The sequence below is a fragment of the Cyclopterus lumpus genome, chromosome 8 (assembly GCF_009769545.1).
Source record: "Cyclopterus lumpus isolate fCycLum1 chromosome 8, fCycLum1.pri, whole genome shotgun sequence".
In the NCBI taxonomy this organism is placed as follows: Eukaryota; Metazoa; Chordata; class Actinopteri; order Perciformes; family Cyclopteridae; genus Cyclopterus; species Cyclopterus lumpus.
This window is the reverse complement of record NC_046973.1, coordinates 1-127691: the sequence shown is the minus strand read 5'-3', so window position 1 is coordinate 127691 and position 127691 is coordinate 1. Positions and strand designations below refer to the sequence as shown.

Here is a 127691-nt window from a genome sequence, read left to right as displayed (position 1 = left end):
TGTGTGTAGTTGTACATGTGGATATGGATGGTTGTGTGTGTGTGTGTAGTTGTATATGTGGATATGGATGGTTGTGTGTGTGTGTAGTTGTATATGTGGATATGGATGGTTGTGTGTGTGTAGATTATATGTGGATATGGATGGTTGTGTGTGTGTAGTTGTACATGTGGATATGGATGGTTGTGTGTGTGTGTAGTTGTATATGTGGATATGGATGGTTGTGTGTGTGTAGTTGTATATGTGGATATGGATGGTTGTGTGTGTGTAGTTGTACATGTGGATATGGATGGTTGTGTGTGTGTGTGTAGTTGTATATGTGGATATGGATGGTTGTGTGTGTGTGTGTAGTTGTATATGTGGATATGGATGGTTGTGTGTGTGTAGTTGTATATGTGGATATGGATGGTTGTGTGTGTGTAGATTATATGTGGATATGGATGGTTGTGTGTGTGTAGATTATATGTGGATATGGATGGTTGTGTGTGTGTGTGTAGTTGTATATGTGGATATGGATGGTTGTGTGTGTGTAGTTGTATATGTGGATATGGATGGTTGTGTGTGTGTAGTTGTATATGTGGATATGGATGGTTGTGTGTGTGTAGTTGTATATGTGGATATGGATGGTTGTGTGTGTGTAGATTATATGTGGATATGGATGGTTGTGTGTGTGTAGTTGTATATGTGGATATGGATGGTTGTGTGTGTGTAGTTGTATATGTGGATATGGATGGTTGTGTGTGTGTAGTTGTATATGTGGATATGGATGGTTGTGTGTGTGTGTGTGTAGTTGTATATGTGGATATGGATGGTTGTGTGTGTGTAGTTGTATATGTGGATATGGATGGTTGTGTGTGTGTAGTTGTATATGTGGATATGGATGGTTGTGTGTGTGTGTAGTTGTACATGTGGATATGGATGGTTGTGTGTGTGTGTAGTTGTACATGTGGATATGGATGGTTGTGTGTGTGTGTGTAGTTGTATATGTGGATATGGATGGTTGTGTGTGTGTAGTTGTATATGTGGATATGGATGGTTGTGTGTGTAGTTGTATATGTGGATATGGATGGTTGTGTGTGTGTAGTTGTACATGTGGATATGGATGGGTGTGTGTGTGTAGATTATATGTGGATATGGATGGTTGTGTGTGTGTGTAGTTGTATATGTGGATATAAATGGTTGTGTGTGTGTAGTTGTATATGTGGATATGGATGGTTGTGTGTGTGTAGATTATATGTGGATATGGATGGTTGTGTGTGTGTAGTTGTATATGTGGATATGGATGGTTGTGTGTGTGTAGTTGTATATGTGGATATGGATGGTTGTGTGCGTGTAGTTGTATATGTGGATATGGATGGTTGTGTGTGTGTGTGTAGTTGTATATGTGGATATGGATGGTTGTGTGTGTGTGTAGTTGTATATGTGGATATGGATGGTTGTGTGTGTGTGTGTAGTTGTATATGTGGATATGGATGGTTGTGTGTGTGTAGTTGTATATGTGGATATGGATGGTTGTGTGTGTAGTTGTATATGTGGATATGGATGGTTGTGTGTGTGTAGTTGTATATGTGGATATGGATGGTTGTGTGTGTGTCGTTGTATATGTGGATATGGATGGTTGTGTGTGTGTGTGTGTGTAGTTGTATATGTGGATATGGATGGTTGTGTGTGTGTAGTTGTATATGTGGATATGGATGGTTGTGTGTGTGTCGTTGTATATGTGGATATGGATGGTTGTGTGTGTGTGTGTGTGTAGTTGTATATGTGGATATGGATGGTTGTGTGTGTGTGTGTAGTTGTATATGTGGATATGGATGGTTGTGTGTGTGTAGATTATATGTGGATATGGATGGTTGTGTGTGTGTAGATTATATGTGGATATGGATGGTTGTGTGTGTGTAGATTATATGTGGATATGGATGGTTGTGTGTTTGTAGTTGTATATGTGGATATGGATGGTTGTGTGTGTGTAGATTATATGTGGATATGGATGGTTGTGTGCGTGTAGTTGTATATGTGGATATGGATGGTTGTGTGTGTGTAGTTGTATATGTGGATATGGATGGTTGTGTGTGTGTAGATTATATGTGGATATGGATGGTTGTGTGTGTGTAGTTGTATATGTGGATATGGATGGTTGAGTGTGTGTAGTTGTGTATGTGGATATGGATGGTTGTGTGTGTGTGTAGTTGTATATGTGGATATGGATGGTTGTGTGTGTGTGTAGTTGTATATGTGGATATGGATGGTTGTGTGTGTAGTTGTATATGTGGATATGGATGGTTGTGTGTGTGTAGTTGTACATGTGGATATGGATGGTTGTGTGTGTGTAGTTGTACATGTGGATATGGATGGTTGTGTGTGTGTAGTTGTACATGTGGATATGGATGGTTGTGTGTGTAGTTGTATATGTGGATATGGATGGTTGTGTGTATGTGTGTAGTTGTATATGTGGATATGGATGGTTGTGTGTGTGTGTAGTTGTATATGTGGATATGGATGGTTGTGTGTGTGTGTGTGTAGTTGTATATGTGGATATGGATGGTTGTGTGTGTGTAGTTGTATATGTGGATATGGATGGTTGTGTGTGTGTAGTTGTATATGTGGATATGGATGGTTGTGTGTGTGTCGTTGTATATGTGGATATGGATGGTTGTGTGTGTGTGTGTGTGTGTGTGTGTAGTTGTATATGTGGATATGGATGGTTGTGTGTGTGTAGATTATATGTGGATATGGATGGTTGTGTGTGTGTAGATTATATGTGGATATGGATGGTTGTGTGTGTGTAGTTGTATATGTGGATATGGATGGTTGTGTGTGTGTGTAGATTATATGTGGATATGGATGGTTGTGTGTGTGTAGTTGTATATGTGGATATGGATGGTTGTGTGTGTGTAGTTGTATATGTGGATATGGATGGTTGTGTGTGTGTAGTTGTATATGTGGATATGGATGGTTGTGTGTGTGTAGTTGTATATGTGGATATGGATGGTTGTGTGTGTGTGTAGTTGTATATGTGGATATGGATGGTTGTGTGTGTGTGTAGTTGTATATGTGGATATGGATGGTTGTGTGTGTGTAGTTGTATATGTGGATATGGATGGTTGTGTGTGTGTGTGTAGTTGTATATGTGGATATGGATGGTTGTGTGTGTAGTTGTACATGTGGATATGGATGGTTGTGTGTGTGTAGTTGTACATGTGGATATGGATGGTTGTGTGTGTGTAGTTGTATATGTGGATATGGATGGTTGTGTGTGTAGTTGTATATGTGGATATGGATGGTTGTGTGTGTAGTTGTATATGTGGATATGGATGGTTGTGTGTGTAGTTGTATATGTGGATATGGATGGTTGTGTGTGTAGTTGTATATGTGGATATGGATGGTTGTGTGTGTAGTTGTATATGTGGATATGGATGGTTGTGTGTGTAGTTGTATATGTGGATATGGATGGTTGTGTGTATGTGTGTAGTTGTATATGTGGATATGGATGGTTGTGTGTGTGTGTGTGTAGTTGTATATGTGGATATGGATGGTTGTGTGTGTGTGTAGTTGTATATGTGGATATGGATGGTTGTGTGTGTGTAGTTGTATATGTGGATATGGATGGTTGTGTGTGTAGTTGTATATGTGGATATGGATGGTTGTGTGTGTGTCGTTGTATATGTGGATATGGATGGTTGTGTGTGTGTGTGTGTGTAGTTGTATATGTGGATATGGATGGTTGTGTGTGTGTGTGTAGTTGTATATGTGGATATGGATGGTTGTGTGTGTAGATTATATGTGGATATGGATGGTTGTGTGTGTGTAGATTATATGTGGATATGGATGGTTGTGTGTGTGTAGTTGTATATGTGGATATGGATGGTTGTGTGTGTGTAGATTATATGTGGATATGGATGGTTGTGTGTGTGTAGTTGTATATGTGGATATGGATGGTTGTGTGTGTGTAGTTGTATATGTGGATATGGATGGTTGTGTGTGTGTGTAGTTGTATATGTGGATATGGATGGTTGTGTGTGTGTAGTTGTATATGTGGATATGGATGGTTGTGTGTGTGTAGTTGTACATGTGGATATGGATGGTTGTGTGTGTGTGTGTAGTTGTATATGTGGATATGGATGGTTGTGTGTGTGTGTGTGTAGTTGTATATGTGGATATGGATGGTTGTGTGTGTGTAGTTGTATATGTGGATATGGATGGTTGTGTGTGTGTAGATTATATGTGGATATGGATGGTTGTGTGTGTGTAGATTATATGTGGATATGGATGGTTGTGTGTGTGTGTGTAGTTGTATATGTGGATATGGATGGTTGTGTGTGTGTAGTTGTATATGTGGATATGGATGGTTGTGTGTGTGTAGATTATATGTGGATATGGATGGTTGTGTGTGTGTAGTTGTATATGTGGATATGGATGGTTGTGTGTGTGTAGTTGTATATGTGGATATGGATGGTTGTGTGTGTGTAGTTGTATATGTGGATATGGATGGTTGTGTGTGTGTGTGTAGTTGTATATGTGGATATGGATGGTTGTGTGTGTGTAGTTGTACATGTGGATATGGATGGTTGTGTGTGTGTAGTTGTACATGTGGATATGGATGGTTGTGTGTGTGTGTGTAGTTGTATATGTGGATATGGATGGTTGTGTGTGTGTAGTTGTATATGTGGATATGGATGGTTGTGTGTGTAGTTGTATATGTGGATATGGATGGTTGTGTGTGTAGTTGTATATGTGGATATGGATGGTTGTGTGTGTGTGTGTAGTTGTATATGTGGATATGGATGGTTGTGTGTGTGTGTAGTTGTATATGTGGATATGGATGGTTGTGTGTGTGTGTGTAGTTGTATATGTGGATATGGATGGTTGTGTGTGTGTAGTTGTACATGTGGATATGGATGGTTGTGTGTGTGTAGTTGTATATGTGGATATGGATGGTTGTGTGTGTGTGTGTAGTTGTATATGTGGATATGGATGGTTGTGTGTGTGTAGTTGTATATGTGGATATGGATGGTTGTGTGTGTAGTTGTATATGTGGATATGGATGGTTGTGTGTGTGTAGTTGTATATGTGGATATGGATGGTTGTGTGTATGTGTGTAGTTGTATATGTGGATATGGATGGTTGTGTGTGTGTGTAGTTGTATATGTGGATATGGATGGTTGTGTGTGTATGTGTGTGTAGTTGTATATGTGGATATGGATGGTTGTGTGTGTGTGTAGTTGTATATGTGGATATGGATGGTTGTGTGTGTAGTTGTATATGTGGATATGGATGGTTGTGTGTGTGTAGTTGTATATGTGGATATGGATGGTTGTGTGTGTGTAGTTGTATATGTGGATATGGATGGTTGTGTGTGTGTGTAGTTGTATATGTGGATATGGATGGTTGTGTGTGTGTAGTTGTATATGTGGATATGGATGGTTGTGTGTATGTGTGTAGTTGTATATGTGGATATGGATGGTTGTGTGTGTAGTTGTATATGTGGATATGGATGGTTGTGTGTGTGTAGTTGTATATGTGGATATGGATGGTTGTGTGTGTGTGTGTAGTTGTATATGTGGATATGGATGGTTGTGTGTGTGTGTGTAGTTGTATATGTGGATATGGATGGTTGTGTGTGTGTAGTTGTATATGTGGATATGGATGGTTGTGTGTGTGTAGTTGTACATGTGGATATGGATGGTTGTGTGTGTGTAGTTGTATATGTGGATATGGATGGTTGTGTGTGTGTAGTTGTATATGTGGATATGGATGGTTGTGTGTGTAGTTGTATATGTGGATATGGATGGTTGTGTGTGTAGTTGTATATGTGGATATGGATGGTTGTGTGTGTAGTTGTATATGTGGATATGGATGGTTGTGTGTGTGTGTAGTTGTATATGTGGATATGGATGGTTGTGTGTGTGTAGTTGTATATGTGGATATGGATGGTTGTGTGTGTGTGTAGTTGTATATGTGGATATGGATGGTTGTGTGTGTAGTTGTATATGTGGATATGGATGGTTGTGTGTATGTGTGTAGTTGTATATGTGGATATGGATGGTTGTGTGTGTAGTTGTATATGTGGATATGGATGGTTGTGTGTATGTGTGTAGTTGTATATGTGGATATGGATGGTTGTGTGTGTAGTTGTATATGTGGATATGGATGGTTGTGTGTGTGTGTAGTTGTATATGTGGATATGGATGGTTGTGTGTGTGTGTGTGTAGTTGTATATGTGGATATGGATGGTTGTGTGTGTGTAGTTGTATATGTGGATATGGATGGTTGTGTGTGTGTAGTTGTATATGTGGATATGGATGGTTGTGTGTGTGTGTAGTTGTACATGTGGATATGGATGGTTGTGTGTGTGTGTAGTTGTACATGTGGATATGGATGGTTGTGTGTGTGTGTGTAGTTGTATATGTGGATATGGATGGTTGTGTGTGTGTAGTTGTATATGTGGATATGGATGGTTGTGTGTGTAGTTGTATATGTGGATATGGATGGTTGTGTGTGTGTAGTTGTACATGTGGATATGGATGGTTGTGTGTGTGTAGATTATATGTGGATATGGATGGTTGTGTGTGTGTGTAGTTGTATATGTGGATATAAATGGTTGTGTGTGTGTAGTTGTATATGTGGATATGGATGGTTGTGTGTGTGTAGATTATATGTGGATATGGATGGTTGTGTGTGTGTAGTTGTATATGTGGATATGGATGGTTGTGTGTGTGTAGTTGTATATGTGGATATGGATGGTTGTGTGCGTGTAGTTGTATATGTGGATATGGATGGTTGTGTGTGTGTGTGTAGTTGTATATGTGGATATGGATGGTTGTGTGTGTGTGTAGTTGTATATGTGGATATGGATGGTTGTGTGTGTGTGTGTAGTTGTATATGTGGATATGGATGGTTGTGTGTGTGTAGTTGTATATGTGGATATGGATGGTTGTGTGTGTAGTTGTATATGTGGATATGGATGGTTGTGTGTGTGTAGTTGTATATGTGGATATGGATGGTTGTGTGTGTGTCGTTGTATATGTGGATATGGATGGTTGTGTGTGTGTGTGTGTGTAGTTGTATATGTGGATATGGATGGTTGTGTGTGTGTAGTTGTATATGTGGATATGGATGGTTGTGTGTGTGTCGTTGTATATGTGGATATGGATGGTTGTGTGTGTGTGTGTGTGTAGTTGTATATGTGGATATGGATGGTTGTGTGTGTGTGTGTAGTTGTATATGTGGATATGGATGGTTGTGTGTGTGTAGATTATATGTGGATATGGATGGTTGTGTGTGTGTAGATTATATGTGGATATGGATGGTTGTGTGTGTGTAGATTATATGTGGATATGGATGGTTGTGTGTTTGTAGTTGTATATGTGGATATGGATGGTTGTGTGTGTGTAGATTATATGTGGATATGGATGGTTGTGTGCGTGTAGTTGTATATGTGGATATGGATGGTTGTGTGTGTGTAGTTGTATATGTGGATATGGATGGTTGTGTGTGTGTAGATTATATGTGGATATGGATGGTTGTGTGTGTGTAGTTGTATATGTGGATATGGATGGTTGAGTGTGTGTAGTTGTGTATGTGGATATGGATGGTTGTGTGTGTGTGTAGTTGTATATGTGGATATGGATGGTTGTGTGTGTGTGTAGTTGTATATGTGGATATGGATGGTTGTGTGTGTAGTTGTATATGTGGATATGGATGGTTGTGTGTGTGTAGTTGTACATGTGGATATGGATGGTTGTGTGTGTGTAGTTGTACATGTGGATATGGATGGTTGTGTGTGTGTAGTTGTACATGTGGATATGGATGGTTGTGTGTGTAGTTGTATATGTGGATATGGATGGTTGTGTGTATGTGTGTAGTTGTATATGTGGATATGGATGGTTGTGTGTGTGTGTAGTTGTATATGTGGATATGGATGGTTGTGTGTGTGTGTGTGTAGTTGTATATGTGGATATGGATGGTTGTGTGTGTGTAGTTGTATATGTGGATATGGATGGTTGTGTGTGTGTAGTTGTATATGTGGATATGGATGGTTGTGTGTGTGTCGTTGTATATGTGGATATGGATGGTTGTGTGTGTGTGTGTGTGTGTGTGTGTAGTTGTATATGTGGATATGGATGGTTGTGTGTGTGTAGATTATATGTGGATATGGATGGTTGTGTGTGTGTAGATTATATGTGGATATGGATGGTTGTGTGTTTGTAGTTGTATATGTGGATATGGATGGTTGTGTGTGTGTGTAGATTATATGTGGATATGGATGGTTGTGTGTGTGTAGTTGTATATGTGGATATGGATGGTTGTGTGTGTGTAGTTGTATATGTGGATATGGATGGTTGTGTGTGTGTAGTTGTATATGTGGATATGGATGGTTGTGTGTGTGTAGTTGTATATGTGGATATGGATGGTTGTGTGTGTGTGTAGTTGTATATGTGGATATGGATGGTTGTGTGTGTGTGTAGTTGTATATGTGGATATGGATGGTTGTGTGTGTGTAGTTGTATATGTGGATATGGATGGTTGTGTGTGTGTAGTTGTACATGTGGATATGGATGGTTGTGTGTGTGTAGTTGTACATGTGGATATGGATGGTTGTGTGTGTGTAGTTGTATATGTGGATATGGATGGTTGTGTGTGTAGTTGTATATGTGGATATGGATGGTTGTGTGTGTAGTTGTATATGTGGATATGGATGGTTGTGTGTGTAGTTGTATATGTGGATATGGATGGTTGTGTGTGTAGTTGTATATGTGGATATGGATGGTTGTGTGTGTAGTTGTATATGTGGATATGGATGGTTGTGTGTGTAGTTGTATATGTGGATATGGATGGTTGTGTGTATGTGTGTAGTTGTATATGTGGATATGGATGGTTGTGTGTGTGTGTGTGTAGTTGTATATGTGGATATGGATGGTTGTGTGTGTGTGTAGTTGTATATGTGGATATGGATGGTTGTGTGTGTGTAGTTGTATATGTGGATATGGATGGTTGTGTGTGTAGTTGTATATGTGGATATGGATGGTTGTGTGTGTGTCGTTGTATATGTGGATATGGATGGTTGTGTGTGTGTGTGTGTGTAGTTGTATATGTGGATATGGATGGTTGTGTGTGTGTGTGTAGTTGTATATGTGGATATGGATGGTTGTGTGTGTAGATTATATGTGGATATGGATGGTTGTGTGTGTGTAGATTATATGTGGATATGGATGGTTGTGTGTGTGTAGTTGTATATGTGGATATGGATGGTTGTGTGTGTGTAGATTATATGTGGATATGGATGGTTGTGTGTGTGTAGTTGTATATGTGGATATGGATGGTTGTGTGTGTGTAGTTGTATATGTGGATATGGATGGTTGTGTGTGTGTGTAGTTGTATATGTGGATATGGATGGTTGTGTGTGTGTAGTTGTATATGTGGATATGGATGGTTGTGTGTGTGTAGTTGTACATGTGGATATGGATGGTTGTGTGTGTGTGTGTAGTTGTATATGTGGATATGGATGGTTGTGTGTGTGTGTGTAGTTGTATATGTGGATATGGATGGTTGTGTGTGTGTAGTTGTATATGTGGATATGGATGGTTGTGTGTGTGTAGATTATATGTGGATATGGATGGTTGTGTGTGTGTAGATTATATGTGGATATGGATGGTTGTGTGTGTGTGTAGTTGTATATGTGGATATGGATGGTTGTGTGTGTGTAGTTGTATATGTGGATATGGATGGTTGTGTGTGTGTAGATTATATGTGGATATGGATGGTTGTGTGTGTGTAGTTGTATATGTGGATATGGATGGTTGTGTGTGTGTAGTTGTATATGTGGATATGGATGGTTGTGTGTGTGTAGTTGTATATGTGGATATGGATGGTTGTGTGTGTGTGTGTAGTTGTATATGTGGATATGGATGGTTGTGTGTGTGTAGTTGTACATGTGGATATGGATGGTTGTGTGTGTGTAGTTGTACATGTGGATATGGATGGTTGTGTGTGTGTGTGTAGTTGTATATGTGGATATGGATGGTTGTGTGTGTGTAGTTGTATATGTGGATATGGATGGTTGTGTGTGTAGTTGTATATGTGGATATGGATGGTTGTGTGTGTAGTTGTATATGTGGATATGGATGGTTGTGTGTGTGTGTGTAGTTGTATATGTGGATATGGATGGTTGTGTGTGTGTGTAGTTGTATATGTGGATATGGATGGTTGTGTGTGTGTGTGTAGTTGTATATGTGGATATGGATGGTTGTGTGTGTGTAGTTGTACATGTGGATATGGATGGTTGTGTGTGTGTAGTTGTACATGTGGATATGGATGGTTGTGTGTGTGTGTGTAGTTGTATATGTGGATATGGATGGTTGTGTGTGTGTAGTTGTATATGTGGATATGGATGGTTGTGTGTGTAGTTGTATATGTGGATATGGATGGTTGTGTGTGTGTAGTTGTATATGTGGATATGGATGGTTGTGTGTATGTGTGTAGTTGTATATGTGGATATGGATGGTTGTGTGTGTGTGTAGTTGTATATGTGGATATGGATGGTTGTGTGTGTATGTGTGTAGTTGTATATGTGGATATGGATGGTTGTGTGTGTGTGTAGTTGTATATGTGGATATGGATGGTTGTGTGTGTAGTTGTATATGTGGATATGGATGGTTGTGTGTGTGTAGTTGTATATGTGGATATGGATGGTTGTGTGTGTGTAGTTGTATATGTGGATATGGATGGTTGTGTGTGTGTGTAGTTGTATATGTGGATATGGATGGTTGTGTGTGTGTAGTTGTATATGTGGATATGGATGGTTGTGTGTATGTGTGTAGTTGTATATGTGGATATGGATGGTTGTGTGTGTAGTTGTATATGTGGATATGGATGGTTGTGTGTGTGTAGTTGTATATGTGGATATGGATGGTTGTGTGTGTGTGTGTGTAGTTGTATATGTGGATATGGATGGTTGTGTGTGTGTGTGTAGTTGTATATGTGGATATGGATGGTTGTGTGTGTGTAGTTGTATATGTGGATATGGATGGTTGTGTGTGTGTAGTTGTACATGTGGATATGGATGGTTGTGTGTGTGTAGTTGTATATGTGGATATGGATGGTTGTGTGTGTGTAGTTGTATATGTGGATATGGATGGTTGTGTGTGTAGTTGTATATGTGGATATGGATGGTTGTGTGTGTGTAGTTGTATATGTGGATATGGATGGTTGTGTGTGTAGTTGTATATGTGGATATGGATGGTTGTGTGTGTGTGTAGTTGTATATGTGGATATGGATGGTTGTGTGTGTGTAGTTGTATATGTGGATATGGATGGTTGTGTGTGTGTGTAGTTGTATATGTGGATATGGATGGTTGTGTGTGTAGTTGTATATGTGGATATGGATGGTTGTGTGTATGTGTGTAGTTGTATATGTGGATATGGATGGTTGTGTGTGTAGTTGTATATGTGGATATGGATGGTTGTGTGTATGTGTGTAGTTGTATATGTGGATATGGATGGTTGTGTGTGTAGTTGTATATGTGGATATGGATGGTTGTGTGTGTGTGTAGTTGTATATGTGGATATGGATGGTTGTGTGTGTGTAGTTGTATATGTGGATATGGATGGTTGTGTGTGTGTGTGTGTAGTTGTATATGTGGATATGGATGGTTGTGTGTGTGTGTGTAGTTGAATATGTGGATATGGATGGTTGTGTGTGTAGTTGTATATGTGGATATGGATGGTTGTGTGTGCGTGTAGTTGTATATGTGGATATGGATGGTTGTGTGTGTGTAGTTGTATATGTGGATATGGATGGTTGTGTGTGTGTAGTTGTATATGTGGATATGGATGGTTGTGTGTGTGTGTGTGTAGTTGTATATGTGGATATGGATGGTTGTGTGTGTGTGTGTGTAGTTGTATATGTTGATATGGATGGTTGTGTGTGTAGTTGTATATGTGGATATGGATGGTTGTGTGTGTGTGTAGTTGTATATGTGGATATGGATGGTTGTGTGTGTGTGTAGTTGTATATGTGGATATGGATGGTTGTGTGTGTGTGTGTGTAGTTGTATATGTGGATATGGATGGTTGTGTGTGTATGTGTGTAGTTGTATATGTGGATATGGATGGTTGTGTGTGTGTGTAGTTGTATATGTGGATATGGATGGTTGTGTGTGTAGTTGTATATGTGGATATGGATGGTTGTGTGTGTGTAGTTGTATATGTGGATATGGATGGTTGTGTGTGTGTAGTTGTATATGTGGATATGGATGGTTGTGTGTGTGTGTAGTTGTATATGTGGATATGGATGGTTGTGTGTGTGTAGTTGTATATGTGGATATGGATGGTTGTGTGTATGTGTGTAGTTGTATATGTGGATATGGATGGTTGTGTGTGTAGTTGTATATGTGGATATGGATGGTTGTGTGTGTGTAGTTGTATATGTGGATATGGATGGTTGTGTGTGTGTGTGTGTAGTTGTATATGTGGATATGGATGGTTGTGTGTGTGTGTGTAGTTGTATATGTGGATATGGATGGTTGTGTGTGTGTAGTTGTATATGTGGATATGGATGGTTGTGTGTGTGTAGTTGTACATGTGGATATGGATGGTTGTGTGTGTGTAGTTGTATATGTGGATATGGATGGTTGTGTGTGTGTAGTTGTATATGTGGATATGGATGGTTGTGTGTGTGTAGTTGTATATGTGGATATGGATGGTTGTGTGTGTGTAGTTGTATATGTGGATATGGATGGTTGTGTGTGTGTAGTTGTATATGTGGATATGGATGGTTGTGTGTGTGTGTAGTTGTATATGTGGATATGGATGGTTGTGTGTGTGTAGTTGTATATGTGGATATGGATGGTTGTGTGTGTGTGTAGTTGTATATGTGGATATGGATGGTTGTGTGTGTAGTTGTATATGTGGATATGGATGGTTGTGTGTATGTGTGTAGTTGTATATGTGGATATGGATGGTTGTGTGTGTAGTTGTATATGTGGATATGGATGGTTGTGTGTATGTGTGTAGTTGTATATGTGGATATGGATGGTTGTGTGTGTAGTTGTATATGTGGATATGGATGGTTGTGTGTGTGTGTAGTTGTATATGTGGATATGGATGGTTGTGTGTGTGTAGTTGTATATGTGGATATGGATGGTTGTGTGTGTGTGTGTGTAGTTGTATATGTGGATATGGATGGTTGTGTGTGTGTGTGTGTAGTTGAATATGTGGATATGGATGGTTGTGTGTGTAGTTGTATATGTGGATATGGATGGTTGTGTGTGCGTGTAGTTGTATATGTGGATATGGATGGTTGTGTGTGTGTAGTTGTATATGTGGATATGGATGGTTGTGTGTGTGTAGTTGTATATGTGGATATGGATGGTTGTGTGTGTGTGTGTGTAGTTGTATATGTGGATATGGATGGTTGTGTGTGTGTGTGTGTAGTTGTATATGTTGATATGGATGGTTGTGTGTGTAGTTGTATATGTGGATATGGATGGTTGTGTGTGTGTGTAGTTGTATATGTGGATATGGATGGTTGTGTGTGTGTGTAGTTGTATATGTGGATATGGATGGTTGTGTGTGTGTGTGTGTAGTTGTATATGTGGATATGGATGGTTGTGTGTGTAGTTATATATGTGGATATCGATGGTTGTGTGTGTAGTTGTATATGTGGATATGGATGGTTGTGTGCGGGTGTAGTTGTATATGTGGATATGGATGGTTGTGTGTGTGTAGTTGTATATGTGGATATGGATGGTTGTGTGTGTGTAGTTGTATATGTGGATATGGATGGTTGTGTGTGTGTAGTTGTATATGTGGATATGGATGGTTGTGTGTGTGTAGTTGTATATGTGGATATGGATGGTTGTGTGTGTGTGTAGTTGTATATGTGGATATGGATGGTTGTGTGTGTGTGTAGTTATATATGTGGATATGGATGGTTGTGTGTGTGTGTAGTTATATATGTGGATATGGATGGTTGTGTGTGTAGTTGTATATGTGGATATGGATGGTTGTGTGTGTAGTTGTATATGTGGATATGGATGGTTGTGTGTGTAGTTGTATATATGGATATGGTTGTTTGTGTGTGTAGTTGTATATGTGGATATGGATGGTTGTGTGTGTGTAGTTGTATATGTGGATATGGATGGTTTTGTGTGTGTAGTTGTATATGTGGATATGGATGGTTGTGTGTGTGTGTAGTTGTATATGTGGATATGGATGGTTGTGTGTGCGTGTAGTTGTATATGTGGATATGGATGGTTGTGTGTGTGTAGTTGTATATGTGGATATGGATGGTTGTGTGTGTAGTTGTATATGTGGATATGGATGGTTGTGTGTGTGTAGTTGTATATGTGGATATGGATGGTTGTGTGTGTGTAGTTGTATATGTGGATATGGATGGTTTTGTGTGTGTGTAGTTGTATATGTGGATATGGATGGTTGTGTGTGTGTAGATTATATGTGGATATGGATGGTTGTGTGTGTGTAGTTGTACATGTGGATATGGATGGTTGTGTGTGTGTAGATTATATGTGGATATGGATGGTTGTGTGTGTGTGTAGTTGTATATGTGGATATAAATGGTTGTGTGTGTGTAGTTGTATATGTGGATATGGATGGTTGTGTGTGTGTAGATTATATGTGGATATGGATGGTTGTGTGTGTGTAGTTGTATATGTGGATATGGATGGTTGTGTGTGTGTAGTTGTATATGTGGATATGGATGGTTGTGTGCGTGTAGTTGTATATGTGGATATGGATGGTTGTGTGCGTGTGTGTAGTTGTATATGTGGATATGGATGGTTGTGTGTGTGTAGTTGTACATGTGGATATGGATGGTTGTGTGTGTGTGTGTAGTTGTATATGTGGATATGGATGGTTGTGTGTGTGTGTAGTTGTATATGTGGATATGGATGGTTGTGTGTGTGTGTGTAGTTGTATATGTGGATATGGATGGTTGTGTGTGTGTAGTTGTATATGTGGATATGGATGGTTGTGTGTGTAGTTGTATATGTGGATATGGATGGTTGTGTGTGTGTGTAGTTGTATATGTGGATATGGATGGTTGTGTGTGTGTAGTTGTATATGTGGATATGGATGGTTGTGTGTGTGTCGTTGTATATGTGGATATGGATGGTTGTGTGTGTGTGTGTGTGTAGTTGTATATGTGGATATGGATGGTTGTGTGTGTGTGTGTAGTTGTATATGTGGATATGGATGGTTGTGTGTGTGTAGATTATATGTGGATATGGATGGTTGTGTGTGTGTAGATTATATGTGGATATGGATGGTTGTGTGTGTGTAGATTATATGTGGATATGGATGGTTGTGTGTTTGTAGTTGTATATGTGGATATGGATGGTTGTGTGTGTGTAGTTGTACATGTGGATATGGATGGTTGTGTGTGTGTAGTTGTACATGTGGATATGGATGGTTGTGTGTGTAGTTGTATATGTGGATATGGATGGTTGTGTGTATGTGTGTAGTTGTATATGTGGATATGGATGGTTGTGTGTGTGTGTAGTTGTATATGTGGATATGGATGGTTGTGTGTGTGTGTGTGTAGTTGTATATGTGGATATGGATGGTTGTGTGTGTGTGTAGTTGTATATGTGGATATGGATGGTTGTGTGTGTGTAGTTGTATATGTGGATATGGATGGTTGTGTGTGTAGTTGTATATGTGGATATGGATGGTTGTGTGTGTGTAGTTGTATATGTGGATATGGATGGTTGTGTGTGTGTCGTTGTATATGTGGATATGGATGGTTGTGTGTGTGTGTGTAGTTGTATATGTGGATATGGATGGTTGTGTGTGTGTAGTTGTATATGTGGATATGGATGGTTGTGTGTGTGTCGTTGTATATGTGGATATGGATGGTTGTGTGTGTGTGTGTGTGTAGTTGTATATGTGGATATGGATGGTTGTGTGTGTGTGTGTAGTTGTATATGTGGATATGGATGGTTGTGTGTGTGTAGATTATATGTGGATATGGATGGTTGTGTGTGTGTAGATTATATGTGGATATGGATGGTTGTGTGTGTGTAAATTATATGTGGATATGGATGGTTGTGTGTGTGTAGTTGTATATGTGGATATGGATGGTTGTGTGTGTGTAGATTATATGTGGATATGGATGGTTGTGTGTGTGTAGTTGTATATGTGGATATGGATGGTTGTGTGTGTGTGTAGTTGTATATGTGGATATGGATGGTTGTGTGTGTGTGTAGTTGTATATGTGGATATGGATGGTTGTGTGTGTGTAGTTGTACATGTGGATATGGATGGTTGTGTGTGTGTAGTTGTACATGTGGATATGGATGGTTGTGTGTGTGTGTGTAGTTGTATATGTGGATATGGATGGTTGTGTGTGTGTGTAGTTGTATATGTGGATATGGATGGTTGTGTATGTAGTTGTATATGTGGATATGGATGGTTGTGTGTTTAGTTGTATATGTGGATATGGATGGTTGTGTGTGTAGTTGTATATGTGGATATGGATGGTTGTGTGTATGTGTGTAGTTGTATATGTGGATATGGATGGTTGTGTGTGTGTGTAGTTGTATATGTGGATATGGATGGTTGTGTGTGTATGTGTGTGTAGTTGTATATGTGGATATGGATGGTTGTGTGTGTGTGTAGTTGTATATGTGGATATGGATGGTTGTGTGTGTGTAGTTGTATATGTGGATATGGATGGTTGTGTGTGTAGTTGTATATATGTGGATATGGATGGTTGTGTGTGTGTGTAGTTGTATATGTGGATATGGATGGTTGTGTGTGTGTAGTTGTATATGTGGATATGGATGGTTGTGTGTGTGTGTAGTTGTATATGTGGATATGGATGGTTGTGTGTGTGTAGTTGTATATGTGGATATGGATGGTTGTGTGTGTGTGTAGTTGTATATGTGGATATGGATGGTTGTGTGTGTAGTTGTATATGTGGATATGGATGGTTGTGTGTGTGTAGTTGTATATGTGGATATGGATGGTTGTGTGTGTGTAGTTGTATATGTGGATATGAATGGTTGTGTGTGTGTGTAGTTGTATATGTGGATATGGATGGTTGTGTGTGTGTAGTTGTATATGTGGATATGGATGGTTGTGTGTGTGTGTGTAGTTGTATATGTGGATATGGATGGTTGTGTGTGTGTGTAGTTGTATATGTGGATATGGATGGTTGTGTGTGTGTAGTTGTATATGTGGATATGGATGGTTGTGTGTGTGTGTGTAGTTGTATATGTGGATATGGATGGTTTTGTGTGTGTGTAGTTGTATATGTGGATATGGATGGTTGTGTGTGTGTAGTTGTATACGTGTATATGGATGGTTGTGTGTGTGTAGTTGTATATGTGGATATGGATGGTTGTGTGTGTGTGTAGTTGTATATGTGGATATGGATGGTTGTGTGTGTGTGTAGTTGTATATGTGGATATGGATGGTTGTGTGTGTGTAGTTGTATATGTGGATATGGATGGTTGTGTGTGTGTAGTTGTATATGTGGATATGGATGGTTGTGTGTGTGTAGTTGTATATGTGGATATGGATGGTTGTGTGTGTGTAGTTGTATATGTGGATATGGATGGTTGTGTGTGTAGTTGTATATGTGGATATGGATGGTTGTGTGTGTGTAGTTGTATATGTGGATATGGATGGTTGTGTGTGTGTAGTTGTATATGTGGATATGGATGGTTGTGTGTGTGTGTAGTTGTATATGTGGATATGGATGGTTGTGTGTGTGTAGTTGTATATGTTGATATGGATGGTTGTGTGTGTAGTTGTATATGTGGATATGGATGGTTGTGTGTGTGTGTAGTTGTATATGTGGATATGGATGGTTGTGTGTGTGTAGTTGTATATGTGGATATGGATGGTTGTGTGTGTGTGTGTGTAGTTGTATATGTGGATATGGATGGTTGTGTGTGTAGTTGTATATGTGGATATCGATGGTTGTGTGTGTAGTTGTATATGTGGATATGGATGGTTGTGTGTGTGTGTAGTTGTATATGTGGATATGGATGGTTGTGTGTGTGTAGTTATATATGTGGATATCGATGGTTGTGTGTGTAGTTGTATATGTGGATATGGATGGTTGTGTGTGTGTAGTTGTATATGTGGATATGGATGGTTGTGTGTGTGTGTAGTTGTATATGTGGATATGGATGGTTGTGTGTGTATGTGTGTGTAGTTGTATATGTGGATATGGATGGTTGTGTGTGTGTGTAGTTGTATATGTGGATATGGATGGTTGTGTGTGTGTAGTTGTATATGTGGATATGGATGGTTGTGTGTGTAGTTGTATATATGTGGATATGGATGGTTGTGTGTGTGTGTAGTTGTATATGTGGATATGGATGGTTGTGTGTGTGTAGTTGTATATGTGGATATGGATGGTTGTGTGTGTGTGTAGTTGTATATGTGGATATGGATGGTTGTGTGTGTGTAGTTGTATATGTGGATATGGATGGTTGTGTGTGTGTGTAGTTGTATATGTGGATATGGATGGTTGTGTGTGTAGTTGTATATGTGGATATGGATGGTTGTGTGTGTGTAGTTGTATATGTGGATATGGATGGTTGTGTGTGTGTAGTTGTATATGTGGATATGAATGGTTGTGTGTGTGTGTAGTTGTATATGTGGATATGGATGGTTGTGTGTGTGTAGTTGTATATGTGGATATGGATGGTTGTGTGTGTGTGTGTAGTTGTATATGTGGATATGGATGGTTGTGTGTGTGTGTAGTTGTATATGTGGATATGGATGGTTGTGTGTGTGTAGTTGTATATGTGGATATGGATGGTTGTGTGTGTGTGTGTAGTTGTATATGTGGATATGGATGGTTTTGTGTGTGTGTAGTTGTATATGTGGATATGGATGGTTGTGTGTGTGTAGTTGTATACGTGTATATGGATGGTTGTGTGTGTGTAGTTGTATATGTGGATATGGATGGTTGTGTGTGTGTGTAGTTGTATATGTGGATATGGATGGTTGTGTGTGTGTGTAGTTGTATATGTGGATATGGATGGTTGTGTGTGTGTAGTTGTATATGTGGATATGGATGGTTGTGTGTGTGTAGTTGTATATGTGGATATGGATGGTTGTGTGTGTGTAGTTGTATATGTGGATATGGATGGTTGTGTGTGTGTAGTTGTATATGTGGATATGGATGGTTGTGTGTGTGTGTAGTTGTATATGTGGATATGGATGGTTGTGTGTGTGTAGTTGTATATGTTGATATGGATGGTTGTGTGTGTAGTTGTATATGTGGATATGGATGGTTGTGTGTGTGTGTAGTTGTATATGTGGATATGGATGGTTGTGTGTGTGTAGTTGTATATGTGGATATGGATGGTTGTGTGTGTGTGTGTGTGTAGTTGTATATGTGGATATGGATGGTTGTGTGTGTAGTTGTATATGTGGATATCGATGGTTGTGTGTGTAGTTGTATATGTGGATATGGATGGTTGTGTGTGTGTGTAGTTGTATATGTGGATATGGATGGTTGTGTGTGTGTAGTTATATATGTGGATATCGATGGTTGTGTGTGTAGTTGTATATGTGGATATGGATGGTTGTGTGCGGGTGTAGTTGTATATGTGGATATGGATGGTTGTGTGTGTGTAGTTGTATATGTGGATATGGATGGTTGTGTGTGTGTAGTTGTATATGTGGATATGGATGGTTGTGTGTGTGTAGATTATATGTGGATATGGATGGTTGTGTGTGTGTGTAGTTGTATATGTGGATATGGATGGTTGTGTGTGTGTGTAGTTATATATGTGGATATGGATGGTTGTGTGTGTGTGTAGTTATATATGTGGATATGGATGGTTGTGTGTGTAGTTGTATATGTGGATATGGATGGTTGTGTGTGTAGTTGTATATGTGGATATGGATGGTTGTGTGTGTGTGTAGTTGTATATGTGGATATGGATGGTTGTGTGTGTAGTTGTATATATGGATATGGTTGTTTGTGTGTGTAGTTGTATATGTGGATATGGATGGTTGTGTGTGTGTAGTTGTATATGTGGATATGGATGGTTTTGTGTGTGTAGTTGTATATGTGGATATGGATGGTTGTGTGTGTGTGTAGTTGTATATGTGGATATGGATGGTTGTGTGTGTGTAGTTGTATATGTGGATATGGATGGTTTTGTGTGTGTGTAGTTGTATATGTGGATATGGATGGTTGTGTGTGCGTGTAGTTGTATATGTGGATATGGATGGTTGTGTGTGTGTAGTTGTATATGTGGATATGGATGGTTGTGTGTGTAGTTGTATATGTGGATATGGATGGTTGTGTGTGTGTGTAGTTGTATATGTGGATATGGATGGTTGTGTGTGTGTAGTTGTATATGTGGATATGGATGGTTTTGTGTGTGTGTAGTTGTATATGTGGATATGGATGGTTGTGTGTGTGTAGATTATATGTGGATATGGATGGTTGTGTGTGTGTAGTTGTACATGTGGATATGGATGGTTGTGTGTGTGTAGATTATATGTGGATATGGATGGTTGTGTGTGTGTGTAGTTGTATATGTGGATATAAATGGTTGTGTGTGTGTAGTTGTATATGTGGATATGGATGGTTGTGTGTGTGTAGATTATATGTGGATATGGATGGTTGTGTGTGTGTAGTTGTATATGTGGATATGGATGGTTGTGTGTGTGTAGTTGTATATGTGGATATGGATGGTTGTGTGCGTGTAGTTGTATATGTGGATATGGATGGTTGTGTGTGTGTGTGTAGTTGTATATGTGGATATGGATGGTTGTGTGTGTGTAGTTGTACATGTGGATATGGATGGTTGTGTGTGTGTGTGTAGTTGTATATGTGGATATGGATGGTTGTGTGTGTGTGTAGTTGTATATGTGGATATGGATGGTTGTGTGTGTGTGTGTAGTTGTATATGTGGATATGGATGGTTGTGTGTGTGTAGTTGTATATGTGGATATGGATGGTTGTGTGTGTAGTTGTATATGTGGATATGGATGGTTGTGTGTGTGTGTAGTTGTATATGTGGATATGGATGGTTGTGTGTGTGTAGTTGTACATGTGGATATGGATGGTTGTGTGTGTGTAGTTGTACATGTGGATATGGATGGTTGTGTGTGTAGTTGTATATGTGGATATGGATGGTTGTGTGTATGTGTGTAGTTGTATATGTGGATATGGATGGTTGTGTGTGTGTGTAGTTGTATATGTGGATATGGATGGTTGTGTGTGTGTGTGTGTGTGTAGTTGTATATGTGGATATGGATGGTTGTGTGTGTGTGTAGTTGTATATGTGGATATGGATGGTTGTGTGTGTGTAGTTGTATATGTGGATATGGATGGTTGTGTGTGTAGTTGTATATGTGGATATGGATGGTTGTGTGTGTGTAGTTGTATATGTGGATATGGATGGTTGTGTGTGTGTAGTTGTATATGTGGATATGGATGGTTGTGTGTGTGTCGTTGTATATGTGGATATGGATGGTTGTGTGTGTGTGTGTGTGTAGTTGTATATGTGGATATGGATGGTTGTGTGTGTGTGTGTAGTTGTATATGTGGATATGGATGGTTGTGTGTGTGTAGATTATATGTGGATATGGATGGTTGTGTGTGTGTAGATTATATGTGGATATGGATGGTTGTGTGTGTGTAAATTATATGTGGATATGGATGGTTGTGTGTGTGTAGTTGTATATGTGGATATGGATGGTTGTGTGTGTGTAGATTATATGTGGATATGGATGGTTGTGTGTGTGTAGTTGTATATGTGGATATGGATGGTTGTGTGTGTGTAGTTGTATATGTGGATATGGATGGTTGTGTGTGTGTGTAGTTGTATATGTGGATATGGATGGTTGTGTGTGTGTGTAGTTGTATATGTGGATATGGATGGTTGTGTGTGTGTAGTTGTACATGTGGATATGGATGGTTGTGTGTGTGTAGTTGTACATGTGGATATGGATGGTTGTGTGTGTGTGTAGTTGTATATGTGGATATGGATGGTTGTGTGTGTGTGTAGTTGTATATGTGGATATGGATGGTTGTGTGTGTAGTTGTATATGTGGATATGGATGGTTGTGTGTGTAGTTGTATATGTGGATATGGATGGTTGTGTGTGTAGTTGTATATGTGGATATGGATGGTTGTGTGTATGTGTGTAGTTGTATATGTGGATATGGATGGTTGTGTGTGTGTGTAGTTGTATATGTGGATATGGATGGTTGTGTGTGTATGTGTGTGTAGTTGTATATGTGGATATGGATGGTTGTGTGTGTGTGTGTGTGTAGTTGTATATGTGGATATGGATGGTTGTGTGTGTGTGTGTAGTTGTATATGTGGATATGGATGGTTGTGTGTGTGTAGATTATATGTGGATATGGATGGTTGTGTGTGTGTAGATTATATGTGGATATGGATGGTTGTGTGTGTGTAAATTATATGTGGATATGGATGGTTGTGTGTGTGTAGTTGTATATGTGGATATGGATGGTTGTGTGTGTGTAGATTATATGTGGATATGGATGGTTGTGTGTGTGTAGTTGTATATGTGGATATGGATGGTTGTGTGTGTGTAGTTGTATATGTGGATATGGATGGTTGTGTGTGTGTGTAGTTGTATATGTGGATATGGATGGTTGTGTGTGTGTGTAGTTGTATATGTGGATATGGATGGTTGTGTGTGTGTAGTTGTACATGTGGATATGGATGGTTGTGTGTGTGTAGTTGTACATGTGGATATGGATGGTTGTGTGTGTGTGTAGTTGTATATGTGGATATGGATGGTTGTGTGTGTGTGTAGTTGTATATGTGGATATGGATGGTTGTGTGTGTGTGTAGTTGTATATGTGGATATGGATGGTTGTGTGTGTAGTTGTATATGTGGATATGGATGGTTGTGTGTGTGTAGTTGTATATGTGGATATGGATGGTTGTGTGTGTGTAGTTGTATATGTGGATATGAATGGTTGTGTGTGTGTGTAGTTGTATATGTGGATATGAATGGTTGTGTGTGTGTAGTTGTATATGTGGATATGGATGGTTGTGTGTGTGTAGTTGTATATGTGGATATGGATGGTTGTGTGTGTGTGTGTAGTTGTATATGTGGATATGGATGGTTGTGTGTGTGTAGTTGTATATGTGGATATGAATGGTTGTGTGTGTGTAGTTGTATATGTGGATATGGATGGTTGTGTGTGTGTAGTTGTATATGTGGATATGGATGGTTGTGTGTGTGTGTGTAGTTGTATATGTGGATATGGATGGTTGTGTGTGTGTGTAGTTGTATATGTGGATATGGATGGTTGTGTGCGTGTAGTTGTATATGTGGATATGGATGGTTGTGTGTGTGTGTAGTTGTATATGTGGATATGGATGGTTGTGTGTGTGTAGTTGTATATGTGGATATGGATGGTTGTGTGTGTGTAGTTGTATATGTGGATATGGATGGTTGTGTGTGTGTAGTTGTATATGTGGATATGGATGGTTGTGTGTGTGTAGTTGTATATGTGGATATGGATGGTTGTGTGTGTAGTTGTATATGTGGATATGGATGGTTGTGTGTGTGTAGTTGTATATGTGGATATGGATGGTTGTGTGTGTGTAGTTGTATATGTGGATATGGATGGTTGTGTGTGTGTGTAGTTGTATATGTGGATATGGATGGTTGTGTGTGTAGTTGTATATGTGGATATGGATGGTTGTGTGTGTGTGTAGTTGTATATGTGGATATGGATGGTTGTGTGTGTAGTTGTATATGTGGATATGGATGGTTGTGTGTGTGTAGTTATATATGTGGATATGGATGGTTGTGTGTGTGTGTAGTTGTATATGTGGATATGGATGGTTGTGTGTGTGTAGTTATATATGTGGATATGGATGGTTGTGTGTGTGTGTAGTTGTATATGTGGATATGGATGGTTGTGTGTGTGTAGTTGTATATGTGGATATGGATGGTTGTGTGTGTGTGTAGTTGTATATGTGGATATGGATGGTTGTGTGCGGGTGTGGGTGTTTGTTGAGGTGGAGATTGACATCTGTACTCGCTGTGGGCTGGACTATGGCTACTGATACTACCTACTTTTGTTTGTTTTGTTGTGTTAATTTATTTGGATGTCAAGGATTGCTCTGTATTGTGGAAAATGCAAAATAATAATAATAATACGAAAAAAATAAAAACTTATTTACGGTAGCACTTTCTAATAAGTACACACTATTTAATGATGAATTCAGTTTTTATTCATCATTTACCAATGCTAAATAGTGTGTACTTATTATAAAGAGCTACCTTACAATAACAATTTAAAACACTAAATTATATTTATTGTTTTACACTGCCTACATAAATGGCAGCTGCATTAATTTTGCAATAACAACCACAAGCAGTATATCGGCAAAACTTGGTAGGGAACAAACAGGCTACCAAGTGCCAAACATCAACACTCGGTTAGTAACATTTGAACTCAAAAGCACATTTTTAAGGGTCTGCAGCTTTGGTGGGAGTTTGTCGTTGCCCAAGCCAAGCATCACTCTTTGAGTGAAGTTGAATGTGTTCTTCGTGGCTTTAGGATAGTTCAAGTGCAAGGCATACGATAGCCCAAACAAGAGGCCAGGTGTGTGAGGTAGGTTCTGGAGATCAGCCATCACAATCCCTCCCTCAACAGTAATGGCAGTGGACACTGGGTCCAGGTGGAGTTGATTTGGAGACAGAGGCACATCTTCACCGATGACAGTCAGAACCCCAACAGGTACTTGTGAAAATACACTGCATCTGCAAGAAATAATTTTAAGTGGGGAGAATCTATTAATTATCATATAATTGTACCATTGTAAACATGTTGTCAAATTCTCTATTGCTGATTATAACTCCTAAAGCAGAAATATCCTCCAAATTATAGGGTACTGGCTGGCATCTTACCTTTCGTGAACGGGCCCCTCCGGCAGTTGACCGCAGCACTTTCTCTGAAAAGGACAAAGAAATTTAAAAGGAACTTGTACTTATAGTATATACATATACACTGTTGGTATAGATGTAAATGCATTTACATACATATATTTGAGGCCACGTTCATAAAAACTATTCTAAAACAGCATTCCCTCTTTAGTAAAAAACAACAATAAATTGAAATAAACATAAGTAAACGTAGCTGTTTTTTGTTTACACAGGTCCCAATATCACTTGTCTAACGTTAACATAAAATGCAGATTGAGATTATGGCTGCTCGTATGTGACATTAACTATGGCAGTTCAGATTACTGTATGCAATCATTTCGGTGATGATAATGTTCATAAAAATGAAGCTATTGAATAGTTTTGTAGTATTGCACTTGGCAGACGCACTAGTCTCACAGCTGGCCGCACATTGAGACCAACGTTATTCTCCAGCACTGAGAACGACCCGTGTTGGTCAAGTGAAGGTTGTAGCTTGTTGTAGCTTGTTGTCTGGTGTTACTTATGGTATTACTCATGGTATTACCTATGGTATTACTTATGGTATTACTCATGGTATTACCTATGGTATTACTTATGGTATTACTCATGGTATTACCTATGGTATTACTTATGGTATTACTTATGGTATTACCTATGGTATTACTTATGGTATTACTCATGGTATTACCTATGGTATTACTTATGGTATTACTCATGGTATTACTCATGGTATTACTCATGGTATTACCTATGGTATTACTTATGGTATTACTCATGGTATTACTCATGGTATTACTCATGGTATTACTTATGGTATTACTCATGGTATTACCTATGGTATTACTTATGGTATTACTTATGGTATTACTCATGGTATTACTCATGGTATTACCTATGGTATTACTTATGGTATTACTCATGGTATTACTCATGGTATTACCTATGGTATTACTTATGGTATTACTCATGGTATTACCTATGGTATTACTTATGGTATTACTCATGGTATTACCTATGGTATTACTTATGGTATTACTTATGGTATTACCTATGGTATTACTTATGGTATTACCTATGGTATTACTTATGGTATTACCTATGGTATTACTTATGGTATTACCTATGGTATTACTTATGGTATTACTCATGGTATTACCTATGGTATTACTTATGGTATTACTCATGGTATTACCTATGGTATTACTTATGGTATTACCTATGGTATTACTTATGGTATTACTCATGGTATTACTCATGGTATTACCTATGGTATTACTTATGGTATTACCTATGGTATTACTCATGGTATTACCTATGGTATTACTTATGGTATTACTTATGGTATTACCTATGGTATTACTTATGGTATTACCTATGGTATTACTTATGGTATTACTCATGGTATTACCTATGGTATTACTTGTGGTATTACCTATGGTATTACTTATGGTATTACCTATGGTATTACTTATGGTATTACTCATGGTATTACCTATGGTATTACTCATGGTATTACTCATGGTATTACCTATGGTATTACTTATGGTATTACCTATGGTATTACTTATGGTATTACTCATGGTATTACTCATGGTATTACCTATGGTATTACTTATGGTATTACCTATGGTATTACTTATGGTATTACTTATGGTATTACTCATGGTATTACCTATGGTATTACTTATGGTATTACCTATGGTATTACTCATGGTATTACCTATGGTATTACTTAGGGTATTACTTATGGTATTACCTATGGTATTACTTATGGTATTACCTATGGTATTACTTATGGTATTACTCATGGTATTACCTATGGTATTACTTATGGTATTACCTATGGTAATACTTATGGTATTACCTATGGTATTACTTATGGTATTACCTATGGTATTACTTATGGTATTACTCATGGTATTACTTATGGTATTACTCATGGTATTACTCATGGTATTACCTATGGTATTACTTATGGTATTACCTATGGTATTACTTATGGTATTACTCATGGTATTACTCATGGTATTACCTATGGTATTACTTATGGTATTACCTATGGTATTACTCATGGTATTACTCATGGTATTACCTATGGTACTACTTATGGTATTACTTATGGTATTACTCATGGTATTACTCATGGTATTACCTATGGTATTACTTATGGTATTACCTATGGTATTACTTATGGTATTACTCATGGTATTACTCATGGTATTACCTATGGTATTACTTATGGTATTACTTATGGTATTACTTATGGTATTACTCATGGTATTACTTATGGTATTACGTATGGTATTACTCATGGTATTACTCATGGTATTACATATGGTATTACTTATGGTATTACTCATGGTATTACCTATGGTATTACTTATGGTATTACTCATGGTATTACCTATGGTATTACTTATGGTATTACCTATGGTATTACTTATGGTATTACTCATGGTATTACTCATGGTATTAACTATGGTATTACCTATGGTATTACTTATGGTATTACTCATGGTATTTCTCATGGTATTACTTATGGTATTACGTATGGTATTACTCATGGTATTACTCATGGTATTACTTATGGTATTACTTATGGTATTACTCATGGTATTACTTATGGTATTACTCATGGTATTACTTATGGTATTACCTTTGGTATTACTTATGGTATTACTCATGGTATTACTTATGGTATTAATTATGGTATTACTTATGGTATTACCTATGGTATTACTTATGGTATTACTTATGGTATTACTTATGGTATTACTCATGGTATTACTTATGGTATTACTCATGGTATTATTTATGGTATTAATTATGGTATTACTTATGGTATTACCTATGGTATTACTTATGGTATTACTCATGGTATTACATATGGTATTACTCATGGTATTACTCATGGTATTACTCATGGTATTACTTATGGTATTACTTATGGTATTACTTATGGTATTACTCATGGTATTACTTATGGTATTACTCATGGTATTACTTATGGTATTACTCATGGTATTACTTATGGTATTACGTATGGCATTACTCATGGTATTACGTATGGTATTACTCATGGTATTACTTATGGTATTACTCATGGTATTACTTATGGTATTACGTATGGCATTACTCATGGTATTACGTATGGTATTACTCATGGTATTACCTATGGTATTACTTATGGTATTACTTGTGGTATTACTTATAGTATTACTTATGGTATTACTTATGGTATTGTTGTAGTTTGGCTTTCTTGAAGAAACATTACTTTCTTGATTCTTGTTGTTCTGAGTTTGGACTCATGGTTTAATGCACTTATTGTAAGTCACTTTGGATAAAAGTGTCAGCTAAATGACATGAAATGTAAAGTAAAGAAATGTAATGTATATGTAATGTAATGTATATGTAATGTAATATAATGTAATGTAATGTATATGTAATGTATATGTAAAATCCCCCCAAAAGAAGGTATTACCTACCGAGCTTGGTGCAGACTGCTGGGAGATAAACGTTATACAGTAGTTAAGTCATGTGTATGCCAGCGGAGCCCTGCTTATGATAAAAGATGTAGCCATCCATGCTAATGGCCACGGTGACTTGCATTAGCAATGGAACTGATACTACTTCAATATATTTGACATTTATTAGAATATCATACTGTGGCAATTACTGCAGCGATGAATATAGTGGATTCATTGTAGCCAACATTTATTCTATTTCACTGTAAACAACTTATATTCTGTTTTACTGTCAACAATATTCATTCTGTTTCACTGTAAACAAGGACCATAAAGAAAAGAACAAAGAAAAAAGAGAACAAAGATGTTTTTTTCAATATTTTTGTCCAGGTACCCAGTATCTGATAATTTGGCCCAGGCAACAGCCATTTATTGATATGTTCATGTTTGGATGGTTTGATTTAATCTAACCTCATTTAACCTCATTTAATACTTTATTCAACTGAATCAGCAATGGGACTAATAAACTAAGAAGGAAGCAGGACCAAGTATTAAATGAGGTGACTATGTTCTTTGGAAACTGTGCTGAAGCAGAGGATGAAGCCCTGAAACGGAGAGAAGGTTCTGCAGGTTTCATTCTTCCCTTCAAGCTGAAGTGGAAACTGAGTGAAGGAGGAGGACTTTCCTTCTGCGGCTCTGCATCATCACATTTCTGAACAAACTGCAGCTGAAAGTCATTCAGAAAAGGAGTTACTGGTTTCCTTCCGGTTTTCTGAGATCCTCGATGGTTTTTTGTCTTCGTTATTTCTTTTCTGTCCAAACGTCAACTGAAGCTGCACTTCCTGCCTCGCGTCCTCGTCTCTTCTCTGTAAATGTAAACTGAACATTTGGGGGTTAAACCGCTTCCTGAGCGAGTCGACGTGTGACGCGTCGACTCTGATTCATACAGAAAGGAACCGAAGGAACTCCGTGGTGTGAAACCGCGGGAACAAAGTCACGAAGCAGCAAACTGCGCTTTTACTTTCCAACTTTTATATAAGCCTTAAAGGATAAGGGAAAACGTCCAGAACAAATTAATGTTCTCCATTTGAATCTAAGGGAACGCTATTGTTGATATATACATATAATATATATATATATGTATATATATATATATATATATATATATATATATATATATATATATATATATATATATATATATATATATATATACATATATATAATCCCATTCATTTACGCATTAATATTGATTTAGTTCAGATATTTGAACTACAGAATTAATGAATTGACAATAATACACGTTGGTTTTCATATTAAAGAAGTACAAAAAGACTTTTAACGGTTCCTACCTGTCTGTCTACCTGTCTATCTACCTGTCTATCTACCTGTCTGTCTACCTGTCTATCTACCTGTCTATCTACCTGTCTGTCTACCTGTCTATCTACCTGTCTATCTACCTGTCTATCGACCTGTCTGTCGACCTGTCTATCTACCTGTCTATCGACCTGTCTATCTACCTGTCTGTCTACCTGTCTATCTACCTGTCTGTCTACCTGTCTATCGACCTGTCTATCGACCTGTCTGTCTACCTGTCTATCGACATGTCTGTCTAACTGTGCATCTACCTGTCTATCTACCTGTCTGTCTACCTGTCTATTGACATGTCTGTCTAACTGTGCATCTACCTGTCTATCTACCTGTCTATCGACCTGTCTATCTACCTGTCTATCGACCTGTCTGTCTACCTGTCTATTGACATGTCTGTCTAACTGTGCATCTACCTGTCTATCTACCTGTCTATCGACCTGTCTATCGACATGTCTATCGACCTGTCTGTCTACCTGTCTATCGACATGTCTGTCTACCTGTCTATCTACCTGTCTGTCTACCTGTCTATCGACCTGTCTATCTACCTGTCTGTCTACCTGTCTATCTACCTGTCTATCTACCTGTCTATCGACCTGTCTGTCTACCTGTCTATCGACATGTCTGTCTACCTGTCTATCTACCTGTCTGTCTACCTGTCTATCAACCTGTCTATCGACCTGTCTGTCTACCCGTCTATCGACATGTCTGTCTAACTGTGCATCTACCTGTCTATCTACCTGTCTGTCTACCCGTCTATCGACATGTCTGTCTAACTGTGCATCTACCTGTCTATCTACCTGTCTGTCTACCTGTCTATTGACATGTCTGTCTAACTGTGCATCTACCTGTCTATCTACCTGTCTATCGACCTGTCTATCTACCTGTCTATCTACCTGTCTATCGACATGTCTGTCTAACTGTGCATCTACCTGTCTGTCTACCTGTCTATCGACCTGTCTATCTACCTGTCTATCGACCTGTCTATCTACCTGTCTATCTACCTGTCTATCTACCTGTCTATCGACATGTCTGTCTAACTGTGCATCTACCTGTCTGTCTACCTGTCTATCGACCTGTCTATCTACCTGTCTATCTACCTGTCTATCGACCTGTCTATCTACCTGTCTATCGACCTGTCTATCTACCTGTCTGTCTACCTGTCTATCTACCTGTCTATCTACCCTGTCTATCGACCTGTCTATCGACCTGTCTGTCTACCTGTCTATCGACATGTCTGTCTAACTGTGCATCTACCTGTCTGTCTACCTGTCTATCTACCTGTCTATCTACCTGTCTATCGACATGTCTGTCTAACTGTGCATCTACCTGTCTGTCTACCTGTCTATCGACATGTCTGTCTAACTGTGCATCTACCTGTCTGTCTACCTATCTATCTACCTGTCTATCTACCTGTCTATCCCCCTCACTGTCTACCTGTGTACCTCCCTTTCTATCTACCTGTCTGTCTACCTGTCTATCTACCTGTCTATCTACCTGTCTATCGACATGTCTGTCTAACTGTGCATCTACCTGTCTGTCTACCTATCTATCTACCTGTCTATCTACCTGTCTATCCCCCTCACTGTCTACCTGTGTATCTCCCTTTCTATCTACCTGTCTGTCTACCTGTCGATCTACCTGTCTATCTACCTGTCTATCCCCCTCACTGTCTACCTGTGTATCTCCCTTTCTATCTACCTGTCTGTCTACCTGTCTATCTACCTGTCTATCTACCTGTCTATCCCCCTCACTGTCTACCTGTGTATCTCCCTTTCTATCTACCTGTCTGTCTACCTGTCTGTCTACATGTCTGTCTACCTGTCTATCCCCCTCACTGTCTACCTGTGTATCTCCCTTTCTATCTACCTGTCTGTCTACCTGTCTATCTACCTGTCTATCGACATGTCTATCGACATGTCTGTCTAACTGTGCATCTACCTGTCTGTCTACCTGTCTATCGACATGTCTGTCTAACTGTGCATCTACCTGTCTGTCTACCTATCTATCTACCTGTCTATCTACCTGTCTATCCCCCTCACTGTCTACCTGTGTACCTCCCTTTCTATCTACCTGTCTGTCTACCTGTCTATCTACCTGTCTATCTACCTGTCTATCGACATGTCTGTCTAACTGTGCATCTACCTGTCTGTCTACCTATCTATCTACCTGTCTATCTACCTGTCTATCCCCCTCACTGTCTACCTGTGTATCTCCCTTTCTATCTACCTGTCTGTCTACCTGTCGATCTACCTGTCTATCTACCTGTCTATCCCCCTCACTGTCTACCTGTGTATCTCCCTTTCTATCTACTTGTCTGTCTACCTGTCTATCTACCTGTCTATCTACCTGTCTATCCCCCTCACTGTCTACCTGTGTATCTCCCTTTCTATCTACCTGTCTGTCTACCTGTCTGTCTACATGTCTGTCTACCTGTCTATCCCCCTCACTGTCTACCTGTGTATCTCCCTTTCTATCTACCTGTCTGTCTACCTGTCTATCTACCTGTCTATCCCCCTCACTGTCTACCTGTGTATCTCCCTTTCTATCTACCTGTCGGTCTACCTGTCTATCTACCTGTCTATCCCCCTCACTGTCTACCTGTGTATCTCCCTTTCCATCTACCTGTCTGTCTACCTGTCTGTCTACATGTCTGTCTACCTGTCTATCTACCTGTCTATCACCCTCACTGTCTACCTGTGTATCTCCCTTTCTATCTACCTGTCTGTCTACCTGTCTGTCTACATGTCTGTCTACCTGTCTATCCCCCTCACTGTCTACCTGTGTATCTCCCTTTCTATCTACCTGTCTGTCTACCTGTCTGTCTACCTGTCTATCTACCTGTCTATCTACCTGTCTATCCCCCTCACTGTCTACCTGTGTATCTCCCTTTCTATCTACCTGTCTGTCTACCTGTCTGTCTACATGTCTGTCTACCTGTCTATCTACCTGTCTATCCCCCTCACTGTCTACCTGTGTATCTCCCTTTCTATCTACCTGTCTGTCTACCTGTCTATCTACCTGTCTATCCCCCTCACTGTCTACCTGTGTATCTCCCTTTCTATCTACCTGTCTGTCTACCTGTCTGTCTACATGTCTGTCTACCTGTCTATCCCCCTCACTGTCTACCTGTGTATCTCCCTTTCTATCTACCTGTCTGTCTGCCTGTCTGTCTACATGTCTATCTACCTGTCTATCCCCCTCACTGTCTACCTGTGTATCTCCCTTTCTATCTACCTGTCGGTCTACCTGTACATGTTCATGAATATGTGCGTATTAATGCGTATTAATGCATCTAGCTGCAATAGTCACAAAGTAATCCAGCAAATGTATTGTATCTGTTTATTCTGATTTTACGTACTCTACTAGTAGTTAGATGCCCCACATGAAGCCTGACACCCTGAGGTGTGTGTGTGTGGGGGGGGGGGGGGGGGGGGGGGGATTTCCACATTTTGCAGAATTCTTTGCTTTGATTTGCTTTGATACATCAGAGTTTCAGTTTCTGTCCGTCCAGGATGAAGCTTTATTTAAACCACAAGACGACAGAGACGTTCATCAGAACCACAACAACCTCAGCCGGAGGACCAGCAGACCAGCAGACCAGCAGACCAGTAGACCAGTAGACCAGAACCACTGGTGAGTTCATGATTCATTATTATTAATAATTATTTATTCATTCACAGTTATGATGCAATTAGATTTAATTTACAGGAATGAATATGTATATATATATATATATATATATATATATATATATATATATATATATATATATATATATATATATATATATATATATATACATACAACTTAAATTGAATTGATAATTAAATGATTTAAACAACAATCATCTTATTGGTTTGACAATTTTATTTCAAGATTATTTAATTCATTTCATTATACAACTTCCTTTTTTCATATTCATTTGATCCATCTGTTATCGTCTGAATTAATAATTAATCAAATCATTATTTATCAGAGAACTTTAGTTACTTTACAAATTAAAATGTCTACACAGAAAACTATATAAAGAGTTAACTGTGGGTCCATCTGTCAATCAAAGGACCCCATGTATCCTCCACTTAACCCTGAATTGCTCCCCGTAGCTGTTCTACGGTTTATGAATGTAATGTGTTGTAATCTAAGAGTTTGATTATCAATTAAACTCCCCAAAAGATTACGCAAGGACCATTAGTCAATTACACAATTATTATATTAGTGCATTTATCAATTAGTGGATTGACAGAAAGATTATGTCAAACTATTTGATGTAATAATGTTAATGTTTTTATTGTATTTATAGTAATGTTATGGGTTAGGGTAATAATACTAATGTTATTGTGTCGTAATAATGTTAATGTAGTAGTAATAATGTTAGTGAAGTAGTAATAACTTTATTTTAGAAGTTATAATGTTAATGAAGTGGTAATAATGTTAGTGAAGTAGTAATAACTTTATTATAGAAGTTATAATGTTAATGAAGTAGTAATAATGTTAGTGAAGTAGTAATACATTTATTGTAGTAGTAGTAATGTTAATGAAGTAGTAATAACTTTATTTTAGAAGTTATGTTAATGAAGTAGTAATAATGTTATTGAAGTAGTAATAACTTTATTTTAGAAGTTATAATGTTAATGAAGTAGTAATAATTTTATTGTAGTAGTATTGATGTTATTGTAGTAGTAATAATTTGAATGTAGTAATAATGTTAATGAAGTAGTAATAACGTTATTGTATTAATAATAATGGTAATGTAGTAGTAATAATGTCTATGAAGTATCAATAACTTTATTCATTAATAGTTATAATATTAATGAAGTAGTAACATTTTGAATCAAGTAGTAACATTGTTATTGTAGTAGTAATATTGTTAATGTAGTAGTTAGATTAGATTAGATTTTACCTCATTCATACCCAGGGGGAAATTTCTTAGTAATAACTGTATTGAAGTAGTAATACTGTTAATAAGTAGTAATGAAATACTAATAACTTTATTGTAGTAGTAGTAATAATGTTAATGTAGTAATAACTTTAATGTAGTAGAAATAATGTTAATGAAGTTAATATTACATATATATATATATATATATATATACACATATGTATTATTAAGTTTGATGCCGCTGGCTCAGTTATCGTAATGATGCAAACGGATTTCCACGTTAATCGAGTTTCCTCATCCAACGCGATCAGAAACTTTCATTGCGCAGCAGATATGGAAACATTAGTTAGCCGATAGAAAGTCTTTCAGCGGGTTCAGGGTCCTGGTCTGAGATCAGTTTGACTCACATCCCGAAGCAGCACGTTTGTATTTGTGTTGAAACTCTATATTATCATTTCATGTTATTATAAACGTGGGACTCTTCGTATTAATATTCATGTTTGAGTTTATTTCCTCTGAAATTAAACTTTGTCTCTGATCTGACGCTCGACGAGTCGATCTGGAAATTCGTTATTGTGACAAACAGTTTATCTGTGAGCCGTCCTCTTCGACATGGTCTGTATATCCAACATTATTATTATTATTGTCATTATTATTATCATTATTATTATGAATAATAATCATCATTATCTTTATTAGATTAAACGGTCTTCATAACAGACAATTACTCATATATAAAAGTTTGTGTTGATCTCAGACTCAATAAATCTATTATTTCCACATGGAAAGAGACTACTTGTATGAACCTGCAGGGACTTACATGGCAGAGAAGACCTCTCTTGGTCCTTGTGGTTTGGATCAACTCTCTAGGATTTGATGACTCAGGTAGACGGCTGCTGATTGGTCCTGATTGGCCAATCTGCTGCTCTGTGTTCCAGTTTGACTGAACTCACCTAAAGCTGCCGGCTCCCACAGCACACCTGAGGCATCCCAGCCCAGCTCAGACCAGACCAGCCTAGCACCAAAGCCCGGACCAGGATCAACACCAGCACCAGGACTCGCTTCAGGTGAAGGTTTTTAAAACTCAGAACGTCAGTTCGTCTTTTTGTAGAACTTCAACTAAACTGAGATCTATTTCAGAACCTCAGGACCTAAAGAACCATAACCATCAGAACCACCTGAAGGACAAAAAACAACTGAAGGACCAGAACCATCAGAAATACCTAAAGAACAACCTGAGGGACCAGAAAACATCAGAACCGGGACGTGCTGAAGACCAGCTGAGGATCGGGACCAGAACCACGTGGACCATGACGCTGTCTTCAGTCGTCCTCGTGCTCCTGCAGGTCTACAGCCTTCACCGGATGGCGGTGGCCAAGCCGACCTGTTTGCTGGAAGGAAACATGGTCCAGTCGGCCCACCACCTTCTCAGAGACCTGGTACGACCTTTGATCTCCGAAAAGAAAACTGCACTCGTGTTAACGAACATTGAACTGTAACACGATTATACCAGTATATTTCTATGTGTAGCTTAGCATTAGCTGACATTAGCTGGGTCAGTATATTTATATGTGTAGCTTAGCATTGAGCTAAGATTAACTATGTCAGTTTATTTCAATGTGTAGTTTAGCATTAGCAGACAAACGCTAGGTCAGCTTATTTGTATGTGTACCTTAGCATTAGCTGACATTAGCTACATCAGTACATTTCTAAGAGTAGCTTAATATTAGCTGATAGTAGCAGGGTCAGTATATTTCTTTGTGTAGCTTAGCATTAGTTGATATTAGCTGGGTCAGTACATTTATATGTGTAGCTTAGCATTGAGCTAACATTAGCTATATCAGTTTATTTCAATGTGTAGTTTAGCATTAGCAGACAAAAGCTAGGTCAGCTTATTTATATGTGTACCTTAGCATTAGCTGACATTAGCTACATCAGTATATTTCTATGAGTAGCTTAATATTAGCTGATTGTAGCAGGGTCAGTATATTTCTTGGTGTAGCTTAGCATTAGCTGATATCAGCAGGTTGATAAAGGTGAGTCTTTTTCCTTTCTGTCCTGTAGGGTGGTCCGTTTCCAATCCTCTGCCTGCCATACCGTGCCAACATCTCCTTTCCAGACTCCGCCTTCCCTACTGCAAAAGCCAATCACATTCAGGTAATCCTCTGACCTGTCAGACAATCACAGAGCTGATTTATGTCGAAAAGGTTTGTTTAAAAATTGTAACTGACCTCTAATTGGTTGCCTGCAGTGCCGCCGAGCATTAAGGGTAGTGTATGAGTCACTGCAAGGAGCGGAACAGGTGTTTGAGGACCATGGGTTACCTGTCGGAGGGGGCGGAGTCACCTGGGACCGCGAGAAGCTCAACCGATTCCGACACCTGCAGCACCGACTGCTGGAGAAGGGAAGCTGTGTGAGTACCCGTCTGTCTGAACACCTGTCTATCTGAATCTGTCTGTTTGTCTGTATGAACACCTGTCTGTCTGAACACCTGTCTATCTGAATCTGTCTGTTTGTCTGTATGAACACCCGTCTGTCTGAACACCTGTCTATCTGAATCTGTCTGTTTGTCTGTCTGAACACCTGTCTGTCTGAACACCTGTCTATCTGAACACCTGTCTATCTGAATCTGTCTGTTTGTCTGTATGAACACCTGTCTGTCTGAACACCTGTCTATCTGAATACCTGCCTGTTTGTCTGTCTGAACACCTGTCTATCTGAACACCTGTCTATCTGAATACCTGTCTGTTTGTCTGTCTGGACACCTGTCTATCTGAATACCTGTCTGTCTGTCTGATTGAGTGTCTCTCTAACCTGTCTCTCACTTTCTCCAGTTGTCCAGTGTTGATTCAGGTGTTTTACCTTCTTACTTCAGTAATGTGACAGCAGTTCTGCAGCAGCAGGTAAACTCACAAACACTTTGATTTAATAAATGATACTTACATTATATATATATATATATATATATATATATATATATACATATTTAAGTTTCAAGTTTTTATCTTTATGAGAGGGACAATGTACATTGATGAACACTTTAAATTAAAATGTAAATGCACCCAATTACAGCCGCAAGGCTGATTTCCATTGTCTGTCCCCCTGCCAGAATGTACAGGCTGAGTGTCCTAGAGGAAAAGGTCAATATATATATATATATATATATATATATATATATATATATATATATATATATATATATATATATATATATATATATATATATATATATATAAGATAAGATAAGATAAGATAAGATAAGATACTCCTTTATTAGTCCCTCAGTGTGGAAATTACAGGATTACAGCAGCATTGCTCACAGTAATAAGTATATATATATATATATATATATATATATATATATATATGTGTGTATATATATACATATATATATGTATATATACACATATATATGTGTATATATACATATGTATATATATATATATATATACATATACATATATACATATATATACACATATATATATGTGTGTATATATGTGTATACATATACATATATATATGTGTGTATATATATACATATATATATGTATATATATACACATATATATGTGTATATATACATATATATATATGTATATATATATACATATACATATATATACACATATATATATGTGTGTATATATGTGTATACATATACATATATATATGTATACAAATATATACATATACATATGTATATGTAAATATATGTATGTATGTATATATATATATATATATGTATATATACACATTTACCCACACATATATATATATACAGTTTAGTCTTGAGTGACAGGTCTGTCGGGCTTGCACCAATGGCAGCTGAGGGGGCGGATCTCTCTGTGTCTCACTCAGGACAGCGCATCCTGTGGTTGGATGTCTCTGAAGAGAGATCTGCTCCGGGTCCTAGAGTCCACCCTTCACCATCAGCCCTCTTGTTTCACCTGGAGACATGCCCACTGATGACAGGGACCACGCCCACTGAGGACAGGGACCACGCCCACTGATGACAGGGACCACGCCCATTGATGACACTGACAATATTTATTCATCTAACTAGTTCTATCTATTTATTTTTATATTTATTAAGACGTGTTTTATATTTTTATACCTATAATTTATATTTTATAATTTATTTTTTACTTTTAAATTATGTTGTTCTGGTTGTGTCAATGATCAATGTCACCTTATTAAAGTATCATGAAAACAAAAAAATGGAAAGTTGGACCTTTTACTCACGCACGCACCCTTTACTCAGGGAGGGGGCCTCATACAGACAGTAAACATGCTGACTCCGCTCCGAAGTGACTCATGGGGATCTACTTTAGTTTAATTGTCTGCAGAAACAAACTTGATTACCCTGGAGAGGAATCATTGAAATTAAACTTTGAACTTGAGTTATGAAAAGCTATGTACATTCTGTATTAATATAGCATTTATTTAGTATTTACAGTGTATTTATAGAGTATATATTTAGCATTTAAATAGTATTTAACATCTGTATTCAATAATACATGCACATCTCTTGGTTTTTGGTCGAGATTTTCAGGAACGTTCACTCTTTTCATTATTTATAGATTTTAAAAAGAAACTGGTCTCCAGGGTAGCAGATCATACTAGTTGATGCTAAGCTACGTTGGTATCAATAGGGAAGATATTACCAGTTTTTTTAATTCAATTCAGTTCATTTTGTATATCCCAAAATCACAAATTTGCCTCAGAGGGCTTTACAATCTGTACACATACGACATCCCTGACCTTTGACCTCACATCGGATCAGAAAAAACTCTCTAATAGAAAAAACGGTAAGAAACCTTCAGGAGAGCAACAGAGGAGGATCCCTCTCCCCGGATGGACAGAAGCAATATATGTCATGTGACCAGATGAACAGAGTTACAGATAAACATTCAATGAATATGACAGAAATGATGAATAACGAGTAGGCATGGACCACGATCCAGACCTCCACAATCCATGAAACAGAAGGAGGAAGAGAGGAGGGGGCGCATCAGCAGGGCCACGGAGGCAGGAGGTCGACCCACCAGGTAGGAGGCATCGCGAAAGAGGCCAGACCAATGAGGTCGGCCTTTGAGGCAGGAGGCACAGAGAAGGAGGCAGGGCCATTGGGAAGGATACCAGGTCCAGAGGCTGGATGCAGGAAGCAGGGGCAAGGACCCAGGACCAGCTTCAGAAACAGCCAGGTCCAAAGGACCCTATGAGATGTGAAGTCACAACGACTCCGGGGAGGAAGCAGAGTTAATAAGGTGCAATGGAGAGATGTAAATTCATCCATAAGGAGAGAGAGAAGAGGAGATAGGTGCTCAGTGTATCCTAAAACATCCCCCAGCCGCCTATAAGCCTATAGCAACATATCAAGGGGCTGGACCAGGGCAAACCTGATTCAGCCCTAACTATAAGCACTATTAAAAAGGAAAGTCTTAAGTCTATTCTTGAATGAGGTGACTGTGTCTGCCTCCTGGACTGAAAGTGGAAGCTGGTTCCATAAAAGAGGAGCTTGATAACTGAAGGCTCTGGCTCCCATCCTACTTTTTAGGACTCTAGGAACCACAAGTAGCCCCGCATTTAGTGAGCAGCTCTCTAGTGGGGCAATATGGTACTACAAGCTCCTTAAGATATGATGGTGCATCACCAATCAAGGCTTTGTAGGTGAGGAGAAGAATTTTAAATGTGATTCTTGATTTTACAGGGAGGCAAGAGATCATCAATCTTGCCTCTAATAGTTCAAATCTTTTCATTGAAGAAGTTCATGAAGTCATTACTACTGAGGTCTATAGGAATACACGGCTCCACAGAGCTGTGACTCTCTGTCAGCCTGGCTACAGTGCTAAAGAGAACCCTGGGGTTGTTCTTATTTTTCTCTATTACTGATGAGTAATAGGCTGCTCTGGCATTACGGAGAGCCTTTTTATATGTTTTAAGACTATCTCTCCAAACTAAGCGTGATTCTTCCAGATTGGTGGAACGCCATATACTTTAAAGCTTTGGTGAAGTTTGCTTTAGTTTGTGGGTCTGAGGGTTCTACCAGGGAGCAAACCTCCTTTGTCTCACTGTCTTTTTCTTCAGTGGGGCTATCAAGTCTAGTGTCATTCTCAGTGAGCCTGTAGCACTATCGACAATATGATCAATCTGGGACGGACTAAAGTTAGCACAGGAGTCCTCCGTCACATTGAGACGTGGTATTGAATCAAATGCAGAAGGAATCTCTTCTTTAAATGTAGCTACAGCACTGTCAGTTAGACATCTGGTGTAGAAACTTTTGACTAACTCTAGACAAATGCCTGATGAGAACGCAGTTTTTGGGCCAGATGACTTTGGCCCAAAGCTGAATCTATTTTAGGATGCTGATTGGCTATATTGTGTATCACTCATTTATATCTTTAATCAGTAATTGGCTAAACTGCTTCTTAGACCCGCCTCTTCTGGGCCAAAACGATTCGGCCTCAGCGAAAATGAGACATGCAGACAGGTGGAGAGGATGTGCAGGAAAACCATATATTTTGCACAGATATCCTATTTTACAAATATTACTGGGTATATTCCATATTTCCAAAACACAAATAGACAATTTTGAGAGAGGCCATGTATAATTGAATTCTTTGATACTTTTTTTTGTGGCTCAAGGTGGGTGGGGCCAGGCCCCGTGGCTCTCTATTGGTCAGCCGCCACTGGTTTGGAAGCTTCTGTAGAGACCGGTACACCAGGAAGGTTTAGAAGCTTATATTATATTTATATTGTATGGTATTTATACATCATACTGAACTGTATTAATAAGCTGTCCTTATGTCAGTGTTGGAATACATTTTAAATATTATAAATGCGTGTTTGATACTTTTGCATTGAATCATTCTGGGATGTTTGCTGAAATTGATTGGATGGCTCTACCAGAAAAAACTTCCACCAGCCGCCGCTGGTCCAAACCTTCTCAAACACGGTTTGCACCGCCGAAGGTTCCTCAGCTCCTTGTTTCAGACACACACACACACACACACACACACACACACACACACACACACACACACACACACACACACACACACACACACACACACACACACACACACACACACACACACACACACACACACACACAAAGACTGTGTGTGTCCATGTGTGTAACTAACCATTGGTTAAATGTACGTGTGGACTGAACCAGTTTCTCACCTGGAGGAAGAGTTAGAGTGGTATTTTTTTATTCTTCTGCTGTTTCCTTAGGAATAGTTTCTTCTTTGTGGGATCACACTGCCACCTGCTGGAGTTATCCACTCACCTGGTATAATCAGTGCAGAGAGCTCTGATTGGCTGTTGGTAGGAGGAAGTAGATGGACAGCAGGGGCGGGGTTTACACGTTTTTATTGATTTATTTCCATAACGATGATAAAAAGAACATAAAAAACAGCTGTGATGTCAGAGGATGAGCTTGATGATGTATGAGGAAGGGCGGGGCTTCAGGGCAGCAGCAGTCTGTTTCAGCCAATCAGAAGACAGGGCGGAGGGCCGGGGCGGAGCATGACTGAAGATCCACCTGTCAGAATGTTGTCTAGCAACTACTCCAGCCAATCGGGGCAAGGATTGGCTCGAGAAGGGTGCTGGGTTAATAGGAGATTAAAGGACGTCATCACTCTCAGCCGTGTGGAGCTGCGTGTCGTCAGCGTCTGTCATTATACTGCTGTCCTGACTGTCCACTTCAGCAGCTAGACAGGTGGAGGGGGAGAGGAAGGGGGGGGTGGAGAGGTGGGGGGGGGGTGGAGAGGTGGAGAGGTGGAGAGGTGGAGGGAGGGAGGTAGGGAGGGAGGGAGGGAGGTGGAGAGGTGGAGAGGTGGAGGGAGGGGGAGAGGTGGAGGGGGGTGGAGAGGTGGAGGGAGGTGGAGAGGTGGAGGGAGGGGGAGAGGTGGAGAGGTGGAGGGAGGTAGGGAGGTGGGGAGGGAGGGAGGGAGGTGGAGAGGTGGAGGGAGGGGGAGAGGTGGAGGGAGGTGGAGAGGGAGGGAGGTGGGGAGGGAGGGAGAGAGGTGGAGGGAGGGAGAGAGGTGGAGGGAGGTAGGGAGGTGGGGAGGGAGGGAGGGAGGGAGGTGGAGAGGTGGAGGGAGGGGGAGAGGTGGAGGGAGGTGGAGAGGTGGAGGGAGGTGGAGAGGTGGAGGGAGGTGGGGAGGGAGGGAGGTGGGGAGGGAGGGAGAGAGGTGGAGGGAGGGAGAGAGGTGGAGGGAGGGAGAGAGAGAGGCGATGGTTAAGAACCGCTGGAATACAGGAGTAGAGTCAGAGTATTTCTAAGGAGACAGGACAAAAACTGAATGCGTCTTAAAGCTAACAGGTTAAACAACAGCTTGGCTGCTATGAACTTCGTGGTTCAAGATCCTGAGCAACTTCCAGGAGGATTCCACCAGCATGAAAAAGCTCCACCTCTTTCTGTCCCTACAGCTGTTAAAGCAGACTGACCAGCTGAGATCAGAAATGGGCATTGCTTCATGCGAGGCATCAGAGTAAAAGGACCCCTCATGTGTCTAAAACATGTTACCGCGTTTCCTCTCTCCTGACATAGTTTCCTTGCGTCTCTCCTTGCGTCCCTGATTCAAGACAGACCACTCAACAGAGACTGCCCTCCTTGCTGTCTCTGAGCAGCTTCACACTGCTAGAGCAGCCTCTCTCTCCTCTGTCCTCATCCTTCTAGACCTTTCCGCTGCCTTTGACACAGTGAACCACCAGATCCTCATGTCCTCCCTCCAGGACCTGGTATCTCAGGCTCTGCTCTCACTCTTCTCATCCTACCTCACCGACCGCACTTACGGGGTAACCTGGAGAGGATCTGTGTCTGAGCCTTGTCCTCTGACTACTGGGGTCCCTCAGGGCTCAGTCCTTGGTCCTCTTCTCTTCTCTCTGTACACCAACTCTCTTGGCTCTGTCATTCGCTCGCATGGCTTCACCTACCACAGCTATGCTGACGACACCCAACTGATCCTCTCGTTTCCCCAATCTGAAACACAGGTAGCAGCACGAATCTCTGCCTGTCTGACCGACATCTCTCAGTGGATGTCTGATTGACATCTCTCAGTGGATGTCTGACCGACATCTCTCAGTGGATGTCTGATTGACATCTCTCAGTGGATGTCCGCACACCAACTGAAAATTAACCCGGACAAGACTGAACTTCTCCTTCCAGGAAAAGGCTCTCCTACCCACGACCTGACTATCACCTTCAACAACATGGTCTAACCTCACACCCCAGCACGTTCACTTCTCTCGGCTTCTGCCAATCAGCTTGTAGCTCCTTCACTTCGAGCTAAACACTCAAAGTCACGACTGTTTGCTGTGCTGGCTCCTCATTGGTGGAACGAGCTCCCCATTGACATCAGGACAGGAAGTCTCTACAGACTAAAAACACATCTTAGTGACTACACCTTGAATAGGGAAGGTAGCGCCGTAGTAGCACTTTAGTAGCACTTAAATGTCTCTTACCGATAGCACTTTGTAGTTTAACTTTATTGAAGAAATTGTACTTTCTTGATTCTTGTTGTTCTGAGTTTGGACTCATGGTTTAATGCACTTATTGTAAGTCGCTTTGGATAAAAGCGTCAGCTAAATGACATGTAATGTAATGTAATGAGGGACCAAGACTGAGGGAAACCAGGATGTAACTGAGACCTGATGCCTCCAGTGTCTTTATGGACCAAAGTGGACCAACACAGACTCCCTGAGCTGCCATTTTCCCACCCAGAGTTATGCAAGAACATCCTCCATGTCCAGCAAAAGAAACCAAAGAATATCTGTAGAATGCAATCTGACCACCTGACCGGCCAAGAGCTAAAGCCAGAGAAGAGTCCACTCGCACATCATGAATCGCTCTGATCAGATCGTTTGATCCCAGGTTGTACCCATCTCACCTTCGTCCTCTGGCAGGTATCTCTTGTCGATGGCTTCTTTGATCTGGTTGTTTGCTCCTTTAGGATCCAGGTCCATTGCCCAGCTGAAGTTCATCAGAGCCAGGTGAGTTTGACCCAGCTTCTTATACACCTGATGAGGCGGGGCCAGGTGGAGAGACAGGCACACAGATGAAATGGTATACTCGTTAATTAATGACACCGTGACACATTCCCCTGAAGGACAACTGAGACCAGGGTTGCGATGGAATATTCCAAGCGTTACCTCCTAACGTCCTTTCCTCACCACTTTTCCATGACCTCTGTGGAAAACGTCACAGGGTCAAGGAAGTGTGGCAAGGAAAGGTCATGAGTTAGGAAACGACTAAGCTCAGTAGTTCTGATGTTAGTGACGTGAAACTACAACGTTCAGAAAATGGACCACAAAGAAGCTCCTCTTAGAGACTCAGAACCTTCCTGAGCTAAAAAGACAATTCTACCGCAGCCTAAATGAAAGGGTTCAACTTCCCTTTTTTCCCTGTGAAAGGTTATTTTTGGGGAGTTTTTCCTGATTCGATGTGAGGTCCTGGGACGGGGATGTCGTATGTGTACAGATTGTAAAGCCCTCTGAGGTAAATTTGTGATATTGGGCTATACAAAATAAACTGAATTGAATTGAACTGTCGGGGTCAAAGGTCAGCGGATGCCTATTACCTTTCCTATGAGGAAGTAAACCAGAGATTCTTTGGGAACTATCTGTTTCAACTCCTCCAACTCCTGAAGAGCAGCCTGCAGACAGAGAGGGACAGGGGGAGAGAGACAGGTCAGAGAGACATGTGAGGCATTGGGTTAAAGCCGCCATGGCAGGTTTTCATTATTGATTGATAAATGTACAACAGTCCTTCATAATACTTCCTTTAGTTAGTACCTCTACTAGATATTATCAAAGTGTCTTTACTAACATGTACAACAGTCCTTCATAGTATTACCTTTAGTTAGTACAGATATCAATGTGTCTGTACTAACATGTACCACAGTCCTTCATAGTATTACCTTTAGTTAGTACTTCTACTAGATATCAAAGTGTCTTTACTAACATGTACCACAGTCCTTCATAGTATTACCTTTAGTTAGTACTTCTACTAGATATCAATGTGTCTTTACTAACATGTACCACAGTCCTTCATAGTATTACCTTTAGTTAGTACTTCTACTAGATATCATCAATGTGTCTTTACTAACATGTACCACAGTCCTTCATAGTATTACCTTTAGTTAGTACTTCTACTAGATATCATCAATGTGTCTTTACTAACATGTACCACAGTCCTTCATAGTATTACCTTTAGTTAGTACCTCTACTAGACATCATCAATGTGTCTTTACTAATAGCTAATGTACCAAAGTCCTCATAGTACTACTTCAGTTAGTACCTCCACTAATTTTCTTAAATTTAGTATGTCCTTCTCTGCTATTTTATTTGAGTGTATATATTGTAACCTTGTTTGCTGCTGCTAGAAAGAAATTTCCCCCTGGGGGTGAATAAAGTATATATCTATCTAGATATTATCAATGAACAGTATGGATGTATTGATTAGTCTAAATCAGTATTAATTACCTTGTACTTGTCGTTAGCAAAGAGTATGGAGGCACGGTGGAACTTGCAGAGTGGGTTTTTGGGGTCGATGACGATTGCCCTGTTCAGAGTCTCTAAAGCAGCATCAGACTTCTTCAATGCATGTTGCACCTACACACACACACACACACACACACACACAATCTATCACTGATCAATAGCAGGGGACTGCAGCTACATGCTACATGCTACGTACCACTCCGATATGGCAGAGCAGCACGGAGCTCTGAGGGTTGATGCTCAACGCTTTCTTAAAATGGATTTCTGCCAAGTTGAACTTCTCCTGTTTGTAGTAAATCATCCCCAGACCGTACCTGAACCAACACACACACACACACACACACACACACACACACACACACACACACACACACACACACACACACACACGCACGTCAGTCATCGGAGAAACCGGGGATGGAGCTGTGGACTCTGTGGTAATACCACACACATGTAACGTCTACTGTACCATGCGTTGTAATGCCTGTTGTTGACTCTAATGGCGTTGCGAAAGCAAGCGAGCGCTCGGTCCAACTCCTCCGTCAGAACGAACTCATGACCCAACAGAGTGTAGGCGTACGCAAAGCCCGGGTCCACCTGAGAGACAGACGGGAGGACGCAGACGGGTCAGACAGACCTCAGTAACCATGGTAACAGTTAACAGTAACCGTGGTAACGGGGCTCACCTGGATGGCTCTCTGGAAGAACTTGATGGCGATGTCGTGCTCTCTCTGCAGACTGAAACAGTTCCCTGCTACACACCAGGCCTGCAGAGAGACAGACACGTATCAAAGAGAGAAAGACCGACAGCATTGGAGGCCTCTAGTTCTCAGGTCCTTGTCACTATTGGGAGCACGAGTCGTTCCTGCAGACCGTTCAGATTGCACAGGTAGTCCAGCTCCTCCAGGATGGCAAGGCAAGTTTATTTGTATAGCACATTTCAACAACAAGGCAATTCAAAGTGCTTCACATTACACCATAAAAACATAATGCAAAAAAAAAACAAGATCTAAAAATAATCAAGAACATTTATTAAAACATTTAAAAACAGTGAAAAAGCCAGAAATATAAAAGTTGCAATGTAGTTTAAAAAGATGCAGTAGTGAGATGCAGAAATTGGTTGATATCCTTGAATCCGTTCAATTAAAGGCAACAGCAAACAGAAAAGTCTTCAATCAGGACTGAAGGAGCTGAGGGTCTCTGAGGGTCTCAGCAGACCTGGAGCTTTCAGGGACCTTGTTCCAGATATGCTGCTTCTCCATGTTTAGTTCTGACTCTTGCAACAGAAAGTAGACCAGTCCCAGACCACCTGAGTGGTCGGGATGGTTCATAAGGTAGCAGCACATCACACATGTATTTAGGCCCTAAACCATTCAGTGCTTTATAGACCAGCAGCAGGATGTTAAAGTCAGTTCGTTGTTGGACAGGAAGCCAGTGCAAAAACCTCAGAACTGGAGTGATGTGATCCACGTTCCTGGTCTTAGTGAGGACTCAAGCTGCAGCTTTTAATTGACTTTTTACAGAGACCTGTCATGTTACCCAGTCCTTGTATGGATTATAGTCCTGGTGATATAGTTATGTTATCCAGTCCTTGTATGGGTTATAGTCCTGGTGATATAGTTATGTTACCCAGTCCTTGTATGGATTATAGTCCTGGTGATATAGTTATGTTACCCAGTCCTTGTATGGGTTATAGTCCTGGTGATATAGTTATGTTACCCAGTCCTTGTATGGGTTATAGTCCCCTGGTGATATAGTTATGTTACCCAGTCCTTGTATGGGTTATAGTCCTGGTGATATAGTTATGTTACCCAGTCCTTGTATGGGTTATAGTCCCCTGGTGATATAGTTATGTTACCCAGTCCTTGTATGGATTATAGTCCTGGTGATATAGTTATGTTATCCAGTCCTTGTATGGGTTATAGTCCTGGTGATATAGTTATGTTACCCAGTCCTTGTATGGATTATAGTCCTGGTGATATAGTTATGTTACCCAGTCCTTGTATGGGTTATAGTCCTGGTGATATAGTTATGTTACCCAGTCCTTGTATGGATTATAGTCCTGGTGATATAGTTATGTTACCCAGTCCTTGTATGGGTTATAGTCCCCTGGTGATATAGTTATGTTACCCAGTCCTTGTATGGGTTATAGTCCTGGTGATATAGTTATGTTACCCAGTCCTTGTATGGATTATAGTCCTGGTGATATAGTTATGTTACCCAGTCCTTGTATGGATTATAGTCCTGGTGATATAGTTATGTTACCCAGTCCTTGTATGGGTTATAGTCCCCTGGTGATATAGTTATGTTACCCAGTCCTTGTATGGGTTATAGTCCTGGTGATATAGTTATGTTACCCAGTCCTTGTATGGATTATAGTCCCCTGGTGATATAGTTATGTTACCCAGTCCTTGTATGGGTTATAGTCCTGGTGATATAGTTATGTTACCCAGTCCTTGTATGGATTATAGTCCTGGTGATATAGTTATGTTACCCAGTCCTTGTATGGGTTATAGTCCTGGTGATATAGTTATGTTACCCAGTCCTTGTATGGATTATAGTCCCCTGGTGATATAGTTATGTTACCCAGTCCTTGTATGGGTTATAGTCCTGGTGATATAGTTATGTTACCCAGTCCTTGTATGGGTTATAGTCCTGGTGATATAGTTATGTTACCCAGTCCTTGTATGGGTTATAGTCCCCTGGTGATATAGTTATGTTACCCAGTCCTTGTATGGGTTATAGTCCCCTCAACCTGATCTATCCCAGTATTTCAAAACTTTGCCGGATTGGATCAGAGTGATCCTGATACCGTCCCGCCCCCTGGATCACAGGCAGGAAACAGGAAATGGAGCGAACATTTTACCGAAAAAAGGAGAAGCTGGCACAACTATTGTCTCTAAATGTAATTCTCACAAATGAACAAGTTAAACTGACACTGCTTGAACAAGAAGAAGTTAAGTTAAGAATTCAGTTGCTGGAAAAACAGTTAAAAGATTAATGAAATGTACTTGATAAGAGTTATGTTTAACACTTAGTGTAGCTGTCGCAATAATGTTTTTCCTTTCATAATTTCGTGTTATTTTGAGTTTGTAATAGCCTATTGTAAATGTTGTGTTGCACTTCTGACACCGATTGTTTAGAGCATTGCAGTGAACAGCGTGCGTGTTGATTACGTGCTTAATTAGTAAAATGGCTCATGTGCTGCCAGATGATTATGTTGATGTGTATTAATTGTTTTGGCAAAAAATACATTGTATGTTTTTTTTACTTCAGTTTTTCACAGTGTTTGCTGAAAAAGAAAATAAACATTGATCAAACAGCAGTAAAGCGTAGCTATATCTGTATCAAACAAGGAACTTTGGGAGCAGCTACACTTAGGCTGTTCAAACCTTTATATGTAATCTCCTTCAAATCCACATCTGAGGTGGGGTGAGGGTAATCCTGATTTTTAGGATCAAACTGATCCAGATTTCCCACTAAAGTTTTGAAATCCTCAACAGCAGTTTTTTTATCCGGATCAAAGGCAGGATTGGATTCCCGAATCTGAATCTTCAGGATTAGATTTGCTTTGAAATACCAGTTTTGGGGATCTGATCAGGATTTAATCCAATCCAGGAGGATTAATCCTGTGGGATCATTTTTGAAATACCGGCCCCATGTGATAGAGTTATGTAGATTTGTGTGTCGTCTACATAATTATGATAACACACTTTGTTGTTTTTCATATTCTGAGCCAGTGGAAGCATGTAGATGTTGAACAGAAGAGGCCCCAGTATTGAACCTCGGGTATGTAAGCATGCATGTAAAAATACACCCCTGATCTCGGGTCAGGTCAGCTGGTCTGACTGGATGCCGGTTCAAAGCCGAACCAAACGACTAAGCTCAGAACAGTTTGTGGACAGGCGGGTTTCTTACCTCAGGACAGTTCTTGTCCATGTCGGTCAGGTCTTTGGACAAGGCGGACAGTGCCACGTCTTTCTGCAGGTGCCACAGTGTTGTTGAATAAATCTCCATTCCTTCAACTCTGTACGACTCGATCCTGCGAACCTCGCTGAACAGACGCTCCGCCTACAAACAAACACAACATCATCATCAACCCAAACACACCCACAGCTGACCAATCAGGCCACTCACTGGCTCCCACTGTCTCAAGTCTATCAGCAAATGTGGAGCAGGGGCGGAGCTTCAGGGTCCTGTCTTTACAGGCCGCGGCCCATCAAATTTACTTTACTTTACAAACTCTTCTTCACTTCCCTGAGGTTTTAATAAGAGTGCATAAATGAGTTGCGTCAAGGTGCATTACCTGTGTGTACTCGGCCAGTTCAAAGTAAGCCCTGCCGATGTGCGTGAGGACCCAGCCGGTGTTGTAGTGCTGAGGGGGCAGTGAGGTCAGGATGTTGATGGCTTCTCTGCAGTTATACGAGCACAACGCCTGGTAACCACGTCCAAGTTCCCGTAGCAATGCCATCACACTGTCTGGAGAAACATAGAACAAGTTCATGAAGATGAAGTCAGTGTAACTTCCTGTTCTTATTGTTGAGGGTTCAAGTTTCAGTGTGAGGCTCTGTATAGCAGTACTGGGGGAGTTGGTGTCTTGGAGAAAGATTTTGGGGTGATGCAGTTTTCAGTAGTACCTGCCCTCTAGTACTGTAGTTTGGGTAGTCGTTGGGGTGATGCAGTTCTCAGTAAAACCTGCCCGCTAGTACTGGAGTAAGGGTAGTCATTTGGGTGATGCAGATCTCAGTAGTACCTGCCCTCTAGTACTGGGTAGTCGTTGGGTAGACACACACTGAGCACTGCAGTAATTCATAGTATTATTAGTAGTAGTATTACCTGCAGCAGCCCTCTGGTACTGGGGGATCTTGGTGTCTGGTAGACTCAGACTGGCATCCAGTCTCAAGATGTCCAGACTCTCGTTCAGGTTGCTGTTATTTGACGTCTTTGCTGATTTACATTTAGTTTTTCTGTTGGGGATCTTTGTAGGAAACTTCATCTTTAACTTTTTGCTGTTCTCCTGCAGGAACAGAGACGGGCGTTAAGTACTTAAGTAGTAATGTAGTTAAGAAGTACTTAAAATCGGTATTAGCAGTCCAGTACGGTTATACTGCAGGAGTATTACAGTAGAAACACAGTACCTTGGCAGTAGAACTGGCACTAGTAAACAGTCTGGAGCTTCTTCTGGGCTGAACGTTGGGAGGACCAGACATACTGGGACTGAGGACCTGAGGGGAGCCACTGAGAGACAGACAGGTTGTTAGACAGACCTGGACTTAAGCCACCTGTCTTTCTGCCCTGCTGCTTTCTGATTGGACCAGAAAAACCTCGCCCCTCCTACATTCACCTTGAGGATGGGCGGAGCTCTGTGATTGTTCGCTAGAGTTACCTGGTGTGAGGGGCGGAGCTCTGTGATTGGTTGAAGGGGATGGGGAGAACATCTCTGCTGTTTCCACTCTGACTGAAGACAGATTTTGACTGACTTATCCTGGAGACAGACTGAGAGACAGACAGAACGAGAGACAGACAGAGCAAGAGACAGACAGACGGAACGAGAGACAGACAGAACAAGAGACAGACAGACGGAACGAGAGACAGACAGACGGAACGAGAGACAGACAGAACGAGAGACAGACAGACGGAACGAGAGACAGACAGACGGAACGAGAGACAGACAGAACGAGAGACAGACAGACGGAACGAGAGACAGACAGAACGAGAGACGGACAGAACAAGAGACAGACAGAACAAGAGACAGACAGACGGAACGAGAGACAGACAGAACGAGAGACAGACAGACGGAACGAGAGACAGACAGACGGAACGAGAGACAGACAGAACGAGAGACAGACAGAACAAGAGACAGACAGACGGAACGAGAGACAGACAGAACGAGAGACAGACAGAACGAGAGACAGACAGACGGAACGAGAGACAGACAGAACGAGAGACAGACAGAACGAGAGACAGACAGAACAAGAGACAGACAGACGGAACGAGAGACAGACAGAACGAGAGACGGACAGAACAAGAGACAGACAGAACAAGAGACAGACAGACGGAACGAGAGACAGACAGAACAAGAGACAGACAGACGGAACGAGAGACAGACAGAACAAGAGACAGACAGAACGAGAGACAGACAGAACAAGAGACAGACAGAACGAGAGACAGACAGACGGAACGAGAGACAGACAGACGGAACGAGAGACAGACAGAACAAGAGACAGACAGAACAAGAGACAGACAGACGGAACGAGAGACAGACAGAACAAGAGACAGACAGAACAAGAGACAGACAGACGGAACGAGAGACAGACAGAACGAGAGACAGACAGAACAAGAGACAGACAGAACAAGAGACAGACAGAACAAGAGACAGACAGACGGAACGAGAGACAGACAGAACAAGAGACAGACAGACAGAACAAGAGACAGACAGACGGAACGAGAGACAGACAGAACAAGAGACAGACAGACGGAACGAGAGACAGACAGAACAAGAGACAGACAGAACAAGAGACAGACAGACGGAACGAGAGACAGACAGAACAAGAGACAGACAGAACAAGAGACAGACAGAACAAGAGACAGACAGACGGAACGAGAGACAGACAGAACAAGAGACAGACAGACGGAACGAGAGACAGACAGAACAAGAGACAGACAGAACGAGAGACAGACAGAACAAGAGACAGACAGAACGAGAGACAGACAGACGGAACGAGAGACAGACAGACGGAACGAGAGACAGACAGAACAAGAGACAGACAGAACAAGAGACAGACAGACGGAACGAGAGACAGACAGAACAAGAGACAGACAGACGGAACGAGAGACAGACAGAACGAGAGACAGACAGAACAAGAGACAGACAGAACAAGAGACAGACAGAACAAGAGACAGACAGACGGAACGAGAGACAGACAGAACAAGAGACAGACAGACAGAACAAGAGACAGACAGACGGAACGAGAGACAGACAGAACAAGAGACAGACAGACGGAACGAGAGACAGACAGAACAAGAGACAGACAGAACAAGAGACAGACAGACGGAACGAGAGACAGACAGAACAAGAGACAGACAGACGGAACGAGAGACAGACAGAACAAGAGACAGACAGAACAAGAGACAGACAGACGGAACGAGAGACAGACAGAACAAGAGACAGACAGACGGAACGAGAGACAGACAGAACGAGAGACGGACAGAACAAGAGACAGACAGACGGAACGAGAGACAGACAGAACAAGAGACAGACAGACGGAACAAGAGACAGACAGAACAAGAGACAGACAGACGGAACGAGAGACAGACAGAACGAGAGACAGACAGAACAAGAGACAGACAGAACAAGAAACAGACAGACAGAACAAGAGACAGACAGAACAAGAGACAGACAGACGGAACGAGAGACAGACAGAACAAGAGACAGACAGACAGAACAAGAGACAGACAGAACAAGAGACAGACAGAACAAGAGACAGACAGACGGAACGAGAGACAGACAGACGGAACGAGAGACAGACAGAACGAGAGACAGACAGAACAAGAGACAGACAGACGGAACGAGAGACAGACAGAACGAGAGACAGACAGACAGAACAAGAGACAGACAGAACAAGAGACAGACAGAACAAGAGACAGACAGACAGAACGAGAGACAGACAGACAGAACAAGAGACAGACAGACGGAACGAGAGACAGACAGAACGAGAGACAGACAGAACAAGAGACAGACAGAACAAGAGACAGACAGACGGAACGAGAGACAGACAGAACGAGAGACAGACAGAACGAGAGACAGACAGACAGAACAAGAGACAGACAGAACAAGAAACAGACAGACGGAACGAGAGACAGACAGAACGAGAGACAGACAGAACGAGAGACAGACAGACAGAACAAGAGACAGACAGAACAAGAGACAGATGGGACAAGAGACAGACAGAACAAGAGACAGACAGAACAAGAGACAGACAGAACAAGAGACAGACAGAACAAGAGACAGACAGAACGAGAGACAGACAGAACAAGAGACAGACGGGACAAGAGACAGACAGAACAAGAGACAGACAGAACAAGAGACAGACGGGACAAGAGACAGACAGAACAAGAGACAGACGGGACAAGAGACTTTCATGATTAAGATTCAGCAGGTATCATATAGAGAGCCCCCTTTGTGTGTGTGTGTGGATACTGTGTGTGTTTACAATGTGTGTATAATATGTGTTTACTGCGTGTGTAATATATGTGTGTGTGTGTCTACTGTATGTGTAATGTGTGTGTGTGTGTGTCTGTCTACTGTATGTGTAATGGGTGTGTGTGTGTCTACTGTGTGTGTCTACTGTATGTGTAATGGGTGTGTACCTTTTTGCTGGGAGCTGTAGATTGTGTTTCCATGGTAGCTGAATAGTTCTGTAGATACGTGGCATCTCCAGGGCTGGGCTCCAGGGGCAGGATGCCAAAACTACAGAAAACATACATTGAATGTTAAAGGTTGAAAAGTGAAGTGTTCCATCACACCTGCCTGTCTGAAGATGACTACGTCACAGAAGCCGTTTCACCACCTCAGCTGTTGTTACTCATGAGTTTACTCCCCTTCATCACCGTAAAATATTAGGGTGAGACCGACAGGCGGGTAACCGACAGAGAGATACGTTTCTATTCATTTAAGTTCCTCGGCATTGGGTTCCAAAAGAAAGATGTGATTTTGTGGGTAATAAACCAATATTGACAACAAGTGTTTCTTTTAGTCGACTGATGTCACAGAGCACAAGTGTTGGGGTGTGTTGGCGGGTTGAATATGCATTCATCACACATTAAACAGGTTCCAGTAGAGGAACCAAATGAATATTAGTTGGACAGAAGTGTAACGTGTGCGTACCTTTACCTGTACAGGCATTGTTAAATAACTCACCTGGGTGTCAGTGGGCTGAGAGCTGCAGGCCCTCCCAGTAAACTCCTCCCACTTTTGGGCTTGTTCTGTTTAGCCAACAAAGAGCCAGCTGACGCCATGGAAACCGAGTTACCCAATAGGGAGCCGGTCTCCGGAGAGATTAGGGAGGAGTCAATGTAGGAAACCGACAAATCAGACATCAGCTTTCCGTTAGAAGATTCTAGATTCAAACGATTCAACTCCTGAGGAGAAAATAAAATGTGTTTTAACACTGATGAGCAAATTAGTCTTCTGATCATTTAATCTGATTATCAGACAACAACCACCTCATTAATCTGATCATCAGATTTACTACATTGAAACTGTAAGTAACCATATCCATCTGTAATCTGATTACACACATTACATGACTAGCTGTGTTCAGAGAGCAGTAGAGGTGTGTTTTATGTACCAGTGTGTCCTGGGGCGTCTCCATGAGGGCGGTGTCTAGGCGGTGGGAGGGGTTCTGGGCAGGGCTAACAGATGGAGGGAGCAGTGCTATAGAGGAGTTGTGTAGAGAGGACAACCTAAAGACTTGATCTGGATCTGGTTTCTCTCCTGGAACACAAACCACAACAAATCACATGATGAAGTTAATTAGTGTGAGGAATCATCTGGTCAGGTGTGTGTGTGTGTGTGTTACCTAGGTGACAGAGGTTCTGGAAAGGCGACCAGAGGAACGGGTTGAGAGTTAAACTTCTCTGGAAACACTCTGCACCTTTAGCAACACGATCTGTCTTACTGCTCAGAGAGACAGACGAGAGAGAGAGAGAGAGAGAGAGAGAGAGAGAGAGAGAGAGAGAGAGAGAGAGAGAGAGAGAGAGAGAGAGAGAGACACAGGTCAGTAAGTAGAGTGTCTATAGTAGAGTGTAGAGATATAATATATATATATATATATTATAATAATAATAATACTCAATTTATATAGCGCTTTCCTAGACACTCAAAGATGCTTGACGTATATGTGTGTGTGTGTAATAATAATAAATAATAATAATAGACCCAGCTACTGGCTGTTACTTTTTACCAGTAAATGTGTCCAAGTAACGACAGTGTGAAGGGGGCAGAGTCTCCAAACTCTGTGATGATGTCATCCTGACTCTTCTGTTTGTTCAGCACTCCACCTATCAGAACCTGTTCTCCTTCAGCCAGCCTGAAAGACAGAAAGGTAGATAGAGAGAAAGACAGCCGGGGAGAAAGCAGGTGCAAAGCTTTAGCCATGAGAGATCCATTGAAAGACATAAAAAAGGTTTCTAATTGTTCTACTGGTACAACATGTTTGAATTAGTTCTAGGTGCTTACTTGCTGAGTTCGACGCAGCACTTTGCCAACAAGAATCGAACCTGCGGCGTGGAGCAGCTGTGAGCCTTCAGAAGCCGGTACGCTTTATATGGCTTCCCCGAGCGGTAGTAACATGTAGCCAGCAGGTACAGGGCCTCCTCTGACCTCACTGAGAGACAGACAGGTACACAGTTAGGTCAACAGGTGCAGGGCCTCCTCTGACCTCACAGAGACAGACAGGTACACAGTTAGGTCAACAGGTGCAGGGCCTCCTCTGACCTCACAGAGACAGACAGGTACACAGTTAGGTCAACAGGTGCAGGGCCTCCTCTGACCTCACAGAGACAGACATATTGACATATGGACATAAGGACCAGTACGTATGGCCGTATGGACCAGTGTACGTATAGACATAAGGACCAGTACGTATGGCCGTATGGACCAGTGTACGTATAGACATAAGGACCAGTACGTATGGCCGTATGGACCAGTGTACGTATAGACATAAGGACCAGTACGTATGGCCGTATGGACCAGTGTACGTATAGACATAATGACCGGTGTACATATAGACATAAGGACCGGTACGTATGGACATATGGAGAGGTACGTATGCATGGGGACAACCTAATGTTGTTGTTATTGTACCTGTGTAGCGTAAAAGAGCGTAATATATTGTAGAACTGATATCGGTATGAGAACAACTCTACAGACAGGTAGAGGGCATCTAGTGATCTCACTGAGTAGACAGACAGACAGGTGATCAGACCGACAGGTGAAGAGACAGACATGGGTTACCTTCAGCGTAGAGTCTCTCAGCAAGGAAGACAGCATCCAGGTAGGCGTAGTGGTTTAGAGCCTGCCACACTGCAGCCTGAACAGACAGAAAACAAGTAAAACTGTCTTCTGCTGCAACCGTTTGGGAGAAATAAACTATGATTCATAGTCAAGATATGAAAACGGGACGGCTCGAACATGAATTAATTGGTCTGAGAACGGGTCCACTAAAGCACAGTGTGGGTGTTGGGCCGGTAAAAAAGGTTATAAGTGTGTAAACCGCGCAGAAAAACTTTGCTTGAGTCCGATTGGGTCATTGCAGTTCATTCATTTACAAGATGATGCTTCATGTTCTATGAAAGCATAGAAGAATCTACGTCCTGTTGCCTCCTCGGACCGTGACCTCCAGCATTCACTTTGGCAGTTTGCAGTTGAGTGTGAAGCGGCGGGGATGAGAGTCAGCACCTCCAAATCTGAGGCCATGGTGCTCTGCCGGAAACCTCTCGCCAGGTGAGGACGGAGTTCCTACCGCAAGCGAAGGAGTTCAAGTATATCTGAGTCTTGATCACGAGAAATCGACAGGCAGATCGGTGCGGCTGCAGCAGCCGCTGCACTGGACCGTCTTGGTGAAGCTCTCAATTTACCAGGCGGTCTATGTTCCGACCCTAACCTATGGTCATGAACTCTGGGTCGTAACCGAAAGAACGAGGTTGCGGATACAAGCGGATGAAATGTTGCGGGTAATGGTCCTGGATAATCTCCATGAAAATGGATAGATGGTGGTGTAAAAGCCATTTTGTTTGTTTTTTGTTCCACCACTAGGGGGAGTAGGGCCACTGTCAATGAGGACAACGGCCAATATAAATCAGGAGGAGTAGGAGGGCCAGGTGTTGCTAGACTGGCAGGAGCACACAGTTGTTGACCGTGTGACAATGAATGATTTGAACAAATTGATTTCTTTCATTTTTTGAAACGGACAAATGTTTTTTGACAGGGAACGTATCTTTTGGTTTGTGTTGGAAAATATACAACATCAGAAAAAAATGACCATTCAAGTTAGAAACTGGACATTGCATCTGTTTATTGCACGCGTCTAAACTACCAAGCAACCATAGTGACCTTTTTTGATAAGCAACGGGGTCAGTACAGATGGTATTGATGAACATTTAAAGAGAAATGGTCTTTGCTTTTGTAAGGTCCAGTTAGATTTGGTTAGTGCTCAGGAATAGGGGTTAGTAGTTAGGGGGTCGGGAATTCGATCTGCAGAATAATAAATCCTTCATGTAGCAACAGGTTATCAACTCTAGAAGTTGATTACCCCCCCCCCCCCCAGCGCGAACTCCACTGGGGACACAGTCAAGGGTGTAAAGCTGAAGTGACATTAACAAAGAGTACCTAACGAACACATCAGGTAAGATGACGTGTTGATGAACCAGACCCCAACCACATTATATATATATATATATATATACATTTTATATATATATATATATATATATATATATATATATATATATATATATATACACACATACATATATATACACACACATACATATATATACACACACATACATATATATACACACACATATACACACATATATATACACATATATACACACATATATATATATATATATATACACATATATATATATACACACATATACATATATATACACACATATACATATATATACACACATATACACACATATACATACACACATATACATATATATATATATATATATATATACATATATATACACATACATATACACACACATTATATATATATATATATATATATATATATTCATGTTAACCGGCAGCTAGCTGCTATAAGCAACAAGAGGCTAATCAGCTGTTGGCTAACTTCAGACTTAACCACTAGTTTGACTAAAAACAGGGTAAATACTCGTGAAGCTGTTTATTCCACTGATGAGCTTTAGATGTCTAGCATGTAACGCGTAACCCCATGGACCAGATGTATTCTCATTAGTTAGTTAGGTTGGGCTAGCTAACTAAACCTTAGCCTCGGGGTTAGCCGCTACTGTTAGCAACTCAGCTGCTCGTCAGCAGAACCAATAACTCTTAGAATAACTCTAAAAACACCTTAAACCAATCCTTATGACCTACTGGTGGATTCGGCTCACACACACATTAAACCAAACGGGTCTTGTTCTGGTAGACTATTAACTTAAATAACTGTATGAGCTGCATGTTGAGCTCAGCCAGAGGACAGATAGTATAAGATAGTAGCTAGCTATATGATATAATCTCACATTAAACCACAGCCGAAGCGACCAGCAGTACCAAGTAAATAACCAAAGCTCACAATAACCATTCTTTTCCATTTACTGCGTCCCCTAAACCACCGGAAACCTTAACGTGTGTTATTTCTAAACGGGGTCTGGAACGACCTGAGCTGATATTAGCAACCAAGAAAACCCGCATCCTGTAAGGTCTTGACCCACGGCCCCCTACAGAAGACCAGGGTCCGTGCATAAAGAAGACCAGGGTCTCGGTCTGCCTGGGTTTTTCACACCAGTAACACAGATAAAGCCTCCGGGCTGCAGCGGGGCCTGTGGCCGGGTAGCAGCTCTCACACCGCGGACTTCAGCTGCGCTGCGGCCGGGGCACTTTCACCCCCCTCCGGCTCGTGACAACGAGTTGCAGGTGTGTTTACCTGGACAGGTTCCTGCAGCACCGTCATTCCGCGTCGGGACTCTGTCTTTCTGCTCGTGTCGTCTGTTTCCCTATTTCCTCTCGGCTCTTTCTTCACTTCGCTCTCCAGGAGGAGCTGCGGCCGAAGATTTGAACACACCGACCGTTAACAGACGAACTCAGCCGATGATTCCCGAGGAGGGGAGAAGGCCGAGGCGGACACCCGAACTCAGCCGATTATTCCCGAGGAGGGGAGAAGGCCGAGGCGGACACCCGAACACAGACGATTATTTCCGAGGAGGTGAGAAGGCCGAGGCGGACACCCGAACTCAGCCGATGATTCCCGAGGAGGGCAGAATGCCGAGGTGGACAGCCGAACACAGCCGAACACAGCCGAACACAGCCGCTTTTTCCCGAGGCGAAAACCTCCTTCTGGTGAAATATCCTGTTCAGGTTCTGTGGAGCCAATCTAAACTCCGTCTGTCCACGTTCACAACATATTTAATCACTCTCAACGCACCGTGATGGGCTGGTCCTGGTACTGGCTGCTGACGGGCTGGTCCTGGTACTGGCTGCTGACGGGCTGGTGCTTGTGGCTGCTGACGGGCTGGTCCTGGTACTGGCTGCTGACGGGCTGGTCCTGGTACTGGCTGCTGACGGGCTGGTTCTGGTACTCGCTGCTGATGGGCTGGTTCTGGTACTGGCTGCTGACGGGCTGGTTCTGGTATTGGCTGCTGACGGGCTGGTTCTGGTATTGGCTGCTGACGGGCTGGTTCTGGTACTCGCTGCTGACGGGCTGGTCCTGGTACTGGCTGCTGACGGGCTGGCGCTGGTACTGGCTGCTGACGGGCTGGTTCTGGTATTGGCTGCTGACGGGCTGGTTCTGGTACTGGCTGCTGACGGGCTGGTTCTGGTATTGGCTGCTGACGGGCTGGTTCTGGTACTCGCTGCTGATGGGCTGGTTCTGGTACTGGCTGCTGACGGGCTGGTTCTGGTATTGGCTGCTGACGGGCTGGTTCTGGTATTGGCTGCTGACGGGCTGGTTCTGGTACTCGCTGCTGACGGGCTGGTCCTGGTACTGGCTGCTGACGGGCTGGCGCTGGTACTGGCTGCTGACGGGCTGGTTCTGGTATTGGCTGCTGACGGGCTGGTTCTGGTACTGGCTGCTGACGGGCTGGTTCTGGTATTGGCTGCTGACGGGCTGGTTCTGGTACTCGCTGCTGATGGGCTGGTTCTGGTACTGGCTGCTGACGGGCTGGTTCTGGTATTGGCTGCTGACGGGCTGGTTCTGTACTCGCTGCTGATGGGCTGGTTCTGGTACTGGCTGCTGACGGGCTGGTTCTGGTATTGGCTGCTGACGGGCTGGTTCTGGTACTCGCTGCTGATGGGCTGGTGCTGGTATTGGCTGCTGACGGGCTGGTTCTGGTACTCGCTGCTGATGGGCTGGTGCTGGTATTGGCTGCTGATGGGCTGGTGCTGGTACTGGCTGCTGACGGGCTGGTCCTGGTACTGGCTGCTGACGGGCTGTTCCTGGTACTGGCTGCTGACGGGCTGGTCCTGGTACTGGCTGCTGACGGGCTGGTCCTGGTAGTGGCTGCTGACGGGCTGGTGCTGGTGGCTGCTGACGGGCTGTTCCTGGTACTGGCTGCTGATGGGCTGGTTCTGGTACTGGCTGCTGACGGGCTGGTGCTGGTGGCTGCTGACGGGCTGGTCCTGGTACTGGCTGCTGACCGGCTGGTCCTGGAGCTCGTCTTCATTGTGGAACTAGCTGATGCTCAATCTCATCCTCTTCTTCAAAGTCACTGTCAGACTCTGAATTTTCATAAATGTGATCCTCACATTCTGAAACCTCTTCCTCTTCATCATCATCACCATCATCATCATCATCAAAAGGCCCTCTGAGCAGAGCATATTTTGTCCGTCTTGATCACTTGTGATAAAAAGAAAGCTATATTTATTGTGTCCCGCCCCAATTTACAGCTGGAATGAGTAAACAAAGATTGGATCCTAAAGATAGAGACAGACAGACAGACAGACAGACAGACAGACTCTCTATATAAGCAGGCCCAGACAGGATCTACAATTGTATGAGCCTGAACATCCTGTATTTAATATAAATGTGTAGGGAGTACAGTGTGTGTGGTCATTGAAAATGTGTTCTGATACATGTTCTTCACAGAAAAGGAGTCAAGGCAAATTAGTTTTTAAAAAAAAATTAATCGTATAATTTTTCTTGACCCGAACACCACACAAGGGTTGACCAAGAACAACTGTTTAGGATAAACAACCATAACATATTAAGACACTTTTAATAAACCCACCTGCCTCGGATGAGAACCTCCTGGAGACGAACCTTGGAGACTTTGGGACTCTTTTAATTTAACAAATGACTCCAGCGGCCCCTTTTGCACCGGCTCTTGTGTTCTTTTTAACCCCCCTGTTCTTATTCTTCTATCTCTTATTTGTTTAGGCTTTAATCACTTATTGTTTTAATATAGAGAGTTGAGTTTGTGTAACAGTTGGTTCAGGGCAGCACTGTTAAGACCTGCATAGTTACCAGCCAATAAAATCATATTAAAGTGTATTAGCTAAAGGTTAACAATTATAGGTAAGTTGGTTAAAGACAATACATCCTGTATAGTGTAATCCTTGTAATTATATTATAAACAATTATAAGAAAGATATATTATTAAAGTTATTAAGCAGAGTATTAACCCTTAAAAAGGGCTTATGATCTAACACCTATAAAGTCATAGTAACATTTGATAATGCTACTAAGTATCTTATAAGGCCTTAGTACCTATTAATTAATGCTTATTACAGGACCTTAATGTCAATACCACATTTGAATTGGTGTTTGTCATTAGGAGGAACTGTTCCCTCAGATTAAGTGCAGTTTAATAATCTTCTCTCTGGAGGAAACACAACCACATAAACCTGAAGAGACTTGAAAATCAGCAGAGTGAGTTTACAAATCATCAACACGCAGCTGAATGCAACACAGAACACTTTATTTCACATATTGACAGTATGACAGCACTTCCTGTTCACAACTGTCATCATAATAACTTCGGAAAACATTTCATTATCAGCACAGAGACACTCAATCTGCATCATCAAACCACTGAACTGAGGCTAACACTAATGTGAATGCTAACACTAGTTAACAGAGTGAGACATGGAGGCGGGGCCTTTCAGTGTAGAGGTGGGGTTACAGGGTGCAGTTGGCTTCTGGAGAGAGTCTACATTTAGCCACCGTCAGGTATGTCTCGACCTGTAAACACAAACACTATCTTCATTACATCATCATGACATCATTATCATCATGTTTACATTTAGTGTCATTAAGCTGACGCTTTTATCCAAAGCGACTTACAATAAGTGAATTCAACCATGAGTACAAACTCAGAACAACAAGAATCAAGAAGTAATGTTCCTTCAAGAAAGCCAAACTACAAAGTGCTACAAGCAAGTGCCATTCAAGCACCACTGAAGTGCCAATCTGTTTTTACTCAAGGCATAGTCGATAAAGATGTATTTTTGATGACACCAAACCTCTCCTCTTCCGCACCTTGTGCATGTCTTTCTTGAAACAGGCCAGTAGTTCGTATGTTCTTCTCAGCGACTCGTCGGCTCCCAGACTTTGATAGTAGTTTCCATAAGGAGCCAGCTGCAGGGCGGAGCTATCAGGGAAGAGATCTGCTCCGTCCTGATTGGCCTGTAGGTTCAGGTTGTTAGTCATTGTTTAGATGAGATTAGTGTTCACGGTATGATTTATGTGTGTGTTCTTACCTTGATCAGTAGAAGGATTCCTGTCTTTAATTCAGACAGTTTGGGGGAAATCTGGATTCTAGGAGCAGAACCTCCGGACAGGGAACGACTAGGAAACTCCCAAGACTCAACCAATCGATAGGAGATAGATAACAGCTTCAACACCTAGAACCAATCAGACGATAGGAGACAGATAACAGCTTCAACACCTAGAACCAATCAGACGATAGGAGACAGATAACAGCTTCAACACCTAGAACCAATCAGATGATATGAGACAGATAACAGCTTCAACACCTAGAACCAATCAGATGATAGTAGACCGATAACAGCTTCAACACCTAGAACCAATCAGACGATAGGAGACAGATAACAGCTTCAACACCTAGAACCAATCAGATGATATGAGACAGATAACAGCTTCAACACCTAGAACCAATCAGATGATAGTAGACCGATAACAGCTTCAACACCTAGAACCAATCAGATGATAGGAGACAGATAACAGCTTCAACACCTAGAACCAATCAGATGATAGTAGACCGATAACAGCTTCAACACCTAGAACCAATCAGACGATAGGAGACAGATAACAGCTTCAACACCTAGAACCAATCAGATGATAGGAGACAGATAACAGCTTCAACACCTAGAACCAATCAGATGATAGGAGACCGATAACAGCTTCAACACCTAGAACCAATCAGATGATAGGAGACCGATAACAGCTTCAAGACCTAGAACCAATCAGACGATAGGAGACCGATAACAGCTTCAACACCTAGAACCAATCAGACGATAGTAGACATATACCAGCTTCAAAAGGGAATCAATGTTAAAATGAACAACTAGCCTAGTAGAAAAACAGTGAGATAATATCCTAGTTCATGAGAACTAAATATATTAAGTCTTACAGTCTTGTAGTATGCAGTATTGTGTAGAATAGTGCAGTAGTTTAGTGCAATATAGTGCAGTATAGTGTAGTCCAGTATAGTGTAGTATCATGTACTATAGTGTAGTGGAGTATTCTGTAGTGCAGTATAGTGTAGTACAGTATAGTGAAGTACTACAGTATAATGTAGTATAGTGCAGTAGTACAGTATAATGTAGTGTAATGCAGTAGTACAGTATAATGTAGTGTAATGCAGTAGTACAGTATAATGTAGTGTAATGCAGTAGTACAGTATAATGTAGTATAGTGCAGTAGTATAGTGTAGTACAGTATAATGTATTATAGTGCAGTAGTACAGTATAATGTAGTATAGTGCAGTAGTACAGTATAATGTAGTATAGTGCAGTAGTACAGTATACAGTATAATGTAGTATAGTGCAGTAGTACAGTATAATGTAGTGTAATGCAGTAGTACAGTATAATGTAGTATAGTGCAGTAGTACAGTATAATGTAGTGTAATGCAGTAGTACAGTATAATGTAGTGTAATGCAGTAGTACAGTATAATGTAGTGTAATGCAGTAGTACAGTATAATGTAGTATAGTGCAGTAGTATAGTGTAGTACAGTATAATGTATTATAGTGCAGTAGTACAGTATAATGTAGTATAGTGCAGTAGTACAGTATAATGTATTATAGTGCAGTAGTACAGTATAATGTATTATAATGCAGTAGTACAGTATAATGTAGTATAGTGCAGTAGTATAGTGTAGTACAGTATAATGTATTATAGTGCAGTAGTACAGTATAATGTAGTATATGGCAGTAGTACAGTATAATGTAGTATAGTGCAGTAGTACAGTATAATGTAGTGTAATGCAGTAGTACAGTATAATGTAGTATAGTGCAGTAGTATAGTGTAGTACAGTATAATGTATTATAGGGCAGTAGTACAGTATAATGTATTATAGGGCAGTAGTACAGTATAATGTAGTATAGTGCAGTAGTACAGTATAATGTATTATAGGGCAGTAGTACAGTATAATGTAGTATAGTGCAGTAGTACAGTATAATGTATTATAGGGCAGTAGTACAGTATAATGTATTATAGTGCAGTAGTACAGTATAATGTAGTATAGTGCAGTAGTACAGTATAATGTATTATAGTGCAGTAGTACAGTATAATGTAGTATAGTGCAGTAGTATAGTGTAGTACAGTATAATGTATTATAGTGCAGTAGTACAGTATAATGTAGTATAGTGCAGTAGTACAGTATAATGTAGTATAGTGCAGTAGTACAGTATAATGTAGTGTAATGCAGTAGTACAGTATAATGTATTATAGTGCAGTAGTACAGTATAATGTAGTATAGTGCAGTAGTACAGTATAATGTAGTGTAATGCAGTAGTACAGTATAATGTATTATAGGGCAGTAGTACAGTATAATGTAGTATATGGCAGTAGTACAGTATAATGTAGTGTAATGCAGTAGTACAGTATAATGTAGTGTAATGCAGTAGTACAGTATAATGTAGTGTAATGCAGTAGTACAGTATAATGTATTATAGGGCAGTAGTACAGTATAATGTATTATAGGGCAGTAGTACAGTATAATGTATTATAGGGCAGTAGTACAGTATAATGTAGTATAGTGCAGTAGTACAGTATAATGTAGTGTAATGCAGTAGTACAGTATAATGTATTATAGGGCAGTAGTACAGTATAATGTATTATAGGGCAGTAGTACAGTATAATGTAGTATAGTGCAGTAGTACAGTATAATGTAGTGTAATGCAGTAGTACAGTATAATGTATTATAGGGCAGTAGTACAGTATAATGTAGTATAGTGCAGTAGTACAGTATAATGTAGTATAGTGCAGTAGTACAGTATAATGTATTATAGTGCAGTAGTACAGTATAATGTATTATAGGGCAGTAGTACAGTATAATGTATTATAGGGCAGTAGTACAGTATAATGTAGTATAGTGCAGTAGTACAGTATAATGTAGTATAGTGCAGTATTATTAGTAGTTTTCTAATGCAGTAGAGTGTAGTACAGTATAATGCAGTATAGGGCAGTAGTAGTTTTCTAATGCAGTAGAGTGTAGTACAGTGTAGTAGTAATAGTACTCTCACAGAGCTGCGTTGGGTCTCGTGCTTGTCGATGGGGCTGATGATGTAATCAGAGTTGCAGAAATCTTGCAGGAAGATTTTGTTGAGTTGCCGTTGTTCCTCAGTCTGCAGAGAACTCTCCTACAAACACAAATACACACAGTAATACACACAGTACTACACACAATGATGCTTCAGACTTCTCTTTTTGTCCCTGCCAGCTGTTGACTTACGAAGTCAGAGAAGAGTCTCTGAGCGAGGAGGTGGAGGTGTTGAACTCTGCCCACAGCGATTGAGAACAGACGGCCGTCTGTGATTTGCTGAGAGGACACGCCCAGACACACAACTGACAGCAGGAGGACAACTGAGAGACAGACAGGTAAGAGACAAGTGAGCGGGGCAGACAGGTAAGAGACAGACAGGTAAGACACAAGTGAGTGGGGCAGACAGGTAAGAGACAGACAGGTAAGACACAAGTGAGCGGGGCAGACAGGTAAGAGACAGACAGGTAAGAGACAAGTGAAGGGAACAGACAGGTAAGAGACAAGTGAGGGGGACAGACAGGTAAGAGACAAGTGAGGGGGACAGACAGGTAAGAGACAAGTGAGCGGGGCAGACAGGTAAGAGACAGACAGGTAAGAGACAAGTGAAGGGAACAGACAGGTAAGAGACAAGTGAGGGGGACAGACAGGTAAGAGACAAGTGAGGGGGACAGACAGGTAAGAGACAGACAGGTGGGAACTATAATATAGTCAAGATAAATTAGTTATGTCTCAAAAGCCCTATTTAAATCAATGATCTTTATGTCATACCTCGGTCCATGGCTGGTCTGGGATCAGTTCTGGTTCAGGTTCAGGTTCTGCTTTATCTGATCTCAGATCAGTTGCTCAGTGTGTTCTGATGTTTTCAGGTCAGAGTTTAGTGGTTTTATAGAAGAATACTTGATGATTATATTCATCAACAGAAACATGAAACTAACAAACAACACTGTGTGTGTGTGTGTGTGTGTGTACCTCTATTTATTGCCCTGATAATAATATTTATTGATTCATTGATTTTGAGGTGAAATAATTTAAATATGAATAACAAGACGAAGTGACATTACAAGGAAACTAAATAATAATCAAAATAACAAAACACATTATTATTATGCATTTTAATAATGGAAATAAAGATATGTTTCAGAATAATCCTCGCAGTACTGATGGTAATCCTTTCAGTACTAAAAGTAAGAGAGTAATCCAGCATCCTCTCTCCTCTGTCCTTATCCTTCACTCTGCTAGAGCATCCTCTCTCCTCTGTCCTTATCCTTCACTCTGCTAGAGCATCCTCTCTCCTCTGTCCTTATCCTTCACTCTGCTAGAGCATCCTCTCTCCTTATCCTTCACTCTGCTAGAGCATCCTCTCTCCTCTTTCCTTATCCTTCACACTAGAGCATCCTCTCTCCTCTGTCCTTAACACTAGAGCATCCTCTCTCTCTCCTCTGTCATTATCATTCACTCGGCTAGAGCATCCTCTCTCCTCTGTCCTTATCCTTCACACTAGAGCATCCTCTCTCCTTTGTCCTTATCCTTCACTCTGCTAGAGCATCCTCTTTCCTCTGTCCTTATCCTTCACTCTGCTAGAGCATCCTCTCTCCTTATCCTTCACTCTGCTAGAGCATCCTCTCTCCTCTGTCCTTATCCTTCACTCTGCTAGAGCATCCTCTCTCCTCTGTCCTTATCCTTCACACTAGAGCATCCTCTCTCCTCTGTCCTTAACACTAGAGCATCCTCTCTCTCTCCTCTGTCATTATCATTCACTCGGCTAGAGCATCCTCTCTCCTCTGTCCTATCCTTAACACTAGAGCATCCTCTCTCCTCTGTCCTATCCTTAACACTAGAGCATCCTCTCTCCTCTGTCGTTATCATTCACTCGGCTAGAGCATCCTCTCTCCTCTGTCCTTATCCTTAACACTAGAGCATCCTCTCTCTCTCCTCTGTCGTTATCATTCACTCGGCTAGAGCATCCTCTCTCCTCTGTCCATATCCTTCACACTGCTAGAGCATCTTCTCTCCTCTGTCCATATCCTTCACTCTGCTAGAGCATCCTCTCTCCTTTGACCTTGACACTGCTAGAGCATCCTCTCTGTCCTTATCCTTCACTGCTCGCGCATCCTCTCTCCTTAACCTTCACTCGGCTAGAGCATCCTCTCTCTTCTGTCCTTATCCTTCACTGCTAGAGCATCCTCTCTCCTCTGTCCTGATCCTTAACACCACTAGAGCATCCTCTCTCTCCTCTGTCCTTATCCTTCACACTGCTAGAGCATCCTCTCGCCTCTGTACCTTCTAGACCTTTCTGCTGCCTTTGACACACTGAACAGATCCTTATTTCACTGCGCTCTCCCTCTTCTCATCCTACCTCAACGACCACACTTACCGGGTAACCTGGAGGGGATCTGTGTCAGGAGAATACGCCCCCTTCTTACTCAGAAGGCAGCACAGGTTCTTGTCCAGGCTCTGGTCATCTCACCCCTAGACTACTCTAACTTCCTCCTGATAGGTCTACCTGCTAATGCCATCCAACCTCTACAGCTCATCCAGAATGCAGCTATCAGGAACTGGTACCACGGAGGCAGGACCCAATAAGCAGACACAAGGCGAGGCAAGGTAGTTTCAAAAGGGCAAGCTTTACTTGTGATGACACTCAACGACATCAAAAGACAAGCCGACACAGGACAGGGAGTTGACACAGACTAAATACACAGGGGAACGAGACACAGGTGGAAACAATGAGGGTGGGACTTGCAATCACAAAGGAGGGCGGCACACGAGGAGGGAGGCGTCTGGAACGAGAGACAAGGTGAGTGACAGACAACACAACGGAGCAGACAGTGAACACAGAGCTACCCAGAAGGTCTGGGTGTAACAGTACCCCCCCCCCCCCATCTAAGGCCGGCACCTGACGGCCCAGGCTCATCAGGGAACCTCCGGTGGAAGTCTCTGATGAGGTCTGGTCCCAGAATGTTGCTGGCCCTCTCCCAAGATCTCTCTTCAGGACCATACCCCTCCCAATCCACGAGGTACTGCCGACCGCGGCGCCGAACCGCCAAGAGACGCTTGACAGCATAGGTCGGACCGCCATCAATGAGTTGGGGTGGTGGTGGAGGTCTGGTGGCCTGAACCAAAGGGCTCTCCTTTGCTGGCATTAGCCGGGCCACATGAAAAGTGGGGTGGACCCTCATGGGTCTAGGGATTTTGAGTCTCATGGCTACAGGGTTAATCACTCTTGAAATTGGAAAGGGTCCCACAAACCGAGGAGCCAGCTTACGGGACTCCACATGAAGGGGAAGGTCCCGTGTAGATAGCCACACCTTCTCGCCAACCCGATAGTCAGGGGCCTGGGACCGCCGTTGATCTGCCGTATTCTTGTAACGGGCAGAATTCTTGAGTAGGGTCTGGCGGGCTCGGTCCCAGGTACGGCGGCAACGGCGGACCATGGCCAGAGCAGAGGGTACTCTCGACTCCTTCTCCAGAGCAGGAAACAGGGGTGGCTGGTAGCCATAGGCGCCCTGGAAAGGGGAGAGACCAGTAGATGAGGAGGGGAGAGTGTTGTGCGCATACTCAACCCAAATGAGGTGTCTGCACCAGGAAGTGGGGTTCTGGGACACCAGACAGTGAAGGCCAGTCTCCAGCTCCTGGTTTAGTCGCTCTGTCTGACCATTGGACTGGGGATGGTAACCAGAAGACAGACTGACCGTGGCCCCTAGGAGACTGCAGAACTCCTTCCAGAACTTGGAAATGAACTGGGGACCCCGGTCCGACACCACATCTGCAGGGTTAGGGGTTAGATGGAGACGGAAAACATGAGAAAGGACAGCCTCCGCCGTCTCCTTAGCGGAGGGCAACTTAGGCAGGGGAATGAAATGGACCATCTTTGAGAATCGGTCCACGACTGAGAATGGTGGTGTTACCCTCGGACAGGGGAAACCCAGTGACAAAGTCTAGAGAAATGTCCGACCAGGGGCGATGTGGAACTGGTAGCGGCCTTAGGAGGCCAGGTGGAGAAAGTCGGGGAACCTTACACCGTGCACACACCTGGCAGGCTGACATACTCCCCAACCTCCCTCTCCATTGCGGGCCACCAGAACCGCTGCTTAATGACGAACATCGTCCTCCGAATGCCGGGGTAGCAGGAAACTCGAGAAGAGTGGGCCCACTGGATGACCTGAGATCGGAGAGAAGAGGGAACAAACATCCTACTGGGGGGGGGGGGGGGGGGCAACCATCAGGGGCAGAAACACTTGCGGCAGCTTGTCTCACCCTCTCCTCAATGTCCCAAGCGACAGCCCCAACCAGGCAGGAAGGGGGCAGAATGCATGAGGGAGGGTTGGGGAAGGCAACAGGGTCAAACAGCTGAGACAGAGAGTCGGGTTTCACATTCTTAGAGCCTGGGTGATAAGACAAAGAAAAGTTAAACCAACTAAAGAATAGCACCCACCTGGCTTGACGAGGGTTCAGTCTTTTGGCTGTCCGCAGATACTCAAGATTTTTATGATCCGTCCAGACCAGGAATGGGTGCTCCAGCCAGTGCCGCCACTCCTCCAGGGCTATCTTGACGGCGAGAAGCTCCCGGTCTCCAATGTCATGATTCCTCTCCGCAGAGGAAAGTCTCCGGGAAAGGAAAGCACAGGGGTGCAGCTTGTTATCCCCCGCGGACCTTTGGGAAAGTATTGCTCCAACTCCCAAATCCGAGGCGTCCACCTCAACCACGAACTGCTGACGGGAGTCCGGGAGAGTAAGCAGCGGGGCAGTGGTGAACGCTCCCTTGAGCCGCCGGAAGGCAGCATCAGGGTTCCACTGGAACCTAACAGCAGAGGAGGTTAGTGCATGCAGGGGGGCAGCGACAGAACTGAAGTTCCTAATATACCTCCTATAGAAATTGGCAAACCCCAAAAATGTTAAATCTCCTTGCGGTTGCAAGGAGTGGGCCAACCTGTGACTGCTTCGACCTTCTCCGGTTCCATCCTCACCTCTCCCTCAGACACAATAAACCCCAGGAATGATACAGTGGAGACGTGAAATTCGCATTTCTCGGCCTTTACAAACAGCTGCTGGTCCAGAAGGCGGCGGAGGACTTGTCTGATGTGACCCCGATGAGTCTCCTCGTCGGGGGAGAAGATAAGGATATCGTCCAAATACACGAAAACAGAGATGTTGAGCAGGTCCCGGAGGACATCGTTCGCCATGGCCTGAAAAACAGCTGGAGCATTGGTTAGTCCAAAAGGCATGACGAGAGATTTATAATGCCCACTAGGGGTGTTGAAAGCAGTCTTCCACTCGTCCCCCTCCCTAATTCTGACCAGATGATAGGCATTTCTTAAGTCCAGTTTGGTAAAGACCTTAGCATCCTGTAATAGATCAAATGCCAACGAAATAAGAGGGAGAGGGTACCTGTTCTTGATGGTGATGTCGTTCAGACCCCTGTAATCGATACAGGGGCGAAGGGTCTTGTCCTTCTTGCTGACGAAACAAAACCCAGCTGGATATGATGAAGGTCTGATCAGGCTTGCAGTCAACGCAGAGGTCACATACTCCTTCATAGCCTGTGTCTCAGGAGCAGACAGGGAATAGAGCCTTCCCCTGGGAGGAGAAGATCCCGGAAGCAGATCAATGGCGCAATCTTACTCCCGATGCGGAGTTTATTAAATATCTCCTTAAGGTCATGGTAACATGCCGGCACCTTGGAAAGGTTCGGGTAGTTGGCATCCAGCAGGGGGTTCGACTGAGGCGTAGGTAAGGTCAGGGATGTTGTGGGGAAGCAACTCTCAGAACAGTCCTTTGTCCATGCAATCACCGTCCCCGAAGCCCAGTCCATATGAGGGGTTGTGCCGTGTCAGCCAGGGGTGGCCCAAGATTAGGGGATGTTGCAGTGACTGGAACAAGTGAAAGCAGATAGTCTCTGTGTGGTGGTCTGGGAAGGCTAACTGAACGAGAGACGTGCGGTGAGTTACCCGGCAGAATAGACACCTTTTAAGGGCACTAGCCTCCAGAGGCTTATAGGAGGCGGCACTCCAACCCTAGCTTGCGAGCCAATTCACCGTCCATCAGGTTAGCGTCAGAACCAGAGTCTACCAACACCTCTTGACTGAGAGAGGCGGTTGGAGAGGTGATAGAAACCCTGGGAAGTAAACAAGGGGGACTTACGGAGAGGGTTGTATGGCTCACCAGTGTCGTCCTCCTCACTGATGAGCCTGGTCTTTTACTGTACAGACGGCAATACGGTGGCCCCTCTGGCCGCAGTAGATGCACCTGCCCTCTCCCAGGCGGCACTGACGTTCCTCCGGAGTCAAGCTGGTCCTCCCAATCTGCATGGGTTCCTCTGCGTGGAGGTGAGGAGCGATGAAGCCAGGAGGAGCAGGGAACCTAGGGGCTGGGCCGGCAGCGTGGTTGCTGGGGAACGGGCTCCGGTCGAAGCATGGGCCGGGTCTCCCGAGGGGAGAAGGAGGAGTTGGGCAAGGACCTGGCAAGCTAAAAAAGCGACTAGGTCTCTCTCTCCTAAACTCCTCAAGACGGCTCTCCAGCCTTACAGCCAAGGTGATTAAGGCATTGAGGCTTTCTGAGTCCTCCCTCACAACTAATTCCTCCCTCACCGGGTTATTTAGTGCCTTGAGAAAAAAAACCTGGAGAGACACATCAGACCACCCACCCCTGCGCTACATTTCTGAAGTCAAGGGAAAACTCAGCTACGCTGCGGGACCCCTGCCGTAGGGAGAGTAGGCGTGCGGCAATGTCCCCTCTGCTAACGGGGTGATCAAAAACCTTACGCATCTCATCAGAGAAGCACAGAAATGAGGAAATAGTGGGACACTGACTGTTCCATATGCTAGTAGCCCATGCTAATGCTCTCCCAGTGAGTGAGCCCATAACAGAGGCAATCTTAGCTCTATCAGTCACATACCTAGAGGGTTGCTGGTCGAAAACTAAGGAGCACTGCATAAGAAACGACCTGCACGTTCCCAGATCTCCAGCGTAACGCTCCGGGGAAGGGACGTGTGGCTCCCGGGAGCCAGCGTCGGCCTGGGCAGGAGGCAGACCTCTGGGACTTCCGGGGCAGGAATGGAGGAACAAGCTCCTCAATGGTGAAACGAGCTCCTCAGTGATGGAACGAGCTGCTCAATGGTGGATTGAGCTCCTCAATGGTGGAACGAGCTCCTCATGGTGGAACGAGCTCCTCAGTGTGGAATGCGCTCCTCGTTGATGGAACGAGCTCCTCAATGGAGGAACAAGCTCCTCAGTGATGGAACGAGCTCCTCAATTGTAGAACAAGCTCCTCATGGTGGAACGAGCTCCTCCGTGATGGAACAAGCTCCTCAATGGTGGAACAAGCTCTTCAATGGTTGAACGAGTACCTCAGTGACATCAGGACAGCAGGAAGTCTCTACTTCTTCCGCCGGAAAGTAAAAACACATCTTTACTGACTGTACCTTGAATACTCATGGTTGAATTCACTTATAAGTCACTTTGGATAAAAGCATCAGCTAGATGATATGTAATGTAAAGTAAACCTTGCAGTACTACGACATATGTACACACTGAGATCCAGTAATACTACGACTGAAGTTCTGCCACTTATGGTATTACTCATGGTATTACCTATGGTGTTACTTATAGTATTGTTGTAGTTTGGCTTTCTTGAAGAAACATTATTTTCTTGATTCTTGTTGTTCTGAATTTGTACTCATGGTTGAATTCACTTATTGTAAGTCACTTTGGATAAAAGCATCAGCTAAATGATATGTAATGTAAAGTAAACCTTGCAGTACTACGGCATATGTAACAAGAACAGTTTCAGTACCGTGGTGCTTTAACAAGAGCAGTTTCAGTACCGTGGTGCTTTAACAAGAGCAGTTTCAGTACTGTGGTGCTTTAACAAGAGCAGTTTCAGTACCGTGGTGCTTTAACAAGAGCAGTTTTAGTACCGGAGCTTTAACAAGAGCAGTTTCAGTACTGTGGTGCTTTAACAAGAGCAGTTATATTAATATTTACAGGAAACACGTTGCTGTAAAAAATTTAAAAACGTTTTGTCTTTCCAGAAAACAAAGTCAGATGTTTGATGTTTTTGTCCTCAGAGATCTGAATTTATTCACAGTTGTCACTGATCTGAGGTCAGACACGGTGCAGAGAGGAGTTACATCGCGAAGGAAACTGAATTCATTCAACACTCCGTGAAACTGATACGACCAGAGAGATCAGCTCAGATACATGTGGAACAGGAGAGGTGACACAACAAAGGGCATGAGCAGGTTTATTGTTAACACACAGCTCGTTAACACACAGCTCGTTAACTAACAGCTTGTTAACACAGAGCTTGTTAACACACAGCTCGTTAACTAACAGCTTGTTAACACACAGCTTGTTAACACACAGAGCTCGTTAACACACAGCTCGTTAACACACAGCTCGTTAACACACAGCTCGTTAACACAAAGCTCGTTGTGGCAGTGGGGTGTGGTTAGGCTCAGCTGTAGAGTGGGTGGAGCGGGGGTGTGGTTCAGGGAACAGTGCCGGAATGATGTCTAATCAGTCTCAGCTGGGGCTGAGGGTTAATCTATCTGTGTCTCTCCCCAATAAAGAGTAGGAGGGACTGAGAGGCGAGAGAAGAAAGAGGAGCCGGAGACTGTATAAAAAAAAATGTCAATAAAAGTATTTTGGAACAAACATCAAGCTGTGTTGCTGCCTCTGTTACGTCCGAGACTAACCGCGTAACGGGGAAACCTGTTACAGTGGAGCCCAACGTGGGGCGGACAAATGGAACAGCGAGAGCAGCAGCCGGAGGGGCCGAGCCAGCCGATCGTGGCGCTGGGGCAGATGTTGGCGGGGATTGTACTTGCTTGATTCTTGTTGTTCTGAGTTTGGACTCATGGTTTAATGCACTTATTGTAAGTCGCTTTGGATAAAAGCGTCAGCTAAATGACATGTAATGTAATGTAATGGATCGTACACCAGGGCAGGAGTGTTGGAGGTGCGGGCAGCCCGGGCACTTCCGGAGGGAGTGCCCACTGATGGAGGTGGGCCAGGTGATTCGGGTTGCCGGCTCTCCAACACCTTCCCCCGGTTCGAGAGCGACGTACCACGTTCCGGTAAGAATCCAGGGGGGGACACACCAGGCGATGGTGGATTCGGGCTGTACGCAGTCTATGATCCTGGTTCGACCCAGGGCATTGATGGAGGCATTGTGAGTGAAGATAAGGTGTGTGCATGGGGATGTTCACGTGTATCCTATGGTGTCAGTGGAAATTAGACACAGGGGAAAAAAACATAATGTAAATGTTGCGGCTAGCTCCCGCCTTACGCACCCCCTAATCTTGGGAACAGATTGGCCGGGGTTTAACAAGTTAATGGGACGATAGTTTACGCTCAGCCTTTGACCAAGTGATACAAATTGATGGTCACCTGGTGTGCCCTGACGCAGCGCAGTCATATCCGCATTTTTCATTGATTAGGGACAGACTGTACAGAGTAAGCCGTGACGCTCAGACAGGAGAGGAAAACACCTAGTTGTTGGTGCCGAAGAGACGCTGAGAAATGATTTTCCAGGCGGCTCACTATAACCCGATGGCTGGTCACATGGGATGTGAAAAAACACTGGAATGGATAATGACCCGATTTTATTGGCCGGGCATCCAGGCGGATGTGCGCTGTTGGCGTGCGTCCTGCCCGGAGTGGAGGCCTCCACAGGATTTTCTCCCTTTGGCAGGACTTCGCGTGCTCAACCTGATTAAGGAAAACTGGGAGGAGGGGCCGAGCACCAGCAAAAATTAGATCCAGTACGTCATGGACCTGCGAGCAAAGCTCCACACACTGGGTAGGATGTCACGTGAGAATTTGCTCCAGGCCCAGGGACGGCAACAACGCCTGTACGACAGAGGTGCCAGGCTGAGACAATTCACACCGGGAGAAAAGGTACTTGTATTGATTCCTTCTTCCAGCTCTAAACTCCTCACCAAGTGGCAAGGGCTGGAGATGGGGGTAATAGAAGAGTCACACAGTGCCTGGTGTAGCTCCATTGTTCTTGTTGTCAACAAGGATGGGTCTATAAGGTTCTGCGTGGACTATCGGTGAATGACGTGTCACAGTTCGATGCTTACCCAATGCCCCGGGTCGACGAACTCCTAGACCGATTGGGCACTGCGTGTTTTTTTCAACCCTGGATTTAACCAAGGGCTACTGGCAGATTCCTCTATCGCCAGAGTCCAAGGAAAAAACGGCCTTCTTCACTCCGTTTGGTTTATACCAATTCACCCCACTTCCCTTTGGGTTGTTCGGGGCCCAAGCCACCTTTCAGCGCCTCATGGACCAGGTGCTGCGTCCACACACTGCATATTCTGCCACCTACTTGGACAATGTGATTATCCATAGCACCACCTGGGCGGAGCATGTGCAGTGGGTGGGCGCGGTGCTGGAGTCCCTGAGGCAGGCGGGGCTGACTGCCAACCCAGGGAAGTGTGCAGTTGGACGGAGGGAGGTACGGTATCTAGGGTACCACTTGGGCGCTGGGCAGGTGCACCCTCAGGTAGACAAGACAGCCGCCACACAGCTTGTTAACACACAGCTCGTTAACTAACAGCTTGTTAAAACACAACTTGTTAACACACAGCTCGCTAACTAACAGCTCGTTAAAACACAGCTTAACTAACAGCTTGTTAACACACAGCTTGTTAACACACAGCTCATTAACATCCACTTATTAACGGGTTAGGATTACACACTTTTGTGCTCATAAAGTACGCTGTATTAGAGTACAGTCGACCCCCAAAGGGTCCTCCTACCTGACCATGTTGCTACACAGACACCCCAGTCGACCCCCAAAGGGTCCTCCTACCTGACCGTGTTGCTACACAGACACCCCAGTGCTCCCACTACAATCCTCCCTCCTTTAAACCAGTTGGCTCCCTCTGTCAGTGTAAGAATGCCTTGACGCCTTTACATCCACATTTCCACTTCATCTGTGTCATACCTCTCTGGTTTAGAATTCGCAGAGGACTCTGGAGATGTGAGATCAATGTGATTGCAACAACAGTGGAGATTCTCTGATGTTTCACAGGTGTCCTCAGGGAAAAATAAGTGTTTAGGATCACTGCAAACAGTCTAATCATGCACAATGAAGCAAAATCCCTTGTTGGTGATTCAGTGTGAGCGAGGTGCAAAGTCAAGGATCAATCGTAATTTCTTATATATTTTCAGATACAGAACATCTTTCAGTGGAACATGTTCAGATTACCTGTACACTGAAAATAACTGCTACACGCCTCAGTTCATCTTGATGAATGTTGAATGTGTATATTCTTTGTACTGTAACAGATTGTAGTTCCGAGGTGGTCCAGCAGAGGGCGAGAGAAGTCAGGGAACAGTTGCTGTCATGCTTCTGTTCCCATCCGTTTACAGTGAACATGTTTCTCTGCTGATGAAAACCCATCAAAATAAACAGAGATTCTACTGAAAAAAACGAAACCCAAATGACGACAAAGCTTACTTGTGATTTTGCATGTATTTTATTCTATTTAATGTTTTGTACTCTGGACCTTGAGTCTGGAATAAAAGTTTGATTGATTGAATAAGTACCCGTTCATGAAAAAATGTTAGACGAGCATTCAACTCACACTTTATACCTGTTCTCATAAAGAACAGGTATAAAGGTGTACAGGTAGAAAGTTTTAGAGGTAGAAATATGTACAGGTATAAAGGTGTACAGGTATAAAGGTTTAGAGGTATAAAGGTGTACAGGTATACAGGTTTAGAGGTATAAAGGGTTAGAGGTAGAAAGGTGTACAGATATAAAGGTTTAGAGGTATAAATGTGTACAGGTGTACACACTCAAAAAAACGATGCTTTCAACTAACTTAATAAAATCATGGAAAGGATTTCCACACGATTAAAATGCTTTCTTTAAGCATTAAGCAATTATATGGTTCCAACTTAAAGTACTTGAGTAGGATCAACTTAATTTACTATAGGGTTGTGTCCAACTTAACTTACAGTAGTCAATTAAGTTGGACCAACCCAAATAAAATAAGTTGGACAGACCCAAGTAAATTATATTGGACCAACTTAATTGCTTGTAGCTTAAAGAAAGCATTATAATTGTGTGGAAATCCTTTCCATGATTTTATTAAGTTAGTTAAAAGCATTGTATTTAGATAAGGTCATTCTAAAAATAACTTAAGTATTAACATTTTTTAAATGTTTACTGTGAATGACAACTGAAACTTCAATTCAATTTCAATTCAGTTTATTTTGTATAGCCCAATATCACAAATTACAAATTTGCCTCAGAGGGCTTTACAATCTGTACACATACGACATCCCTGTCCCAGGACCTCACATCGAATCAGGAAAAACTCCCCAAAAATAACCTTTCACAGGGAAAAAAGGGAAGAAACCTTCAGGAGAGCAACAGAGGAGGATCCCTCTCCCCGGATGGACAGAAGAATAGATGTCATGTGTACAGAATGAACAGCATTTACAAAGTTACATAAACACATTACATGAATATGACAATGTATGAATGGAACTCCAATCCATGAAACAGAAGGAGGTAGAGAGGAGGGGGCGGGGCATCAGCAGGGCCAATGGGAGGCCGGCTCACCAGCATCAGACACCTCCAGGTCCAATGGACCCTATGAGACGTGAAGTCACAACGACTCCGGGGAGGAAGCAGAGTTAATAAGGTGCAATGGAGAGATGTAAATGTATCCATAAGGAGAGAGAGAAGAGGAGATAGGTGCTCAGTGTATCCTAAAACATCCCCCAGCAGCCTATAAGCCTATAGCAGCATATCAAGGGGCTGGACCAGGGCAAACCTGATTCAGCCCTAACTATAAGCACTATCAAAGAGGAAAGTCTTAAGTCTATTCTTGAATGAGGTGACTGTGTCTGCCTCCAGGACTGAAAGTGGAAGCTGGTTCCATAAAAGAGGAGCTTGATAACTGAAGGCTCTTGCTCCCATCCTACTTTTTAGGACTCTAGGAACCACAAGTAGCCCCGCATTTAGTGAGCAGCTCTCTAGTGGGGCAATATGGTACTACAAGCTCCTTAAGATATGATGGTGCATCACCAATCAAGGCTTTGTAGGTGAGGAGAAGAATTTTAAATATGATTCTTGATTTTACAGGGAGCCAGTGCAGAGCAGCTAATACAGGAGTCATGTGATCTCTTTTCTTAGTTTTTGTAAGTACACGAGCTGCAGCATTCTGGATCAACTGGAGGGATTTAAGAGACTTATTAGAGCAGCCTGATAATAAGGAGTTGCAGTAATCTAGTCTGGAAGTAACAAACGCGTGAACCAGCTTTTCTGCATCTTTTTGGGACAAGATGTGCCTAATTTTTGAAATGTTACGTAGATGAAAAAATGCAATCCTTGAGATTTGCTTAACGTGGAGTTAAAGGACAAGTCTCGGTCAAAGATAACGCCTAGATTCTTTACAGTGGTGTTGGATGCCAGGGCAATGCCATCTACAGAAACCACATCACCAGATAATTGATCTCTGAGGTGTTCAGGGCCAGTAAAATAACTTCAGTTTTGTCTGAGTTTAACATCAGGAAGTTGCAGGTCATCCATGTTTTTATGTCTTTAAGACATTCTTGAATTTTAGCGAGCTGGTTGGTCTCCTCTGGTTTGATCGATAGATATAATTGAGTATCGTCTGCATAGCAATGAAAGTTTATGCAGTGTTTCCTGATAATATTGCCCAAAGGAAGCATATATAAAGGTAAATAAAATTGGTCCAAGCACAGAACCTTGTGGAACTCCGTGATTAACGTTGGTGGTCATTGAGGCTTCATCGTTTACAAATACAAATTGAGATCGATCTGATAAATAGGATTTAAACCAACTTAGTGCGGTACCTGAAATGCCAATCGACTGATCCAGTCTCTGTAATAGGATGTCATGATCAATGGTGTCGAACGCACAAACTTAAGTTCTAATCAAATATACAGCCTGGTTGGCTGGAAACATTACAAGACAAATGGGAGATGTTGCAATAAAAAAATGTTTTACACAATCTGTTGCTTGCAGCCAAGAATCTAAATAAGAAGTTGTCAACTTTCTATGACATACATGCAATCCAAATAATAAAGTACACGGCGTCATGTATTTTTAAAAGTGCCAACATAGTGGATCTTGGCACTTTAATTTATTTGAAAAAAACAAGCGGTCTAAGAAAAAGTCTAGACCTTGAACAATAAAGACAATGTCTTTGTACACACATTCCTCTGAAAACAATTCAAACAGTCTTCTTAAAACATTTGCAATTACGAACTTACAGGAATACAGAAAATAACAAAGAAACACAGACGTTTCCTACCAACCTTCTTTAGCCATCAGTAGGCAGTCTCAAATTAACAGAAAAGCTTTGTTTTGAGAGCTTGTCCTTTTTATGGATAGTTTGTTTCCATCTCGTTCCATCATGATCTTCTGCAGAGCTTCAAAGGTGTACTTGAGCTCTTGTGGGTAGCTCAGGTTGAGGGCATACACAAGAGCAAGCAACATTGACACTGCAAAAGGTACATTTCCCAACTCATCTAGCACTTCCACCCCTCCAGAATGATTCCAACATCCTCGGGGTCATCACTGGGCTCTGCACCTTCGTTTCTAATGACAAAGATTCCAAAGACCGTCTCTGCCATGGCCGACTGCTGTCACTGCCGATATTCTGTGACAAAACAATTAACAAGGGCAGTCATTTTTCACTTACTTGCATTACAGCCCATTGTTATTGCACATGTTAATTTTACTGTATAAACAGCTCAATAACTTAATTCACATAATTAAACATTTTACAGAAGCAATGCAGTAGGTATATTGCAAAAAAACATTCACATTTGAAAGCTAATGGCAACCAACAGGAAAGCCCATCCATTCCAACTGTGATCGTCCCCGTATAAACATAAAAAGGTAAATTAACATACCGTGTATTCCTCACCAGCTTCTCTGGATCTTCGTTCACGTATACACAAACACCTTTGAGGACGCATTCTCGTCTGACGTCAACGCCGTGAGTCTAAGTTTGCAGAAACAAGAAAATATGCACAAAAAAAACACAACAACATTAGGAACATCTCAAACATCCAGATTACCGTCTCTTCTGTTTAATACTGCTGCTATAGCCAGCTGTGGAACGTCTGTATCTTGGCAGCCATCTTACAGGATTCTTGTGAAACTCGAGTAGTTGTAACTGCACCTGGATTGAAATCTTTTAACGTATGTGGATTGTGTTTCCTGGTCTTGTGAGAGTGAAATGTTCCATATACATTTGTTTTAAAACTGCTACCCCTAAACATACAAGTAACACCTCCACATCCCCTCAGCCTACACATCTGATTTAACTAGAACATCACACATAAGCTTTTTAACATTGGAATTGCTTGTTCAGTCAGAAACATTCACCGTTTGATGCCTGGCAGGTCGTGAGGTTCACTAGGAAACTCTTGCGGTGGGACGGTGCTCAGTGAGGATGACCAGGACTCTTTTTCCATTCAGAAGTTGCTGTAATAAAGTGAGATAGAACAATCAATTCATATCCATGAAGGTTAAGTTATCAAGTTAACATTGAGTCAGCAACATGTGTATATATAGATTATATATTTGGGACTTTTTGCTATTTGTAAAAATGCAGCATATTTGTAAAGATTTATAATGTAAAACAATTAACAGATAAAGGTACTTCAATTATCTTTTATCAATTCAATATTATTAACAAATATAAATGTTAACCTCAAGTTAACACATCTCTTCTATCATTGCAAAGAGAACCAATCAGGGACAAAATAACACTGGGCCTGTAGCAACAGTAAAAACATTTAAGATAACAAGCTGCCCTTACTCACCAATATATAATATAGACTTCTCTTTAAACAAATCCCTCTGTATAGGCAATGAACATTCAGCTGTCGTACAACAATAACTCTTTCTGGAACATGTGGTAAAACTATACTTAGTGACAAAGTGCACGGTTACAATCTAGAGTCACTGTGACTAGATCCAATGGATGTCCACACGTAGCGTGTTCCTACTGTCGTACCCGCTTTCCTCGGGTACTCCATGACTTTAGCCAAAGCTCTAGTATTTAGCCTAACGTGTATGTTGCGTTCAGGGAGAGCCGTAAAAAACGGACAACCCGGTGTCACGGTGTGTACGGGCGATCATGTTTGAGATTTGAGTTATACATTTTCAATTATTGAATGTTCTGCATCGAGTCATAATCTTTCAAGAGAATACGGCGATGTATATAAGAACCGATTGTCCCTCTAGTAGTAATACTACCGTCATAAAAAAAAAAACTAAAAGTTTCAAATACACCTAAGATCAGTAATGACTGCGGTGAACTCAGCGAACACTCGGATCTCCGTGGTCAAATCAGCCGGCACTGACATGTTTGTGCGCCTATATACTATATACCTATATAGTATATACCTATATACTATATACCTATATACTATATACCTATATAAATTCATGGTAAACACGTTCAAACGACCCGGATCGGGAGCGAGCGAGGGTTTTTGCGAAGTTAGCAGAAAGACCCACGAAACACAATATCCGGTTTTAACAAAGTTAGCGGAAACATCCACGTGACAGAACATCCGGTCTTCAGAATAAGATGTGGACGAATCGTATACTTGCAAATAAGGACGTTAGATTAAATTAATTAGATTCACTTTAACTATAAAACATGTGACTTTCAACTAGTGAGTTGAAGATAAAATAAACATCAGTTGTGCATGAAGTGTATTTATTAATTAATTTATATCTGAGCAACTGATATGTTCAGGACATTTTCTGACCACATCCAAACAAAAAGTAAATATCTTAACTTTACAAATTTTGATATTTTACTAAATAAAAGCTGAACTGATTATGTACCTTTCAAATAGATCATTTCTGCAATATGTAGGTAGTATAAAGATAATTGTCTCAATAATTTAAAGTAAGAGATTCTTCAAAATGAAAGTCCTACATTCGTCATTTCTGAATATTAGAGGTGCTGTAAACATATTTGTATCAATAAATCCAGGCAATGGCTACTGCCGTCGTATCTTTTTACTTCTGAAAGAAAATATATTGATATTAAAAGTTAATTAAAATTACATTTTGCAATAAATCCAGGCAATGGCTACTGCAGATGTGTTAAGGACATGTAGCACTCCATGCATACTGACAATGAAACATTTTTACTGTCTAGATTAGGAGATAATTAACATTAAAAGTCGTATCTTTTTACTTAAAAAAGAAAATTAAGCTGTGAGCAGCGATGAACGAGTCCTGGCTCATTTGCGCCAGTCAGGGGCGTCGGCCGCCAGTCGTACGTTTTACCGTTTTAACGCTGATTTAACAGACAACACAACAGCGGCAAAAACGTGCAAGACACTACAGGGAATTGAACCCCATCCCAGGGAACCATGAGTACCATTACCAATATCTTTTGCTTATTTTATGCTACATGAAGGTAAAGCAAAACCTGCATTAGCGATAGCAATAGCATGAGCATTTATATTTCATAATTGGCCATTATGTCATTATGTCTCATCCAAATTATTACATTTGGATGAGTATTAAGTTTTATATTATTGCCATAAAATGTTTGAAAGTTATACATGCTCTTGTAATGCAGAAAAATAAACCCTCTTTTATGTTTGTTTTAAACTTAAAACATTTAAAAGTACAGGAACTTGAACAGTCAACAAGCATAACATTATACAACACAAGATTTGGAATAAAATTCATACAATTTCATTTTCAAAACTTTATAAAGACATAAAAAATATATACAAAGACTTTTTACAGTCAAGACATAAACACTATATACAAAGACTTTTACAGTCAACATTAATATAAATATTTGCCAACCCCAAACTACAAAGCCCACCCGATGCACAAACTGCCTCTCAACATTTGGATTATAAACCCTTTTGGCAGGTCAAAACCGTGACATCAGTCCGTAAGGCAAGGTAGGGAGGCAGGCAGCAAGGCAGCGCGGCAGGCAGCAGGCAGCAGGCAGCAGACGGCAGGCAGCAGGCAGCAGACGGCAGGCGGCAGGGAGCAGGCAGCAGACGGCAGGCAGCAGGCAGCAGGCGGCAGGCGGCAGGGAGCAGGCAGCAGGCGGCAGGCAGCAGGCAGCAGGCGGCAGGCGGCAGGCAGCAGGCAGCAGGCAGCAGGCAGCAGACGGCAGGCAGCAGGCAGCAGGCAGCAGGCAGCAGACGGCAGGCAGCAGGCAGCAGGCGGCAGGCGGCAGGCGGCAGGGAGCAGGCAGCGAGGCAAGCAGCGCGCCAGGCAGCAGGCAGCGCAGCAGGCAGCAGGCAGCGCAGCAGGCAGCAGGGAGCAGGCAGCAGGCGGCAGGCGGCAGGGAGCAGGCAGCAGGCGGCAGGCGGCAGGGAGCAGGCAGCGAGGCAAGCAGCGCGCCAGGCAGCAGGCAGCGCAGCAGGCAGCAGACGGCAGGCAGCAGGCAGCAGGCGGCAGGCGGCAGGCAGCAGGCAGCAGGCGGCAGGCAGCAGACGGCAGGCAGCGCAGCAGGGAGCAGGCAGCGAGGCAAGCAGCAGGCAGCAAGCAGCAGGCAGCAGGCGGCAGGCAGCAGGCAGCAGGCAGCAGGCGGCAGGCAGCAGGCAGTGAGGCAAGCAGCAGGCAGCAAGCAGCAGGCAGGGAGGCAAGCAGCGAGGCAAGCAGCAGGCAGCGAGGCAGGCAGCAAGCAGCAGGCAGCGCGGCAGGCAGCAAGGCAAGCAGCAGGCAGCAGGCGGCAGGCAGCAGGCAGGGAGGCAAGCAGCGTAGCAGACAGCAGGCAGCGCGGCAAGCAGCGCGGCAGGCAGCAAACAGCAGGCAGCGCGGCAGGCAGCAAGCAGTGAGGCAAGCAGCAGGCAGCACGGCAGGCAGCAAGCAGCAGGCAGCGCGGCAGGCAGCAAGCAGCGAGGCAAGCAGCAGGCAGCGCGGCAGGCAGCAAGCAGCAGGCAGCAGGCAGCAGGCAGCGCGGCAGGCAGCAAGCAGCAAGCAGCAGGCAGCGCGGCAGGCAGCAAGCAGCAGGCAGCGCGGCAGGCAGCAAGCAGCAGGCAGCAGGCAGCGCGGCAGGCAGCAAGCAGCGAGGCAAGCAGCAGGCAGCGCGGCAGGCAGCAAGCAGCGAGGCAAGCAGCAGGCAGCGCGGCAGGCAGCAAGCAGCAGGCACCGCGGCAGGCAGCAAGCAGCAGACAGCAAGCAGCAGACAGCAAGCAGCGCGGCAGGCAGCGAGGCAAGCAGCAGGCAGCGCAGCAGGCAGCAAGCAGCAGGCAGCAAGCAGCGAGGCAAGCAGCAGGCAGCGCGGCAGGCAGCAAGCAGCGAGGCAAGCAGCAGGCAGCAAGCAGCAGGCAGCAGGCAGCGCGGCAGGCAGCGCGGCAGGCAGCGCGGCAGGCAGCAAGCAGCAAGCAGCAGGCAGCAAGCAGCAGGCAGCGCGGCAGGCAGCAAGCAGCAGGCAGCAAGCAGCAGGCAGCGCGGCAGGCAGCAAGCAGCGAGGCAAGCAGCAGGCAGTGCGGCAGGCAGCAAGCAGCAGGCAGCAGGCAGCGCGGCAGGCAGCGCGGCAGGCAGCAAGCAGCAGGCAGCAAGCAGCAGGCAGCGCGGCAGGCAGCAAGCAGCAGGCAGCAAGCAGCGCGGCAGGCAGCGAGGCAAGCAGCAGGCAGCAAGCAGCGAGGCAAGCAGCAGGCAGCGCGGCAGGCCTATGGATATTAAATGGTCAATAAATATTATTATCAATAAATCCAGGCAATGACTGATGCACGTGTTCCGTATCTGACTCCACCCATATTGAGAATCAGATGGACCAATTAAGATTTCTTTCTAAATGATCACACATTTGTACATTCATACTTTTGGTGCAATAATTATTCACACAGACAATAATTCCAGTTGGAAGTTGTTGCTTTTTGTAGGGTTGTTGTGTCCATTCCTAGGCACTGGCTGTGGAACCAGCGGCAACAGCTGTCACACTGAATCTAATAGAAAAAGGGAAAATTAACCACTTTTACCATGAACACGGTTACTTGCTGTTTTGTCATATTAAATATATTTTTTTTATATTACTTTTTTTTTACAATTTTATAATATATTACATTATAAACCAAAAAACATAATCAATTCAGCACATTGTGTAATAAAACAAAAAGAGTACTTTTCTTGTATTCTCAAAGCCTAGGGACACTTAGTGTTACATTATGTAAGTGGAATCATAAATACACTTTCTTTTATTTAAGACAAATTTAAAGAATCAGACAGTATATTAAATTCAGCATCACCTCCATAAAAGTTCTCATTTGTCCAGGTCACTGAATATCTGGTAATCCTGAACTTGACTTGATTAATTAAAATGTAAACAGAGAAGGTTTTTTATATTTTATATTACACAATGTGCTAATAAATGCATTATATTATTCAACAGTTTGTGTACTTACAGGTATACATTTTATCATGAAGTTTTTTCTAGAAATTGTTATGTGATGCTTTTCTTACAATAGATGCTTGTTTTTTAATTTTGAACTTTTATTACATTTATATATTTATAGTATGGGATTTGTGTGTTGAAATGCAGTCACATACTACATGTAAATAGAAGGTCTTAGCTATACCTGTTTTTGAAAATCTACAAGGTAATCAAAATCATATCCATTATTGCATGTCATTCCCAATCTCTCGTTTAATGTAATCTCTCTATTGTCTTTCTAATAATATGTAGAAAATGCCCAAACAAACAATGACGTCAGTCAAATAATTACTTACCCAGTCAGTGACAGCAGGCCCTGGACCGGGTGGTTTTTTGGCCGAGCACATTGCACATTTGTACTCTGATTCAAACACTAAGATACAAACACACTTATTAGACACTAAAAAAATATGACTAACAAAAATTCTCACTCACCTGATGCTTTCAGTATTTGTAGAGTGAACAGTTTTCGCTGATGTACCATCTCTTTTCTTGTCGTACCAAAATCCATGTTTGGCATATCTGGGAAGGCCTCCATTACTTTGTTTGCCATCTAAATAATGGCACAATGTGTGATGTGCATGTGAGCGATTGTAGATTCTGCTAAACCAACTTAAATCAAAAACACAGAATTTATTACATTACATTACATTTATTGAATTAAAAAGATACGACTTTTAATGTTAATTATCTCCTAATCTAGACAGTAAACATGTTTGATTGTCAGTATGCATGGAGTGCTACATGTCCTTAACACATCTGCATTAGCCATTGCCTGGATTTATTGCAAAATGTATTTTTAATTAACTTTTAATATCAATATATTTTCATTCTGAATTAAAAAGATACGACTTTTAATGTTAATTTTCTCCTAATCTAGACAGTAAAATGTTTTCAGTAGCAATGGAGTGCTACATGTCCTTAACACATCTGCATTAGCCATTGCCTGGATTTATTTTACTTTTAATATCCATACATTTTATTTTTTAAGTAAAAAGATCCAACCTTTAATTTGGAATATCTCCTAATTGGTAAAGTAAATGTGTTTCATTTGCTGTACATGTGAAGACAGAGATCCCTTCAACATCACTCATATTTAGAATTATTGAGGAAAGTATGTCTATAGCACCTAAAATATACCAAAAATAAACTGTTGTATCATACGCATGTGAATTAGACATTGCTCGACATATTGAGACAATTATCTTTATACCAGAAATGATCTATTCGAAATGTACAACATCAATTCCGTTCTTACTTTGTAAAATATCTGAATTGGTACAGTTAAGATGTTTGGATGTGGTCAGAAATATTCTAAACACATACATATCAGTGAGTCATTTAGATATTATTCAATTCATTATCTTTCCATTAACACTTAAATCAAAGAATAAAGACACTTTACACACGATTGAGTTGTATTTTCACCTTAATTCACTAGAAGCAGGTTACATGTTTTATACTTAATGTGAATATTGTTTATTTAATATATTTTCCATACAAGTATACGATTTGTCGACTTCTTATTTTGAAAACCGGATGTTGTGTCATGTGGATTTTTCCGCAAACTTTGCAAAAACCCTCGCTCGCTCTCGATCTGGGTCGTTTGAAGGTGTTTACCATGAATGTCAATATATAGGCGCATTTCAGGTCGTGTTTATCTTACATTGCAATACAACTTCACTTAGAATATTAAGGAAAATGAGCATATCATTAATTTATTGGTGTTAAACTAAACTTTAACTTCTTACCTTTCGAGCTAAATAGAAGTTGTAATTATTAAAGTTAGCTTTCCCTTTACGGTAAAAGGGCGCTTTTGGCCTGGTATGGACTCATTTGCTAATTTAACTCGACAAGAAGTATGCTAACGTCATTAATGTGTGTTTTTCTCATTAACGTTAGCTGGTCGTGGACACCTTATGTTACTAACAAGTTACCTTGTTAATACAATAGCTTGCTGTTCACATTGGGAAATTATGTCAGAGGACGCAAAAGAGACAACTTAATGTTAGCTAACGCTAACTCGGCTTAATTAGCCATGCACATGGGGACTCTCTTTAAGTCTGGTCGAAAATAACACTAAATAAATAGCATTAACAGAACAACTAGACAGTTAGCCAACAGCTGAAGACATGTATGGACATATATGTTTTTGCATGTAATGTTAGATGGACATTTAGATGATAATGGATTCCTCCTTACCTTTTCCATGTGCAAGCCAACAGTGTTCTTCTCAAGTCTTCTTCTCAAGCTCCGCCTTCACCTTGACGTTCTCGGTTACGCCCACATTGTCTCAGTTTATCTCAACTTGAATGGATCTAGTAAATGTTACGTTTTTGAATTTCAGGCAAATCCAACATGACTGAATCACGTTCACATTGGAAACATGAATGAATATCGTTCATTACATTTTAGTCAATGTTACAGCCACCCAATATCCTTTTTTTGAGTGCAGGTATAAAGGTTTAGAGGTATAAAGGTGTACAGGTGTACAGGTACAAAGGGTTAGAGGTAGAAAGGTGTACAGGTGTAAAGGTTTAGAGGTAGGGTTAGAGGTATAAAGGTGTACAGGTATAACGGTGTACAGGTATAAAGGTTTAGAGGTATAAAGGTGTACAGATATAAAGGGTTATAGGTATAAAGGTTTAGAGGTATAAAGGTGTACATGTATAAAGGTTAAGAGGTATAAAGGGGTACAGGTATAACGGTTTAGAGGTATAAGGGTGTACAGATATAAAGGTTTAGAGTTACAAAGGTGTACAGGTATAAAGGTTTAGAGGTAGAAAGGTGTACAGGTGTAAAGGTTTAGAGATATAAAAGTGTTTATACCTTTTATACCTGTACACCTTTATACCTGTACACCTTCATACCTGTACACATTCATACCTCTAAACCTTTACCTGTGCACCTTTATACCTCTAAACCTTTATACCTGTACACATTTATAGCTGTACACATTTATACATGTACACATTTATACCTGTACACCTTTATACCTGTACACATTTATACATGTACACATTTATAACTGTACATATTTATACCTGTACACCTTTATACCTGTACACATTTATACCTGTACACCTTTATACCTGTACACATTTATACCTGTACACCTTTATACCTGTACACATTTATAAATGTACAGCTTTATACCTCTACATATTTATACATGTACACCTCTATACAGGGAGTACAGGTATAAAGGTTTACAGGTATAAAGGTGTACATGTATAAATGTGTACAGGCATAAAGTATACAGGTTTACACGTTTAAATGTGTACATGTTTAAATGTGTACATGTTTAAAGGTATATATATTTAATGGTGTGTACAGGTATACAGTTGTACATGTTTAAATGTGTACATGTTTAATGCACAGGTATATAGGTGTACATATAGAGGTATAAATGGCTATGATCAACTATTTATGGTTTTAGGTCTGGGTCCCCTGATGTACACACAAAGGCCTGAAGAACAGCAGCAGAAACAAGGTTTGGAGCTTCATCATTTTATCTTCACTGCAGGTCACAACTGTCATTCACCATCTTCTAATATTCAAAATCGACCAATTAGCAGACTGATGACATGACACTTATCCACCAATCACATGGAGTGTTGGTTTCTCATCAATGACAAGCCACAGTTTGACAGAGTTAAAGGAAAGATGGTCAATGATTACTGCACAGATCAATACAAATAAATATTATAATAAACACTAATATATCACAATTACAAAAATACATGAAATCATAAAAAGCAGATCAAGAAAAAGAAAACAATTGTTGCCCAGTGCAGATGAATTTGATCATTAATGGTCAATTTCTATTATTTCAGCTTTTCTCAACACACATCCTCGAACACTCTTTTTATTTATATTTGATTGACAGCTGAGTTTCTCCCACTCATCAGTTGTCAGCTCCATATATTCTGATTAACAGACAAGGAACATCACATCATGTTTGCAGCTCATAACCACAGCTGGAGCTCCTGTTGAAATCTGGAATTCAGTAGGTAATATAATAATAATAATATAATCAGGTATCAATTAGTCACGGCAACCAGCCACAATAAAGCTCCTCAACGTAGAACAAGTGGAAAAAACGGACTCATATCTACATAACTGATCCTCCTGTTAATGTCACGGTTAAGAATATTTTCAGAAGATCAGACTCAGTTTGTTCATTTAATAATAATAATCCTCAAATCAAGAGAAACTAATGCAGTAATTAACCAAACTCTTTGATTCTTGTTTATATCAGAATTTCAATCTGTACCATAAAGACCATAACATTCATTATAAAAAGCTTTGAATATTAAATGATTCTTCATATATGTGTCCATCCTATGTTTAATTTAGTCATCGTCTATTTTGTAATTGTATTATGTTGGTTTCTTCTTCAAAAAACCCTGATGAATAACAGCCCACGGACTGAAGCTACCTTGCCCGGACAAGGGAAACCGGGGCACCGTCCCGGAGCCAGACCCAGGAGGGGAGCTCGTCGGTGAGCGTCTGGTGGCCGGGCTTTCGCCCATGGGGCCCGGTCGGGCTCAGCCCGAAAAAACACCATGGAGCAGTAGTCACCCTGTGGACCCACCACCCGCAGGGAGAATTATCGGGGTCGGGTGCTATGTAGACCGGGCGGCGGGCCAGGCGGGAGACCTGGGCGGGCCGATCGCCGGCGGCATAGACTAGCTCTAGGGACGTGGAACGTCACCTCACTAGCGGGGAAAGAGCCGGAGCTGGTGCGGGAGGTGGAGCGGTACCAGCTAGATATAGTTGGGCTCACCTCCACGCACAGCATGGGCTCTGGAACCAAGCTCCTGGAGAAGGGTTGGACTTTGTCCTTTTCTGGAGTTGCCCAGGGTGAGAGGCGCCGGGCGGGAGTGGGGATACTCACGAGCCCCCGGCTGAGCGCCGCTGTGTTGGAGTTTTCCCCGGGGAACGAGAGGGTCGCCTCCCTGCGCCTACGGGTTGCGTGGAGTAAGGCTCTGACTGTTGTTTGTGCTTATGCACCGAACAGCATTTCGGAGTATCCGGCCTTCTTGGAGTCGGCGGGAGGGGTCCTGGAAAGGGCGCCGCCTGCAGACTCCATAGTTCTCCTGGGAGACTTCAACGCTCACGTGGGCAATGACAGAGAAACCTGGCGGGCGTGATTGGGAGGAACGGCTTGCCCGATCTGAACCCGAATGGTGTTTTGTTGTTGGACTTCTGTGCTAGCCACAGTTTGTCCATAACGAACACCATGTTCGAACATAAGGTGGCTCATAAGTGTACCTGGTACCAGAACACCTTAGGCCGGAGATCAATGATCGACTTTGTAATCGTATCATCTGATCTGCGGCCGTATGTCTTGGACACTCGGGTGAAGAGAGGAGCAGAGCTGTCAACTGATCACCACCTGGTGGTGAGTTGGATCAGATGGCGGGGGAGTCGGCTAGAAAGACCTGGCAAGCCCAAACGTGTAGTGAGGGTGAACTGGGAACGTCTGGCAGAGGATCCTGTCCGGGAGGTCTTCAACTCCCACCTCCGGAAGAACTTCTCAAAAATCCCGAGGGAGGCTGGGGACATGGAATCCGAGTGGACCTTGTTCAAAGCCTCTATTGTGGACGCGGCTGCTCGGGGCTGTGGCCGGAAGGTCATTGGTGCCTGTCGTGGCGGCAACCCGAGAACCCGGTGGTGGACCGGGGTGGTGGTTCCCATCTTCAAGAAGGGGGACCGGAGAGTGTGCTCGAACTATCGTGGTATCACACTGCTCAGCCTCCCGGGAAAAGCTTATGCCAGGGTGCTGGAAAGGATGCTCCGACCGCTTGTCGAACCTCGGATTCAAGACGAACAGTGCGAATTCTGTCCCGGTCGTGGAACAGTGGACCAGCTCTTTACCCTCGCAAGATTACTGGAGGGGTCCTGGGAGGCTTTCGACCGGGTCCCTCGGGGGTTTTTGTGGGGGGTGCCGCCGGAGTATGGGGTGCCTGGGTCGTGACCGAAAGAACGAGATCTCGGATACAAGCGGCCGAAATGAGCTTCCTCCGTAGGGTGGCCAGGCTCAGCCTTAGAGATAGGGTAAGGAGCTCGGACATCAGGGGGGAGCTTGGAGTCGAGTCGCTGCTCCTTCGTGTCGAAAGGAGTCAGCTGAGGTGGTTCGGGAATCTAGTCAGGATGCCTCCTGGACGCCTCCCATTAGAGGTTTTCCAGGCACGTCCAACTGGTAGGAGGCCCCGGGGAAGACCGAGGACACGCTGGAGGGATTAGATCTCCCGGCTGGCCTTGGAACGCTTTGGGATCCTCCAGAATGAGCTGGAAAGTGTTGCGGGTGAGAGGGAGGCCTGGGTCGGCTTGCTGAACCTGCTGCCACCGCGATCCGACCCCGGATAAGAGCTGATAATGGATGGATGGATGGATGGTTTCTTCTGTCTATTTCACATCTGTACATCCTGGAGACAGGCCCCACTGTTGTCTGTTCCCTGTAAAATAGGGTTTCTTTAACTGAAACGAGGGTCCTGGGGCACAAAGTAGACAGATTGTAAAATGTTGAGCTGTATGAATAAAACTGACTTGACAATAGTGTTAATAAAATGACATTATTGGACTTTGAAGTTTTTAAAGTGTTTAAATATGTTGAAATATAATTTTTTTTTAAACTTGATTTGCCTTCATCTCAAGTAGGAAAGCACATGACTGTACATATTAGCTACCAGTCAGTTATATAATTGAGTAGAAGTTACTGCTGGTTGGGTATTGCTCTAAAAGTGCACCTTTATTTAGCCTTTTTATTTGTATCATTATGCTAATTATTATTTGTTTGTTTATTTCATACTCTTTTATTGTTAAATCTTTGCCTTAGCAGGTAGGTTTTTGCTAGATTCTCCAATATGACCACTGAAAAGCATCATGTGATTGTTCATACTTTTATAATAGAATATAAATCATAATATATATTCAACATGCACATATAAACATTCATACACAATCATGTACCTAGCCTACCATAGCAATATCCACTCGCCTCACACTAATTGTAACGTGTCGGCCTACTAGAGATGTTCCGATACCACATTTCATTTGATTGATTCCAGTACTTGAACCTGTGTCTCGATCTAATACAAAGTATAGATATAATACATAGTATGGATATGACACAATGTATCACTCTCATAAAAAAACACATATTTTTCGACTATACCTTGAATAGGGAAGGTAGAGCCGTAGTAGCACTTAAATGTCTCTTACTGATAGCACTTTGTAGTTTAACACTTTAGTAGCACTTAAATGTCTCTTACTGATAGCACTCTGTAGTTTAACGTTATTGAAGAAATTGTACTTATTACACTTACACTTATTGTAAGTCGCTTTGGATAAAAGCGTCAGCTAAATGACATGTAATGTAATGTAATACGAAGTATGGATATGATACAACGTATGGATATAATACAAGATATGGATATAATACAAAGTATTGATATGATACAAAGTATGGATATCATACAAAGTATAGCTATGACACAATGTATCACTCTCATACGAAGTATGGATATGATACAAAGTATGGATATGATACACGGTATGGATAGGATACAAAGTATTGATATGATACAAAGTATTTGATATGATACAATGTATCACTCTGATTCAAAGTATGGATATGATACAAAGTATGGATATGATACAAGGTATGGATAGGATACAAAGTATTGATATGATACAAAGTATTCGATATGATACAATGTATCACTCTGATACAAAGTATGGATATGACACAATGTATCACTCTCATACGAAGTATGGATATGATACAAAGTATGGATATGATACAAGGTATGGATATGATACAAAGTATTGATATGATACAAAGTATTCGATATGATACAATGTATCACTCTGATTCAAAGTATGGATATGATACAAAGTTTGGATATGATACAAAGTTTGGATACGATACAAAGTATGCATATGATACAATGTATCACTCTCATACAAAGTATGCATATGATACAATGTATCACTATGATACAAAGTATCGATATGATACACAGTTTAGATATGGTACAAAGTATCGTTCTGATACAAAGTATCGGTATAATACAAAATATGGATATGATACACACTTTCGATATGATTCAAAGTATCGCTCTGATACAAAGTATTGGTATAATACAAAGTATGGATATGATACAAAGTATGGATATAATACAAAGTATGGATATAACACCAGTGCATCAAAGACAAAAGACATCAGGTCATAATTCCCTATCTAATGTGTAGCAACTGTATTCATTCAAGTTTCCCACCATGTTTTACATGATTAAATTTATCATGATAATGTTATAATTTACCTTCGTACAATTCTAAATTTTACTCAATGGACTTTGAACGTCTCATGAAGTAACTCAGTTTAACATCTGTTAACAGCTGTTAGCTTTGTTATTTAGTCAATCAGGATTGTGCTGCTAATAGCTAATGTTAACTAGCTCTTCTCCTGCCGATCTGTTGTTCACACTGTAGCATTATCCAAGTAAACATGAACTTGCGTGTCTGTATTCCCTGCACGAGACACGCTGTCGGCATCAGTAACCGTAATTTCAGCGTCATAAGGAAGTACTTCTGTCTTCACATTCATGTCTGTGCATGGCGATGACGTCACTTACTGATCCTTCGCAGTTTTATTTCAGACCGCAGAAGAACGTTCCGCTGCGCTTGAACTTCATAAATGCTTTTGTGAAGCTACAGAAAACATATTATGAAACACAAGCTACACTACTGCCCTAATAACTGTTACTAATAACCTCAAGTTGATCTGTAAAGTGTGAAATATGAAAACACAGTGATGAATCATTTGGTGTAAAAAGCCATGTAGAGCCATCTATTATTCAGGATCCATCACTCTGCAGTCTTTACAGAAGCAAACGGAGAGATTGGTACACTGCTCCTCCGACAGGTGAGTTTCCATGAAGGAAACCAGGAAGAAATAGGACGGACATGTTGAACATCAGACAATAGACTCCCTCAGGTTCTCAACCGGCAGGAAGTTGGAGGTGTTGAGGGGTGGAGCAGCATGGAGAAGAAACTCACTCTGAAGCTCCACCCGAGTGTGAGGAGTCTCCTCATCTGAAACACCTGCGATGGGCTCCTCTGTGTCCTCGCTGCCTCCATACAGCTGACTGATGCGTTTACAGATAAGTCCTTTTGTCTCGGGCGGAGACTCCTTGGCTCGCCGTCCCTCCATCTTCTCTCGGTATTTGTAGGATGCCAATTTGACCGTCCGCTTCAGGAGGTGTTTCCTATATGCTCTCTGGATCACCGTCGCCGCCACTTCTTCCTGTTTCCTCCGCAGAGTGCTGCTGATTGGTTCATATGACACCTGTAGGTAACAATGGCTATCTATGACTTCAGTAATGATGAAACAATACATGCCCTTTTTAGAATATGATAATAGTTCAAACTGTATAAAATAACAGAGTCAAACGTAACCTTGGAGGGATTGTTGGCCATGAACTTCTCCTCCATACTGGCTTTGAGAGCATCCATCTCTCCTGAATCACCCAAAACCTACACACATACAGTATAATACATATAATATGAAATAATATGAATTGATATACCACAACATCCAATGATATAAAACATGATAGCGCAACATGAATAATAATTGAATAATGAATAATTTGACATGACGTAATAAGTGAGCAGGTCATGTTACCTGTGCAGTGAGAGCCAGCAGGATGTCCAGACAGTGGATCTTGTCTCCAGGAACCAGAGGCAGATCCATGTGAATCAGTTTGATGGTGTTTGGTTTGGAGATCCTCAACGGATCCTTCAGAGTGTCGCAGAAATCTGACAGCTTACTGTGGAAAACAGGAGAGTCTATTAAAACCCTGCAGAGTTGTTGAACAAGACATCAGAGTCCGATTATGATCCATTACGACCAGATTAAGACTCACCTGTACTGTATGAACTGAGAAGCATCGGAGTCAAACTTCTCCCAAGTTTCATAGAACATCTCAAAGTCGTCCTCACACAGCGGGTCAGCGCTCTCCTCTGTAGCCACATTGAAGTTCTCCAGGATGATGGCGATGTACATGTTGACCACCACTAGAAAGGACATGATGATGTAGGTGGTGAAGAAGACGATGCCCAATGCCGGGCTGCCACAGTCCCCCCTGACCATCGACCCAGGGTTATCTATGTTGGGGTCGCAGTCCGGCGGCGTGTTCATGATGGGATTCAGCAGACCGTCCCATCCGGCTGACGTGGTGATCATAAACAAACAGATCATGCTGTTCCCAAACGTCTCAAAGTTAAACATGTCGTCGATCATGGCCTCCTTCCTCACGTACGCAAAGTTAGACATTCCGAAGATGGAGAAGATGAACATGATGAGAAATAGGAGGAGGCCAATGTTAAAGAGGGCAGGAAGTGACATCATCAGGGCGAACAGCAGTGTGCGGATCCCCTTGGCTCCACGAATGAGACGGAGAACTCGGCCGATCCGAGCCAATCGAATTACACGGAAGAGCGTTGGAGAAACAAAATATTTCTCTATGATGTCAGCAAGAAGGAGGCCTGACGGGAAGGAAGTAAGGAAGATGGGTTTCTCCTGGATTGTTTGACTTGTTTGACACAAACCAGCACTCACTTTATCTCGGACCCTATTTAATACCCAATAAAATAACCCTAAACTTTAAAACATCTCCAGATATGTCTGCACCTTAAATATGAATAAAAGACACTTTAATGACATCACCAGACATTGATTCGCTGACTCACCTACAATGGACAGGATGACAACAACAAAGTCGAAGATGTTCCAGCCAACAGCGAAGTAATGCTGCCGGAGAGCGATCATCTTTAGAGTGCACTCTGTGGTGAAGACAATGATGAAGACAAGGTTGACCCAGTACAGGATCATTTGTTTCTCCTCGCTCTGCTCGTCTGTCTCCACCATCATGGTCACCATGTTGAGGCAGATTAGCACCATGATGAAAATGTCAAAAAGCTGAGTCGTCACCAGGTCAAAAACTAGAGCCTGGAACTTGTTCTGGTGAGACAAGGAGACCAAAAACAGATGACGGACCGATCTTACCCAAACGTTTCATACCTGTATTTCACAAAGTCTGGCAGGAAGGAACTGACCTCAGGCCGTGGAACAGGTTTCTGAGGTTTCTTGGAGCCTAGTTTCTTCATGGCGTTGTAATATTTCTTCTGCTCCTCTGTCATGAAAAGATCTGTTCCCCCCAAGTAAAGACAACAAAACAGAGGAACAATTAATATCTGTTATCGCCACTGAATCTGGAGTTAAGATAATGTCAGTGAGTAGAAACATATCTTAGATTTCTGCTGGTTGAAGTTGTCTATGATGACTCCGATGAAGAGATTGAGGGTGAAGAAGGAGCCGAATATGATGAAGATGACAAAGTATAGGTACATGTACAAATTGGCCTCGTACTGCGGCTGGGACTCCACCTACACACAAGGTATAGTAATCATGGTAACATGGTACTTTTGTTAGTATTAAATCTAAAATTAAGAAATTCATGCAACATGTGACACTCAATTAAATGTAAGTCTGAACTAGTAAAAGCATATATTCAATTCAATTCAGTTTCTTTTGTATAGCGCAAAATCACAAATTACAAACTCCCCTCAGAGGGCTTTACAATCTGTGCACATACGACGTCCCTGACCTTTGACCTCACATCGGATCAGGAAAAACTACCCCAAAAAAGGGAAGAAACCTTCAGGAGAGCCACAGAGGAGGATCCCTCTCCCCGGATGAACAGAATCAATAGATGTCATGTGTACAGAATGAACAGCATTACAGAGTTACAATACATTCAATGAATATGACAGAAATTATGAATAATTAGTAGTAGGCATGCACCACGATCCAGACCTCCACAATCCATGAAACAGAAGGAGGAAGTACCTGTTAATCCCAGTATTAGTACCAGATTTACCAATATAGTACCTGTTAGTACCAGGATCTTTACCAATATAGTACCTGTTAGTACCAGTACTGGTACCGATACCAGCATATGTACCACTGTATCATTCAAAATGGAGATAAAACAATCTTCTATACTTTATATCACTATTTACAAACCATCACAGAATTGTTTTATTGATGATTTTACTAAATTACTTTCAGTTGTGTGCACTGATTTTGACTGTTTAGTAATTACAGGGGACTTGAATGTGCATGTGGATGTAGCCAATGACAGGCAAGCGAAAGAACTCACTCCTTGATATTTTTATTTTTCTATTTTTTATTTTTTATTTATCCTTTATTTAACCAGGTCGGTCCCGTTGAGATACAATGACCTCTTTTTCAAGGGAAGCCTGGCCAAGACAGCAGCATAGAAAAATTGCAACAGTCACAAGACACAACAGAAATCACATAACACAGATAAAATACATAACAAAAAAATAAAATAAGGCAACAGGACTAAATCTCCGGAATCACACCAAAACAAGAACAAGTGCGGTATGAAGCCGCTCCAATTTCTCTCACACGAGTCTTTAAAGTTTCAAGGTTGATGAGCTCCTTTAACTTTAGAGTGCACTGTTTGCACTGAATGCAATGTTTGGTCTAACTCAGCATGTGTCTGAGCCCAGCCACAAGAGAGGGCACACTCTAGATGTGCTCATTACCAAGAGTGTTAATATTTCAAATGTGAATGTCGTTGATGTTGCTTTATCTGACCATTTTTGTGTTTTCTTTGACTCGTCTGTTACACCAAAACCAGCAGTTAGGTCTGCAGTTGTTCGAAAAAGACTCATAAATGACGGCACAGGGACACCGTTTATGGAAATGATTAGGTTTGAAAATACCCTGTGTTCTAATGTTGATGATCTGTTGAACTCTTATACATTAAGTGTTTTAAATGTTTTGGATACCATTGCTCCTGTCAAGGTTAGAATGGTTAAAAGTAGGCAAAAGCACCATGGAGAAAAGAAGACTCGGTCAGGTCACAGAAAAGGGATTGCCGGAGAGCCGAACGGAAATGGCGCAAGTCAAAGCTCCAGGTTCATTATGAGATTTACAAAGAAAGGTTATGTGCGTTCAACCAGACTTTGCAAGGGAGAGTTATTTTTCTGAAATCACCACAAACTGCAGTAACAACTCTCGTGTCGTGTTTGCTACAGTAAACAGATTAACAAACCCTCCTGTTTCACTGCCCTTAGAACTCAATTCTATATCTAAGTGTAATAAGTTTGCAATATTGTTTAATGACAAAGTTCAAGGCATTAAAAATGCCATCAATTCCACAACACAAATATCTACTCTGCAGCCAGCTAGACACCTAGAGTGACACATGTCATACCTGTCAGAGATCATCTGCAGTCTGAGCCAATCGACGTGCTGCCTTGATGACTTACCCACTAGAGTTCTAAAGTCTGCTGAGCAGTTTGTTACCACAACTCGCTCACCTCGTCAACATCTCACTCCAGACTGGAACATTTCCAAAGTCCTTAAAAACTGCTGTCATTAAACCTCTTCTAAAGAAGAGCAGTCTTGATGCCACAGTACTGAACAACTACCGGCCCATATCAAACCTGCCATTCTTAGACAAAGTCCTAGAGAAGGTTGTATACCAACAGCTTACTGACTTTCTCCTGTCTAACAATGCTTTTGATACTTTCCAATCAGGTTTTAGGCCCCACCACAGCACTGAGACCTCTCTGATCAAGGTGACAAATGATATCCGCCTGAACACAGACGCAGGCAAAGTCTCAGTCTTAGTTCTGCTCGACCTGAGCGCTGCCTTTGACACAGTTGACCATGGGATCTTATTACAAAAAAAAAACTAAACTGGTTCAAGTCCTAACTCAAGGACAGGACGTATTTTGTTGAAATTGGTAACTGTGTCTCAGACCAAATGGCTTTGACCTGTGGGGTTACCCAGGGGTCAATCCTAGGACCCCTATTATTCAATCTGTACATGCTTCCATTAGGCCAGTTAATACGCTATAACGTGTCCTACCACAACTATGCAGATGACACTCAGGTCTACATGTCACTGACGGCAGGTGAATATGGGCCTGTAGATTTACTTTGTCACTACATCGAACAGATCAGTGTGTGGATGCAAAACAATTTTCTCCAGCTAAACTCAAACAAAACTGAAATCATTGTCTGTGGCCCACAGAAACAAAGAGAAAGTGTTATCAGTCACCTTGAGACTCTCTCTCTAAAACCTAAAAATCAGGTTAGAAATCTAGGGGTAATATTGGACTCAGAAATGAACTTTAACAGCCACATTAAATCAATAACATCAACAGCTTTTTACTATCTAAAAAACATTGCCAAAATCAAAGGAATAGTGTCTAAACCAGACTTGGAGAGACTAATTCATGCGTTTGTCTCAAGCAGGTTAGACTACTGTAACGGCCTGCTCACTGGGCTCTCTAAACGAGCTGTAAGACAGCTGCAGTACTTTCAGAACGCTGCTGCTCGAGTCCTGACTAGAACCAGGAAATACGATCATATTAGTCCAGTGCTCAGGTCTTTGCACTGGCTTCCTGTTGCTCAGAGAATAGACTTTAAAAACAGCTCTTCTTGTGTACAAATCTCTTAATATCTTCTTTGCTCTGTGGAGCCGTGTATTCCTATAGACCTCAGTAGTAGTAGTAGTAGTAGTAGTAGTAGTAGTAGTTGTAGTAGTAACTCTGAGGAGCCGTGTATTCCTATAGACCTCAGTAGTAATGACTTCATGAACTTCTTCAATGAAAATATTCTAACTATTAGAGGCAAGATTGATGATCTCTTGCCCTCAACCAGTGCCGATCTGTCCTCAAGTGGAGTGGCCTTGGAAACGGCTGTATACCCTGGTGTATATTTGGATAGCTTTTCTCCCATCAACCTTGACCAATTGTCTTCAACGGTTTCTACTTCTAAACCGTCTACCTGTCTCTTAGACCCCATCCCAACGAGGCTGCTTAAAGACGTTTTGCCTTTAATTGGCACCTCTCTGTTGGATATTGTTAGTGTCTTTGCTAACAGGCCATGTACCACATTCCTTCAAAGTAGCTGTAATTAAAGCTCTCCTGAAGAAGACCACTCTTAATCCAGAGATGTTGGCTAACTACAGACCGATCTCTAACCTTCCCTTCCTTCATCCTTGAAAAAGTAGTCGCAAATCAGTTGTGTGACTTTCTACATCATAATAGTTTATTTGAGGAGTTTCAGTCAGGATTTAGAAAACACCACAGAGACAGCACTAATGAAAATGACAAATGAACTCCTAATTGCATCAGATAAAGGACTCATCTCTGTACTTGTTTTGTTAGACCTTAGTGCTGATAAAGGACTCAGTTCTGTAATTGTTTTCTTAGACCTCAGTGCTGATAAAGGACTCATCTCCGTACTGGTATTATTAGACCTTAGTGCTGTGTTCGACACCATTGATCATGACATCCTTTTACAGAGACTGGATCAGTCGATTGGCATTTCAGGTACCGCACTAAGTTGTTTTAAATCCTATTTATCAGATCGATCGATATTTGTATTTGTAAAGGATGAAGCCTTGATCACCACCAACGTTAATCACAGAGTTCCACAAGGTTCTGTGCTTGGACCAATTTTATTTACCTTATATATGCTTCCTTTAGGCAATATTATCCGGAAACACTCCATAAACTTTCATTGTTATGCAGATGATACTCAATTATATCTATCTATAAAGCCAGAAGAGACCAACCAGCTCGCTAGAATTCAAGCATGTCTTAAAGACATAAAAACCTGGATGACCTGCAACTTCCTGATGTTAAACTCAAGCAAAACTGAAGTTATCTAACTCGGCCCAGAACACCTTGGAGATCAATTATCTGGTGATGCGGTTTCTGTAGATGGCATTGCCCTGGCATCCAACACCACTGTAAAGAATCTCGGCTTTATCTTTGATCGGGACTTGTCCTTTAACTCCGATGTGAAGCAAATCTCAAGGATTGCATTTTTTCATCTACGTAACATTTAAAAAATCAGGTACATCCTGTTTCAAAAAGATGCAGAAAAGCTGGTTCACGCGTTTGTTACTTCTAGACTAGATTACTGCAACTCCTTATTATCAGGCTGCTCTAATAAGTCTCTTAAGTCCCTCCAGTTGATCCAGAATGCTGCAGCTCGTGTACTCACACAAATTAAGAAAAGAGATCACATTACTCCTATATCAGCTGCTCTGCACTGGCTCCCTGTAAAACCAAGAATCACATTTAAAATGATTCTCCTCACCTACAAAGCCTTGATTGGTGATGCACCATCATGTCTTAAGGAGCTTGTAGTACCCTACTGCCCCACTAGAGAGCTGCGCTCACTAATTGCGATTTTACATCCGGTTCCTAGAGTCCTAAAAAGTAGGATGGGAGCCAGAGCCTTCAGTTATCAAACTCCTCTTTTATGGAACCAGCTTCCACTTTCAGTCCGGGAGGCAGACACAGTCAGCTCATTTAAGAGTAGACTTAAGACTTTCCTCTTTAACAGCACTTATAATTAGGGCTGGCTCAGGTTTGCTCTCCTGAAGGTTTCTTCACTTTGTTTTGGGAGTTTATAGTTAGGGCTGAATCAGGTTGGCCCTGGTCCAGCCCCTAGATATGCTGCTATAGGCCTAGACTGTTGGGGGACATTTTGGATACGCTGAGCTCCTCTACCCTCTCTCCTTATGGACTAATTCACATCTCTCCATTGCACATTACTATCTCTACTTCTTCCCTGGAGTCTGTGTGCCTTCTTGCCTCACAGGGTCCATTGGACCTGGCTGTGTCTGGAGCCGGTCCTGGCTTCGTGGCCCTGCCCCTGCCATGGCCCTGCTGATGCCCCTCCTCTCTTCCTTCTTCTGTTTACATGGATTATGGAGGTCTGGATCGTGGTCCATGCCTACTACTAATTATTCATACATTCTGTCATATTCATTGAATGTGTTGTAACTCTTTAACTCTGTTCATCTGCACACATGACATCTATTGCTTCTGTCCATCTTGGGAGAGGGATCCTACTCTGTTGCTCTCCTGAAGGTTTCTTCCCTTTTATCCCTGTCAGGTCAGGTATGGGGGCATGCTCCAAGGCAGCGCGTTGCTGCGTCCACCTTCCGACGGTACTCCCGGGGTCTCCGTATGGCCATCCTCCAGGCGGACACTCGTCCCAGCCCCATCCCACCGAAGTAACGATCAACCTGACGAAGCCACGAGGCACATGGGCGACCCCTAGGTCTCCTCCACCCAACAGGGTCTCTCAAAGAGATAATCCTGTGGGCCGGGTCAGCCTTAGGGAATCGTGCCACATGCCCATAGTGCCACAGCTGGCGCTCTCTTATAATGCAGGTAACATACCTAATGCGAGTCTCCCGGAGTAACCGCTCATTAGATACAAAATCCGACCAGCGATACCCGTCGATCCTTCGGAGAGACATGGTACCAAAGGAGTTCAGTCTTCGCCTCAGGTCACTGGTTAGCATCCAAGTCTCACACCCATAGAGTAAGAGAGGCAATACCAGCAACCTAAAGACTCAGACCTTTGTCCTCTTGCACAAATGCCGAGAACGCCAGACACCCTCATCCAGTGAGTCCATCACTCCCCAGGCGCGGCCCAGACGTTGATTGACTTCCTGACCGCATCCGGCAGAGACATGGACAACACTGCCTAGGTAAGTGAATGTCTCCGTGACCTCAACATTCTCGCCACACACAAGAACAGACTCGACAGCCGCATCCAAGACATCATTGAATGCCTGAACCTTGGTCTTGATCCAGGAGATACGCAGTCCCAGCGGTTCCGACTCCTCACCCAGCGACACGAGGGCCCCAGTGAGAACATCCAATGACTCCGCGAAGATGACTGCATCGTCGACAAAGTCCAGATCTGAAAATCTGTCATTACCAAACGAAACCCTGCAACCACTTGCCACCGACATCCTCCCAAGTATCCAATCCATGCACGCGTTGAACAGTGTGGGTGCTAGGACGTATCCCTGACGCACCCCAGTATTTACTGGGAAGAAGTCAGAGATAGCCCTTATATAGGCTTCAGGTCCAGTATGAGTACTAGTATTAGTTCCAGTATGAATACTAGTATTAGTTCCACTATGAGTACTAGTATTAGTAGCAGTGTATGAAGCTATTAGATGGTGTACTGACGTCTCTGGAGTCCACAGCTGCGTACATGATGTCCATCCAACCTTTAAACGTGGCCTGGAAAAGATTATTTGTATTATTTGTATTTATTTATGGAGACAGCTGAATGTAAAAGGTCTGGTCGGTGGAGGTGAAAACAGAAACAATCAGAAATGAGCTTGGCTCAGATTAAGACAGACAGTTGGGGTTCGGTGGTGCATCGATACTGTGTTGGGGTGACTATAGGGATGCCATAAGCTGTCTGATGGTTTTAATGTTTCATATGTCAGACTCACCACTTGCAGCAGTGACAGGTAGCCCAGCCCCACATTGTCGTAGTTAACCTTTATGTTTTTCCAGCGGATCTCAGTCAAATTGGCCTCCATCAGAGCAAAGCACTCGCTCCTGTTGTTGACATCTTCAGGAGGAAACATCTCCTCAGACGTCTCGTTAAAACAATAATAAAACTTTCCTGCAAACAGATTCACTCCCATGATGCTGAAGATCAGCCAGAATATCAGACAAACCAGCAGCACGTTAAAAATGGACGGGATCGCTCCAACCAGGGCATTTACCACCACCTGCAGACAGACAGACAGGTACAGGAAGAGAGGGAGGCAGACAGGTCAGGGTGTCACCTGATGGAATAATAACCCTATTAAACACACATGTGGAACTGTTAGGGTGCGGGTCATGAGCCTTCTATTGTAGCATTCAGTGAGTCTGGACCAGGTTTTACTGACGCAGATAGACATATAGCACATTAGAGGGTGTAATAAGAACATGGTGACGTTTCCATGTGCAGGAAGTCAGATTGGATAACAGACGTCGCATGACGGTCAATGAAAAGATTTGATAAAAGATAGAATTCTACAATGGACCTGTCAGAGTCAGATAGATGGTTAACAACCTCCGGTGACACAAAGACAGTAACCTGTCTCCCTATGGGGTCAGATCAGTCTCCCTTAGTCGCCCTTATTTTCAGCCAATGACATGAGCTCATCTCCCCCTCCCCTCCCCACAAGGCTGCCAGCGTTACAGTTGCGCAATTTGCGGATGGATACACAATTAATGTGTACCCCCCCCCCCTCTTGTTGTAAGTCATGACAACAAGGAAGTTGTTGTAAGTCATTGAAACTTCGGTTTAATCTTGTAAAAAATCTTGGCACGGCACAAATGACGCAAATAGAGCGAATCGAAAAATTCGCCCGCAGTCATTCGCGGCAGTCATTCAAACGTCGTCGGTGAAATTCACCGAGCTGTGTGAGCCCACGGGTGATGTTATGAACCCAAACACAAGGGCGTTAGATTTTCCGACGTGTGTGGGATGTCCACAAAAAGTATAAAGCAGAACTAGTGGTTATTTCTTCCATGGTGGATGGCGGAAATGATAACTGTTTCCACGGAGTAAAGCCACGGAGATAAGTCACGCCCCTCTAAGGCGCGAATGAAGCGAATGACGCTCATGTGATTGGTTGAAAATGAGGGCGACATCTGAAAAAACGCATTTGTGAAGTAATCCACAAACAAATGCAGTGCAATTGACAAATAAATACATACAATTCCACAAATAAATAGAAGAATCCACATAGAAATGCAAAAATGTATTTGTGATTTTTCTTTTTTTTATAAATCGTAATTTATTTATGTGTGCATTGGAAGGTATTTGTGAATCGTTCTGCATGCATTTGTAAATTGAACATATTTGTAAATTGTTCTGTTCGCATTTGTGAATCTTTGTGTTTGCATTTGTGAGTCTCTCTGTGTGCATTTGCAATTATTGAGACTGATCTGACCCCATATCTCCGTCAGTGTTTAAAATGCCTGTCTCACCCTCATGCCCTCGAAGCGAGAGAGGGCCCTCAGGGGCCTCAGAGCTCTCAGAGTCCTCAGAGACTTGATGGCGCCCAACTCAGAGTATCCCAGGATGTTTGCTGTCAGAGACACCAGAGACACCTAGAAGACACACCACAGCTGGTGATGACCTCACACATACTCAAATAACCTGGTGATGACATAACACATTCTCAAAAACCTGGTGATGACATCACACATTCTCAAAAACTGGGTGATGATGTCACACATTCTCAGTGAGCCTCTCGTTGACACTTGTTTGGATCAGAGAAACAATCCTATGGAGACACCACTGGAATCTAATTATAGTAATAGAATCATTATAACAATATATAATATGGATATAATATCTACAACTATGCAAAAATGTGGTTTTAAACACAATTTAAAAAAGCATTTTGAATGTTACACTATTAAGTACAGTCCTACTTTATAGTGTGTTTCCTGATTAGGAGGCATTTAATGTCGCTGTGTAATGTCACTGTGTCATAAGGGGCGACTGTGGGTCAGTGGTTAGCAGGTCCGTCTTTCAATCAGGGGGTTGGCTGTTCAATCCCCGCCCTTGTCGATGTGTCCTTGAGCAAGACACTTAACTCTGAATCCTTCCCTGTAGCTGTCTCTACAGTGTATGAATGTAATGTAATGTCATATTGAATGAATCAATCCATCCTCCCTGTTGGAGGATGTTCGGGTGAATCCCTGAAGCATCATTACTGTTTCTATGGTTACCAGCAGGTATTCATGCGCTTACGTCTACGATGAGGAAGTCGAGCCAGCACCAGGCGTTGGTGAAGTAAGTCTTGAATCCATAGGCAACCCACTTGACAATCATCTCCAGCACAAACACGTAGGTGAACACCTGGTCTGCATACTCCAGGACTGTCTTGATGACCCGCCGTTGCTCCAAGTAGATGTCCTCAAACGCCTGCTCACACACATACACTTAGTTCATGTTTCATGTGTTGTGTATTCTATTTCAATTACATTACATTTTAATGTACACACAAATGTGCCTCAGAGGACTTTACATCTGTACACCTCCTCTGACCTTTGACCCTCACATAAAAACAGGAATAATTCCCCCAAAAAACCTTTTCCTAGGGAAATAAAATAAGAATGTTCAGGGAGAGCAACCAAGGAGGATCTCTCTCCCATGATGCATTGCATGCAGAATGTATGGTATGCTATCATTTTATTTATGCCACACGCTAAAGTCCTTTGTCATAGATTTAAAGTGAAGGGATATGGAGATGAACATTTGGACAACCATCTCAATAAGGTACAGCCTGATTTAATGAGACCGCCTTCTGGAGATTCCTCTTCCCAGGCCATTCACATACTGATGGGAGGAGCTACCATAATGGACGGATTCTGTTTAAAATGTTGTTGTAGTTTTCCTTGTCATAATTGTATAAACTGTTATTCTATGATTAGCGCCAATCTATTCAGCCACCCAGAGTCTGGTGTTTTACATGGAGGTCATATGCAGAATCAGATGTAACAGTTACTTAAAATGCTGTTGAGAAAGTTAAAAAACAGGATTTGTGAACATAAGTGTGAATTTAATAATCATGATGATAAAGCATTAGTGTCCATGCACTGTAACAGTCAGAACCATTGCGATGATCAGCTGATCGCGATGATCAGCTGGTCGCTCTGCAGCCGATGTCAGAGAAATCAGAGAAAAAACATTGATTCCAGAGGAGCTAAGGAGGAAAGCAAAGGAGGTTTAGGGAGTACAAGAGTGTAGCATACTGTGTTTTACCGAGTCGTGGCTACAAAACGTGACTAAACAGACTCAAATGTGACGATCCCCACGTGAGGAAGGAGGGACGAGGTTTGTGAATATCTCTGGACAGGAGTGTGTCTGCAGCCCGGAACAGATCCACTGGATGTAATCCTTACGATCATCACCATTTGCTCCAAACTGGACACCCTGGAGGAGGTGACGGAGGACAGCACAGCTAAAGAGCCCTAAGCAGCAGACTTATTCAACCTGGTGTGCAGAGGAGCGATGCAGGAGATCTGTCTACTGGTTCAGACTTCACAACTCGGTTCACTTCTGATCAAACTCAGAATCTACACCAGTAGCGTAAAGAAACCAAAACAACAACAAATAAGATTGGTATCGGCCAATATGGATCATCGGTGTTTGTGGCAAAATGCTAAATGAGGGAGGCATCTATAGTTCTGTAATATTGGGTGAGTTCTATTATTGTTTCCTAAGTCATGATTATTCATCATGATGTCACTGTTAATTAAGGCTTAATTAAGGTTAATAATGGTTATTAAGGCTTAATACAGCTTAATAGGGGTTATTGAGGGGTAACCAGGGTTATTAAGGGTTAATAAGGGGTAATGAGGGTTAATGAGATATATTAAGGCTTTATACGGCTTAAAAAGGATTAATATATATTTCTTTTATTTAATACTCATGAGTCCATATAGCAACACTCACAATACGAGGACACAAGTTAATAACAGGCAATACGGGTTATTAAGGGTTAGTGAGGGGTAATAAGGATTGTTGAGTTGTAGTGGATTTTATATACACTTGCATATGTAAATGAGAGTCTGTTTTAAATGAATACATACAGATAAGATAATTAATGAGGTGAACTTTTCCCAACACTGTTTGTCATATAGCATATTGATTAGTTGGTAAACTGAAGCCATGTTCATTTTAATACCAAGTTTATTTGTATACAGTAGACTAACTTTTTACAGCAGTGAGGAGGACGTTGATGAGGTCCAGGAAGAAAGCATTTAGACCTGAAAGGATTCAGGGAAAAACACCCCAAAAAAATGTGGGTTGGGGGGTGGTAATTATGGGGAATACACCTTTTTTATTCAACGTTCATGTTTTTGTTGTTCGATGAAAGAATAAAGGTCTACTCACAAAATATCAAAAAAGTCAAAAATGGCATTTTTAAAAGTTGTATTACAAATGTTTGCATGCATGTCTGCTTATGACAAGGTAAATACAGTTAAATTACCCCAAAATTTCCAGTTTATTCCCGTTAATTCCCGTTTATTCCTGTTTATTCCCATTAATTCCCGTGGAAAGTTTCCAACTTTGAATATTCCCGGAATTTTGCAACCCTGTGTATGCGTCACTTTCAGTTCGCCAACTACGAACGATATTCCTGGATGACAGCATCGGAGACGAGTTGCCAACTGTATTGCTGGGAATGCCTTTTATTTGCGACTGAGCGTCTTGGTGTTTACTGCCACTGTGGAGCGGACATTCTCAGCCTTAAAACGCATCAAAACTTACTCCAGAAACGCAACTGGGGAGGCTCGGCTGTCCCCACTGTTGGTGGAGCTCCGGCGCACCGACACATTATACAACCGCGTCATCGAACTTTTTCTTCACAGAGAGGAGAATGGACTTTGTTTTTAAGTGAGCATCTGGTGAGTTCATTGCAGTAGCATTAATGTGTCTATGGTGTTGTTTTTATTATATAATTAATTAATATTGTTACTTCTGATGTTAATAATATTTGAATGCTTCGTTATTTTCAGTGTACAGTGTTTTAGTTCCCCCGTTTTGTTGATTTTTTTCGTCATGTTTTATTATAAATAAATGTGACTGGTTCTTTTAAGAATTTGTTCTTGTCCTTGTGTTAATTACGTAGATGTGACTATGCATTGTCCGTTAATGACGCAGCATGTCATCATGCGCGTATTTATGGATCTGCACTCTGCAGTGTATTTGTAGGTGTTGCGCTCCATGTAACATTTTATTTCACTTGTCAAATATGAGGTGTTTACACAAAACAAATAATAACCTGTAGCTGTGACGTCATAATGAGGTGATTAGGGTGTTCAGCTCTATTCGAGACGGCACAGAAGGCCTGGGTCCTGATGAGGGGTAATTTTCAATTCAATTGAGTTTATTCTGTGTCGCCCAAAATCCCAAATTTTGTCTCAGAGGGCTTTACAATCCGTACACATACCACATTCCTGTCCCAGGATCTCACATCGGATCAGGAAAAACTCCCCAGAAAAAAACCCTTTCACAGGGAAAAAAGGGAAGAAATCTTTAGGAGAGCAACAGAGGAGGATCCCTCTCCCCGGATGGACAGAAGCAATAGATGTCATGAGTACGGATGAACAGCGTTACAGAGTTACAACACATTCAATAATGCTGTGTCTGGAGCCAGGACCGGCTCCAGACACAGCCAGGTCCTGTGAGGCGAGAAGGCACAAAGACTCCGGGGAAGAAGTAGAGTTAGTAAGGTGCACTGGAGAGATGTAAATTCATCCATAAGGAGAGAGAAGAGGAGATAGGTGCTCAGTGTATCCTAAAACATCCCCCAGCAGCCGATTAGCCTATAGCAGCATATCAAGGGGCTGGACCAGGGCAAACCTGATTCAGCCCTAACTATAAGCACTATTAAAAAAGAAAGTTCACTTCATGAGGTGACTGTGTCTGCCTCCCGACTGAAAGTGGAAGCTGGTTCCATAAAAGAGGAGCTTGATAACTGAAGGCTCTGGCTCCCATCCTACTTTTTAGGACTCTAGGAACCACTAGTAGCCCCACATTTAGTGAGCGCAGCTCTCTAGTGGGGCAATATGGTACTACAAGCTCCTTAAGATATGATGGTGCATCACCAATCAAGGCTTTGTAGGTGAGGAGAAGAATTTGAAATGTGATTCTTGATTTTACAGGGAGCCAGTGCAGAGCAGCTAATACAGGAGTCATGTGATCTCTTTTCTTAGTTTTTGTGAGTACACGAGCTGCAGCATTCTGGATCAACTGGAGGGATTTAAGAGACTTATTAGAGCAGCCTGATAATAAGGAGTTGCAGTAATCTAGTCTGGAAGTAACAAACGCGTGAACCAGCTTTTCTGCATCTTTTTGAGACAAGATGTGCCTGATTTTTTAAATGTTACGTAGATGAAAAAATGCAGTTCTTGAGATTTACTTAACGTGGGAGTTAAAGGACAAGTCTCGGTCAAAGATAACTAGAGATTCTTTACAGTGGTGTTGGATGCCAGGGCAATGCCATCTACAGAAACCACATCACCAGATAATTGATCTGAGGTGTTCAGGGCCAGTAAAATAACTTCAGTTTTGTCTGAGTTTAACATCGGGAAGTTGCAGGTCATCCAGGTTTTTATGTCTTTAAGACATTCTTGAAGTTTAGTGCCGAAGTAAGGGTTAATCATGTTTAATGAGGATGATGAGGGGTAATGTGTGGTAATGTGGGTCAATACGGGTCAATAAGGGTCAATGAGGGTTAATGGGGGTTAATGAGGTAAAGATAATCTCACCTGGGTAACATGTGGCTGCCAGGTTAGTAATCAGCATCCCAGCTATGTTATATGCCTTGTGGTCAGTTCATGAGCCTGCTGCTGTCAGACTTGTTATCTCCGCATGTTAGTACTCACACTGCATGCAATCGTGAGAACCATTCAGATCAGACCTGCTCGGGCACGTGATCACATTAAACAGACATTATGGAATATTTTAAAACAAATATGACATGAAACCTATCATGTATAAATCAATAATATGTTACATTTACCAGAGCTCCACTGCTCAGCAGGATCATAAAAATGATGAAGGTCTCAAAGTAGTTGTGTTCTACGATGGAGAAACAGGTTCTCCTGATGTTGGACCAGACCTTCCCTCTGCTCTGGGATGTGTCTATGTCCAGGAATGGACAGCGTCTGTAATACTCTGGAATATATACAAATAACAAATGTTGTATTTGAATAGTTATATTAGAATGTATACATTTCACCTGCTGTCTTCTTCTTCTGTGACCCTGACGATTCATTCACACTACTGTACATTCATAGCACAAGCTATCTCTTAACACACTCCATCCAACACTTCTGCTCTGACACACTGACTGTTTAAAACACAATGTATGCAGTGTATCTGTGTTCAGAGACATTGAACACACAGATACAATCCATCCAACACTCAGATACTTCATCCCTCTCTTTTCTCTAACTAAAATGTACAACTATATTTATTTCCAAACATTTCAGTTAAACATAAATTTAGTTAGTTGGTCACCACCTGCTGAACTGGACCAGTGGAGCTGGAAATAGTAAACATTGTGATGATGGAGAGGTTTGTCCTACAGATGCTTCCGTACGGTGAGACGTAAACAGGAAGAAGATTAATTAAGTTGAAGCTCAGAGAAGCGCAGGCTATCCCTACAGTGTTGATAACAAAAGGTTACATAGTGGAAGGGAGCGGCTCAAAGTTTAGTATAAGTGATTGATCATTGATTGGTTCCTTTTCTTGTTGGAAGTTGTTTTACAAAATAAACAAAGGTGTAATTGTGTGTGTGTGTGTCTGTGTGTGTGTGTGTTTCCATACTGTCACTGAAGCAGTCCTCAGGTGTGTTTGCTTCGTGCTCTTCTTCTTCTCCGTCCTCGTGAGCTTCAGGAAGTTTCTGAACGGTGCTGCAGACTGACGACTCATCACACTGTACAAATACATCAAACAGCATGTCGTTGATAGTCATGTTCATATCTGATAAACAGTAGTTATGTTCACTCTCTGAACAGTAATGTTTTATCAAATTAATCAATTTTCCTGATCTGGTCAAAATTGTCCTGAATGCTGCAGATGAATAAATGTATTTTATTCTTGAGAACCATCCATAGACTTAAGAATGTAACCTTTTTTTCATTCTTATTAATACCTGGGAATTTGGCTCTCAGCAGCTGGCTCTAAACCACTCATTACTACACTATATAAAGGCCTTTCCTCTCAAAAGTCCTTGAGAAACTGGTCAATAAATAGTTCCCCCACACCTTGAGTCACAGGAGAAGAAAAGACTATTGTCTAAACGTTACTCTCCCAAAACAGAGAAATAATTGGTTTCCTGTACTGTAATAAAGCATATTTTATCCATGCAATGCATGACTTATTAAGATGAAATATCTCACAATTCTCACAACTTAATCTACGATGGACCTGCAAAGATCTTCTAAATAAACTGGACATCATCTGTCATCCTGCCATTAGTCCCTTTAAACACTAAAAACTGTAATTTGCATTCCTTAGTCAACTGCCTATCACTCCAGTTATTTATAAGATTATCATTGGCAAAACCCTCCGTATCGCCAACAATAACCCCAATTTATGTCTGGTCATACCTAAAGTCCGCTCCTACTGTGGTCGAGTCGATAAACATTCTCAGCACACTCATTCATTTCCTTGTTTCTTCAGAGGAAGTCAATATCTCTATTGTTGTAATACTGTATGTATTGTGATGTTTTATTGTTGTCTAATGTTGTTTTATTGCAATAGTTGTATTCATGTTCCAATATCTTGTATTAACTTCCCTTCTTTTGCTGCTTCTTGGCAAGGTCATCACTGTAAATAATAATTGGTTTTCAATTGACTTGCATAAAGGCAAAAAATAATAATAATAAATGTAATGCAAATTGATATTTGGGCTCTTCATCTGTCGGGTCTCCCACTAACTGAAGGTTACATCAATATCTGTTCAGTTTTATCTGAACTTGACGCACTAGAGTTTAATTTTAGGTGAAATGCCACAATAGAAGAGAATAAAATAGATTTGAATATAATAAAATAAAATATAATATAATAAAATAAAATATGCAATGAAAAAGAAGAGTATAATGTTCACATGGGAGTGCTTTTCTTCATCCTCATCCTCTTCTTCGTACTCTTCATCATCATTGTCATGCGTTTCAAAGTCGGACTCAGCCTCGGCGATCGGGACCGTCATACAGGGAATGATGTCATCGTTGTTTGTCAGGTTGCCATGGTTATAGTCGAGGTACTCGACCTCTGACACCGCCTGGCTTGAGGTCACAAAGGTCAATGCTAAGATTACCTTCGTAGTCCTATTGTCTTCCTCACTGTCGACCACTAATGATGAAATTCACAAACATGAAAAATCATTAAGTCAACCAAAATACATTCAGTCATGAATTTATGATTTAAAGAACTTCAACCATTTGAAATCATAGTGAATATTTAATTTGAATATAACAAACAAAACACCTGGAACACTGAATAAATACTAAACACAGATAAATAGATACTCAAGGAAATCAATAAATAACTTATTTGTTGTAGTTCCAGGTCTGCTCCTACCGGTGTGGTCTGGGTTAATGTGGTTCTTCTTTCCAGTGATAGTCCAGATTTGTTCCAGGATCCATTTCTTTGCCCAAGACACAGCCTGACTGATCCTGTTCATAGCGATCTGCAGATTGTTTTCTCCCTCATCTTCTGGAGCCGCAAGATTATCACCACTAAATGAGCTCAGCAACAAGGCCAGGAACAGATTCAGAACCTGAAATAAGACCAGGGACAGATTCAGAACATGAAACAAGACCAGGGACAGATACAGATTCTGAAACTAGACAGGGGACAAAATCAGGATGTGAAACAAGACCAGGAACAGATTAAGGACCTGCAACTAGACCAGTAACAGATTAAGAAACGGATTCAAGACCTAACAGATGACTAGATTTGGGAGGTTTGAGGGCAGGGCAAGATGTAGGACCTGTACTTTGATTTGTTTAGAACTGTCAGACCTGTTTTTCAGTTTATTTGTTCCCCATCAAGCTCATTCAAACTTGATTCTTAGGCAGCACTTGGCAGGCCGGGACATGTCAATCACTGATGAGGTTCTTGAAGCAGCTACTCCATCTTTGGAGGAAGGCAGTCAGTGAGCAAATTGCAGTTTGCCAAAGAGAAAAAGCTTAGTTAAGCTTCGATTAGCTTAGCTTAGTGGTGGACTTCCGCTGGGGTAAATGCTCTCCTCCGGAACCAGTGAACATTCAGGGAATGGACACTGAGATGGTAAAATCTTTGGTGTTAACCTGATCAATAAACTGGACTGATCACACTCATGAAAAAAAAAACTGATTCATCCTCGGTGTGTGAAGGAGTGGTACCACAAGTCCTTCCTTCTTACATCAAAGATTCAATTATCTGGTGATGTGGTTTCTGTAGATGGCATTGCCCTGGCATCCAACACCACTGTAAAGAATCTTGGCGTTATCTTTGATCGGGACTTGTCCTTTAACTCCCACGTTAAGAAAATCTCAAGGACTGCATTTTCATCTACGTAACATTTAAAAAATCAGACACATCTTGTCTCAGAAAGATGCAGAAAAAACTTGTTCACGCTGTGGCATCACAAGGGGACAGGTAGTGGAGAGGCGCTACAAAATGGCCACCAGTGCAAGAACTACATCTCCCAGCCTGCCTCACCGCTCACCCAGCTGCAGCTGCTTAAGGCACCTGATTGAGGCAGGGCTGGGAGACTTAAGAGAGAGCACCTGGGAAGGAGAAAACACACAAGCGGAAGGTGAACCCACAAGCACCTGTAAGAGGACGACAAGGAAGAGGACCTCGTAGCCTGGAGTCACCAGTGTGGAGTTTTGTTTGGTTAATTAACCACTTTCTCCTCCGGGATGTTTTGTGTTGTCTAACTGGACCCTTTTTTGATACTTTGTTGTTTTTGGACGTTACCTTACTGGTGGGATGGGAAATAAACCTTACTTTTTGTTAAATACCCTCGGACGTGCCTGTGTCCAGCTCTCTTTTTGCACTGCCCCAGGCTAGTCTGTCCTAGCGACAGCCCGTGACACTACAGGTGGTGGAGAATGCGAGCACTGGGGCCAAAGTGCGGATGATTGAGAGAGGAGATATTGACGACTTGTCCCAACTTTTTTCAGAACTTCAAACCCCAGGCCACCAATCCAAAATGGAGCCACTGATTCAGATGCTGTTGGAGAGCCAGAGGTCGCAGCAGGAAATCAGCGGTGCCCTGTTGGCACAGCAAATCAGGGCTAATGAACTGAAGGAGCAGGAGCTCCGGCAGAGGCCAGAGTCGAAGCCCAGGGCAGCTGATTTCATCCCTAAACTTGGCGTGACCGACGATGTGGAAGCTTACCTTCATGCCTTTGAAGCTACGGCGACTCGAGAAGGGTGGCCAAAGAGACAGTGGGTTGGACTTCTGGCGCCTTTCCTATCCGGTGAGGCCCTTAAAGCGTTTCGAGATGTAGAGGCTGATATTGCCCACGACTACGACCAGTTAAAGGGGGAGATTTTGAGTCGCCAGGGGCTCACTAAATTTAGCATGGCCCAACGTTTTCATAACTGGACTTTCCTAAGCGGAGAGACGCCCCGGTCCCAAAAGCACGAGTTGATAAGAGTGGCGAAAAGGTGGCTAGAACCAGACAAACACAGCCCGGCAGACATGGCTAGTCTGTCCTAGCGACAGCCCGTGACACTACAACGCGTTTGTTACTTCTAGACTGGATTACTGCAACAGTTGATCCAGAATGCTGCAGCTTGTGTACTCACACAAAATAAGAAAAGAGATTACATTACTCCTGTATTAGCTGCTCTGCACTGGCTCCCTGTAAAATCAAGAATCACATTTAAAATTCTTCTCCTCACCTACAAAGCCTTGATTGGTGATGCACCATCATATCTTAAGGAGCTTGTAGTACCATATTGCCCCACTAGAGAGCTGCTCACTAAATGCGGGGCTACTTGTAGGTTCATAGAGTCCTAAAAAGTAGGATGGGAGCAAGAGCCTTCAGTTATCAAGCTCCTCTTTTATGGAACCAGCTTCCACTTTCAGTCCGGGAGGCAGACACAGTCACCTCATTTAAGAGTAGACTTAAGACTTTCCTCTTTAACAGCACTTATAATTAGGGCTGGCTCAGGTTTGCTCTCCTGAAGGTTTCTTCACTTTGTTTTGGGAGTTTTTCCTGATCCGATGTGAGGTCCTGGGACAGGGATGTCGTATGTGTACAGATTGTAAAGCCCTCTGAGGAAAATGTGTGATTTTGGGTGATACAAAATAAACTGAATTGAATTGAATTGCTGCCTTCAGTCTGCACAACCAACGGAGCACCCAAAAGACCACAACACATGTCAATCACTTCAAACATTTCAACCTGTGCAATATAAATACACTGTGCAAAATAATTATATGTATTCTGTCTGTATATATAATATTCAGTTATTGTAGATGCTGTAGTGTTTTTACTGTTTATTATTTATATCACTTGTTTTGTAATTTTATTTTTTACTATGTCTCTCCTGCTGTAATGCTGTAAATTACCCCACAGCGGGACTGATAAAGGATTATCTTATTTTATCTTATCTTATCTTGTTCAGGCTCAGGTCAGAGTATCTTTGTGCATACAGAGACTCACCACCAGGTTTCCGATAACGAGGACCATCATGAAAACAATCAAACACATGGTCTGACCCGAGACCTCCATGCAGTCCCACATGGTCTCAATCCACTCTCCACACAGGACCCTGAAGATGATGAGGAAGGCGTGGAAGAAGTCGTACATGTGCCAGCGGGGAAGTTCGCAGTCAAGTGCGATGCGACAGACGCAGTCTTTGTAGTTCTTCCCAAAAACCTGCATGCCGACGACAGCAAAGATGAAGACGATGATGGCCAGGACCAGAGTCAGGTTCCCCAGAGCACCCACCGAGTTCCCAATGATCTTTATCAACATGTTGAGAGTTGGCCACGACTTCGCCAGCTTAAACACTCGCATCTGGACATGAGTCAGGCAGGAAAACAGGTGAGAAGACAGACAGGTAGACGGACAGGTAGACAGTAATCTAATCGATTTAAAAATTGAATAAGTAATGAATTCACACTGACCAATCGGAAGGAGCGCAGCACAGATAGGCCCTGAACGTTAGCCAATCCCAGCTCTACCAGACTCATGGTGACGATGATGCTGTCAAAGATGTTCCAGCCCACCTGCAGCCATGGCAACAGAATAATCACACACATGTTACCATGGAAGCAGCTGTCAGTAAAAAAATTGTGTATTGTGTCTTTTTAAAAACTTTTTCTTGACCTCGATTTAAAATGTTATGAGGAGAAAAAACTTAGGAAAAGAAAAAGATCAAAACCACTTCGGTGCTTTTGCTCATTTCACTCTCTTTTCCAAACATAAACACTATTTGACTGCAGGCCAGTAAACAAACAGGGGGTCTGACCTGGAAGTAGTAGTACGGGTCCATGGCCAGAAGTTTGAGGACCATCTCTGCTGTGAAGATCCCTGTGAAAACCTGAGGGGGATCAGAGGTCAGCAGAAAAAGCTTAACCCCAAGGCTATTGAATGAATGGGGGTTGGTCCACCTTTGGTGGGCTCAGCCTGACAGTATGGAGTCAGATCAGTCTCAATAATTGCAAATGCACAGAGAGACTCGCAAATGCAAACACAAAAATTCACAAATGTGCACAGAACAATTCACAAATATATTTGATTTACAAATGCACACAAAAGGATTTTCAAACGACGGAAGATGTAGAGACTTTCTGCTGTCCTGATGTCAATGGGGAGCTCGTTCCACCAATGAGGAGCCAGCACAGCAAACAGTCGTGACTTTGTAGAGTGTTTAGCTCGTAGTGACGGAGCTACAAGCCGATTGGCAGAAGCCGAGGGAAGTGAATGAGCTGGGGTGTACGGTTTTACCATGTCCTGGATGTAGATGCACGCAGAACGATTCACAAATACCTTCCAATGCACACATAAATAAATTAAGATTTATATAAATGTAAAAGAAAAACCACAAATACATTTCTGCATTTCTATGTGGATTCTTCTATTTGTTTGTGGATTTGTATGTATTTATTTGTCAATCGCACTGCATTTGTTTGTGGATTGCTCCACATGTGTGTGTGGGTTTTATGAGACTCCCCTGCCGTGGCTGGATTCGCAAATGCGTTTTTTTCAACATAGACCTATCTGTAGCCAATCAGATGTCGCCCTCATTTTCAACCAATCACATGAGCGTCATTCGCTTCATTCACGCCTAAGAGGGGCGTGGCTTATCTCCGTGGCTTTACGCCGTGGAAACAGTTAGCAGCAGCTAGATTCACCAACAGCACAACGTCAGTGATGACGGGCGGAGTGTCTCAAAGCTGATTGGCTTCCGCAACTCAGCGTCGGGCGAATTTTTCGCTTCGCTCTATTCGTGTCAATCACGCCAAGATTCTTTACAAGATTTACAAGATCAAACCGAAGTTTCAATGACTTACAACAAACCCTAACCCTTCCTTGTTGACATGACTTACAACAAGGGGGGGGGGGGGTTACACATGTGGAGCGATCCACAAACAAATGCAGTGCGATTGACAAATTAATACATACAAATCCACAAACAAAATTGAAAAATCCACATAGAAATTCAGAAATATATTTGTGATTTTTCTTTTACATTTATATAAATCGTAATTCATTTATGTGCATTGGAATGTATTTGTGAATTGTTCTGCATGTATTTGTGAGTCTAATTTATTTGTAAATCCTTCTGTTTGCATTTGTAAATCGAATATATCTTTGAATTGTTCTGTGCCCATTTGTGAATCTTTGTGTTTGCATTTGTGAGTCTCTCTGTGTGCATTTGCAATTATTTAGACTGATCTGAGCCCATATGACAAGCTTTTGAGTGAGAACGGATGGCGGCCAATATACAAAAGATTATCATAAAAAAGAAAGCTTTTTTTTAAAAGATCTTTTCAATATTTTTTTAGACCTGTAATTTTCTGAACTAGGAAGCTATGACAAAATACCACTCCTGATGTCTATAATGTTCTATCTTAGTGACTGCCTAACAATTGGAAAAAGGTTCTGTCTTTGACTTGTGGTTGTCTGAAACTGTTGAAAAGAGACACAAAAATAATTTAAAAAATATTTAAACATCACCTCATAATCTCAAAATAAGCCTGATTGTACAAACATTACTCATCAGATATTAGACTGATACCATTATGTGATGGGAAACATATCTTTACTGAGAGGATCAAGGACACTGCAACATGTTGACAATCTTATTGACTATATGCCACAATGAACAACAGAACTTTCTTTGTATTTTATAATACAGTATATTACATCATGGTGTTTTATAAAACATGGTTTGGGAATGAAGACCACGCCCCATAAAGAAACCGACTCTCTGACTGACTTTTCTTCACCACTAACCAGATTTCCAATGCTCAGAAGCTCCTCAAACTCCTCTGTCATTGGATAATGCTCCATGGCCATGAAGACGGTGTTGAGGACAATACAGATAGTAATTCCGAGGTCAACGAAAGGGTCCATGACAATGGTGTAGAGATACTGTTTGAGCCACCGCCAGCAGCCACAACAGTTCCATTTCAGGAAAATGTCGGCAAAGACGTACCAACATGGAGGACACGGCCTCTGGTCGTCTGCAAAGTCTGAAACATACAGCAGGTTAGAGAGAGGATTCAAATAGAAAGTTGTTTTTGAGATGAAACTAAGTCTGCAGGACGGCGCTGTTGATCGTTAGTTGTAATAACGCTCAGCAACATGAACGTTTTGCTCCTCAGTCTGTTAAGAGAACATTACATCATCTATCCTCCTTTCGGCATCTCGACTCATGTATCTGTTTTTTCTCCTTTCCTGTAAACGCCCGTTCCAATAATTCAATTCAATTCAGTTTATTTTATATAGCCCAATATCACAAATTACAAATTTGCTTCAGATGGCTTTACAATCTGTACACATACGACATCCCTGACCTTTGACCTCACATCGGATCAGGAAAGACTCCCAAATAATAGAAAAAAATCTTTCACAGGGAAAATAGGGACGAAACCTTCAGGAGAGCAATAGAGGAGGATCCCTCTCCCGGGATAGACAGAGGCAATAGATGTCATGTGTACAGAATGAACAGCATTATAGAGTTACAACACACTCAATGAATATGACAGAAATGTATGAATAATTAGTAGTAGGCATGGACGTCCACAATCCATGAAACAGAAGGAGGTAGAGAGGAGGAGGGGGTGGGGGGGCATCATCAAGGCCATGGCAGGAGGCCGACCCACCAGGCAGGAGGCATCAGACACAGCCAGGTCCAATGGACCCTATGAGACGTGAAGTCACGAAGACTCCGGGGACGAAGTACAGTTAGTAATGTGCAATGGAGAGATGTAAATTCATCCATAAGTAGAGAGGGAAGAGGAGATAGGTGCTCAGGGTATCCTAAAACATCCCCCAGCAGCCTATAAGCCTATAACAGCATATCAAGGGGCTGGACCAGGACAAACCTGATTCAGCCCTAACTATAAGCACTATTAAAGAGGAAAGTCTTAAGTCTATTCTTAAATGAGGTGACTGTGTCTGCCTCCCGGACTGAAAGTGGAAGCTGGTTCCATAAAAGAGGAGCTGGATAACTGAAGGCTCTGGCTCCCATCCTACTTTTTAGGACTCTAGGAACCACGAGTAGCCCCGCATTTAGTGAGCGCATCTCTCTAGTGGGGCAATATGGTACTACAAGCTCCTTAAGATATGATGGTGCATCGCCAATCAAGGCTTTGTAGGTGAGGAGAAGAATTTTAAATGTGATTCTTGATTTTACAGGGAGCCAGTGCCGAGCAGCTAATACAGGAGTAATGTAATCTCTTTTCTTAGTTGTTGTTAGTACACAAGCTGCAGCATTCTGGATCAACTGGAAGGCAGCCTGATAATAAGGAATTGCAGTAATATAGAAGTAACACACACGTGAACCAGTTTTTCTGCATCTTTTAGAAACAAGATGTGCCTGATTAATAACTGATTGATACATTTGGCGTCTTGATCGTTGGTAATTCTCATGTTGCTCTCATGTGTTCAGGAACACAGTGTGGTGGAGTGTTAGGGTCCCTAGGGTTAGGGTCTGTTGTGTCTCTCTTCATGGTGTTCTCTTTTAGTTTTCTTAGAGGACTGGTCAGGGGCGACCGTGGCTCAGGTAGAGCTGGTCGTAGCCCAATTAGAAAATTGATGTTTCAAACCCCGGCTCCTCTAGTCAATGTATCCTTGAGCAAAACACAACCCCAAAAAGGTTGTGCCATCAGTGTGTGAATGCTTCGTTAAAGCCCTGATGAGCAGGTGGCACATTACATGGTAGCTCCTCCCATCAGTCTATGAATGTGTATGAATGATGACATTTAAAAGTAGACTAAAGACTTTCCTCTTTGATAGCGCTTATAGTTAGGGCTGGCTCATGTTTGCCCTGGTCCAACCCCTAGATATGCTGGGGGACATTTTAGGATACACTGAGCTCCTCTCTCCTCTTCTCTGTCTCCTTCTGGACAATTTCATGTCTTTTTAATGGACATTACTAACTCTACTTCTTCGCCGGAGTCTTTGTGCTTTCTCGCCTCACAGGTTTTCATGGATCGTGGTTGTGTCAGGAGCTTGCCATGGCCCTGGTGATGTCCCTTTTCTCTATCTACTTCTATTTACATGGATTGTGGTTATCTGGATTGTGGTTATCTGGATTGTGGTCTTGCCTGACACCTCCTGCTATTATCATTATTACTATTAGTTGCATAGTTTTTAGCATTGCCAATACCATTACTGCTTCTATTATTAGTATTATTCTATGACATCCACTGTTGCTGCTATTTTGGATATCAGTAACGTGTTCATTATGCCTACTATTCAATTCAATTTCAATTCAGTTTATTTTATATATCCCAATATCACCTGCCTCAGAGGGCTTTACAATCTGTACACATACGACATCCCTGTCCCAGGACCTCACATCAGATCAGGAAAATCTCCCAAGAAATAGAAAAAAGGAGGAGGTAGAGAGGAGGGGGGGGAATCAGCAGGGGCCATGGCGCATCAGCAGGACCATGTTTGTATGATCTGGTGTCATTAGTTTGTTTGTTAATAAGGTTTCATGTACGTTTATCTGTCTGTGTGTGCATGTATGTGTGTACCTTCCATGGCAGTGTGTTCTTGGTCGTGACCCTTTGTTTCTACAGATGAATTCTTCTTCTGTGGTGCTCCATCTGGGTCCTCTAAGAGCTGAGCCCTGCTGGCCGCCTGCTGGAATAACAAGAAGGATAAGTGTTGAGCTGTGGGTCTTCACAGTCAGCTTGTTTCATCACATCATACCTCCTCCTCTCTCTTCTTTAGCATCTCCAGGATCTGAGCGTACTCTTCCTCCTTCTGTTTAGCCTCGGCCATGGTGGCCTCGTTCTGCTCGGCGTACGCCATGGCAACCACGGCTAGGATGAGGTTAATAAGGTAGAACGAGCCAAGGAAGATAACAACCACGAAGAAGATCATGTAGGTTTTACCAGCTGCTCGTAGTGTCTGCAGTCAGACAGATGGGTGAGAGACAGACAGGTAAAATAGAGACAGGTGAAAGACAGACAGGTTATATACATACAGGTAACATACAGACAGATGAAAGACAGACTGGTGATATACATACAGGTGAGAGACAGACAGGTGAAAAACAGACAGCTGTAATAAATCAAACGTTCTAAGAGGAAACCTGCTGAAAATGACCTGTTCATGTTCTCTGCTCTGATTGGTTGTCTGTCCTGTCAATCTTTAAACTGTCTACACTCAGTTAGAGAGAAAATGTATTCCCACAATGTTCACTCTTGAAGAAAAAAAAAGATCATCTACCCGCTGAAACCAATAAATCCTTAAAAAATCAGTCACAGTCAAAGACCAGTAAGGACCAGTTAGTACTGGGACCAGTCCGTTACTGACCAGCTGGAACAGGTTCTCCCAGAAGTCCTGGGTCATCAGTCTGAACAGAGACAGGTACGCCCAACCAAATGAGTCGTAGCTTGTGTATCCGTAGTTTGGGTTTCTCCCCGCTTTCAGACAAACGTAACCCTCCGGACATACCCTGAAATAATAATCATCATCATCATCATCATCGTCATCATTGTCATCATCATCATCATCATCAACGTACCCAGCATCAGAGCTGTTTCCACACAGCAGAGCATCAAGTTGACCGGGCTGGTAGTAGTAGTTTTCTATCAGACAGACAGACAGATATACAGAAGCATCAGTGATAAGTTCTCGTTCCCTTAATATGTGAAGCACAAACATCTAGTGACCTCTGGTGTTGGTGTCCCACAAATAGGATGATGAAGTCGAACGGAACTAAATGAGGTCGTCACACCGTCATAACAATATATAATGAAGACAACATCTCCTGGTCTCTCTGGAGGCTGGTTCATTACTCAACTGAAGCTGGTCTGTACCCTACTGAAGTAAAGCTGGTCCGTACAATACTTATGTAAAGCTGGTCTGTACCTTACTGAAGTAAAGCTGGTCTGTACCCTAATGAGGTAAAGCTGGTCCGTACAATACTGAAGTAAAGCTAGTCCGTACAATACTTAAGTAAAGCTGGTTTGTACCCTAATGAAGTAAAGCTGGTTCGTACCTTACTGAAGTAAAGCTGGTTTGTACCCTAATGAAGTAAAGCTGGTCCGTGCAATACTGAAGTAAAGATTGTCTGTACCTTACTGAAGTAAAGCTGGTCTGTACAATACTGAAGTAAAGCTGTCTATACACGACCAAAGTAAAAGTGGTCCATACAATACTGAAGTCTGAAGTATAGCTGCACACCTTTACAGGAGTAGTACTAGTATTTGCACCTTGGAGAGGTATTGTAATATTAGTGGTAGTAGTATTTTTAGCATGGAGAGGTATTTGATGAGGTATCATAGTATTAGTGATAGTAGTACCTGTATCATACCTGGGTTGTTGATGTACTCTGAGTAGTCAAAGTTGCTGCTTCCTGTGTTGTTGCTTTGGGTTTCAGATCCATGGTTACCAGTACTGAGGTGGGTGTCAGAGGTGTGGTTGCCAAGCAACAGCGGTGGTACCAGAACACATTTCTGGCGCAGGTTTCCCATAAAGAGCTGCAGACCAATCAGAGCGAAGACGCTCAGGCAGAACACGGTCAGAATCATCACATCAGCCAGCTTCTTTACTGATTGGATGAGCGCTCCGACAATCGTCTTTAGGCCTGACAGGGGTGGGGGGGGGGGGGGGGGGCGGCATTAAAGACTAACCGTTCAATCGGAATTTTAAACTACCAAAACAGATACACACACTGACCAGGGATGACTGTGATGGTCTTCAGAGCTCTAAGTACTCTGAACGTTCTCAACACAGAAAGATTTCCCAAATCTACAAACTCTGTCAGGTATCTGAAACACAGAGAGACATCATAATTATCATTATCATCATCATCACCATCATCATGGAGAAAAATCACAATAGCAACTAGACAACAAAAGTTGATGTTAACTGTTTTAAATAGAATAAGTTAATTTTTTAATAAAGTATTAATCTCTGCACATCAAGGGTGTAACTTTCATGTAAATATAATGCTATTGTAGAATAAGGCTGACTTCCTGTTGCAAATAGACATACACAGTATAAGAAGGCTCTCCGTAATGCCAGAGCAGCCTATTACTCATCAGTAATAGAGAAAAATAAGAACAACCCCAGGGTTCTCTTTAGCACTGTAGCCAGGCTGACAGAGAGTCACAGCTCTGTGGAGCCGTGTATTCCTATAGACCTCAGTAGTAAGGACTTCATGAACTTCTTCAATGAAAAGATTTGAACAGCGAGTAGTCGCAAATCAGTTGTGTGACTTTCTACATCATAATAGTTTATTTGAGGAGTTTCAGTCAGGATTTAGAAAAAAACCACAGCACAGTGACAGCACTGGTGAAAATTACCTTGTAATCTCTCCATCTCTGTACTTGTTTTGTTAGAACTTCGACATCATTGATCATGACATCCTATTACAGAGACCAGATCAGTCGATTGGCATTTCAGGTACCGCACTAAGTTGGTTTAAATCCTATTTATCAGATCGGTCTCAATTTGTATTTGTAATCGATGAAGCCTCGATGACCACCGATGTTAATCACGGAGTTCCACAAGGTTCTGTGCTTGGACCAATTTTATTTACCTTGTATATGCTTCCTTTGGGCAATATATCAGGAAACACTCCATAAACTTTCATTGGTATGCAGATGATACTCAATTATATCTATCCATCAAACCAGAGGTGTCCAACCAGCTCGCTAAACTTCAAGCATGTCTTAAAGACATAAAAACAACGATAACCTGCAACTTCCTGATGTTAAACTCAGAAAAAACTGAAGTTACTCGGCCCAGAACACCTCAGACATCAATTATCTGGTGTTGTGGTTTCTGTAGATGGCATTGCCCTGGCATCCAACACCACTGTAAAGAATCTCGGCGTTATCTTTGATCAGGACTTGTCCTTTAACTCCCACGTGAAGCAAATCTCAAGGATTGCATTTTTCAATGCGTTTGTTACTTCCAGACTAGATTACTGCAACTCCTTATTATCAGGCTGTTCTAATAGGTCTCCAGTTAATCCAGAATGCTGGAGCTTGTGTACTCACAAAAACTAAGAAAAGAGATCACATTACTCCTGTATTAGCTGGCTCCTTATAAAATCAAGAATCACATTTAAAATTAGGATGGGAGCCAGAGCCGTCAGTTATCAAACTCTTCTTTTTGGAACCAGTTTCCACTTTTAGTCTGGGAGACAGACACAGTCACCTCATGTAGACTTAAGACTTTCCTCTTTAATAGTGCTTATAGTTAGGGCTGAATCAGGTTTGCCCTGGTCGAGCCTCTAGATATGCTGCTATAGGTTATAGGCTGCTGGGGGATGTTTTAGGATACACTGAGCACCTATCTCCTCTTCCTTCTCTACTTATGGATGAATTTACATCTCTCCATTGCACTTTACTAAATCTGCTTCCTCCCCGGAGTCTTTGTGACTTCACATCTCATAGGGTCCATTGGAACTGGCGGCGTCTGATGCCTGGTGAGCCAGCCTCCC

General features: G+C 42.1%; 5 protein-coding genes and 1 long non-coding RNA gene across 6 annotated transcripts; 1 reads left to right on the top strand and 5 right to left on the bottom strand.

The window, feature by feature from the left end:
- Positions 1-35941: 35941 nt before the first annotated feature.
- Positions 35942-38600, top strand: ifnphi3 (interferon phi 3). The gene is made up of 5 exons (XM_034540161.1): positions 35942-36070; positions 36696-36788; positions 36883-37044; positions 37466-37534; positions 38493-38600. The coding sequence occupies exons 1-5, from the start codon at positions 35942-35944 to the stop codon at positions 38598-38600; spliced, it is 561 nt and encodes a 186-aa protein (XP_034396052.1).
- Positions 38601-41991: 3391 nt separating this feature from the next.
- On the bottom strand, positions 41992-59990 carry cdc27 (cell division cycle 27). Its single transcript, XM_034539675.1, has 20 exons — positions 59834-59990; positions 57160-57235; positions 56383-56530; positions 56108-56233; positions 55724-55821; positions 55493-55638; positions 55063-55283; positions 54513-54612; positions 51529-51638; positions 51281-51380; positions 50979-51159; positions 50449-50621; positions 50061-50213; positions 46829-46909; positions 46612-46739; positions 46339-46456; positions 46125-46253; positions 45221-45295; positions 44531-44660; positions 41992-42349 (listed from the first exon to the last, which is right to left on the bottom strand). Exons 1-20 carry the CDS (start codon positions 59858-59860, stop codon positions 42261-42263), a joined length of 2409 nt encoding a protein of 802 aa, XP_034395566.1. The 5' UTR covers positions 59861-59990; the 3' UTR covers positions 41992-42260.
- A 3032-nt stretch (positions 59991-63022) lies between these two features.
- On the bottom strand, positions 63023-67410 carry gh1 (growth hormone 1). Its single transcript, XM_034538820.1, has 6 exons — positions 67401-67410; positions 66822-66952; positions 66613-66729; positions 63604-63747; positions 63383-63529; positions 63023-63085 (listed from the first exon to the last, which is right to left on the bottom strand). The coding sequence occupies exons 1-6, from the start codon at positions 67408-67410 to the stop codon at positions 63023-63025; spliced, it is 612 nt and encodes a 203-aa protein (XP_034394711.1).
- Positions 67411-69377: 1967 nt separating this feature from the next.
- Positions 69378-77406, bottom strand: LOC117734695. Its single transcript, XM_034538935.1, is given in 10 exon segments — positions 69378-69412; positions 69529-69854; positions 69941-70138; positions 70288-70398; positions 71068-71530; positions 71533-72209; positions 72646-72747; positions 72813-73055; positions 73528-73671; positions 77399-77406. Coding segments are annotated over 10 exon segments (2307 nt in total).
- A 3353-nt stretch (positions 77407-80759) lies between these two features.
- On the bottom strand, positions 80760-83141 carry LOC117735277. The gene is made up of 4 exons (XR_004609870.1): positions 82458-83141; positions 82018-82116; positions 81540-81631; positions 80760-81283 (listed from the first exon to the last, which is right to left on the bottom strand). It is a non-coding gene; the product is annotated as an uncharacterized LOC117735277 (long non-coding RNA).
- A 12909-nt stretch (positions 83142-96050) lies between these two features.
- scn4ab (sodium channel, voltage-gated, type IV, alpha, b) lies at positions 96051-126017 on the bottom strand (the record flags this gene model as incomplete). The annotated part of the gene is made up of 25 exons (XM_034538934.1): positions 96051-96422; positions 96533-96610; positions 96762-96906; positions 97003-97624; positions 97829-98099; positions 98195-98299; positions 98387-98524; positions 105191-105244; positions 105463-105747; positions 107000-107122; positions 107772-107945; positions 112555-112709; positions 113364-113472; positions 114649-114893; positions 115122-115320; positions 118208-118564; positions 118675-118776; positions 119019-119090; positions 121010-121248; positions 123763-123871; positions 123941-124141; positions 124550-124691; positions 124761-124824; positions 125553-125825; positions 125918-126017. Coding segments are annotated over 25 exons (4734 nt in total), but the record flags the coding sequence as incomplete, so codon positions are not given.
- Positions 126018-127691: the final 1674 nt, after the last annotated feature.

Excerpts from the sequence above, each read along its gene's own strand:
- ifnphi3 (XM_034540161.1), top strand. The coding sequence starts at position 35,942 with ATGACGCTGTCTTCAGTCGTCCTCGTGCTCCTGCAGGTCTACAGCCTT. Across the intron at positions 36,071-36,695 it reads ACCACCTTCTCAGAGACCTG|GGTGGTCCGTTTCCAATCCT; the intron begins GTACGACCTTTG and ends TCTGTCCTGTAG. Across the intron at positions 37,535-38,492 it reads CAGCAGTTCTGCAGCAGCAG|GACAGCGCATCCTGTGGTTG; the intron begins GTAAACTCACAA and ends TGTCTCACTCAG.
- cdc27 (XM_034539675.1), bottom strand. The coding sequence starts at position 59,860 with ATGACGGTGCTGCAGGAACCTGTCCAG. Across the intron at positions 51,160-51,280 it reads GTGCCAGTTCTACTGCCAAG|GAGAACAGCAAAAAGTTAAA; the intron begins GTACTGTGTTTC and ends CTGTTCCTGCAG. Across the intron at positions 50,622-50,978 it reads GTACCAGAGGGCTGCTGCAG|ACAGTGTGATGGCATTGCTA; the intron begins GTAATACTACTA and ends ATGTTTCTCCAG.
- gh1 (XM_034538820.1), bottom strand. Across the intron at positions 63,530-63,603 it reads GAATCCTTCTACTGATCAAG|GCCAATCAGGACGGAGCAGA; the intron begins GTAAGAACACAC and ends CTGAACCTACAG. Across the intron at positions 63,086-63,382 it reads TCAAGAAAGACATGCACAAG|GTCGAGACATACCTGACGGT; the intron begins GTGCGGAAGAGG and ends TTGTGTTTACAG.